The sequence below is a fragment of the Channa argus genome, chromosome 14, assembly GCF_033026475.1.
Source record: "Channa argus isolate prfri chromosome 14, Channa argus male v1.0, whole genome shotgun sequence".
In the NCBI taxonomy this organism is placed as follows: Eukaryota; Metazoa; Chordata; class Actinopteri; order Anabantiformes; family Channidae; genus Channa; species Channa argus.
In genome coordinates, this window is record NC_090210.1 from 7,221,459 (window position 1) to 7,365,637 (window position 144,179).

A 144,179-nucleotide genomic window follows, 5' to 3' on the forward strand; every position below is an offset into this window, starting at 1 on the left:
AAGAGGAAATTAATCATGATTATTATTTCTTTCTTCTCAGTCTGTTACATTTAAAATGGTTTCTGTGGTATTTTGTGTGCGTCACACTAAATGACAAGATTATCTGATATTCAGGTATCACATAATGACTCCTAATGTGAACTTTTGCCAAAAAAGAGGAATCACTGAGCCCAGTCATTATTCACAGTGTGACTCAAACCGGACACAAACGAAACAAGTTCCTGTGGACATTTGTCACTGGCCTGCAGTGTCAGGATTTCTGCATCTATGAAGTCAGTAAACAGACAAGGAAATACATTTCAAACCTCTTACAGCCAATTTATGTGAGCGTACAACTATCACACAATCCATGTTCAGACATAATATTATCTGCAATATGTCGGAACACGGACTCATTTATAGAGTTCACTATTACACCAGTGTGATCATATTTAACATCGCAAAGCCATACGAAATGAATCCAAATCCAGAGGGTTTTGGTACTTTACTCAACCTTGTGATAGCCCAGCACAGTTTGTATTACATGACCAAAGAATGATCAAAGAAACTGAAGATGGCGCTCACTACATACTACAGTATTGTACAGCTAAGTGTAAAGCACTGGGAGATATCATCATGGACAGTATACAAATACATAAACAAAGAAAAAATGTATGGAACGTTGCCATTGATGTCATTTTTTGTGTGTATGCCAACTCTTTATGAACGATAAGCTTTCACTATGTTAATCATTGTCTAGATTGTTATCTCTGCAGAGCTGTATGTGAGTGTGGGTTTTCTTCCTATTCTGTTGTCATGTGCACCATCTCTAAACACAGTCAGAGCTACAGAGAGCTTGTAGTGTGTTATGTGCTATTCATTCACAACCGGACACATCATTTGCTCGTAAATACTTTATTGTCCACTAATGTGGAAGGGGTTCATACATATATTTATACATACTTTGATGTACGCAAAGATAACATATGCTTAAATATATATATATATATATATATATATATATATGTATATATATATTTTTTTTTTTTTACATTTTTTTTTTTTTACCCTAATGTAATGTCATCCAATTTATAGTAAGATATGGTCCAAACATGAAGAGAAATGTGTGCAGACTGTGGTAACTTTAATTTGGATTGCAATTACAGTTCCTCCGTCCCTTGACATATCTCCTTAGCTGGCTCTTCGTATATCTCCTTTTTGATCGAACTTTTTTTGGTATGGTTGATGCCACTACCGGAGTAATGCCACTTGTTGATCTTTCTTCATTGTTTTCCTTGTTGACCAATGGCATAGATCTCTTGTCCACCGCGTGAATGGCTCTTATAGTCCAGTTGTCTGCAGGGTCAGCGCAAATTATCCTTCCAGCCTCTGTCTCAAACCTAGAATTGATCACAAGTTGTTATTAGCATGGCAATACAGTTTTTTAATATTCTCACTAGTAATTTTTTCAATTGCATTTTCAACAGCAGAATCTCTTTGCTCTTTTCAGTGGGACTACACTGAGATGGAAAGTAGCTGCATTTGACTTTTTAAACTATTTGTACATTTATGATCTAAAAGGCAAAAATATAATTTAATTCATCTCTATTATGTTTTCGTTGTGGCAGAAATCTCACAGACAGATACTGTAATTAAAAAGCTGGACACATATGACCAAGACTGGCTGCGTGGGTAAAGGAGTTACTGGACCACTTACACTATAGCTTTGATGGTGCAGATGTCGTCCAACTGTTTGGTGTAATTCACAATTTTTTCAACAGGGGCTCTGATCTTGGACCAGCCGGGACAACAGCCTGACACAGCCGGTCCATTGGCTAAACAAGACACACATCAAGAAAGAAAGATTAAATTCCCTTTACTTTTCATTGATAGTTATTTAGACATTACACCCAAGCAGACACTGTGCACAGTACTCACTTCCAAAGACTGAGCTCATCCATGTGATGAAGCAAAGACTGGCTAACACCAGTTGAAGTCTCATCCTAAAATCACACCGTAGCTTTGTCCTACGCGGTTGTCGAATGTAATATCCCTCAGCGCAAATGTTTACGATCCGAATCCGAATGTGTATTCTTGCTGCTTGGCTGAGAAGTTATCAAAACAAGCCTTGCTCATACAGCCACAATTGTGCATGAGATCACGGCTGTTCCAGGTAATAAGGTTGTGTCTGCGTTTGTGATCATTCAAGGTTTGATCATGCCTCTTTTAAAACCCAAGTCCTTCCGGTTCCTCTGGCACCTTACGTCTAACCAGTCAGCATGGAGGATATGTCAATGTGGCTGCATGGGGGAGAGGAAAGAATGAGTTCAACTTTCACAAGTCGAAAAGACCATTTGCCACAGACCTACCCACAAGTACATCTGTATCATCACTCAAAAGTACAAACCCCTGTACATAAATGTACACATACACACAGAAATACTCATCACTTTCCTTTATGCTCAGTCTGAAAGCCACAAATTGTCTCTTATCCTTTACCAATTTACAGCGTTAGGCAGCTGAAAGAGGCACAGAACTCATTAAATGTTAGGGAAAGTCTGGGGAAATTTGCTGTTTAATCAGATAAGGATAAGATATAAGATATAAGAATATATCTAATATATTCTTATCAGAACCTTTTGTACCAGTCCAGTTTTTATTCAAAATAACTTTCAATATCTTTCAGAAACACAACTCAGTGACTGTTATGTTCTCAATTAGTAAGGGTGTGAATACCCATGGTGTAAACTCACATCATGAGTGAAGGTATTTTTCCTCTTTCTCAAGACTGCATGCATACGTGTAGAGGCCTATACAGTGGGTATACGGAGGTTTTTTTTTTTTCCATTTTACTGTGTGAATGCAGCGTTATCAGATGTCTAATTATCCAGAATACCACAATGCACCTTTGATGTTATACTGTATCTTTGATGAAAGAGATGGAAGATTTTGGTAGCAGGAAGACAGTTTTATTTTTAGTTTGGTAATTGTTAATTCAGTTTTATAACTAGAATTACCAATAAAAACAAAAGGGTTAAAAAAGAATATATTTTTAAGAATTTATATTTTTTGATTATATATACTTATAGATAACTTATATTATCTATAAGTTGAAGGCCTCATATACTGTAGAAGTAGAAGGGGGTATGTATCAGTCCTGTAGTTTTAAGCATTTAACCAACCATAAAATAAGTCAAACTGACAATATAGTAGTGACATATAATAGTGATTTAAAGCTTAAAAATTTAAAAGACAGAACATGAATTAAGTGAAAACCAAAAAGGAAAGAGTAGGGTTTCCTGAGGATATGAGGACATACAAACAAAAACTAAGAGATAAACAGCAGAAGGATCCTTGCAAATCAAGTGAAGAAAGTGTTGCAGAAAAACTGACGCACAACACGTTTGATTTGAGGAAAAAGAAAACAGTGAAACTTTATATATACCTCTGTCCTTTGGTAAGCCTCAGCCACCACATCATTAGACCAGCGCTATTGACAGCAAAAATAAACACCCGATTGTCTGTCCACCTGCTGTCAGAATGGAAGGCAAATGGAAGCTTCATGCCCTTGACTCCCTCAGTCAACAACAGCTGATCCCAATCCTTTAACCCAAGTGTCCAGTCATTAAAATCAGTGAAAACTTGGCCGGTGCACATTCTTAGTGAGCTCAAAATGCATAAAAATACATACACTGGAGAACATAAAGAAGCCCACAGAGAAAAAGAAGAACATATGAAACCCAACACACACATAATGATGTGCTTTTACTTGGCACTCACAATTACTCAAATGCACACACACATGTGCATTTCTCCACACCGTATTCCAGGCTCATCATTATTATCCCTGTAGCAACCTGTTTGTCAGAGGAGAAATACCAGGCTGGACTATTCGCTCCACGCTCGTTCAGTAGTTGTTGTTCAGGGCAGCAGCCAGGGTTGTTGGTTGGATGACACTATGGCTGATAGGAATTAGTCTCCTGATCAATACCGGCTCTCATATCCTCACCCTATGTTGACTGCAAATAGGGAAGAATAAATGGGAATTGTTGAGCGCCCATACGTGGACACGAGGGCATCTTGGAGAACACATTTACATACAGATACTTACATATTTTCAGGTTGTATTAAATATGATTGGACAAGGACAGGACAAGCACCCAACTAGGACAGGAGATATATACTCAACAAGTAAGGGCTGTTTGAAATTTGTTTGTTGGTTTCAGAGGTAGCTGAGTCTTTTTCTTGCACTTGCATCTTGTGAAATGTAAACACTTTTCTGATATTACTTTGCTTTGATGTTTATCTCCTCGACTTAGATTTTTGCTTGTACTTCAAGTGTAAGTCGCTTTGGATAAAAGCGTCTGCTAAATGACTAAAGGTAAATGTAAAGGATTCCATTAAATCTGAGCCGTACCTCACCACCATCCACATAGGCATAAGTGAGAAAATGTATTAGGAAACCAAACTTCAAACTGTTTTTTTGATCACATGCACCCACTCACATGTCTTTCACATGCACTAAGTTTTAGCCTTGCACTCTGTGCACTCCTCCATGCCTGCCTATTACAACAGAAATGAGGGGCCTTTTGGGATCGGGCTGAGATAGAGAAGATCCTGATATGAAACACATCAGTGGCTGGTGCATGGCTCAAAGCAAACACACACACAAAGGCACATACACACACACACACACACACACACACATACACACACACCTACAGGCAAAGACACAATGTGAGTGGCATGTCGCAAATGAGACCAGTAATTAAAGAATGTTTCATCAGATGGATATATTTGGCTGTGTCTTCTGTCTCTGTTTAATAAAGAATCCGCTCCAGACAGATCAAGGTTTAATTTTATCCTTTATTCAACACTGAGGAATTGTATTGATTCATTTTGGAAGATAAGGATATGTGACTTTTCAGTAGCGTTATAATGATCAGACAGTCTGATTAACTCAATCCCTTTCCCTTCTGTCTGTGTACACACAGGCTACTGATAAGCTCATCTTGAGCAAGAAAAACAACCAGGAAACTTTTATAAAGGCCAGGTATGCTGTAACAAAGAGCTATGTGTCTGGCTCTGAGTCTGAAAGATGCTGGTGCCTCAGTGTGACAGGCCCAACAGCTGTCTGGGGATGGACTCTTGTAAAGAGCAATGCACTTCAGGTCATTTTTAGAGCTGCAGAAGTGTTGGGAAGAGCAGAGATGTTTTTGATATGTAACAGTGGAGCCATATACACCGATCAATACACCGACCTTTCTCAGACTGATTGCATGATGTTCTGCTTCGCACCTGCCCAGCCCAGCACCAGCACCCACCAGAGGTCCATCAACCATCATCCACTGTTATTCTCTGTTCCAGCAGTGGAGCCAGTTGTCTTCTTGTTCATTTTACTTTAACTCTTTTATTGTGCTATGCTCTTTACATTTTATTTCTGTCTCTGCTCTCTTCACAGAAACACACACACACACACACACACTGCTTTTCCATACTTATAAAAACAAGATATAAATGTGCAAATGAAGCCAGTGAGAGATTGATCCTCAACAAATGAGGGTCTCTGACCCATTCCCCTTTCTATAGATGAATCCAGTATATTTCTGTTTAACACCAGGGGGTGAACAGAAATCCCTTTTGGGGTTGAGAAATGTCATTTACTTTACAATTAATATTTCAATTAACTAAGTCATTCCCCATTCATTTCCTAAAACCAGTGGAGTTAAAATTAAACTGACCTCCTGCCCCGGTATCAATCTCATAGGTATTGACCCCTCAATACAAAGCTTCAATTGAGGATCAACCATCCATTTAGGCAAAGCGTCAATAATCGGCAATAATCCGGCTACATTACCATAGACATTAGCATAGACATTGCCCTCATGGCTTGGAGGTGATTTGAATGTCTGAGAGTGACTGACCTGCTCCCTGCCTCTGGTTCACGGTCCAGAGGACGCGCAAGTGCGTAAAGTCTAATCAATAAGCACTTTAATTATAGAGGCGCTCGGCCCACAGTTCTTCACGGTTGGAAGACGCGCAATGCCACAGCTGATCCAGCACGATCATTTTAGATGGAGTGTGTTTTCACCGCCTCAGTAACCTGTCTCCTTTGGCAAATGCTATTATAGACAGCAAATTGTCCACTCTTCTCCTTAGACTTGGTGAAATGGGCCCATTATTAGGCAGGCGGAGGCCATTTTTTTAATGCTTTGTGTTGTTTCACTTAAACTGACCTCATAGTTTCGCTTGTAAAAAGTCCTACAATACTCCTTTTAAAGTTTGTTGCGGTTCAATTAATTTACAGTGTAGCCTATTTTTAACTTATAAATGATATTAAGTGGTGCAAATTTGTTGCACCACTTGATATCAGCTAAGGCAGGTGCTATTAAAGCAACCAGGCTCTTGAAGAGTCTTAGAGCAAGAAAGTTGGTTTTGGTGGTTTAGGCCAGCTGCATGGCAGATCCCCCATCGCTGTGACTGTGTGCTGATTGTCAGTGGTAACAGTGTTAAGCACTTTGTTAGGTAAAAAAGAAAGAAAAAAGGTAGGAAAGCGCAGACCATTCAACATTTATTCAGCATTATGCTCACGCTGTGCATATTTCTAAATAATGTTTTTTGGAATTGCTCCAATTCTATTTCACACACAACACAGGGTGAGATACCTTTATTCCACTGTAGGAGCAGTGGGTGACTTCTTGCTTTTGCGTGTACAGATATTAACAGAAACTTATAGGTGATAGGACACAGCATAAGTAGGCCAAATTAATCTATCAGAACATACACTGCTAAAAGTGAGAAGAAGACTATATTAAAAAGTTATTAAGAGACTTTATAGAGCTGCATGTAATGAAACTGAATGGATCTTTAATGTGTGGCTTAATACAGGATTTTAACTTTAGTGAAGCATTACGCATTTTCACCAAATTTCTAAAGCACTCATTGAGATGATTTTCTGATATACTCCCTTGTATTTTCAGCCTCCTTTGTAAAGCCTCATAGGCTACTACCTACGCACTAGATGGCGTACTTCCCCTGCAGTGACTCTGACAGAATCATGGCAATTCAGCCCAGTAGTACAGAGTTTAAAATGCTACTGCACCCGCTGGGCTAAAGCTGACATTATCCTGCTTTTCATGGCAATACAGTAAATGATAAGGCTAAAGAGGTAAGGTGTCAGGTACCTTTGAAACTTCAAAATTGTAGGCGACTACATTGCTTAGAGTCTTAGTTTGATATACTTTAAAAAGTGTCCAGAATCCTGATGTGTGTCTAAGTGCAGGTGATGAATCCACTGATATTGGTGTCTGTATGTCAGTCATTTGCCTCCTCTGGTGGTGCTTGAGAAACATCATTAGAAGAGGATCAAAGAGCATGTGTCCCCTTTAGACCAAGATGCTCATTCATGACTCACTGCAGCAAGGTCCCCCCTCTCCCTTCATCTCTTTCCTCATTTGTCTGCTTTGATCATATAGTCCATATCTAAACCCTCTTGCTTCTTGTGTCTGTCTTTTAATGGATACGTGCTTCCTCTCTGTCAAACACCTGTCCCGTGTTTGGAGATTTCATCCCAACCAGAACAACTTTTTCTCTTTCTGCCCACATAGAGCCCCCCTCCCCCTACACACACACACACACACACACAATCCCTGCCCATCCCATAGACCCCTGCCATTCGTTCCTCTGTTGGGTTAAGTAGAGTCATATTAAAACTTTAATCCCTAAATGTGTGTGAGTGTGTGTGTGTGTGTTTGTCTGTGTGTGTAGATGTGTATGCATGGTCCGCTCCTGCTTTGGTGAGATTATTCTAAATTCCTGACCTCTGGGTTGTGAGAGGGGGCCCATGTTTGGAAACACAGGCACTTGTCTTTGTCTCCTGAGCCCAGCAGGGAAGCTCAATCAGGGGTCTCTCTTGTCAGGTGAGGCCACAGACATCTCAGCCTGCTCTGGGGCTGCGGGTCTGTCCTGTGATCCTGATCACCACCACCTTAACAATAATACGGTGTGAATAAGCAGACAGCTGGTTGGGCAGGCAAGCACTCCCTGAAAAGACACATGCAAACACAGAGACCACAGCAGGATGAGTTTAGCTTGCAAGCAAAAACATTGATCCTGCGTCCCCTCACTGTGAGTCAATCTGGCCCCAAAAGCCATTCAAGTGTATCTGCTTGATCTGATGTTTCCCGATAAGAGAGATTTCTCGCAGGGCGTGTGTGTGAGTGAAAAAGATATTGATTGCTGAGTGACGTGGCACTATAGATCCCAGCCAGCTGCTAAGAGTTTAAATGAGGCCTGCAGCATGTCATTAAATCTCCATGATGATGTGAAAGGAGACTGGTTTTCCTCTTTCTTTTAAATTGCTGGCTGCATTCTCCCCAGGCTGCTCGCTCTCTAACTGTAAATACACCCACCCAAATGCTACAGGAGGAGGCCCTGCTCTAAGGAGGGCCATCAGATCGTTGGCCTATTAGGGTACATTGACCCCATAGGTGCAATAGCTCGGCTCACTTTGAACTTTCACTTTAACATTTACCTTAAGAACAGCACATATAAACCAGAAAACCTCAAGTTCCAAAATCTTCTCTGTTTTTACAGGCTCTGTGTTGGTGATGAGAGGTTTTAATTTTCACAGCATCAGTGAAACTGGTTACCTGCTTGTTTCTGATGTATCCAATAGACTGTTTTCTTAAAGGAGTACTTAATCAATTTAGCAAATAAAGATCAGTGTAACTGAGGACTATTATTCAGCCTGTGAGAACAGTTAAAAATCATCTTCTGCAGCTCTGGAGATTTGTCAAGTGTGAGAAAATATCCCATGATGAAGATGTGAGCTAGGCATAGTGGGTTGAACTAAAATATGCCATTGGCTGTATTCTTGGAAATGTAGGAGCTAGAGTTTTTACAAATCGAACCAAGCATTCTAAAAGTCAGGACGTCTCTGCTTTAAATGTAAATATTCTTCATTAAATATTTAAATATTTTTTGGGGGGTTATTGGGTTATTGGAATATTTTTAGCCTTCATTTAAAGGTTACAGAACAGTAGCAACTTTACACAAATGAAAAGAGAGAGAAGATGAAATACAATGAATTCACTCATAGCTACCATCAGGTAAAGTTGATTATGTTAGCAAAATTTCAAATGAATAATTTTGTAATTAACTGCATCTTTCAACTTTGAAGAACAGCATTAATAATCTTGGCTGCATGCAGGTTAGGTACAAAGAGTAAGAATATTACATGTGAGCATACAGACCTTATGAACGTGTGCTTAAGATTTCCCTTTAATTGGGTGGTCTAGATAAAATTTCTCAATTGATGTCAGGTCTGAAAAGGAGACACTTCACATTACTCTAAGTAACTGTAGTATTTCTCGAGAAAGCACCCAAGGCCACTAGACTAGCATCACCGCTAAGGGATTTGTGCTTCTATTTCCATTCACCTTGACCATATGTGGCATGTTTTTATACATGTTTGTATTGAGAAGCTAGCACACACACAGAATGGCATACACAAACTTCCAGATGGCAGAGGTGCTGTGGTTATGAGCGGTGTTAGCACAGGTAATGAGATCACAGCATAGACAGGATGATGTGTTTATATCCTCAAGCATGAGACAGCATGGAGGGAGGATGGAGAGAAGTGAAGGGGAGGAGAGGACAAACACTGTGTTAAAAAGGGGTGGAGAAACTGAATGGAGGAGAGTTGAGACAGTATAAAAGGGAGGAATGTATCCAACAGGAGTGAGGGATAATGAGAGAGACAGAAAATGGATGAAAAACGATGACAACCAAAGGAGAAGACAGAGAAGAGGAGGGAGTCTGACTGTCAATCAGATTATGAACCAATCATTTGACGGAGAATTGCTTTGACCTGAAACCTGGCGGATCACGTTCGCCTCTACACACATACACACATTCGCAGATGCACTCAGAAGCGTTTCCACACAGTTACATTGAGATAAATGTGTCTCGCTCACATCCAGTCTGGTGTTAAGTGCACGTATTAGGCCGTATCAGCATTCATGTATGTGCTCCTTGTGTGAGTCTGAGTGTAAGTAAGTGAATGAGTAATGAGAGAGTGATGGATGGGCGATAATGCACATTTTCCCTCTCCCTCACGAGGGCTCAAAGCTTAGATGTCTAGTCTGGCTCACACATACACGCTCACACGTACGTAATTGTGTTTGATATGATGCCTTCTCTGTTATTCATTGTACACCAAACCTGAATCTCTTCCCTGCTCCTTTTCCTTTTTGTATTTACATTTACCCCTTTAATATTCCTCATCTTAAACCTCTGCTTCCCTCTCTCTTTCTCAGTTTCTCGGCCCTGCTGCCTACATCTCAGTAATGGGGCTAATTTGCTTTGTCCGTCCATCAGTGCAGGCCTTTCCATGCCAAGAAAGATGGTGACAAATCACGCTTACATCTGTATCAGCTTTGTGTGCACACTTTTGTCCGTGAGTGTGCAGGAAGGGTGAGAGAAGAACCACTTTCTAGGAAAGATTTCATTTACAGTTAAGCTTCTTTAAATTTTAACTTTGAATCAAATAATGCCGAATGTGACAGGGTTTCTGGTAGTGGATTTGGTTTGCCGGACTCAAGCTATTGTTTGCCAATGTACAGCATTTTTCCACACTTGCACTTTACTAATTTAAGTGGTTACAGCAGGAAATTCAGCTGCCTCTGTGCTACACGTAAATGCAACAATTTTGCACAGCCCACTAATGCTCGTACTACATGTCCTTAAGTGCTCAAACATGCACTTTGTGCAGCTTCACTACCTATAAGTCGCCATGATGCTGCTACTATTCTCATCTGGTCCATATTCATGCTTTTATTGTGGCACTCTTGAGTCTTCCTGCCATCACAGTATTGTCCCTTTGTTTTGTTCAGTTCCCTGACTACTCCCTTACAAACCTGAAATCTCAGTCATCTGCTGCCTCTTAGTATTTATACCTTACCTTCTCACCTTCACTCATTGCCACACTGTCCTCCCATGCTTTGTGCTTCATGCAGCACCGAGCCCACTGCCTTGACTTGACTTCAGGCTCTGTACGCTTTTATGTGATCCTCACCTGCCCCATAGGTAGGTGAGGTTTCTTGTCCATAGCACTGATCATTTTTGATGCTGCTGTACCTAGAGTACATAAACTCTGACCCTGTCCTTTGTATTGAAAACTTTATCCTGCTTCAGGAGTATATTTAATATAAAAATGATGCTTTTACTTACCAAGCAGTGTTGGCTCACTTCTTTCATCCTTGTCTAATGTTAGACAAGGATGAAGGATGATGATACAGATTATGATTTGCAAGGTTTCCCTTTATTTTAGCGTGCTGATCAATACATAACAGACCTTTTTATTTCAGTGACACTGCTCTGTGTAACATATGGAGTTAGGATTATTGATCAAACACTTAAATAAGACTATTGGCGTATCCAGAGAGCCTGTTAGGGCTTACTGCAAAACATAAGGATAGTACAAACATTTTAGTATAAACTGAAAACCCTGAAACTGATGCAGCTAACTGGAATTCACAATTCTTTTTATTATTATTTTTACCTGTGCTTTTAGTGCTTTTAGAGATTATCTCTCAGCAGCAGTTGACCCACGATATCCTGCATAGCTTTGAACACTTTAACAAAAGAACTACAGTAACTGTCAGTGAGGGATCTGAGACTACAAGTCAGAATAAGACTAGAAGCCTGACGACAGCAGTTCTGTGTGATCCATATGTATGACAGTCTAAATCCCTATTCATATTCTATTTGATCTCAGCCAGCCTATCGATACATGGCCACTGAGCCAGCAGGAAATGACTGAGCTCTGAGTTGGGCACCTCTCCCTCATCTCTCTGCCAACAGACTGTCACTGTCTGGGCAAACACCAGTTACTCATGATGACTCCATCTTTCCTTTTATCTTTCCATACGCCTCACTTTTTTACCCCTTTGGCATGATATGACCTCACCTGAAATAAATAACATGTATGCTTCATAGACATACAGGTGAAGATTTATGTAGAACAAAATATGTTGTGACCTGGTTGTGTCCCAAATTGTTTGGACTTACTTTCTTTTGGTGAACCTACATGTTTTCTCTTTGAACTGCTAATAGGTCGGCTCCAGCGGGAATGTGATACTGGAAGACAAGGTCAGTTTTTATTGATTGTTAAATCATTCATTTGTTTGAGAAGGACAGATTAAGACGGTAAGACACTGACTGCTCTTCCCCTGCAGACTTATCGTAAATACGCTTTCTCTGGGCTCAGCTATATACCAGACAACATTCATTTTGCCTACGAGTCAGCACTTTCTGTGTGTATGTCTGAGTGTGTGTGTGAGTGTGTTTGTGTATCCTGAGCATTTTGGTCTTTAGCAACCAAAGAAAATCAGGTCTCCAAACATGGCTTAGATGAGAAGATACTTGGAGCCGTGTGAATGTCCTCGTCTCGTAGCTCCTCTATCTGTCTGTTTATTTGTCTCTTTATGTACAAAGATGGCATCAGTCTCAAGGAGATCTTCCTTCTCTTTCCTGCTGTCTTTTTGTGAGTAGAGCTGGCAAAAACTGGCAGATTTCCCTCCCTGAATAGCTGTTTTTATCTCTTTTTCCCTCCCTCTGTCTCATCCTCCCTCTATTTCCCTGGCTGAATGGCTGTCTGGACTCGGCAAAGGGTTTTTTGGGGCTCCAGAGACCTGATGTGGAGACATTTTCTGTGAACATGAACATTTAAGGATTGGCAGTCAGACTAAAACCTCACTCATAACCTCACTCCTGGCATAGTGAGTTCTTCCAGATATATGGCATAGTGGAGGAAAAAAAATGGAAAAGGCTCATTGTTTCTACGCTTGCAGTTTTGTAGATGAGCAGCACTGAAGACTGTGCAGTGGGGGATGTTGAAGGGACTCCTGCCCTGCGTATGCATCTGAGACAGGGAGACAGACGGGGGCAGGGAGAGCTTTGTGCACCAGCCCTTTCCCACACTCCCTCACCTTTTGTTGTACGGCACCAGGGCTCTCTGACATGACGAATTGCTCTGCCTGCTTAACTGAGGTGGTGGCAGTCAGAAAGTAAAAGTGAAGTTAAATGATGTGTTTGCATGCGCGTGTGTGTGTGTATATACTGTAAAGGTATGTGTGTGTTTGTATGAGCAGTCTTGCCTTTAATCTTGCCTGAACTGCTCTGCTTCCCATTCCCTGTTCTGCAATTCTCTGCTCATCTGTCACCGGTCGGGAGCAGAGAAGTCGAGGTTTCACCGCGTAAAGCTCTAGATGGGCAGATTCCACAGAGGATGAGCCAGACACAGCCACACACACATACTAATATACACACTAATGCCTCCGCCTAAATGCCAGCACCAAGCTGTTGCCCATAAAGCGTTCAGGCTGTCACAATAGAGACATTACCACATGAGTGAGTGGCTTTGAATAGGGCTAAGGGTGTGTGTGTATATAGAGTGTGGTGGCTTCGGGGGGAGTTCCCGGCATGGCAGACGACCCTGTCATCACCTCTGCCCCTTGTCAAACAAGTGATTGCTGCCAATGGTGCATGCATGAAACACACACATTTACACACACTCCTGCTGCGTTGCCTGTTGGACTTATCCAAGTTTATAACAGTCCTTTGTTATCTTAGGGAGAAGCTCTGAGTTTTATATGCAATGTGTGTGAGAAACATGATGTGCGTGCTTGTTAGGGAATAAGAAAGAGAAGTAATGTGGATTTTTAGCTGAGTAAGACAAAAAAAAGTGAATGGCTGACCCGACTTGGACAAGCGGGGTGAAGGGTGAAAATCTGGAGGTCGGTTGAGGAGGGAAAAGGAATGAAAAATAAATTCTTTTGAAAATGAATAAAATCAAGAAATAGATGAGTACTTCCTTGGAAAAAAAATGTCTGTATGATTTAGTCAAGAGAATAGTACAAATGTGCACAGGCAGATAGAGTTATATGCACAAGGACATACGACAACACAGGACATATTTCAAATGCCCGTTGTATTTGTAGGCTACTGTCAATCAGCTCTCAGTTGAGTCTCACTGTATATGTTTGTGTATGTGTACAGCCTTGAAATGTCTTTATGTTATCATGGTGCTTTACACTGGTGTGATCAGTCTTCCACAAAACATGCTGGATATGTTTGTTTAAATCCCTGCATGTCTGTGTGTGGTAGAGAGAGGGTTTAGGGCCAGTGTCACGCTATCAACAGCAGGAATGCATGACAGCAGTGTTTTTGTTGCCGAACACATGAATACAGCATCATGGCAGGTGAAGAGGAAGGAAGAGAAGAAATGAAAAGACGCAAGGGGTGCGAAGAAGGAGCAGAAGGAAAAAAGCGCATGTATTTTTTTCTTCTCCTCACACTAGATAAGGAAATTAGGTCATTCAAGTAAAGCCATTGCAAGGAACAAATCATCATCATAATTGGACCCTTAACAAATCTATGGAGGGGGCTGCTTCACACACACACACACACACACACACACACACACACACACACACACACACACACACAGACACACACTTCTATAGCTACACACATGGCCAGGAGGGGTAAAACCGTATTTCAGCATAAATCAGGGTATGTTTGACAGGTTTATAGCTCTTTCAGGAGCCTCATTTGGGACAGAAGCGTGATAGAAGAACGTTACTTGTGGTAAATATAATTGTGGTCATGATCCTTACATAAATCACGCTGTGGTTACTTCACGTTTGCCTTGTGGGATAACGGTGACCTAAGGGATCTCTTTACCCTGTTCTTTCAGCTGTGCAGGGCATTCACAGCAAGAAAAAGGCCAATTTCGATATGAAAATAACCCTAATCTATTTCCAAAAGCACACAGGGAAATACTTAAATGTTAAAATTAATAACTGGAATAATTGGGCATTTAGGGCAATGTGGCTATTTGGAAGATTGATATCACTCTGGTGACTCTATGAAAGCAGCCAGTCAAAACCAACAATGAAATTTGATTTCAAATAACAATTGTATACATCATCCCCAGTTTCTGATCATTTGGACAAAAAAAGTACAAATTAATTTAACCGGCAAGTTGCCAACTTTTATTTTTTATTCTATATCACATAATATTTTGGGTTGACTCCAACCTGCAGGTGACAATACTGGTTAAAGAGATAGAGAAGCTGACACTGTGAGGATGTTAGGCATGACAAAGAACACGCTCCAGCAGTTAAACTAAAGCGGTAACATGTTGATCTTGAAGGCGTCCTCTGCCATCAGGGGCAGAGGTTTCCCCACATGAGCTCTGCCTGTGGATTGTGCTAAATAAGTGGAAGATTGAACGGTTGACCTTGCACCCTCTCCGCTCTTCCTCGCACATTTCGTATGACAGGCAGCACACATTATTTATTCATGTTTAAAGGCACTTCTTTCAAGACATACCAGCACAAACACTGCACACCCTCACATTCCTGACGCCCTGGCTGCAGTCAAATGCATGTAATGTAGGCTGAATAAATCTCCATAACACGTTTGATTGGAATCTGCTGTGTATGTCAGGATTGTCTACTTCTGGTTGCACCTGCAGAAACCCTATCAACTACTGGGCCAAGACAGAGAGAGATGAGCCAGAGCTCACACTAATCCAGTAATTGCCATGTGCCCATGTCACTTATCAAAATAATTGACAGTTTCTACAGTGAGATGGAAGTGTTTATCCCAGTGACTGTTTACTGTGGATCCCAACACTTTCCGATCAGCAACGAGGTGGATTCACTGTGCATGTTGTTCTGAGCAAACCCAACAGTTTATTAAACAGTTTACTAAATTTACTGCTGTAAAATGACTTAACAAGGATATTCAAATATCATTTTGTACAAAAGGTCATGGCTTCTGATGTTCAGTGGTTGTCGCCTCTGTAACCGTTTCACTGCTCCTTTGCTGTCAATACTATCCCATGTCATTTGGGTTTTTGTTGTATTAAGTATAAAATAACTCAGCTTGTCCTGACTGTGCTGCCATTTAAAAGAATGGGCTTTATATGGTAACAATAGAATTAAGAGGTTTATAGTATTATTAAATCTGAAGATCCACTGTGCACTTCTTTCAGTCCAGGATGGCCTTGGAGGAGATTACAACATTTTGATTATGCTTTCTAAGTACTGCCTGTTGAAAGCCCCTGTGTTAACATATTAACAAGAGGTATTGCGAGAGATGTTACAGGCTATCTGCCTCAAACTAAAACGATATAGAGGTCTAAACCAGGTTTATGTCTTTCTTTCTTTTATTGTTTTGCAGAGGAACTACGAGGAGTCTCCAAAGTCCGCTATAACACCCCAAAGTCAGGGGTCTGATTGACAGGGGTCGGCTGACTGTGGACCCTCCTTCCCCAGCGTCTCCTCCTCTCTCTCCTCTCCTCTCTTCTCCCGTGCTTTCTCTCTCCTCAATCGCGAGGCTGCGCTCAACGACTCCACACCGCTAACAGGGATGCAGCGAGGGCGCAGCGCAGCCTGAAAATGGCACCACCACGCGTCCTGTGGATCTGTCCATCCCTTTTCCTCCTGACCTTCTTGCTTCTTTTTCACACTTTGTCACCATGCCAAGCTTTACGGAATTACCCGGAGAACGAAGGTGGGTGTCCCGGTGCGTAGTGAGGACCTTGAAGTAAGGTAGTAAGGTAGATGACTTGGTTGCGCGCTGTGTTGGTGGACAGGGAGCCCCGGTCCCGCGGTTCCACTTGCGGGGATGGAGCGCAGCAAAGCGGCAGAGGCTCTTGTTAAGTGCTGGACTCGGTTATAAATCATGCAAGAAGAGAAGCGGAGAGGGGGAGAAGGGAAAACAGTTCGTCACGTTTCTCTTTTCCCGAGCATATTGACATTAAATTTGCATGATAGGCAGACAGAGAAGGATGACGTAGACTGTTCACTTTCTGAGATCGTAAAAAAGCTTTTTCACGTTTATTTATCTCTCTTACCATTTTTCTTTCACTAAAGTAGCTTAACTTATAATGATTATGCCAAACCAGCATTGACATCTCTGTCAAAATTCCTCTTAATTATAGATATCCGCATTATAAGGCGCTGATAAATGTTTTTTTCTGCTGAGGGCTGTAGCGCACTGCCCCAGTCTGCAAATAAGGAGCAGCAATTACATTAAATTTGTCACACGCTGCTGCTGAGCCTCTCTCAGTTATTGTATTAACATCGATGCTCGGCCTGAAATTAGGCAATGCATTTACTTCCTAACTACTCCTGAGTGCTTGGCATGCTAAAAGACGGGGCTTGGTTTGTTTAATGGCAAGTTCAACTTGCACCAAATATAGAAAAGAGCAAAACAGCGCGAACGAGTTCTGATCTAAATACTTGGCTAATGAAGGATGGTGTGCTGCAGGTGATTCTGTAATGATCTGTGGTGTTGTTTTGCTTGTCTGACAGTGAGACTAGAGATGATACAGCTGTGATTGTCATTCTGTGAATCATTTCATTCATTATTCCCCAAAGCTCCAGTAGCTCCTGCAGCTCAACAAAGCTCTCCATCTGTGTTATGAGCTGCATGATTTGTCTTTCATTGATGTTTTCTTTCTAACTCACTAACTCTCTATCTCATACACACACTCGAACTCCTTTAATATAATACTGTAGGTTAAAGCATTAAATGGTTCACATCAAACACGCATACACTATAACAGGCCCCACTAATGTTTGATGGGACCCCCTGTTTCTGGGTGACTTAACAATATATAAGCTGTGTGTATGTGCATGGTGCTGAATGTATGTCACAGCCCCGAGGAGTTCACTCAAAGCAACTCTATGGAGCTCTGGAGGATACGTTAGGCAGCAAGAGAGAGATGAGAGAGAGTGGAGGAGGAGGAGGAGTTTTGTAACAGAAGGAGACAACGCATGTGACAGAGACACTAAAACAATGCGGAAATATTTATATAAATGAGCATGAATGATGAAACCAACTGGAAGCTGAAGGAAACTCCTGATGGTTTAGATTAATACACATGAGCATCTGCATTTGAGCTGTGTGTGTGTTTGTGTGTGTGTGGATCATTTTAAACTTAATGGTATTTGATGTGACTGACAGGTCAAAGAGTGTTTCATTACTATTACACAGTTTTAAAAAAATCCGTATGGCAATGTGTGTGATCCCTGACTGTGTGTGACTCACTTGGTCTTTCATCCTCTGGTCAATTCACTTTCCTGCTGTTTCAGTCTATTGGCCTAATTGGCATCTTAAAGCGCAGAAGCCAACTGTGTCTGTGTATGTGTGTGTGTGTGTGTGTGTGTGGAGATTGTGTGCATGTGCCCCAATAGGACGGAAATTCAATGAAGCCATTTTTGTCTGTCGCTCTGTGCTTTGCTTTTACCTTTCGGCCTGCCAGTTTGCCTGCTGTGACTGCACGCTTAGCTGGGAGATTGCTCTTCTTTGTGCCAGTGTGTGTGCGCGCGCGCGTGTGTGTGTGTGTACCTTGCGTTTATCTGTGAGTGTGCATACCTCCCCCCCCCACGCATCTTGGTAGTCATGTTATTCCAGGAAATCCTCCCTCTGAGTCTGTCTAGTAGCAGAAGCAAGGCTGTCATAAAAAGAGACATACAGCTCTCAGTGCTCAATTAAGAACACAGTCCCTTTGATGGAGCTGATAGTGTTAGCAGCAAAGTAGTGTTAAGATGTCAACAAGCTTAGTTTACTAGCAGAGCTATTGATCTGCTCCAAAATTGTTGGCATTTACAAGAAACACAGTTGTGAGGGTGGACCGGAGGAACACACTGCTTCAGCAAAATTTATAGAATTGCTTGAAATTGCTGCTAACTGCAAATTGCCCGGGGAGCATGATCTAAAGCGGAAATGGGTTTATTCCTAAGTTGTTGTGATGAAGAGCACGCTCTGAAGATCTTCGTCATTAACAGTGAAGGGATGGAAAGCGGTGGAGTGTGTGTGCACCAGCAGATGGAGCCCAACACACCCTGAGTCTAAACCCAGAGGGCATACTGATGTAACAGCTGGGTGGATGCACACAGGTCTCCCCTTGGTTTCTTTTTCTCCTGCTGACCTCATCCCTTCTTTACTCTGTTTCCACTCCAAGGAGAACACTGGAAGAACACACACGTCTTTTCTTCTTTGTTGTGTCTTTGCACCCAGACTTTTTTAGTGCACATTTCTTGTACAGAATCATGCATGGAAAAGGAGCACTCCTTCTATTTTTGAGTCTTCCCTCTGACTCTAAATATACCTCCTTAATTCTAGAAAACACAGATGCATGATTGCAGCCTTAGGCATCCTTCGACTGCAACTGGATGTTGATTAGAGGACTGTATACTAAGGGGCAAATGAATGATTTAACTCTAAACTCTGCTTGAAATCAGAATGCAAATGGGAACACAATTGGATTAATAAGTAGGAACGAGGTGAAAGATTACAAAATATGATACAAGGCTTAACTCTATATTGTAAGTCTGGTGTTTTTATGATGAGGCTTTTAACTGGTCTGGCCTTTGGGTGCTGGGGGAAAATTGCTCTATTGCTTTGTAAGGTTAATATGAGGGTGAGCAGTTAGTGCAGAGGCAAGCATATGTAAAACATGCCCTCTACTTCTACACACCCATCAGATGATTCACACAAGATCCGGACTGTCGTATAATGTTGGGTCAAAGGTCTCCTCTGGTTTAATTGCTTTAATCTATAATGGTTTCTTGTAGTTATCGGCAGTGCCATAGCTTATAAAGTGTGTGTGTGTGTGTGTAAGAGAGAGAGGGAGTGTCTGAGAGATTGCTCTGCCCCCATGTAACAACCATGACCTTGGACAGAAGAGGATATAGATCTCCGCTCTCATCAGAGAGCAGCGAAGAGAGGCAGCAAGTGCCAGCACCCTCCTGTTTTTCTTTCCTACCTCCCTACTCGATCCATCTCTAATCCTCTTCTTTCATATCTGCACGGCCTCCCCCTGGCCTCCACCTCTAACTCCTCAGTTGTTTTCTCTCTTTCTGTCTCCCTTTGGCTCTTTCTCTGACTTGTAGTACCCAAGTAACAACTGGACTAGAGCAGTGCGGTATGTTTTTAGGAATAAGGTGGGGCTTCTAAATCTGCTTAACACGGGCCTATACCTAAGCACACAAAGATGTATGTGCACATGCACACACCCACACTCATCCCACCCTAATGTATGGCTAGGGGGCAGTTTGGTGGTCTTGGTCTAGTGAACAGTGTCACATATTCCTGAGGCTGGCTGATGGATGGGGTTATAAATTCGGCTCAGTGACAGGGAATGGTTCTGCTGCGAGGGCTTCACCTTACGGATTCATTGTGGGTGGGAGTGTGTATGTGGGAGAGAGAAGGACAGAGGGAGAGATTTTATATTAAAAACAAAAAGATAAATCCACAAGAGGGAATCTGTAAGACAGAAGTACAAAGACAAATAACATGTAGTAGCAATCACTTATGTATTTCTTTGCAAAGAGTTACATGGAAATATTGATACTAAACTGACTGTGAAGGTGTAGCCATCCACAGGTGAGCTTAGCTTAACACAAAGAGTGGAGATGAGGAAACAGCTTGCATAGCTCAGTCCATAGGTAACAAAATACACCTGTCAGCACTTTTAAAACTCTGTCTTGCTGGAGTCTTGTATTAATCAGGGAGGTTTCTATTAAACAATTTTATGCACATTTCTACATTGTGCATTAACTTGGCTGAGGGTCAAAAAGGTTCTGCATTGATAAAACATGTTACAAGATGCTTTTTAAATGGTTTAGAGAATTAATCGTGGTGAAAAACAGATCTCTGTACAAAGATTAGGAGGTTGTAATGTTTTTTTTTATCATAACATATTGTTTGTGGTATACAAATTTTCTCATTATTCAGTTCAATGAAACATGCTACACACAGACAGAAAATACATAAACTCTCAAAACAAGCCCAAAAGTTTTTAAAAGAAATAAACACATGAGCTATCAGGACGGTGATTGTGTTTGTGTCTTAACTAAAAAGGAACCTGAGCGGCACATGCAGTGTTTATTAATGGCCAAAGGAAGTCTTACCAGTGTGTGTGGCGTGTGGTGGCTGCTGTGAAATTTGGCTCCCCCCACTCCACCCCCTCATCTGTTGACCCTTTCTGATCGGAATAAGCCCTTAGACTCTGGTCACATCACATGCACACATTCCAGTTTTTCTTATTTTTCTCTCCCTGCCACTCTTTAATCATACACACCGCCCATGTATTCCCTGTTGTAACATTTGATTTGGCCAAAGTGAATTTGGTTGTTTCCTTAGCGCCACACATTTCATCTTTTCTCTTTGTGTAGACTCGTGCCACAGTTGTTAAAGGCTGCACTGTCGTCATATTCGCACACAAGCTGAGGATTTGTAGCAGCTGCAGTTACAGTATGTTTGCTGACCAGCTAAAGCTTTTTTCCCTGTGAATCAACAGCTACGAACCTCAAAGCTTCAATTTAACTGTCAGAACAAAATCATTTTAAATTGTTATCACCTTAGCTTATTAAATGAATTTCAGAAATCTGGTCTTTCGTTGACTCGGTCTGCTCAGAATTAGGTTATGGTGATTTGTAGACCTGTGTTTCTAGACATTTGTCAATGAGATGATATCGGTCGCTATCGATCGGTTCATATTGAACTATGAATTCTTTAGTTGTTTTCCAGACAAATAGAAGAGCAGCAAACAAGACTGAGCTTATACAGATTTCTCTGTTGTTCTGGGGTGTTTTGCTACCGCAGTTCCCTGAGGAATTTTCCTCCTGCTTGTGCTTTTTTAGCTTCAGTGTTTTCAGTGCTAGTTATGCTTGTTCCATCACCCAGTTTACTACTCGATGGTGCAAATTGGTTTTAAGGTTCATTTGAAAGAGGCAGCACGGTCGACAGGCAAGTTGCTACACAGGCAATGCAGGTGTGTGGTGCTGACATTCACTGTGTGTGTGTGTCTTTGTGTGTGTGTGTATGTGTGTGTGTAACAGTAGCAGCCTGTGTAAGCACACATTTATCTGACATGTGATTTCCTATCCATCTCCACTGCTGTGGCTCACTCCTGAGATTTCAGGCCAATTTACCCACATGTGACCAACCACTGTGTGACAGCCGTGTGTGTATAAGTCTTAAGAGGAATGTCTTAAGAACTAACTGAGCACAAAAAAGGTCAAGAAGAAGCCCTAAAAGACAAACACACATTAGTAGGGGAAAATTTATAGAACAACACTTTTGTGTCTCCTGTGTCTTGACAATAACAAGAAGCTTTATCTAACACCTCATTCCCTCTATTCACTCCGCACTAACTATTTTAATTCAGTTCCTTAAATGAATGATGGGATGCGTCACAGTTTGAGTGTGTGTGGAGGCGCATGGTTCTGTGGTTTGTACTGCAAGTCGTCTCTCAAGGTCTCTGGTTTATGTGTGCATACATGTGTGTGAGCATACGTCATTAGGGTTGTGTATGTGCCTTTCTTTGCTCTTTGCCCATGATGAGACGTTGGCATACTGAGGAAAGAAGCTTATTAAAAAAAAAAAACAAGTGTCAGGATCTGACTGGGTGTCACAATTCAACACTGCAAGCGTTCAACCAGCAAGCACAGACAAACCCATACACGCACACACAGACACACACGCACCCACCCACACCCACACCCACACCCACCCACACGCAAAGACACACACACATGCACACACTCTAGAGCCTTTTCAAGCGACAAACTAGGGCAGTGCTCTTGTCATAGTCTGTCAAAATGGCATCTTTTCTGTTCTGCTATTGCTGCCAGTGTGTATGAAATAGCTAATGTTGCTTCTTCCACCATAGGGGGGGGGAGGGGTTTGCACAGTTCATACATACATCTATATTTGTATAAACTTTTCTACTCCGTGTCTCACACCTTCTGTATTTTTGGTTTCCAGGGCTTTTTTCAATAAACCATGTGCTAAACTAAAGCAGCTGCATTAAAAAGAATCTTCTCAACAAGAATGACATTTTATTTCCGCAGTGTGAACATCTTATTGCTGTTATTTTGACTTATTGTTACCTAAAATTAAGCCTGATTTATTTGTGAAAATCCGAGCTTACAATGTAGAAATCCTCAGAGCTTGTGATAAGTGATGTGCTTTCTTGTTTGTCTCATTTAATTTTTCTGCAAAAGTTTTGCTCGAGAAGGCTCCCATGTGTATCTTATACAGAAACGAAATTGCACAAAAACGGTCAACAAACTAGCTAAGACAGATGTCTCTATTTATTGGAGACTCACTGTTTTACAGAATCCTGTGGAACATATGCACAGTTCATGTATGCTAGTATTTTATATCTCTGTATAAATAATTGATGAACATCATCCAGGTTTCTTATTCTGTGTCTTACTCCTCCTCCCACTCTTTGTTATTTTAGTCCCAAATGAGTCACTAGTTGAGGATTTACCCCACTTTAAGCAGCCTAAGTGCTTCTGCACTTATTTTCCTGTTGTATTGTGGCTTCTCCAATATTACTACATCAGACTTTAACGTGTCAGTGTGTAGATCACTTCCAGTGTTAACCACTATATTTATTATCTTCAGACTATGCAACTCCAGTTGATGACAATCCAGGCCACATAAACAGCGACAAAAAGCTCAATATCAGTGCACAAATGCATAAATGTTGTATTCTAAAAACCTGTCCCCAGTGTCCACACTACTTAAATAGAGTAATTATTAAAGCTTTTGAGTGATGAAGATGTTTATCAAACAGGCTGTTAATTATTAAACCAACAATGTCCAAACAATTTCATATTTCAGAATAATTACTTTTAACATTCAACTTTATCAACCTTGTTTTTTATTATATTTAAATATATAGACAAGTGATGTAATAATAATGTTATAATGTTTTTGAGGCTTAAAACACTCAACAAGCATTGGGTTTCATATAATCAGCTTGTACTTTTAGTCCTCCTGTCGCTCACTCATTTTTATTGTTTAGAGGCTACAATTTAATGTCCCACATAACTGATTTTAAAATGTATAAACTTGTCTAACCCGAAGTGGAATTTTATTTATGTTTGTTTAAGTCTGGAGACATCAACATTTCATAGTGGAACCTAATTTCATCCAAAAATAAAAAATCCAATTTAGAAATTAAATTAAAAATAATACAGGAAAAGCAATCCATGAACAAGTTGAAATGAAGTACTTAGTGGCTTGCAAACACTGATAATAACAATATTTTGTATTCCATCCAGCTAAGTGAAAAGGTGTCTTCATTTGTGCTCCTCTTCCTGTGGCATTTATGAAGGTGCTTAACCTAAGTAAAATGCCCAACTTTATGGATTAATAAACAAATGCATTCAATATTTCCTCCATCTATTTAATAGAAGCGGTCAAATAAAAAAAAAAAAAACCTTAGACGGAGAAGAAGTCTTTGTATAACAAAATGATCTCAAGTAAAAGCTGCTGAAGATAAGGACAGGGAAAATATACAGTAACACACAATTCCGTGGCAAAAGCAGGATGAGAGATAGAAGAGAAAATGAGAAGTCAAAGACGGACTGAAAGCCTCTGGTGGTTTGTGGATGAGTGGCAAGAGGACTGATAAAAAGACTGCGATAGAGAAAGTGTAGCAGCCTTGGTAGGATGCCAGTTTGTTCCTAAAGTTCAGAGCTCAACTCTTCCCACTCCTTCATCCTGCTCTCCATCTGCCCATTTGTTGCCCTGACAACCCTCTCGCTCGTTGAACTGCACTCTCAGTGGAGTGGAAGCTCTGTGTGTGTGTCTGCGTGTGGTACTAATACAGGGGTATTGGGTGTGTATCTGTGTATACTCAGAGAGGTATCTCAGTATGGAGCAAGCTCCACAGCTTCATCATGTTATTTAACTGTTGCATGGATGTTATTTCTCAAATTTCCTTTTGGCGCTGTTTTTTATGACCTTTTTAAGATATTTTATTATCCATTTACCTCTGCTTGCTTATTTATTAGTCCTGTTTGTTTATTGTTTAAAGCACATTGAATAAAGTGCTTTTCATTACTGAACTTTTTTTTGTCCTTGCGGTTTATCATGTGAGTTCAGGGTCAGATCATTGTCCACATGTTGATTTGGCACAGTTTTTATGCCGGATGCCCTTCCTGACAAAACCCGCCTTCTAATTCTACCGGGCTTGGACCGGCACTGCACAGCCTTTACCAACTGAGCTACAGCCGTTATTGAACTCATTACGGAACTGCTTTGTGTTTAAAATATACTAGTACTATATATACTACTATACTATACTATACTCTAAATGTAAAAGGTTTTTCATTTAGACTTAAGGCTGTGAAAGGAAAAGCTTGTCTAGTTTTATCCAAAAGCACAAATTCTAAAGCCAATCAGGAGGTTTTTATTCTGCAGCTGTGTTCCTCTGATTCCTGTCTTTGGGCTAAGATAAGCTAACTGACTGATGGAAGCAGCTACTTTACAGCCTGTGGTGTCAATTTGAAAATGTAACTTTTGGATAGAACACAAATAAATGTTCTTGTATGTCAGACATAGAGTGTAAAAACACATCATTGCTTTGTAGCAAGAAGCAAATCTTCTGGGTGTGTTGGGACATAAAAACCCAGCAAAAAGTCAATAAAACAATTAGCCGTATACATGCAGGGTCAGCATGCTGAGTGTAGTATCAGCAAAGCCCCTTCCTGATCTACTAAATCTAATTATGATCTAGTACTTTCTTTCCTGTGAAAAAAAAGGAACCTAACTCAATATGCAGTCACATATTTTACTCTATATTGAGCCTGAGTGGTGGTCCTTTTGTGCAGTCCTTTCTCTTTGTGGTTCTGGCAGCATCTGAAAGTGTGTGTCCATTTTAGTGTGTCAGTGTGTTTAAGAATCCTGGTGTCTTTGTTGGCCAGTCTGGCTGTTGGCAGCACTGTTTGATTCTTGGCAGGTGGATCACAGCTTCTTGCAGCCCAGCTGAAGCAGTGGACACCAACCAGAGAGAGAGAGTGGCAGAGAGACGTAAACAGACAGAAGAGAGAGGGAAGAAAAAGAAGGCAGAGAAAGACACAGACAGACAGACAGACACCCCAGAGGGAGGAAACAGGAATGGAAAGAAAAACACAGAAAACACAGAAGGAGATGGAGAGACAAAGAGACTGAAAATGTTTTGTATGCTCTGTACGTGGTTCAATAGCTACATAGTTGTGGTTTCACCATAGTACTTTTGTAGATGAATTTCTGATCTACAAATTCACACTCGCCGCCCCCTCCTCATGTTTCACTCTCAGAATGTAAACCCCGCAGATTGGTGGTGAAAATCGATACGACAGCATGTCTCTCTGTAACCAAACATCTCTCACAGTAATCAGGTCACATGTGAGTGTGTGTGGATCTGTGCATTTATGTCTGATGATGAACACACGAGAAACATTAAAAAAGAATTGTGTGCATCTAGAGTGAATGTTTTTGTGTGAAAGTTGTATTTTTAGATGGGGAAAGCCCCATGTGTGGGCTTCTTCTTTCCACTATGTACAGAGTTATCAAATTTGGAATGTGCTTCACTAATCAGCTTGAAGATTTTGTGTGTGTGTGTGTGTGAGAGAGAGAGATAGAGACTGGGCATTATATCGAACATGAGTCTGAGAGAGTGATGAGCTTGGTGTTTTTATTTAGGGCCACACACAAAATTTTGCCAGTTAGAGATGCGGCTTTGTGTTTTTTCTGCCTCTCTGTTACAACAGATGTACACGCTACACATGGACACGGAAACACACACCGAGAGCCTATATGCATACTGTCTGTGTCAGCAGACAGGAAGCTATGGCTAATACATAATTGATGAGTCTTAGTTATTGATTACAAGTGATAAGTGGTATTGACAGGAGGTGTGAGAAAACGAGAAAAAGTGTTGATGTAGAAATTTAAGTATATGTGTGTTTTCCCAGTGGGCTGCAGAAGGCCTTTTAAATATGTAAAGGTCTCAGTAACACTAGTGTAGGGCCTAATGAAGGACTCCAGGCACGAATAAGTGTTTAAAAGTTATGGTTGGCCCAAATTCTCATTTACTGTACTTCTAGAGGTGTCTAGTGTAGTTAATAGGTGAGAAATCCCATCGTTGCAAAGTCTGCCTCTAATAAATTTAAAGAGTAGTAGCTGAACTTAATTCTCCTTTTCTAGCCAGAGTTAGAAGAAGATCGATGCCATTCTCGTGTTGTGTGAGTGAAGTATGGAGCTACAGCCTGTTAGCTCACTGTAGTTACTAACCCTATACATATTTCTGCTATTTCTCACAGACCAAAGTAATTGGTGAGTTTTTAAAATCCTTATACCTAACTGTTGGGCTATTCCTTATCCTAATGCTTTACTGAATCCCACTGCTTAAACGTACAGAGTGATGAGGAAAAACTGAGGAGCTCAATGTAAGTTTAAAGAGCAGATACAAACATGGCCAGTGCAGATATTGCAAACATCTGAAGAGTCTAATAATAAAGTTTAGTTGTCAAATTTGAATGAATGATCTGCTTACCTACACCACAGAATCCTCTACAGAACACATCATCATTATCAATAGGTCAATTTCTTTGGGGGAATGAAATTCCAATGACCACAGTAATGCAGTGATGCCTGTGTAGCAGAGTGACCAGGGCATTATGTCTGCTAAAACACATATTTCACACGCTTAAGCAAACAATATAATACAATAAACAAAAAAAAAAAACACTTCTTAAAACCTGGATGAAAAATAATCAGATCAAAAAAGTCAGAAGATGTGTTTTTTTCATGTAAAACTATCGCGGCTGTAGTTTATTATGTGCTGAGTAAAACACGTGAACATGTTTTACAATAAGTGAGTCACACACAGTATCATTGGCATAATTGACTGTATGTGAAACAGACGACTTTACTAACTTCTGCAAACCCTGTTGATAGGTACAGCAGCTTTTATCTAGAAATGTTAGTGTCTGTGTGACTCTCTGTTGGGCTCTGAAATCACATATTATTATACTATTATGTCTTATTTCTGTATGCCACTCAAATGCTTGTGAACTGAGGAAAGTAGTCTAAATGGTCTTTAGTCTCTCTGAATACACACACAGGCTGGAGGCTTTCTCTGACCTTTTGCTGCTCAGCGCCTCCACTGTTTCTGTCTCATCCCTCTCATTTAATCTAGCTCTCATCGGGGCTCTGCTGTGCAGCCTCTTTCTCTGCTTCATTATACCATATGCACTATTTTCTCAGTAGCTGTTTTGTCACACACACTCCGCTGTGTGAGAGCGTGCGTGCCGATATGTGTGCCGGGTACACCCGCATACGCACACACTAATCCAGCATGGCATGTCTCCCTGCTGTCACGGTGTGCTAAACTGAGGAGAACGGCTGGGATTCAGTTAGGCCTGATGAACAGCATGAGTGCGAGAGGAAGAGAAAGGGACAGAAAGATAGAGACAACGGAGGATGGACCAATTTTACAGTCCCTTTGTTATACCTACAGGCAAAATGGATACACAGAGGGGCTTGTAAACACGCAGTTTCAATCTCTTTCAATTAGTGATTCATCTCATTTGCATTTAAGATGGCTGGACTCCATTTTCTTTTTACTTTGGAATATTTCTTTCAGGTCACTGCTGTCACCTTCTAAAAATCAGAGTGACAGTATCTTAGCATGCTGCTTTAAAGTGATGATAAACAGTTTACATTGTGTCAGTGCCTCAAATGTGATCTGGGAGGTTTAAAGATTTAAATATAGAGAGCATAACGCAAAGAGTGTGACAGAGAGAGAAGAAAGAGAAAAGCAGCAGTCCCTGCAGATGGATACTGATTAAATATTGATAGTCAGCAGTGTTGAAGGCTTGATCAGGACCTGAGTGAGCTGGGCCTCAACAAGAACACACCCTAACAAGTGAAACACACACACAAACAGGTGGAGAACCTTCCTTCAGAATCTGAGCAGGTTTTCATTATGCCTCACGCTGGTCAACTTGCCACCTTCCTTTCATCACTTTTCATTCGCACCCTCCTCCTCCCCCTCCCTCAACTTCCTTCTGTCACACAGAAATCACACACAGGAAACAACATGTGCAATTCCAGTCTTAGACATTCATCCTACTTTTGCACTGTGTCCTAGATAACCTTCTCCTCTTAAAGTAATTTTCAGACAAAAAAATTGTATTCAAGTTTTTTCCGCCCCTTTTTCAGGGTTGGAAGATGTTGATAAATTATTTTCAGTTTGGACCGAGCAGTTCGGATCATTATAGCAGCTGGACATTCCTCCTCTAATGTGCATATCAACTGCATGAATTGAATACTAAGTTTAGAGGTTTTCATAAACCTGAAGTATCATATTTTGATACTGTAGGTTTTACATGGCACAAAAACTTGTCAACATTGTAAATCCAAAGCAGCCACTAAATACAGATTGAAGCTAGTCTCTTTTTTCATAAACAACAAAATAACACAAATTTCAAATGTCATTTTTGAAGACGATAGGCTTTGAGAGGTTGACCCAAAAAAAGATGTTTTGGCTCTGGTATCACTTTAATGTCTAAAATATAAATGCATCTGTAAAATATCTGTTTGCTTTGGTACCTCAGCAGTGTTTGAATGATTGATTTAGTATTTCTTTGACTCTTAACAGCGGCGCCACGACTGCTGTAACTTAAAAGTTGAAATTATAGGTTTACCACTGCTCGTGATACTACTGCCGTTGTCCTCCAGCACAACAAAAACACCGTTGTGAAAACCACAAAAACATCTTGAAGTTTATATATGGAAGATTTACAATATCATGTTCTGTGCTGGATGCAAGTCGGGTCGTTTCTCCACATTGGGTATTGGACACATTATTGTGCCTTTAAAGAAATGTGCATAGAGAAATAAGATGCCATATACATTTTCTCTCATTATGAACTGTATTTTAACATATTTGCTATCTCTTTCTCTTTTTTGCAGTGACACTGCTGGATTCCATGTCAGCCTTAGCCGACCTGGGCTGGGAGGCCTACCCTAATGAGGGAGTGAGTATCTGCTGTCAAACACTCGCACAAAAAAGTCAGGTTGTTTTTATGGCAGAGCAGGCGCCAAAATTATAAATCGGATCATAACTAGAAGGCTGTGTGACATGTTTTATTTTCAGAGAACAGGCAGGAACTCAGAGTTAGCAGCAGCAATGGAGTGTGTGTTTTACAGAGCACTGGGTTCTTGAGTGTTCCTTGCTAAATCAGGAGTCTGCAGGGGGAATTTACAAATTATTTCCGCTGTGCTGAAAAGACTGTGGCACAGGACCTTTCAGTTATTATGGGTTGCGATTTTTGGAATGGAGTGAAGGGGTAAATATTCTTATATAAGAGGACATGGAATGTACATGTTAGAGTTGTCTGTGTGTGTGTGTGTGTGTGTGTGTGTGTGTGTGTGTGTGTGTGTGTGTGCATGAGTTGCATAACTAGCCCTTTGCAGGTTTAGGGATTTAGGGAGTCTGGAGTGCAGCCACCATGAATCAGAAAATGACAACAGAGGCGTGAGAGGAGAGGAAGACGGTGAGAGCGTAGAGAGGAAGAACGACGTAGTGAATTCAATAAAGAAATAAGAGTGGGTTCTGTATGTCAGTCTACCACAGGAGCTGTTGAATGGGTGAATTCTGTTCCCCCTTGAGTTACACTTCCTCTCCGCTATTCAGCATCAGTGTGGTAAATTGCAGGATGCCACACACGGTTTCATGGTTGTGCGCAGCAGAGAGGCAGCTGAAGTGAGCAGAGCTAAGCAAGGCTGTTTTCTCAAGCAATCAAGGATATCAAGTTCACTTCATTGAAATGCTCTGATTGTGTGCCCATACTGTGAATGTTTGTGTATGTTTGTTTTTTTCCCACTGACATCTTTATAGAAAAGCAGAATGTGTTCCATCTGTGCTTAATCCAAAAAAAAAAGTTCAATCTAATTTGGAAAACCAGATTACACAAGTTACTTGTATTTAAAATATGGTTCAGTTTGGAGTGATTTAATCATGGCCAGGAAAAGCACATGTGTTGTTCGTTTGCCCTCAAAGAAATGTTGTTGGCTGGGAAGTGAAATGGCTTTTTTGAACTGTCAACACAGTGGGGTTCTGGCACGTCTTCCCTGTGTGTGTACAGAAACCGAGGGGAAACTGGATCTGTGGGTCTCTACACAACTCTGAAATACTCCAAACAGATCATTGATAACAGTTTCAACTGTTACATTGTAAAAACAAATCAATATTTTGGAGTTTCTTCAGCTTGGGGTAAGGCATGCACTTATGAGCGGCTTTATCTGACCAAGGAAATTATGAAATTGGTTAAAGCTGGTCTCTGCTTTCATAGTTGTTCTAATTCTGTCTTGTGGTACATGAAGCCGATATTATTTGTATTGTTTTTTTACAATTAGCTACGAGTTTGTCATTAAAAATTATGTGTGTTTTAAAAAGCTAGAAGAGATACAGGAAAGGAGATTCTGCTTTTTGAGCCATTTTCAATCCTATCATAAAATATATTGTAACATAATTACTGCAGAACACAATACTGTTTAAAGCTTGTGTTTAAAACTCCAGTATTGTACTTTTTCATTTCAAACACAAGGGCTGGCAAAAACAGCAAGCAAGATGAAGCCGGAGGAAAATGTGGTACTGTAGCGTAAACTCTGTTCTAAAAGCTAACGTAAACGTAAATTGGCAGGTCTTTGGTTTCAGAGTTCTACCCGTTCTTTGTGAAACTCTTACACACTGAGCAAGTAACTTCATCCACTGAACATGGGCAGCTGTGGCTCAGAAGGTGGGGCAGTTGTCCACCAACTGTGGGGTTGGCGGTTTGATTCCCGCCTCCTCCAGCGTCCCTGGGCAAGAAACTAACTTCAAGTTGCTCCTGGTGTGTCAGTCAGCATCTTACATGGCAGCTGCTGTTATTATTGTGTGTGTGTGTGTGTGTGTGTGTGTGAAGAAACTGTAAAGTGCTTTGGGTACCAGTAGAGTAGAAAAGTGCTATATAAGAGCAGACCCTTTATTTAACACATTGCTGACTGATCGGAAACAAAGGGGTCCTCCTGGGCTAAACACATTGTTTACATGGGCGTGGTTTGGTCCACTTAAATCACATAGAGCTGCACCAAACCCAAATGTGCATTTTTTTCTCATGGAGAACATAGTCACAGGTTTATATTGTGAAGGACCTAATTAGAGTGTTCCTGTGTTAGGGAGGCTCTTGGCGGTTTTATTTTCATGGTGGTTGTTTTTTTCAACAAAAACAGGTCAACTCAGCAAGCACCCAAATACTCTATTTCTGGTGCTATTTCTTCAACTGATCAGTTTTAAATACTGCAGGTGAAAAACAGCAAGTACTCTATCTCTGTCCTTCTGTACTTAAAAACAGCACTGGTGGATTATTGTTAGACGATCATCTGTGGACTTGTGAAGCAAAACACTTCTACTTGTCATTCCTGCACTGACAGCACATCTAAGCACTTTGCTGTAGATGCATGGATCCAGAGTAAAAAATTAAAGGAACAGTGAGTGGCAATGGTGTGAGAAGGTCTTATGTTTCATATCAGGAGGATTATCTAGCTGACCTTTGACCTTTAAAAAGGGGGTTTGTTCTCAGCAAAAAGGAATTCCCACCATTTGGAGACCAATGTCTACCTGAATTAGTCCAAAGCCACACTTGACCCTCACAGGTCACGCTTAATTCGAGCCGGATGTGCCTGAGACTGAGCGGAGCGACCCACTTCTGTCAGAGGACAGGGGTGTTCGTGGTGAGGGACACAAAACAGATACGTCTTAATGATGTTTGAAAATAGGAGGCCCCCACAGCATTTCGACTCCACAAGGGGCTCCTCTGCCCTCTTTCCCAATCTTCCATCTCTATTTTCCCCTCTCCTCTCGTCCTTTACTCCCCCCCCAGACAAACCCAGCGTCTGTTCAGAGTTTGGAGGCCAATTATGTCCTCAAAGGTGTAGCCATCAGATGATTGCAGAAGGAGGGATATTATGTTAAGCTGGTGAATGGTTGAACTTAAATAGCAGTCCCACGTCTCTGCTTCACTTCAAAGCAATCAAGCAATTGTGTGCTGACTGGCCGAGGTGATTAAGGGTGCAGGGAGGAGGGTCATTCTCAATGTTAATTGGTGTTCAGACTGAACCAACACAGTTTTTGTGTGTGTGTGTTTAGACAAGAAAAGGAACTTAAACTCTTCGGCCTATCCAAACATTTTCCACCTTCTGTTTTTGGTAGATTCCCTCTGAAGCTTCTGGTGTAATGGCAAATATGTAGTTGAGCAGGTTGTTTTCATGCTCATAAACACACCTGCGCTTTGCACTAGGCAGAAGTAACAATGAACAGATTCACCAACTAGGGAAATAAGTCACTCACCAGGAAGTGGCGGTAATCCAGCCACTCTAAACTCAGCCTACAAAGAAATAAACAAAGACATCATAAAGCTCTCTTTATCCCTCAATGACTATTCTCATAAATGCTTTAATCACCGCTCCCCGGGGACTCAGATTTGTGTGTGTGTGCACGCTAAGTTTGTGTGTGTGTGTGTGTGTTTTTGTGTGTGTGTGTCTGTGTGTGAACGTCCTGTGATGTCCAACTGGTCTCAGCTCTGGACAGATGGGTCTATTTAGCTGCCAGACGCACCCATAATTTACGAACATTCATTCCTCTCGTTCCTATTTTCTCGCTCTGTCTCGTGTTTTGTTCTTTTAATTGAAACGAATGTGTTTGATCACAATGACTCATGGTTGTGCGCAAATACAGTAATGTCAAAACTTTGGTCATACAGCCTTTATATTATATGTAATCTTTAAAGTCTTGGCTCTCAGGGACATTTTGTGTCAGGGATGGCAGGAGTTTAAATAATGTTCTGCCTCCTCTCCGTCTTATTGTGTTTTCTCGGTTGAAGGAGAGTTGGGTCAGGATCAAGAGTGAGAGCTGGTTTTGTTCAAGCTCCAATCTATACACAGTAGATGTTTCAGCGGAGGCCGTCGAGATTAAAAGCATCTGAGCGTGCAAGAGAGCTGGAGAGCGTGTTTAAATCCATGTGCAATTGTGTGTTTTTATGTGGATCTGTTTTAATGCTCATGACTTGGAGGTGAAATGCGTCAAGCTTTTGCCGGGTTGTTGGGCCGTCACATCAGATTAACCTCAAGAATCCAACCTTAACTTGGACTTCTCCTTCTCTCTCTCTCTGTCTTCTCTCTTTTTGTTTTTTCTCTTGCCTCTCATTTCATTTTCAATTCTAGTTTCATTTGAATTTCAGGACACGTTAGGGATGACAGGTAGTTACTTCTGTGGGTTGTGGTCTACGTGTGTGTGTGTGCATGCTTCGGCGCGCACAGGTGTGTAAGTATGCACATGTATGTATGTTCTGACATGGTTGGACCACTGTAAAGTCGTAGGTGCTTGTCACTCTGCAGCTAAAGCGTCATTCTTAAGATGGTGACAGGAGCTCAGAACAAAGATGGTGGTCCTCTCATCCCTCACCACAAACCAAGACTCATCCAGTGTGTGAGTGTGTTTGCATGTGTGGGGGTTTTTGGTGTATGTGCATCCAGCCAAACAGAGTTTGCTTCCCCTTGAATGGATCAGATATCTTGAGATACCAAAGCCACATAGTTTATTTTCCTTTTCTTTAAGGAACAGAAATGAGTGTGCGTTTAATGGTATGTGTACATGGGCTCATCTATGTGTGTTTGTGTGTAGATAGAAACGTTTTCCTGCTCATGTGAGAAGTGTTCTCAATTACTGCCTTAGTCAGAAGTGGAAACAGATGGTAGCAGATGACGGGAGACAAAGTAGCTCTGTCCTACCTACTCCTTCTCACTCTCTCTCCCTCATACACACACTTCTACCTCTTAAGCGCTAAATCACGCGTTCACTTTAGAAAAACATGCTCACTCAACACACACGTGCAGCACAGACAAAGACAGTCCTTCAGTCATCTTGACACACATCATCGTTCACATTCAGCCAGACACAGAAACACAACATGCAGGCCTTGTGTTGGTTTGCACCAAACCACAGTTCACTGAACTTGGGCCCAGTTTCCCATAAGCAGTCTTTGGACTGAGATCCCCTTTGTCCATTGAATAGTGATGAAACAAGATGATCTTACAGCTGAGAGGTGCTGCTGGCAAGCTGGCCCTGTGCTGCTGAATGCCATTCTACCTTGGGTGCACATAGACTTGGACTTGGATTTAAAATTGAGGTTTTATTTGAAAGGATTCACTTTTCACCTGAAATGCTTTTCAGCATGTTTCTACCTTCTTCCCTCCCTTAATCCATTTTCTTCCTCTAGCACTTAGTTCCCAAAGCTTGTTGGGGTACAGTAAGGTTGGGTTAGGCATCATTAAACATGACTGGGTGGGATTAGGCTGATGTTAGCATCAGATCAAGGGAAAACATGTACACTGTAGAAAGAATCAAGTAAACTTCTTCTAACATGCCCACTTTGCTTTTCCCTTTCTCTCTCCACTTGTCATCCTCAGTGGGAGGAGATTAGTGTGATGGATGAGAGGAACACCCCGATGAGGACCTACCAGGTGTGCAACGTGATGGAGGCTAACCAAAACAACTGGCTGAGGACGCGCCACATCAGCCGAGAAGGAGCACAGCGTGTTTACATTGAGATCAAGTTCACGCTGAGAGACTGTAACAGCCTGCCTGGGGTCCCTGGTACCTGCAAAGAGGTCTGCATCACTTCATTAATACACACACACACATGCACACACACAGGATGATACACATGCAAGCATATGGGCAGGATGGCGGCAGATAACAAATGTTTTTGGAACTGGTGTGTGTTTAAGCCCTCCTGTTGCATTTGTGCTGCTTGTTTGTACACTCTTCACCAGAAAAGAATTGAATTTTGACTTTAGCTCTGCAGGAAGCTGTCTGCTCTCTGAATTCCCTATGAACTGAAGCAAGTATAAAGACACAACTTTTTTTTTGTTCTTTCTTTTTTTTTTTTGGAGATCAATTTCACAGGATTAATATCACACACGTTGGAGGCAGAAATTGTTTGCAGTCTGGGGTTTGTCTCAGATAAATCACTTCAAAGCAATACAAAATTCTAGCTGTGCTTTCAGCCTGGGATAAAACTAGAATTTATTCAGTATTTTATCTTACTTCTTAAATGTGTAATTTAGCAAAAATGTGTTGTTTTTGTCATGAAGATGGTAGATTTATTAAGAACAAATTAAGATGTTCACACATTTGAATACATTTGTAAGTTCAACTTTGTTGAGCATCCTTAGATAATCACTTAAACAAGCAAATTATCTTTAAAGGCACATCTCTGTGCTTTCAATTACAGCTGCCTGGCCTTGTTTTATTTGAAGATGTTATGTGGTATTTCCAGGTAAAAGTAAAGAATTAAAGATGGTGAGCTTAAAAGCGAATCGGGATCAATAGAAATGATATGGTTTGCTTTTAGATGAGGTAGAACAATAGTTCATTTATTATTTCTGAAGAGCATGCATCCAGTTTATATGAGGGCTTATCAAATAAACATTTATCAAAAAAACATAAACAGGAACAGGGATGGATTCTTGTACAGTATTCTGCTGTTTACATATTAACATTTATTTTAATGTAACGTCTGACAATTTGGTCGTTTTTGTTTGTACTATAATTATTTTGTATTTAATCAGTGTTTAATTTGAAATATTAAACTAAATGACCTTGCGGAGCAGCACATGGGTATTTTAAGTATTTTTTTATTGCTTTATTTTTCAGTCTTTTCCAGATACACACACGCACACATTTGATGGATGATGGATAAATAGAAAAAACATAAGAGAATAGCAGTTTGAAACAGAAAATGCTCTGGAGGGTTCTTTTGGGTTTGCTCGTATATTTTAACTTCTGATATATTTTTTTACTGTCCCCCATTCTCTCATATCAGCCATATCACCACTCCTCGGTATTCATTTCTCCTGCTTTGTGTGACCCTCGCACACTTCTTACTCTCATTACATCTCCAGAATGGGTAGTAGAGATAATATGAGACAGTATAGAGCTGCACTTCCATGAAACTGCAGTGTTGCTGACTAGCCATCGAGACAGATTGACTGAGATTTGAGGAGAAGTACAGAGAGTAGCAAAAGCACTATGGGAGTCTGGATAAAATTCTTATTTTTTTGTCTAGGTTTACTGTGTTTGTCCATTAGCTGAGATTTCACTTTGTGAGGTGACCAAGCTGTGCTTGTTTTGCAGACATTCAACATGTACTACTATGAGTCCAACAACGCCAACCTGTGGTTCATCAAAGAAAGTCAGTATGTGAAGATCGATACTATTGCTGCAGATGAGAGCTTCACTCAGGTATGGAAAACACATTTATACTCAAACACTCATATACCAGAGATCCACATACATGTGCTGTATATATAATATGTGAATACACAGAGGTAAACAACTGCATCTCTATGTTTTCTCTACTGATTTTATATTGATTTTGTATGTGCCCGTACAATCCTTTCAATAAAGAGTTTTATTCCAAAACTACAATCCCAATTCCAAAATGGTTGGGAATATGTGAAAAAATAAATAAATAAATAAATAAATAAATAATATATATATATATATATATATATATATATATATATATATATATATATATATATATATATATATATATATATATATATATATGAAATTCTTTTTGGAAACCATGGACGTCGTGTCCTATGGACTAAAGAGGAGAGAGACCATGCAGCTTGTTAAGTTCAAAAGCCTGCATCTCTGATGGTATGTGGGTGAATTTGTGCTTATGGCTTGAGCAGCTTACACATCTGGAAAGGCTCCATCAATGCAAAAAATTACATAGAGGTTATAGAGCAACAATCCAGACAACGTCTCTTTCAGGGAAGACCTTGCGTATTTCAGCAAGACAATGTTAAACCACATACTGCATCCATCACAACAGCATGGCTTCACAGGAGAAGAGTCCGGGTGCTGAACTGGCCCGTCTGCAGTCCAGACCTTTCATCAGTAGAAAACATTTGTGTCATCATAAAACCAAAAATCTGGCAACAAAGGCAAAGGACTGTTGAACAGCTAGATTCTGCAACAAACAAGAACATTCCTCTCCCAAAACTCCCGCTACTGGTCTCCTCACTTCCCAGATGTTTACAGACAAGGGGATGCTACACAATGGCTAACATTGCCGTTTTTTGAGATGTGTTGCTGCCGTCAAATTCAAACTGAGCTAATATTTTCCATGAAATGATAAAAAGTCTCAGTTTCAACATCTGATATGTTGTTAATGTTCTAAAGTGAATAAAATAGGGATTGATCATTTCATTCTGTTTTTAATTGTGTTTTAAACATCGTCCAAACTTTTGAGGTTATATATTTCCAATTGGTTCCTACCCTTAGAAAATAAAAAATGAGTTTGAAAGCAGGTTATATTTAAACTCACTTATCTTATTTCATTTGCTTGCAAAATTGTCAGCGTTTTGAGGACAATTATTTCTGTATTGAAAAGGGGGTTGCTGACTTTCAAGCAGCAGCCAAACTTCAAAATAGAATAATGACTTTCTGGATGGGTGGAAAAGCTTCTTAAAGATTCTCAAAGCTTCCATTCAAAAGAACTGACATGTGTAAAAATGTATTTTATCTGCAGGTGGATGTTGGTGACCGTGTCATGAAGCTGAACACAGAGGTGCGTGACATCAGCAATCTAAGTAAAAAGGGTTTCTACCTGGCCTTCCAGGATCTGGGTGCCTGCATTGCTCTGGTCTCAGTCAGGGTGTTTTACAAGAAGTGTCCGCTCACTGTGCTCAACCTAGCCCAGTTCCCCGACACAATAACAGGAGGAGACACGGCACTGGTGGAAGTCCATGGTGTATGTGTGAACGCCTCAGAGGAGTTTGAGCCTCCCAAAATGTACTGCAGTGCAGACGGAGGCTGGCTGGTTCCCATTGGGAGATGTGTGTGCAAACCAGGGTTCGAGGAAAATAAGGACGTCTGCCAACGTAAGTCTGGTGGGTTTCTGGGGAATGTGTGTGTATGTGAGAGAGCAAGAGTCAGACATAGAGAGACAAAGTACAAATTAAGGGAGGAATATGCTAATATGTATATTAGAGAGTGAGTAAACATTACACCTCAGTGTATGTTTTATAGTGTGTATCAGTGCATTCAAGGTCACAGATAAAAAAAACCAAAAGACAGTCATAACTATTCTGCTCTCTACAATGGAAATATGTGATATGTGATGCTGTGTTTATCAGTGCATGCCTGTGTGTCTTGCTGGAGTGTGTGTAAAGAGACACTTCAGCACTCTATGAATTTTGCTGTGAAACTGAGGATGGAATAACAATGACTCTGCGTATTTCAGTTACTGATGCACTTTCTGTGTGTGTGTGTGTGTGTGTGTGTGTGTGTGTGTGTTTGTCATCACTCCAAGTGACTTTTATATAGCTCCCAACACTGTGAGGACAGTTCTTGCAGAGGAAAGAGTAGGAGCTGCTTTGAGGCATCTACTCAATTTTTTGGAGTGTGTGTGTGTATGTCAGAGCTGAATATCTCATTTTCCCTGCTGAGTACAGGAGAGCTGTATGAGAAAGGGCCCATTGATGTGTGTTTGTGTTGTAGGAGAAGAGGAAAAGGTATGCCTTAGGAAGCAGATTATTGAGTCATAAAACTCCACAGATGGTGTGTGCAGCCTGCGTGTGTATACTGTGTGTGCATGCATTTGAGTGAGCAAGCTGTATTAGACTCACGCCGTCACCTGTCCCCACAGGCTCACTTCCTCCCCGAAAAGAAAATGGAACCATAGATATTCATCACTGCAAACTTGGAATCGTGCACATAATGCAATTTCAGTTGTTTTGGAGAAGCAGCAGCCACGGGGCGCAGCAAACTTGGCAGCTGGGCCTTAGAGACAAGTGAATAAGAACAAGCTGTACTCTGCAGTTTGTAGACTCATAATGTGCACAGATTGTGGCAGAAGTCTGGCTGCATCTCCATCATGAAACACTGACTGATGAGCTACATGGCTGTTTTGCAAAACAGCACATGGAATTATTTGACAGGTGACTTCATAAGTGTGTAGGTCTATGTTTAAACTTTAGTCAAAGTCAGTCTCTTGCAATAAAGCAGTTGACCTTAGTGATCTACACGACCTCATCAGCTTCTTCCCTGAGTCTTATCACTCCGGAGAGAATAAATAGAGCAACGTAAGCCGTTTAACAAGCTAACTTTAACTCAATAACAGCAGGCTTTTGTGTGTATGTGCAAGCGTACCACAGTCGCGCGTAGAAGTAATGATGTAGTCTTATTGACAGTCTGAGGTCAGAGGGCAGTAAATATATGTGTCCCCTGTCGGATACTGTAAGTTATGGTCACTAAAGATGTGGTGTGCAAGGAAATCAGGTGTCCGAGGTCTGTAACGCAGCAGGGAATGCCCTCTTTGTGTTTCTAGTGTTGCCATTATTCTGGAAACAATCGAAAAACATTTTCAATAGATTTTAATTCCTTAGTGATGAATGGAAGCGTCTCTGCTTCAGGGTTGTCTGCACCACCTACTCACTATTAGGAAAAACATTTTTTGTTGGGAAGGATTTGCATAGCAATGACATTTTCTCCTCATACAGTAGGGGAATGTGCTGTCCCACGTATGTCAGCCAAACATATCTCATTTTTTATGGTGCCTGTGAAATAATGCCAAATTCATACCCTAGAAACCAGTTTTCTTTGTTAGAATTACTTCTGGGCCTGTGCTTTTTCGCCTACGCATGCCTGTATGTTGATACTGTTCCCTTCCCTTGTCAAAATTTCACTTAGCCAACTAATATAACTGCATCTGTAATCTGCCTGCTTTTAACAAAGACATGAGAGGACACAGAGAAGTACAACAACAACCCAGCACGTTGTGCTTTAATGTGTCCCTGAGAGAACAAGAGCCAGGCTTTTAAAGAGCGCTCTCAGCGCTCGGCGTCAGCTCCAAACAAAAGGTTCCTGCCCTGACACAGTCTGAGGGTCTTCCATAGGGAAAACACACTCTGCTAATGCATTTAAATCACCCTCTCTCGTTTGCAGTCACACAGAGATGAAGGGGTGAGGTAAGCGAGAGAGCGAGGGAAGGGTCTGGAGAGCCTTTTTGTAATTATTAGCACAGTGCAGGTGAACAAGCCTTTTAGTGGACACCTTGAATTCTCTGTCTCTTGTTCTTTTTGTGTGTGCGTCATTCTTTTCAGCATTTAGCTGCTCTGGCACTCTGTGTTTTCTGAGGTCCTGTGTGAATCTCCTCACAGTGTTTTGGCCTCTCTTGCCTCCTCCTTTTGTCTCCATGTCACCCTTCTTTTGACTCTCCTATTCTCTCTCTCTGTCTGTCTCTCTCTGTCCCTGTCTCTCTCTCTCGGTGTGAGGCACTAATGGAATCATTACTAGCCTCTCTGCGTTAGACAAACACCAGACACCTCCAATTACAGCTTTTTTCCCTCAGTCTCTGGCTCTCTCCCCTCCTTTTTGCTATTTTCTAACCTTGCCGTGGTGTCTGCTTCTATAATGGGACTGTTCTCCACCTCTTTCCCTCTACAAGCCCCCCATTTTGCTCCTCACCCATCTCTTCTGATGTTGTCTTCGTTTTTCACCTCACAATTTTTCTTTCTGTCTCCCTCCTCCTCCTCGTAGCCTTCGCCTGCTCTGTCTGCTCTCGTTAAACATTTATAGATCACAAGTTCATCTTTCTCTCTTTCTATTTTCCCATCCCAAGTTTGCTTCTTTTTCCCTAAAGTGAGACACGAAGTATGTGTTTAGGTGTTGGACGTTGTCATTTTTATGAAAAAAGCCGTTGCTGCTTATACACACAGAAAGCCAATTTTTCTTCCAGTACTAATCAGAGAAAATAGCAATAGTCTGCGTGAAAGGATGAAGAAGGATTTGCGGGAAATGTGATTTAAATTTTGAGTGTACTGCTACAGTCTGTTGTTACAGAAGCTACCAGTCATCTTGACAATGTAGTAATATAGCAATTTTCCTGTTGTATGAAAAATTCAAAACTATTTCAATGTCTGAGTTTAACAGTATGAAATAATTTATGGGGGCTTTATTTAACTAATTCTGTAATTTCCAAAGACATTTCGGGAAAGAAACCATAATTTCCTACTAAGTAGCGATACTGTAGACAATGGTACATTCTCAGTTGATGCCTTTTCATTGAATATATTGACCATAAAAAAAATATAGCCAGCTTTTAACACAGTTGTTTTACTTCTTTTACTTGTGCTTTTGTGTTATTTTATGTAGCTTCAGGATTTTTGTTTACTGAGGCTTACGCTATTCGTGCTGCCTCCCTGTTGGCCCTGGCTCTGCCACTCAGTCACATAAAATCACACTCATCTGCCTTGTCACCACTGGAGTTGCATAATCTCTGTCTCTGTCTTTCTCTCATTCAAACACATACTCCCTCGCTGGCTCTTTCACATACATTTACACACTCTTGTCACTTCTCCTCCATCAAACTCTGCCCTATGCAGAGGCCAGTGTCTGTGCAGTCAAACCTCCCCTGCTTTGTTTGCTTTGCTTGCTTTCTTTTCTCTCTGTGCCTTTCTCTAATATGCATTCTGTTTCTGTTCTCCCGCACTGCCACTGTTTTCTCTACCGCTTCCATTCCCACCTCGTACTGCCTTGCCCTCTCCTGCTGTCTGCCTGTCTCACAGCTGGTAGAAAATGTAGTGAATTCTCCTCTCAAACCCTCCTGTTTTAAGCCCTAGGGGAAAATGCTGAAGGGCAGAAGTGTGTGTGTGTGTGTGTGTGTGTGTGTGTGTGTGTGTTCTGTCCTTTTTCTGTGTGCCTGACAGCACCAATTACTGCCTCAGATGGCAAAGAGATGGAGGAGACAGAGTGGAGAAGGACAGACACCTGTCACCTCAACACAAGTTCTCTTGCTCTTTTCACTTCTCTACCTTTCTCAGCAGGCAAAAGTAATCTAGGTTAGCTATGACACATCTGTCTGTCCATCAGAAATACCTGATGGTCTCCTTACTTGCTTCTCGTTTGTCCGTTTAAGTAAAAACTTAATTTAACAGAGGAACTTTTTTAGAGTTACACCACCATCCTCATGGTGATTCCACTTGGCTCGCCTGCTGTTCTTTTCACTTCTGAATTTGGGCTGAAACCAAAGTGTGAATCACTGAGGAACAAGTCCAATGTGGTGTGTTAGGTTGTGTAAATGTGTTAATTTGAAATGCTTTGGCTACAGACACAATGGGTGAAATAATAACAAAAAAATAATATTTGATTATTGGTCTGTTTATAGTTAAGAAAGCTATTTCTTGTCTAGGCAATGCACCTCTTCCGTTCATCCCAGTGAGGTTGCCAGGTTTAGTACGATTGGGCCTGTGCAGAGATTAAAGCTAACTGTATCTGGCAATTTCCAGCAAGGGACAGTGCACAGAAAACAGGGTGGGTGGATACACTGTTGTCTGCCATAAATACTTCCATTGTTGAACTGCTCCTTTAAGGCATGACCAGATTTCACAAAATTAATCATGACATAAATACTGAAAAAACAATAGTGGCAACAGTGAAACAGCGAAAACAGATATGTTTGGTTTGCTTTGATGGAACAATACATTGCCTTGAATACCAGTTGTTTATCTCAACAAACCAACTTCCAATATTTGCATAACCGTAGTGGATGGAAATGCACACTATTAAGGATTTCTTTGAAAAGTTAGCTTAAGTGGCATTTGAACGACGCCCACATTGTGGAATCAATAACTTTTGGAAGCCATAACAAAACCTCATTTTCAGGAGGGGAAAAACTGTAATTTCATCATTTTGGAAAATATTTCTCACACAAAGGGGAATTCAGCTTTCTGTCTGCCCAGTACAAGCAGCGATCAAAGGCCTCCTGCTCAGCCATTCAGTCAATCAGACCTGGCTCTGACCACAGCGCAGCAGGAAAGGATTTATAGTGAAAGCCTGTTTGTTCTCTGCGAGAAAAACTTACATTCTGTTCAGATAAGTGGAAGTTACTTGATACAAATGCTGTAAGAAATGCCCTCAAATACATATAATGACAGAAAGACAATGACCTTACATGTTGCAAAGTAAATAGAATACATGTACAAACACACACATATAGACAATACACTTTATAGCTCATAAGAGGATTCTAACCACTGTTCATAATGAAAGGTTTGAACATAGAACAGATGTAGGAGAAGGCTAATCTTTGCACCTGTGAAAGCAATTGAGCTAATTTACTGAGTCCTTTGTGTGTGTGTGTGTGTGTGTGTGTGTGTGCGTACTTCCCTCTGCAACACAGAGCTCTATCTCTGCCAGACGTTTCTGTGTGTGTGTGTGTGTGTGTGTGTGTGTGCAGGAACGTCTATTTGATGTGGACAGTGGAGTAAAATGAACATTTCTATGTTGATCACATACAAAAAGTGTGAAGGTCAAGTGTTCCCTCTTGCATGTAGTATGTTCACAAGTGCACACACAGAGACACACATTGTGCACACAGTTCTCTCATTGCTCTTCTGTTGGTGGCAGCTCAGGGAGCTCAAGAGCACGAAGGTGTGGGTGGGAAGGCAGTGGGCAGCTAACAGAAGGATTTAGACAGCAAGTCAAAAGATCTTTTGTGTGTATACATTCCACGCAGTGTGTGTGCTGCAGGCATTGAGGCATTAAGCTGTTGGAGTGTCAAGCACCTAGGTGATATTACTAGCCAGATGTTCGGAAAGCACAAATGGATATATGGGACAGTCATCTGTTCATCTGTCTGTGACTTCATATTTCATTTATTTTGATAATGACAGCCACCTTTGCCTTCATTTCTCCTTTATTTACTTTTATCAGCTTTCTCTCACATGTCCCTCTGAAACCCACATCCCTTTTCCCTCTCCCTCTTTCTCATCTTCTCTCTTTTGTGTTTGAATAAATGACACACAAAATCACAAAGGCCTAGGCGTTCTGGCTATATCCTCTGCACACTATAGTCCCCGTCCACATACCCACACAGCACTGACCCAGATAATGTGTATTCACACAGAGCCTCCCAGCACAGCTCCTTGCTCGTCACGGCAGATCACCTGTCAGACATAAGCTGAGTTGCCAAAAGACACCTCAGCACCAAGATAGTGTTTGCATCGCTAAAGTATTAGCTACAACAAAACTTGAAGACATCAATGTGGCTTGGGAGGACGGGACCTCGTATAACTCAACTGAGCCTGTTACAGTAGGTTGAGCTGTGTGAACATACCCTCAGAGAAAAAGAGGAAAAGCAGGTCAAGGACTCAGAAACTGTTAACGCATGTTTCAACTATTCACATCCATAAATAGCACAATTCCCATCAGAATGAGTCAGAGAGAGAGGAGAGAGGCATGGCGGGGAGAACCTCTCTCCTTTGGGTGAAGTTGCCATTAATTGGCAGTGATTCTTATGCTGCTGACTTCCAGTTAGGGATAAACATGAGTAAACGTATGGGAAGGTTCATCGTACATACATTTTAAAAGTGTTGAGCTAACTCCATTTAAGATCTGAGATTTAAAGAAAGGTGTGTGTGTGTGTGTGTGTGTGTATGTGTGTGTGTGTGTGTGGGTGTGCAGGAGAGGCGTGCAGGCAGTCAGCAGGTCTGCTGAGCAGGAAGCACAGAAACAGGAAGGCAGTCAATGACCCTTCTCCTTCTCCTCCTCCCTCTTTCTTTCTAGTTTATGGATGGCTTCCAGATGTACGATCAGCCTGTCAGGCTGATTGGGCTGCCGTTGCACAGGCGTTACTGCTCAGTTCCAAACATGACAAATAGATTTAGCAGCGGTTTAAAGTCTAATTTGTTGCTACTTTCATATACAGTACAGCTGCACTATTGTTTTACAGCCAATACACTTTTCAGCTCCAGTGGCAGCCAGAAGAATGAAGGCTAAACAGAACCTGATGAGAGAATTGACAAATCAGGTTTAATTTTAAATATGGCTGTTTACAGTATTAAAGTTAGTGGGTTAGTGGCAGGCTTAAACTGACCCATTGTAAAAGTTGCTAAATACACCTACAGGCTACACATGTTTACTTGTAATGATTTGTTTTTTTTTCTTTCTCAAAACATCTGACCTCAGATTTGATCATTTTAAATGAGGCTAGTGATAAATGATTCAAAAGAGCATAAATTATAAGGTTAGGCTTAGTTGCGGTTAGGTTCTCCTCTATTAATAGTTTCTTGCCACACAGCACTATGATTAAAGGCTATCATTGAGGTCTGTGAGTGTCATTACCTTTCAAGGCTGCTTCATGAGTGGATCTTCCTATAGATCTAATTGTCTTGTCGATATTTATTTGTCAGATGAAATGCTCCTGAGGCCCTGAACTGTGTTGATTTTATTATGAAGAGACACAAAAGGGACATGCAGTTGCAATTGTCCTAAGAGGGGAACTCTTTTGTATGTGACTTCAAGGGTGTCAATTACGTGTTTAAGGGGAATTGTTATGTATGGATTAGATCATTTATGCTTGTGTCAAATGGAAGATGCTATTGGCAACAAGCACACATTAATACTGCACATGTTTATTTGCAGAGATGTATACTTAGCCTGTGACCCTAAACAGGATAAGCGGTGTGGATAACAGACGGATGGATGGACGTATACTTAGCACTGTGAACACTCCCACAAGCCAACGCAACAGGACACTTTCTAATTTCCTATTTGACATGACTTTGAGCGATGCAGCAACTCCTGCTCTTTGCTTTTACATTCATTTGTTGACTGTCACATGATCTTCTCTCATGCTGCCCAACTTCATATTAAAGACACCTGCACAGATGTGCCTCCGTCATGACAAGCGCATCTGTGGAGTATATGAGAGTGTGTGTGACTGACACTGAGAAAAAGGCAGAGGGGCTCTCCTTTCCTCTTGTGCCTCAGAGAATGAATTATTGAGAGTGATGAACTGAAAATAACATGGGTGAGGAAAGGAGGAGCACAGTCTTCTACACACACTGTGCCAGTCACGGGGCTGGCTGATGCGGGCACATTTACTGACGCGTTGTGTGTTAGTGTTTGAGTGCATTTGGGGAGACAAGATGTGTGTGTTTTGTAGTGTGGTAAAACTCTGTAGGTTGGACTTAATGGAAAATGTTTAATCTAGATATCTGTCAAGGGAGAGAGAGTATGTGGTTAAAGTGAGAGTTGAAATCTTTGTATGTAGACTTGATCTTTATGTGCATATGAGGTGTGTATAAGTCTGTCTGGCTTTGTTTAAAAGAAAATTGTGATTCCTACTGTTTCTCTGGGCTTTTATTTTAATAACAAAACAGGCAGATCGAGGAATAACTTATTCAGACTGTGAAGTAAACTCCCAATAGACTCTTTCTACTGGTCTGACATGCTCTCTCTCTCTCTCTCTCTCTCTCTCTCTCTCTCTCTCTCTCTGTTTCTCTCTTACTTTCTGTCCCTAACCCACGACCCCTTTCACACAGAAACACACATGCAGCTGGTATCTATTTAATCTGTTTTTACACTGCAGGATAATCACCCAGCTCAAAATTAGTGAGCCAAAAACTTGGTTTACCGCTAGAAAAGTGTGTGTGTCGGTAGTGAATGTCTCTATGTGTGTTTGGCTTAATTGTACTGAAATTGAGCTCTCTGCCCTGTGAATTTTGAGGGGTTATCTATGTATGTCTGTGTGTGCGTGCGCGTGTGTGTGCTTGTTTGTGTGTATGTGTGTGTCTGTCAGCGAGAGAGAGTAAATATTTGTGCAGGAGCTCTAGAGAAGGTCAGGGTCAACGTATGACAGACAGCCCACTGGGAAATAAGACAGACATACAAAGGTAGACTTTTTCTCTCCATCTTTCTCTCTCTGTCTCTCTCTCTCTCTCTCTCCCTCTCTTTCTTACACACACACACGCACATACGCACATGCACACACAATCACACACACAAAGAAAAATTGAAATAAACAGGAGGGAACAAACAGAGATAGGAAGAGGGAGAGGAAAAACAAAAACAGAGCAAGACAGGGAAAAGACAGATATGGACAGAATGAAGAAGACAGAGAGAACCATCCCACAGTTCCCCTTGGCCGCTCTCAGTAATTGGCTGGTGTCCAGAAGACAGAGAGTAGATCAGAAAGCAGCCTGAATTTACTCATGTGTTTCATGTACTGGACATTACAAACCATTCATACGAAGTCTGACCATGTGTGGGTGGGTCACAGAAGTCATGGCTTAAACAGAGTCAGGGTCTGTGCTGAGTTGTCAGTCATGGAGGCCTATATCTTCCGTGTGGACACGGCTCATGTCTTACGTCCGCTCTACAACCTTGCCTTGTCTTTCTCTAACAAAAGTCTCCTGCAGGAGGTGATAGTAATTGTTACTATACAGCAGAGATTAAATTGGTATTAAAAAAGTGTCAGTACTGTAAACTAGTCCTACTTGTAATACTCCTTCTCAAGACTCCCCACACACTAACACAATGTATCAAATGGTATAACTGCTAAAGCCTTGCTATTAAAAATCATCTGATCATCTGATGCATCCAAAAAAAAAAAAAAAAAACAACCACCTTCTGATGTAAGTCTGCACAACATAAATGCATTCACTGATAATAAGTCTGGCAGGATATTGTAACACTTGTTATACAGTTGGAAGATATTTTCTCTATGACAGACATCAAAATACTGTCTGTACAAATTTAATAACATGTTTTTGGTAAGTGTGATTTGTTAATTTGCTTTAATTATGCATTTAGATGTAAATGTTTTATTTTTCTGGCACCATGTATCTTCCCATTTCTTACCAGATTAAATGCATTGCTGTGCCCTATACTGCCAAAACTGCAATTCTTTTGGGAAAATATTACATTGCTCAATTTAGCTGTATATTGCACTGAAACCCAATATGCTGGTAGGAAAACATCTAAAGTGCTTGTGCTCTCAACCAGTGAATACTAACTCATCTGAAGCACTGAGCTGCACACCCTGTCAATCCAAGCCATTTTGCATTGAAATTCTGTATATGCACACAACTATGGGGAGAACCTCTGCAATGTTTGCAGGCGATGGTTTGGGCAATAAAAACATGAACTGCTTTAATCTTTCGCACACTTGTTTTGTAACTTCTGAGATAATGATAAAACAATCCATGCTTGAAGCTCCAATATGCACCATTTTGGAATCAGACTACCTGTAGCATGGCAGTAAAATCAAAACTGATGCTGTCATCTCATAGACACACACAACATGTCCCTTCTTGTCAGCAAGCAACAAACAGAGTTTGTCCTTCTCTGATTAGAAGGGAATATCTCTGCTATGATGACAGTGCTGTACTGTAAGTCTGTGCAACATCAAGTCTTCTCAAAATGTGATATATTAAATAGAAAGATTAAAATGATCTTCTGGATTGCTGTCAGATGGTTAGTTCAATATCACTGGAATTTCTGTAGAAGGGATGTCACTTAGAGAAAACACTCCCACACAAAACCAAAAATCATTGGGGTTTTGTAATGCACAACAAATTTGCAATTTACAAGATGACATAATTAAAGTTACATTATGAGGAGAATGTATCATCAAACGAAAGAAAGCTTTTTCACTAATTGTCTGTGTGTGCGTGTGTGTGTTTCACAGGATTAAAAATGGTAAATATTATGACGTTAAAAGACCGGACTCTGATACTGACATCTCTATTTTACACAAAGCTCTTTGTTACCACACACACACTCTCATACAATAATGCACTTTGCTCTGTTCTGAACCTCAAACACTCAAAAACACACATACAAATATTACTTCCCCCAGTTAACAAGGGGAATCATTGACACAGTAACAAACTTAATTCTTCAGCTTTCACAAATATCCACTTAGCTAATACAGCAGTGTACAGTGAGTCCTTTACGTGTTTACGTACACCTATTGTACAGCACTACCACCTATTCATTTATGATAATCACATCTAAATGTGTATGTTTTTTCCCACATATAATAAACATTAGAATAACTTGTTCGCTAAGTTTGTTTAGCACAAAATGTGTCACTTCAACTGGAAACCTGTTACACAGGAATGTACACATGAGCACGAACACACACATACAGATGCGACCCTGGTGGCCGTAAAGGACGTCAGATTCAATCTCGTCAGATTTTTCCACTGACGCTTGATGTATCAATTTTTAAGTAGCTGGTCTCAACTAACGCCTGGATAGCCTAAACACACACACACACACACACACACACACACACACACACACACACACACACAGAAACACAGACACAGGCTGCTCTGTGCTCCAGGAGCTGTGGCACTCAAGGGGTACTAGATGGGTTCCATCTTGAAAGCCTGTTGCCATGGTGACCATTATAGAGCTCATCTCCCATGGGCCAGCAAGCTTTACACAACTTCTCCTGCCAAAGAACACACACATGCTTGCATACACTGGTAACTCCCCTCCACACACACACACACACACACACAAACATAGAGACAGACACAGCGTTTTCTCCTCTTTCTCCCCTTTATGGTAAAGCAGGAGCCAGGCCACTGTTTGACCTAAACCAAGTGCTGCAGAAAGTAAGAACACAGACCAATTAACAGCTAAAGTAGCATTAAAAGCTGAAAGAGAGGCAGAAGAGAAGGCCCACAGCCAGGGAGAGGAGATGTTTGTTTCAGAAAAGTGCAGCTGATGTGATTTTGAGTTGCTTGGTTGAATGTAATTAGAGTGTAATGACTTTGACGGTGAGATATGGGGTTTGTGTTTCTGTGTGTAAATCTTCACAGGCCTCTCAACTCATTTCCCGAACTCTTCCATCAGCAGCTGGTGCCATTTACACATGCATCTCCTAAATTTAGCCCTGTGTCAAAATTCATATGCACACTGAGCTCACATTCATGCAGCTCATGAGAGAATACGTCACAGAATTAATAGCACTGTACTTTGGTTCAATATGCTAATTTAGAACTTTATCAGAAGCGTCTTTATACTTATACATGACCCCTTAATGTATATTTTAATTACTGTGAAGGCTTGAAAGTACCTTGTGTATGTGTGTGTCTGTGGAAGGCTTTGTACTCCTCCTGGTGTAGTTGTTTAAGCTTTGTAGCGGCTTGTTCAAACAGATCACATTCATTTCATGCTATAGAGAAAATCCAGGCTGTTAGAAAGGTGGGGAAATGAGTGTGAAACAAAGTGCATAGCCTACAATTTGTTAGTCGACGGGAATTTTGATCACAATCCTTGTGAATCAAGTAAATTACCAAGAAAAAAAAAAGCCAAACACACTTTGTTTTATGTCTCTGTTTTATGCTGCAAAAAAAAAAACCCTGGGTTTTGAGTTGAACGAATGTAAATGTAAATCTTTTAACTTGTTAGATTAGAGTCTGAATTGATTTGAAGACTGATACAATTATCTAGCTGGGATCACGACTGGCTGAAGATCCCTTGCCTTTGTAATAATCAGCAATTGTTACCATATTTGGGGGTCATGTCTTTGAAATAGTATTTGTTACAGGATTCCCTGTAATTTAAATTTTAATGTTTCAATTTTTTAATTTGTACTGTGTAAAAAAATATTGCATCATATTTCAAGATTTAGTTTTTGTTCATTTTCTTCAACATCTCATGTTTCAATCTATTGAAATAATTTACTTTAGACATTTCATATTTCATTTAATAGACAATGTCTACTTCTTTTTGTAATCATGAGACCTAACACCTTCAATGCTGATTTCTCTCTAGAAATGTCAAATCTAAATTTGCTGTGGCAGAAAACCCCCCAAAAGTGACCTTATTGCAACAAATATATAGCTAATGGATTATCAATATTTACTTATTTACACATCCAGAGCACACACAGAGCAACAATAGAGTCATAATTCTGGTCATCTAAGAAATACATGTTAAATATGTACCTTTTTTGGTGACTCCTACAGCAAATATTTGGCTCTAACGCTAAATGCTCCTGCATTTTTACAATTAGTTTGTTGCCTGGCAGGTGTGGTCAACACTTTAGCTGAAAACAGGGGCCTCCTGTTGGAAATAAGGTTGATGTATTCTGAGAGAGATAAGCTGCAAATTGTAATGGAAAACAATTAGTTTAGACATCTTAATAAGCTTTGTACAACTAAAGGAGATTACGAAGTCAGGTGATTATCCGTCAGTACAGTTGATGCCGTATCTTACATGTAGTTGACCAATTGTTTACATGTTGATGAGCACCTTTATAAAACTATTTCTTTTATGTAATAAATCAGTAGTTGCAGTCCTAAAAAGAATAGAGTAGTATAGACTAGAAATAGAACGAAACAGAACAGATTCAGTGAACAGTGTTTTCCCAGAGGATACAGTTAGGCTGTTCCCTTCTCAGTTAGTGCATGGTGACTGAGGGTTTGTCTTGAGTAGCAGTACTATATCATATCTAAGAGCTATCGATTGGCATAAATACACTGAGTGTCTCTGGTGACTATATGAATATTTAATAAGACACAGGATCTGAGGCCACTTTTTCTCTTTTGAAAAAACACATACGCACATATTACACACACACACACATAAAGCATCGGTACTTTGAAGATTATGCAGATTGAGAGTTAGCTTGTAGCTCTACAACAACATACAGTAGTTCCTGGGACTAAACTTCTGCCGTCCTGTGTGTCTCTGTGTGTGAGTGCACAGTATGTTTACGTGAGCGCTGTCTCACAGCCTCAGCCTTCTTGTCCCTTTTTCATATCTATGGTAAAGCATTAATCATAAGGGATCCCAGTCAAGTAACACATTTCCCATGGGGCAGACTCTGGGAGCAGCTTCTTGAAAAATAAATTCGGCGAGTGAGGTGGGGGAAAAATGTGGGGAAATGGGAAGTTTGAGATAGTACGAAACACTGGAGGGAGAACAAGTTGGTAAAGCAGAGTAGAAAATGACAGATCAGAGAAAAAGGAAGCTCCACCAACTATTCGTGCACAAAGTTTTTGATCGCACAGCTGTTCAGGCGCCAGGCCTGGCATGGGGCACCCTGTCTGTCCTCCAGCACCACGGTTCTTTGTGCCTCTGTGGCTGGCCAGTGCCCGGAGCCAGGACTCTCCGGATGAAACGTCCTTGGAGACAAGCTGCTTTTCTACCCTGCTCCTACAACTCAGCCAACATGATCACACACACAAACACACACAGTCACTAGCACAGCACATAGGCACCCATTACCTTGGAACCTGACAGGAAGGAGGAACGAGAGCATAAACCCTTTGAGAATTATCACTTTCTTTCTTTCTTCTTTCCTTCCTTTACTTCTTTCTTTTTTCTCATTCACACCTACACACACACACACACACATATATATTCCTTTTCCAGAGTTCTTTCAGGTCTTTTGGGGATTGTGCTAGTGGACTTTGCTCCCCTATGATGAATGATTTGCCTAAAAATACTGTCTGGATGCGAGTGAGCACAGAGTCCAGGTGGAAGAACTTAACTCCACACTGAGAAATCACACTACTTTTAGGCCTCTTTTCCATTCCTCCATCCTCAGGTTAACCACTGCATTGGAAATACCTATGTGTCTTTGTGCTTGTGTGTGTGTGTGTGGGAGACTGTGTGCGTGTGTTAGTGCGATAATTTACAGCCTTTCTAGGACAAGTGACGTGTACCTTGATTAAATCCGTGACCTTCACTACCAGCACAAGCAATCACCAAGCAAACACACACGTTCACATACAAACACACATCGCATACTTAACACCTTCTCGTACATAAGCACTTGGCACACGAACATGTAATCAGTACCTGGCAGATTGTGTCGCATCATCGATCCAGCCCATTCACATGCACATGCCTACACACAGATACACACACAGGGCATCTTTCGACTTGCATTTCGATAGATTTGCCCTTATTTTTCTAACATGGGGTTTTGTACAGTGTAATACTATTTACCACTGTAGCAGAAAAGGCTTGCAAGGATGAGAATACCAGGCCTATGAATGTATAAATAAATACATGCCTAATCTATATTCAGATTACCAAAGGGAAAGTCAGGAATTCCATTTCACTGCCTAGGATGCAAAAGGGAAATCACTCAAGTCCCCAAACTATTTCAGCATGCCGCTGCCGTTGAGCGGTAGTACACTTTCCCCTCCCCGGTTTTATGACTCCCCATAATGACTAATATGCCAGCACTGTAACAAACATAGCAATAGTCACATTATGTTATTGGGACTATTGCTGTGACTGCAGCTGGGTTTTTTTGTTCCCCAGTTGCCTGAAGATCTAATGCTTATATAAGAGGAATGACAGTTGATCTGCTGTTGCACCGTGTTATTGTACTGTACAACCCCCAGCCTGATGTAAAACGATCACGTAGACCTAAAGTCACAATTTATTAAATCAAACTTTGTTTTCTTGTTCTTTGCCGTGGGTGTTGTACGGCACATCCTATGATAAGTCCTTTTCTGTTGTCATTTTGTGTTTTTTAATACATTTTCAACCAACCGAGAGTTTCTGTCTGACCCCATTTGGCAATGGTTAATAATCCCTCAGTGCACAGGAAGTAAGGGTTTGAATGATATTAGCTGATCATCTGACTGCATGTATTGTTGCCTTGTGAGTTCTGAGAGCTCAGCAATTAGTTTAAAGTCACATGCTGTACTTTACATTGCAACCAAAGGAAATGACTTGTAATAAACTGAAATGAACCTTTTGAGGCATTTCTGCAGACACTTGTCGCATAACGAAAACTCATTTATTACCTATAAGGATCATCATGCAAAATGTTGTGAGCCCAAAAGTGTCAGATTGTCCACTTCAGTAAGACGTTTTTCTGCCCATCTCTATGCTTGATGTGATGTCGTGATGATGTAATGCGTGGTTTTATCTATACACCAGTCCGTCTCTGTTTTCCAGCTTGCAGGCCTGGTACCTACAAAGCTTCAGCCACAGATGCCTACTGCACCAAATGTCCTCCTCACAGCTCGTCCCCACAGGAACAAGCCGTCGAGTGTATTTGCGAAAAGGGCTACTACCGAGCAGAGACCGACCCACGCTCAATGGCCTGCACGCGTGAGTGATATGAATGCATCTTATTAGCTAGAAATAAATTCATAAAGATGGAAGTAAATGTCATACAGTTCCCCGCTGCACACATAGTCAAATATTTGCGTGAGGATGTTGACATTATTATGTCATACGATGACTTTACATTAAACAAAGATTGGATTAGACCTAATTCTATTAGGTTGCAGTATATCCATGTGTGGTTGTTGGCTTCTGGTTTAATGGAAAGCTGGTGATGGTTCTTATTCTTCAACTGCCTCTTGCTCACGCAGACAGAGGAATAGGCCTCAGATTGAGGAGAAGTGAAAGAACAAGAAGGGAAAAAGAGACGTAAGGAGATGGACTGAGATAAATGGAGAAACTAGGGGGATGGAAAGGATGGTGACATGGCAGGAGAGAGACTAAACTGGAAAATAACCAAGCACACACATATCCTAACCCTTTTTTTAGATTATGGTAGATTACACTCATTATTTTTTCTAGCAGGTGAGATGTAACAGGTGTTATCAGCTGGAAATAAAAATATATATGACCACATGCACACACACATGCACACAGATGCTCTTTTGACTGGTGAAGAATGTGATAGAGGTTGTTAAGGGGGAAAAAATTGTCATAGAGAGAGATGGAAAATGACACATGACACAGGCAAAGAAAAGAACAGCAGGGTAAATAGTAGACTATCAGGACCATGTAATCTAACTATCTAAACGATGATGATGGGCATTTGAAGAAAGCGTAAAGAAGTGGGGGAGTAAGCAGAATCAGTCTGCCCAACCTTTCAGCAAATGTATAGCCAAAAGCCCCAATTATCCTCAGCATGGCCTCCAACCTCCACACCCAGCTTTCCCCCATCTCTCCTGCACTTCAGAGGGACTTGCTACGAGCACGGCTAATCAGGAAAGTCCCAGGTTGTGCTGGTGGCCCCCTGGGGCCCATTGCTCATGCAGGACCTGATGAGATGTCAGGCTGCATCTACTGCCAAACTTTATATGTCTGACATACCTGCACCAAGCTGTGCTGTGAGCAACTACCATCAGTTGTTTCCAGAAGAACCTTAGAAGTGTAGCCTAGTAACAGTTTACCTTGATGATGTATTGGAGGTCTGTCAATCACAAATTGTTGTGAAGTGATATTCTATTTGTAAAACGGATAAAAATGAGTACGATTAATTGGTACTTCATTATTATATGAGCAGTAGTTTAAAAGGACGACATGACTGAGTGAAGAACTGTAATTAACAACTTAATAAAGTCTAAAAACCTCCCTCTCAGCATTATAACATTTTTTTTTTTCACCGTGGGATGTCCAACAACAATTCATAACATAGTTATAAGTCCGATAAACAGCAGAGTGAATAAAAAACAGTGAGGTTTAAAGGATGCATAAGGGGCCTCCACGTGTCTTACAGAACATATGAGTTACTGTTCGTATCCACTGCCCAATTTTTGTGACCATAAACAGAAATAGAAATTTAAATGTATCTAATCTAATTTAAATTTAGTTATAAAGTTATAATCCCCATAGTTGCTACAGTGTAAAGCCCCTAAAATATGTATTTTTATGCTGCTAAACCATCTGTTAGTTCTTTTATTTGTTGGCATGTACCTGCTCGTTGACAAGTCTTTGATCCATAAACACTAATGCTAGTGAAAATGGAGTCATATTTAAATTGTGTCTGGCATCTTACATTGTGACAATGCACAATACAATTACACATAAATGCATTCACTTTCACAAGAGCGACACAGGATGAGCGGCAACAATTTGTATAAAAGAGACAAAGAAGATTCCTCCTCTCAGGTGTGTTTAGAGACACATTTACACTATTCAGTCCTATATTAAAAAGATGCTGCTTCAACTGCAATAAAAATATTTGAAATATCATTAAAATCTTATCTAACACTTCTTTAGAGGGAACAATAAAGCATTTGCGTGTCCCTGCTTCCTCGAGAATGATTACTGACACACTTTTTGGACTCTGACTCTGTGTTACACTAATCATTTCAGCTGAAGTTCAGAGTAGGATTAACTGCTCTAAATCATAAAATGTACCTGACTCAAGAGAAAATGACTCTGGGCACTTTCTATAGATCATTGTCCACTCACTATTTATTGTCTGCTGCGCAGCCCCAAAGAGAATCAGTTAACTTTACACAGTTAAAAACCTCCCTGCAGTTGAGCATCAACCATTTAACATCAAATAAATTCTCTTTAAAGATGTATTTAAATTTTAGATGTGTAATATATTTTAATGCTATCACATTTACAATCAGCCAGGCTCTTTTAAGCACTGTCCATTCCAAAGTTATTCATTAATCAAGCTCAAAGTGTCCACCCTCTGGCTGGAGTCACTTAATTCATTCTTAATTTAGTCAATGTGAATTCTGTTCTTATGGATAGAAGAGAAACTGATATTAATTTGTTAATGGACAAGAAGAATAAGGAGTTGTGCAGTAACACTGTAGCCTGTCCAGGGTATACTGTCCATCTCATGTGGTCCATGCTGGGATAGTCTGGTCGTACTGTAGTGTGTTTTTACTTACTAAGCGTTAAAGACAAATGTATGAGTCACATATTGTGAATGTACTTTTCAAATACATATCTGTTTTACTTTACAGCATTCAAAGTACAGTGTAGAATGTTGTCATTATGCCACTGAGCAACATACTGTATTTTGTTGATATCGTCTGCCTACACATGACAGGCGACATAGTCCAGTGGTTTCACACTACTCGATTGTTCAGTTGTTAGTGTGGGGAAACAGCAAAAGGAAATCACTCAGAAACAAGAAAACCACCAAGAAGTAAATATAAAAATATCTAGGTTAAATATGAATATGTGAAGGAAGAGAAATGCATTCAGCACATCCTACAAGCTCACATTAAACGCCTCACATTGACTCGCAGTAATTTCCCAGTAGGTTTGATAAAACTTAACTCACTCACAATTTTTTTTCAGTTTTAAATATAAAAAAGTACAAGTTGACAGAAACAAACCTGTGACTCTTTCTCCTCTCAGGTCCTCCCTCTGCTCCAGAGAACCCCATCACCACCGTGAATGAGACCTGTGTCACCTTGGAGTGGTCACTACCCAGAGACACAGGAGGTCGTGGAGACATCACCTACAGCATCCACTGCAGGAAGTGCTCTGGTGATGGCAGGAAGTGCACACCATGTGGTAGCAGCGTCCATTTTGTACCAAGGCAGTTTGGCCTCTCATCGGCCACCGTGTTGGTCAGCGACCTGCAGCCCGACTCCAACTATAGCTTTATCATCGAGAGCCAGAATGGAGTGTCAGATTTAAGTCCGACACTCAGAGGATCCGTAGTAATCAATGTCACCACTTCACAGACAGGTGAGAACATACATACTTCTAAGACATAACGTCAGATTAAAAAAAACAAAGACCTAAACTTAACCATGAATGTCAAATCAAAACAATGAGAAAGTATTGTGCTGGCTCACAGTGATACCTGGCTTTAATGGCCCATAGGAACATAAAATTACCAGGATTGGGAAGTGTGTTTTTTATTTTTTCACAATTGTCTTCTGATTACAGTGTACTCATAGATACTGTAGTACTAGGCTTTTCATGCTAAGTGTAGTCACTGCTGTGGTGCCACACTCTGATACATCATAATGACACCTCTGCACCTCTGCCTGCACATATATAATCATGTGGGACTGTGAAATTCGTGCAAGAGAGGAGAGTATGACAGGGTGGTGATGACTAATAGGCCTCGTACTACGCCTGTGTGTGTGAAAACAGCGGGCTGGAAAGTGAATGGGGTGTGGGAAGTTGTTAACCTCATTAAGAACCCCAAATGTCACGTGTGCTGCTGTCAATATGTCGACTGCGTTTATATGCACACAAGCACAAGCAAACACACACTTTGAACCCCCACAAGCTCGTCCCCCGATGTTAGGAGGGCGGGTAGGAAGTTGCAGGTTTCGGGTGTACACACCATACACATACGTGTCACACATGCACACATGGCTGAATGCTTTAATCACACATGTAGGAAACACCTTTCAGCCTCTCTCGTTAGTGAAATTACATGACGTGTCTTCTCGTTATGGCACAGTAGGTTTCCATCTGAAATCTCTCTCCTCTACCCCCACATTTCCTTCACATCTTCACATCTTGTTTCTACTCGCTCTTTGTTACTCATGCTTGCTGCTTTTTGTCTGTTTTTCCGCAGTGAGTGTGGTGTTGAAGGAGAGGCGGAGCAAGGACAGTGTGACTTTGGCCTGGCAGGGTCCAGAGAGGCCCAATGGAGTGATAGTAGAGTATGAGGTCATCTACTATGAGAAGGTGAGAAAGACACACACACTCATTAATTTATTCATTTAGGACAACCCACTAACCTTCCTAATAATTTCTTTATTTTTTTATCAAATTCAACTTGACTCTGTATAAAGGCTTTTATTTTTTAAAAGAAGTTGAATACAAATTCAAATATGAATTAATTATTATACTACAGCTAGCAGCCACTTAGCTAATAACATGAGTACAACAGGTACATAGCTGTCCTGGCTCAAATTCAACAAAATCTGCTAACATCTATAAAGCTCAGTAATCAAAATGCTGTGTTGTTTAAATCAAGCTTTGCAGGTGCAGGTTTGCTAAATTGGGCCAGTGCTCTACAATATACACACAGATACCTGCATATTTGCAGGGGGCCTGATGGCTCGGTGTTACAGTATTGGGTTGGGATACAGAAGGTCGCATTTTCAAATACCACCTTACCAGGTTTGGCCCCACCCAGCCACCAAGGTCATCCTGGGTGATGGTCCCAAGCCTGGAAAAATGGAAGAGTTCCGGTAGGAAGGGCATCCAGCGTAACTCATCCCAAATCAATGTGCGGAACAGGTTCCGCTGTGTCGGCCGCTGAAAGGACGAGCCGAAAGTCATTGATCATACCTGCATACACATATATATGATGTTTATTTACTTGTTTATTTTTTTACGTAATACAGTACATCGGGTGTTTGTGCAGGCCAGTGTTTAGCAGCAGAATTCCTGACAAATAAACACAATATAATATGATCTTTCCACTAAATTTATGCCAAGGCAGGGAATAAGCCATTTTCCAGAAAAGTGCTTAAAATACTGTTCATTTAAGGACATTAAATCAGTGCAGTAGTCCTTAAATGGTTTCCACTCAACGTGTTTTAAGTTCCTTTGTCTCTTCTTGTTCTCTTAATCTACATGTTGCCTGGGCTTGTAGGATATGGGTTTATAGCCCTAGGACATGTCTGTAATGACTTGATCACAAACATCTTTTTTTCTTTAATTCTCTCAATCTCTCAGTCTCTGTTGCCTTATCCCTCACATCTCCCCTACTGCTCACACACCAAACCAATTAACAACACATCTGTCGAACAAACCTCATAAAACACAGGCAAGGTGATGAAATTAAGCCTCTGTGCGTGTGTGTGCGTGCGTGTGTGTGTGTGTGAGTATGCACGATGGAAGGCATTAGCTGTAAAATAGTGTTAATCCGTGTTGTAGAGTGTCTTCCATTAGGTAGAGTATCAGCCTCTCAGCAGGGAATCAGCTTACTGACAGACACACTTATTCTTTATTCATCCTCCTACACACACATTTCCAAATGCACGCGCACACACACATAAGCACACACCAATTTACCGGGTAGTCAAGGAGCAAAGCGTAGCAGGACTTGAGTAACCACATATTGCCCCAAAGATTTGGGACTTGACAGGTGCTCGAGTACAAATGTGTGACCAAATGGTCCAGTGATCAACAAATGAAATCTTAGTGAGGTGTATTTGGCCTTTGGAGACATTTAAATTCAACAATTTAAGATTTCTATTATTTTCAGACCGTACTATTCTATTCTGTCTCTCTCGATACCACAGTCCTTTGCTCTTTGTATAAACCTTCAGAGAATATCTGTATTTTCAGACCTTTTTGTATCCAAAATAATTGTATCTTCCTACTGCAGTGCAGTGGTAGAGTACTTTACATTCCTGACTCACAGCTACATGGTCATGGAATCAAACATAACAGCCAGCTGAGGCATTTCTGTGTGGAGTTTGCATATTATCCCTTTACAGAATATCTCTGATTCCTCATGCGATTCAAACTCAAATTGACTCAAATTGCTGGTAGGTATCAAGGTGAGCATGAATGGATGTGTGTCCCTGTGTCACCCCAGTGATAGACTGCCAACATGTCCAGGCTGTACTTGTCCACTGACTTCAGCCCCCCCACAACCCTAGAAAGGATACACGATGTAGATAATGGAGCAATGGATTTTGACAGTTAATATGATCAGTGAGACTTTAGTATTTAACCTCTCCTTCTCTTCCTCTTTGTTCCACTGCAGAACCAGCGGGAGCAGAACTACACTGTTTTGAAGACTCGCTCCAACATGATGACAGTCGATGGGCTGAAGCCAGGTACCACCTATGTGTTCAGGGTCAGGGCCCGAACTGATGGGGGCTACGGGAGCTACGGTGGAGAGATTGAACTGGAAACGAGCCACGAAGGTAAAAGAATGAATAATGAATGTTTACTTGTCATGACCAATCTATTTCAGTTTTTCCTTGCGTTCCTTTTTATTCGGTACAATTGGATTGTTATTTCTTCACCTATTTTTCTCTTTTCAAAAATGTCCCTGTGGTTTTCCGCTGAAACCTGTGATTGCAGGCAGTGGCTGCATAGACAACAGCTACTTACAAGTCCACACTGGTAACACAACGCATTTAAATTAGTGATAACTGGTGCGGGTGAACAAAATGCACAAAGATTAACTGCAGAAAAAATATTTTATCAAGCCCAGTAAGAGCGTTATTCATCCCTACTGCAGTCTAAACCAATTCACTGAAAGGTTATAAAACAGCTTATTTTTATCAGAATGAGTTTTCCACTTCTGTTGTCATACGGCAAAACCTAAGCGACTTCACAGGTTGTCATCTTTGCCTGAACCAGTAAGTTGAAAGTATCCTAGAATACTTTAAAAAAGTAGCTAAAAAAAAAAAAAGAGACAACCCAATTTCTCAAAGATAAAAGCAAAAGAAAAGGTGAGGTCTTGATTCACTCTGAGCACTGTAGCAAAATCTAAAGGGTAAAAGAAGTTTACACCTGGCAGAAATCACGATGGCATCTATGAAGTCACAAGGCGGCATGAAAAGAGCTGGTACCCTCCGACGTTTAATAGCCACTGGGTGAATTAGTTAAACTTGACTGGACATCTTACTATGTGGATGACACAGACTCACATTCACACCGATTTTATCCCCCGTCCTGCTGTGGTAGTGTGTAAAGCAGGATTTATTTTCCTTTTCTTGCTTTAAAAGGAGAATGATCTCTCTGATTTAGAAACGTAATCCATACTTAGACTTTGGGAAAGAAGAAAAGGAGACACCAGAGAAAAATCAATGTCGGGTTCGATCCAGGTCTCACAAACAGCTCTGGGCATAGAACGCTGTATCTCTGTCATGATGTTTTTTAAAGCTCTCTATCGTTCATCCTTTTTACCTTTGTTTGCTTTTAGCTACAGTACTTTCATCATCACTTCATTACATACTGTAGGATTTTCTGGTTTACAGGCTCTTCAATGTGCCCATGAAAGAGAAGCAAACAAATGGGGCAACATTAGTTAACGTATACCACTAATCCACAGATTCTGTTGCTTAGAACAAGCACAGTTTAATAAACTAATCATTCAAGATTCAATTACATTCATTCAAAGTCACCGTTCTGTTCAATGTCAAGTTCAGTGACAGTGCAAGATTCAAGTGACCCCCCCTCCTGTGACCATATCAATGATCAAATCAGATCACTTGTATTGTTAAGTAGGGTGTCTAGGTGTTCGCCAGAAAATATAATAGGAGATCAATGCTTATCTGCGCCTGTCTTAGAGGCATCACTCTACCTCTTTAACACACACACTCATTTATAAAGTATGCATACACACACAGACACACGTCTGCTCATGCTTAGCTAAGCCAGATAAATGAGGTATTTGTTTTGAGTAATGGCTTGATTGGTGTGGCATAAAAATCGATGCATCTTTGCAGAAAGTTCTCGGCGGTAGTCTTGTTATGTGCAGTGTTAACATATCCATTTGGACAGCACGGCTGAGTGGGAATGGCTTTCACGGCCACTATCATAGCCTCATTGGCAAAGCAGAAAGAGAGAGCGCTTTTTATCAGGACCGTGCTTACTATTCCAGCCACCTCTCTTGTTCTCTTTTACCAGTTTGCTGCTCTCTTTTTTCCCTTCCCTTCAACCCCTTCTGCTTTTATCTCCTTTTCTTCTGCCATTGTATTTCACTTAGCCTCTTTCCCCTGCCACACTCACCATCTCTCTTGCTGTCTTTTTAACTCCCAGCCTCCCTTAGTCTATTCATTCCTCCCTTCCTTCTTGCAGAAAACAACCTCAGCTTCATTTATCCTCCTTTATTCTTGCTTTAATAATGTGCTTTATTCTTTCTGTCTCCTATATAGATGTTTTGGCTATTGGGGACCCTAACCAGTCCACTATCCTGGCTGTGTCCATTGCTGGGGGAATTGTTCTCCTCATCTTCCTGGTGACTTGCTTTGTTGTCAGTGGCCGGTAGGTTTAAAAATAAAGACTTATACAGTCCTCTATGTACTAATACTAGTGGGATGAGCTGCACTGCAATATCTGGTAGGGAACCCAGTGCAGAGGTATGCTGCACCAGGCAGCTGGATAGTACCAGGAACATAACCCCTAACCCTGCCAAGTTTGTGATAGGACTTTAATAAAGATTTGGTAACAGTCTATATTGTTCTTATTATCCTCAAATCACATAAAAGTCCCACCAAATGTCCAAAACAACAGTTGAGTGATCCTATTTCTTTTGTAGTCAAAGCCTGATCTATCTTATTCCTCTGTTCAATAGAACAGAGGAATTGTTTTTAGAAAAAAACCCCATTAAAAACAGACTAAAGAGCCACACAATTGTGCTGCACATCGTTACTGTAGTTTAATATGAGTCAGTCTCATATTTCAGTGTCATGTCCTACACCCGCACACTGCAGATTTAAACATTTCAGTGCCCACTCGCACACGTCTTAGGTAATAATTTAGCATTTTCCAAAGTGAAAGTACATATTGTGTAGATTTCTGTCTGCAAAAGCAACCACTGAACTTGGTCACTTCAGTGTTGCACTACTAAGATGAATGCCTTCGGCTTTTCCCTTCAGGGGTTGCCACAGCCGAATGCGTTCAGCACGTTGATTTGGCATGAGTTTTCACAGTGGCTGTCCTTAATGCTGCAACCCTCCCATTTTCATCTGGGTTAGGACCATCACTGGGGTGGGTTTTAGTGGCAGGTTCACACCTGGTGGCAGCATTCTGCATCCCAACCCAGTGCTCTACCACTGAGCCACCAGGCCCCCTACTTTGATGTTACACTACTGACAGCTGTAATTTCATTGGTTGCACTTATCAGCAGAAGACATGAATGTTAAAACTGAGCAAATCATAAGCTCACACAACTATTTCTAATACAGCACTGCCGAACACTGAACACCACTATACGTAGATGGCCTGATTGGGAATGTGCGTGTGAATACATGTACAGACAATTGTTAATGCACATGCATACAAATGCTGGATCTCCCACATGGTCTTCATATGTTTCTCTCTCTGTTTGAGGGATTACATGTGGGTGTGCCAAAGCAGGGTCTATGAATTTGACATTTATACTGCTGCCAAAGCCCCACTAAAGGCTGTGTTGTTCTGTATGTGAAGAGCATGGACTCCCTATGATCACTCTCTTTGAAGGTTAGGCTGCTGTTAATGCTTTCTCTCAAAGACGGCCGGAGAGGAGAAGCAGATGAGAGGGAGAAAGGAAAATAAAAGAATGCCGATTGGTAAGAGGCAAGAAGATGAAAGGATTGGAGTTAGGAGAGTGCTCTTTGGATGAAGAAGAAAGTGACGATGGCAAGAGAGGACAGGAAAGGAGCAGAGAGGAGAGGAGACGAGAGGAGAGGAGAGAAATGGGTGACAGGCCTCTGTGATTTACTGTGCCCGTAACTAAATGTTTATCCTCCATGAGCTCCGACTAGATTAGCCACATGTTAAGAACTACACACACATATCCCTATGCTCTCAAACATGCACACACTAATGTACACACTAAAAACATTAGTATTGATTCAGGTGATTGCTTATCAGGCTGAGTGCTCTATTCAGTATTGACTAGGAGGGATGTAATCAGTAGAGACACACACAGCAAATGAACAGGAACACATCAACATTTTTTTAATCAGAGGGGAATTGTGAGGTTGTGCTTGTAAGAAGCAAAACAACCTGTTAAACATAGTGCGCTATGAACACATGATGACACAAACACACACACAACTAATCAGGTTTCACAGGCTGGGGAGGCGTTAACTAGGTTTTACAGTGGGTCGATGCACTGCCATCAATTGCAGGTCTCTTTCTCTGTTTCTATCTATCTTTCTTCCATTTAGGAGGAGGGGACGCTTGGGAGGAAGTAGTGTTGATCACGGCTTTCTATTAAACAACATCTGTCAAACTTTGTGCGTGTGTGTGTGCATGCGCATGTGTGTGTGTGTGTGTGCGTGTGCGTGCATGCATGCATATAAATGTAGTGTGTGTTTGAGGAATGAGGCAAGGATCAAAGCGGCATCACTCGAGAGACAAGTGAAGCAAAGAGAGAGGTAGAGAGCTCAGGGTGGTGGGGGTGTTGGGGGGCAATGGACAGAAGCAAGGTAACAGGGAGACACAAGTGGAGGATGAAATGAGAACATGTTAAATAGGCAGTGGGAATGACAGACTGCAGTGGGGGGGGGGGGACATCTGAAGTATATTTGAGCCACTAGAGAGCTACATTTTGAGATAGTGTGAAAGACAGAGAGTGCAAAGAGGAGGCTTAAAAGAGAGGGAGAGAAAAATAGATTGATGAAGGGAGAAGGAGAGCCAGTGGGAAGAAGGGAGAGGTACCAGAAGCCAACGATGAAAAGGTAGGTTACAAGTGTTTTTGATTGAAGAGAAAGTGGATGAGTTGGAGAGATGATAGGTGGGCAATTGCACTGTTAGTTGCAATAGGATTGTCATCTTCAGATTTTGGGAGAACTGGGAGAAAATCTAAAAATAGGTATTGGTCGTTGTCTTCTTGTGTAATCCATACCTCCCTCTTTTCATCTACTACATTGTAACTGTTCACACGTCTTATCACTCTCTCTGCTTTTTCATTTCCTGTTCCATTTTAAAAAATTTACATTTGGATAATAATCACATTCCCCACACACTGACACACACACGAAGGCACACACCCCAATGTACAGTACCGAGAATCTGATGGGTTTGCTGAGATTCGTTCAATGTGGACAATGATTGAATTGGGATTCAAATTGACAGCGAGAGTCAGCGAGGGTGGAAATAATTTCCCACCAGCCATTTGTAAGACCCTTCTCTGCCTAAATGGCAGCTGTTTAAATCATTCCCCCAATAATCAAAGAGGTGCTGGGGAGCTTTTTGTTCTTGTTTTACACCTCTTTCACCCATTCAGCACACAATTCTGACCGCATTCTGAACGGCCTGATAGGAGGCTTTTATCACCGAACTATAAAATAACATTGTACAGTGTACATACCCAGACAGGCATAGACAATCCCCGCAGCCTTTGCTGGCAGGTTACTGAACAGCTATGCCTCATAAACGGGCTGATTTGCAGGCCATTCTGTTCTGTCCTGTTCTCGTTTAATAAAGTGCTGTTATGCTATTGTTACCGCAGGAGGGAAAACATGAAAAAACGTCCAAAGCTCCTCACACACAGCACGGCGCTGACAAATCACACCAGTTATTGCTGTGTGCGTGCCATTATTGCTCGGTGCGTACTGTACGTGCATGCGAGTGTGTGTTTGGTGTGTGTGTGTGAAGTTGGTGCTTTTGTCCTCCTGAGGGTGCTTTGGCAGGCTGGCAGGTGCGAGAGATGGGAAGCTAGGAATCGACTGGCATAGCCGTGGATTCAGCAGATGGCCTTTCACTCAAAATGCGCTCGCCCCTTTCCCTTCGCTTTCTCTCGCTCCTTGTTAAACATGTTACAGCTTCTGCCTCCCAGCATCTGTGTGTATGTTTGTGTTTCTGTGTGCCTCTCTTTGTCTGCAGTCTAATGATTCTCCAGTTTTATAACCATCTCCTTTTCTGAAGAGCTGCAGGCCTTGGTTTTATGCCAGATTTCTGGGTGTTTTTTCGGTGTTCAAGTTTTTAATGTGGGAGTTTTGGTGAAAAGTCAGTGTGAAGTTTTCATCTATGTGATGCTTGTGTGTGTGTTTTTTTTAAGCCATCTCGTCTGTTATGTGTCTCAAAGTTTGCCTTTAAGGAGTACATCTGTTGTTGGAACTGAAGATATTTATCAGGGAGTCAAGGATCACAATCTGTCAAAATAAATGTCTGAAAAGCTTAAAATAATAAGTGATGATCAATTGGATACTTGGTACAAAATAAGATGTACTGTTACTTTGTGAAGTCAGCTTTTGTCAGGTCAAACATAAATCTATTGATCACTGTCTTGCAGATTGGTTCAGGTGTTTTCCAAGACAAAAAGTAGAGAAAAGCATGTGGTGGGGTCACTTTCTAGAGACTGATCCTGCAGGCTTGTTTTCGTAGGTATAAAAAAAAACTTTTTTCTGAGCAGTTGTGAATAAGAGTGAAAGTTAAAAAGAGAAAGACACAAAGAAAGTGAGATGTCATTACTGTATAATATGGCCGATTGTAGCAAAATGACTTCTTGCTAATAGAGTGCCAGCAGCTTTACCTTCATACCTGTTCATGTGCATGTTTGCGCGTGTAAGTTCTCTTTTACCTCAGCAGCATCTGTTGTGCAGCCCAGGGTTATTCTTAAAAACTTAATGACATGAAAGTGTGCAGGAAGGAGGGGGAAAAAAGAAAGCATGCGCTAATGAAAATGTGCTGTTGAGAGCGCAGCGAGTGGTGTTAAGATGTAGCAAGAGAAAGACACTTGTTAGAAACTAAAGAATACTAATTCAGTGTAACAAAAAAAAAGAGTTGTGAATGTGCGTGTTTGTTTGAAATTCTAAGAAAATGCGAGAAGAGATGTGGGAAAGAATGTTTCAAAAGAATCACGTGTGTTGTTCTCAACAACTAAATACAGGAGATTAAAAAACGAGGCACAAAGGCAGAAATAACAGACCCATGCTTGCCAAATAGTGCTTATGGTAAATTTGGTGGATGCAGAAATCACCCAATACATTCTCTTTCTCGCGGGTGATATTGGCCTGTTTGCTTTATAATAGCACTAATAATAATTTGGCAGCCAAAGGATTTCTTGTATACCAATCTGGAACAAAACATGCTAGTGTGGAGAGCTGTTTGTGTGCCTATATGTGATGATGATGTGTGTAATGGTGTGTAATGTCATTAGACAGATTTTTATGTGTTGCTTGGATGCTGGTGTTTCAGTGAACACAGCTAAGCTCTAGGCTGTAGTCAAATACAGCTTTGTCTGCAGAACGCCTAGAAAGTAGCTTATAAGAAGAGCAATAAGAGAAGCTAGCTGCCGCAGGTGCAAAACTATTTCACACATGCTTTATGCAAATGAGCAGATGTTGGAGTGGGATTGATCAAATGTCCTATAAACATCATACGATTTCAAACTCTTTTGGGCCAGGCTTTATAGCACATTAAATATTTTATCAGATGATCATGACCTAATCAAGTTGTGTCGGCGTAGTAACATCATTAGAGGAATTAGTTTCACACTTATTCACACACTGATCTGTTAGCAAATATAAAGGTACACTTCACTTAATGATAAAGATGACGTGCGCTCTCTTTCCATCCTCTCTCATTTGACCTTTTCACCGGGTTGTTCAAAATTCTGCAACATTACACCAATTACGGTCAGGCCAGCTCCAGATCTCACGGCTTCTCCCGTACCTCTCTCCTTCCCTTTTCCTTCCCTTTCCTTCCATTACCACTTTCTTTAATAAGCGGCAGATAAATGAAATGTTTCTAAACAGGGTGTTAATTAAACATAGACAGATTTATTAGTCATAACTCTTCAGCTAATCATTTGCCCTTCCTAATAATTAGCCTGAGCTGAGTAAATGTTTTTACACTGCGGCCACAGAGTGCTGAGCTGGTGCCAGACATGGCCAAGATAGAGAAAGAGAGAGTGAGAGAAGGCCAGAAGAAGACATGCTCTAACTTTGTATTCCTGAATGCTCTGTTACATCACCCAGAGTTTGTTTTTTTTTTCTTTTTTTTTCATGCTGTTTTGACTCTTAATTAATTATCCACAATCAGTTTTTATAAAGCAGTTTACTAGCACCCAAGCAGTGAACGTGTTTTTGTTTTTCAGGTTGGTGGATGAGGCTTAATTTTGCTGTGAAATAATGAGAGTGAGTTTAATACATTGATTTGATTCACAGTAATTATTTTTTATTTAATAGCATGATATTAAATTGAATCACCATTATCATGAGTAATGATGAGCGCAGTTTCCCACAGCAGGGTTTGTGTGTGCGTGTGTGTGTGTGTGTGTGAGTGTGAGTGCAGTGGGGGAGGATGGGGTGATGGAGAAAGGAGGATAGATGTGTCATTTCATTGTGTCATGCCGCAGGGGTGACTAATGATTTACTGATTTCATTTTTCTAGTCGTTTTGATTAGCAGTGGGAAAATATTGTGGGGAGACAGGAAATGAAATGGGAGAGGAAAGGAGACGAGAGACAGAAAGAAGACAAGAGGAAAGGAAAGGAAGACAACATACTATGTTTCTGTATGACCCCCTCTGACTCTTCCTCGTCTCTGAGTGTATCAATTTCTATTCTCGTCTTCCAGCCAGCAGCCAGCTTCTAATCCTATAAAAGGTGTCCAGTCATATAAAACAAACGGGCCGATAGCACACAGCTCAGAACTACACACTTTATTAGCTCTCTTCACATCTCAGGTTAACATTAGTCCAAGGTTATTCACTTACATGAAGTCTCTATTTCGCTTTCTATTTTTTAACACATCACCGTCCACACAGCACTTTGTCTTTGGTCTGTCTCTTTATACTTTTTCAAAGTCTGGGTTCTGTCCCACTTTTTTCAAGGTTATACCACCATCTATATTTACCCCAATCTCTCCCCACTTTCTTCAACCTTTCTTTGCCTTTAGTGCATAAAAGCTTTTTCATTTTGTCTTGCCAAAAGTTCCTTTTGTTTGATCTCCCCTTTGCATCCTTTTCTGTCACTAGGTGGAGTTTTCTCTTTTCCTTCTTCTCCACTTTCCCTTGTCCCTATATTCACTGCCTCACACCCTTCCACCTTTCGTCCTTCTCTTGCCTCTTTGGCTCAGATAGATACTCTAGTGTCTCCCCAGACGTTGCTGATAAGATTGTTGTGGCTTTATAATTTACTGTTAGAGAAGCTAGTAGCATTTGTGTGATATGATGGTCCCTTCTACAGTATATCACGGGTTGTTTTCTAATTATGTGTTTCGCTGTTCATCTGTAGGGGCCCCAACAAACTGAAATAACAGCTCACTGGCTTTAATTATCCGAGGAGATCAGCTCGACCTGGTGCAGTAGATGTTGTTGTCTTTCTGTCTCTCTATAGCCTAGAGTCACACTGAGGGGAAATGGAAGCAGCACTCGAGCCTGAAGCTAATAGACCAATAAATGAAGATGTGGCATAATACTAACAATGTCAGGAAAAGGAGGGGGCCTGCTTTGTCATGCTTTTTTTATACCTCTAAGTTTAGTGTCCCTTTCTCACAGGACTCAGGCTACCAGATAACCGTATAGGCAACATGTCACATTCTATATCATGTGTGCATGTCACAGACCATATGTATTGAAATGTTAGTTTAAAGTGACTTCCTAAATTAAAGTGCTTGTTAAAGCATTTACAGTAAAGAGGCTGATTGAGTGATTCTACTCATTCTGAATTGACTATTTTAGCAGCTCTCGTTGTAACATTTGCATACGGTGAAAGCTGTCATCTGACAGAAAGATGGTCCATTTATCTCATGTTCATGTGAGTTAACCTCTGTGTGGCCTGGTTTCTTCCCAGCGAACTGAATACTCCAAATTGTCTGAAGTGGGGCATTTGAACGTGTTGATGTATCTTGTGTTAACCTTGTGATGGACTGCTGACTGGCCTGGGTTGTCTCCTTGGTTCTGGGCAATGCACATTGGAGTTCCTGTTATCGTGAGCAGGAATGAGTGGGTAAAACAATGAATAAATGTGGCATTAATATTTTAAGAGGTATCAATTTTACTGTTTCCTCACTGCCAGGTCTTATCCTCTGCAACTAGACCATTGTTTTTCTCATCCACTCCTTCTTAGGACACATTCTGCAGCCATACCGTTGACTTGACACTCTTTGTTAATCTGTCCATCAAGTCTCTTGTCCTTTCTCTTCACTCTGTGCTGATAGTGTTTGTTGTTGGTCTGTCCTTCTTGATCTTCCATCCATAGAGCCAGTATTCAACATCCCCATCCATCCTTGCTTCAGTTGTCACCGTTATAAGGATTTTATATCCCCCCTTGTTGCTTCTCTCTATTCCCATTTAGCACAATCTCCCTGTGCTTCTTTATCTTCGGCTCCTGTTGTTGCAGCTCATAGATGTCCTTTTTCTGTGCATATGCCCTATGTTCACCTTCAAGTTTCTGTTCTAATGGCTGCCATCCCTTCTTTCCTCACTCTTTCCCTCCATCTGATTGCTTGTTAGTTGGTATACAGACTTAACCCCCATTGTGTTCTTGCCTGTCAGCACTCTCTCGTTCCCTCTCTTTTTTTTTTACTTCTCTTTCCAGTTCCTTCTATCCACTCTTTCAATCCAAAAACAGCACCAAGACACAGAAAGCAGAGGACAAGGCATGTTGGGGGATGGATAAATAGAAAGAAACGGGAGAGAAAGGATATTTGGGTTTTTGGACGAGGTAATGTTTTGATTTAAAAGGACTAAGAAAGAAAATAATACCTAAAAGATAAAGGGCAGCAATGGAAAGAAAAAGAGAGAAAATGGGGGAGGGGCTATAGCTGCATTAATATATGGATGGAGTTCTATGAAGGCGGTGTTTGAAGGCTTGCTAGCAGAATGACAAATGGGTCTCGAGTGACAGAGTATTATATTAAAAAGTAAATTGATATGCAAATGTGGAGTGTGTGGCTTTGGAGGACAGGGATAGCGTGTTGCCCTCACTGAAGTGGAACAGAGAGAAGCAGAAAGAAAGGGGAGGGCCTGGGTGCGATAGTGGTAACACAGCCCCTAAGTGTGTGTATGATTGGTGCAGGTGTGTGTACCGTGTGTGTGTATATTAATGTGAAATCACATGGACACAACCTTTCAAAGTGCTAAATCTACTAAATACTGTTATACCGTTTACAGTATAAGCTACCAAAACGTGTTAGAGCATTTAGGTCGTGGTTTCGAAATAAGATTTGTTAAAAAATCCATCTGCTCTTCTTCTTAAAGACAGCTATGACTTTTTGAATAACCACCCTTAACAAAACAAACTCATCACAAGTCCAAAACTAACTGTGTTGGAACAGTAAAGATTTTTCATAGGTTTAGTGTAAATTTAGTCTTGATGATGAAGCATTGCATATATTTCAATACAGTATTTATATTTCCTCCTTACATTCACAAAAACACTCTGCTGTACAGACCGTGTTTTCTATAAAACATGTTAGCTGTTTACTTACTGAAAAAAATTTTCAAGGACTGAAGATTATCAAACTGTAAAGTTTACTGTGGGATGTGACACAGATGTGACTCAAATATTGTTTAAGCCAGTAAAAAACCAGACCAGTGCACAAGGTGTACAGCTGAACCTCTAAAGACAGAGCAATAGCTTGACACAAATCAGAAACTCTGCCTGCATTTGAGAGCCACAGACAATGTGTCTCTGACAGAAAATGGGGAAAATGGAACATTAAAATGAAAACATGCCGAACAAGCAGCCTAATTGTTCAATAACTGCAAATACGAATAGTGCATATAAATGTCTGATTACAATATAACAACGTGTTCGGCTGTGTTGTTTTTGTATTCCTGACACATGTTGCAGTTTCAAATGTGAAAACTAAACAGAAAATTGAATTAATAAAATAAGAATACCTGTGGCATCAGAAAATGGCCTCAATATTGTCCCCCAGAGCCTGTAATAAATGAATTACAGGTCAGTTGCATTTAATTAAGGCACTGAATAAAATATCCATTTTAAACACACACACACAAAGAGAGACTCAGCTGTCAGGGGAAAAACAAAAGCCACAGCCATGTCAGGTTTTGTACCATGTTTAAAACTGCACCGCTAATGATTCATGACATTTCTAACTGGAGAGGAGAAATGAGTCGCTGTGTAATTACTATGGAAATGTGTTCATTTCCCATCAGAGACACACACAGACCCCCACACACCCCCACACACACACACACCAACTCAGATCCACAACCAGCAGTGATGAAGTATTTTAAACATGAGGTTGGGTGTCTTTGCAGAATGTGCATGTGTGTGTGTGTGTGTGTGTGTGTGTGTGTGTGTGTGTGTGTGTGTGTAGGTGTGTGTGTGTGTGTGTGTGTGTGTGTGTGGGTGTGTGTTTATGGGTGCGTGTGTTTGGGCGTGTGCCCTCACGGGGATTATCACACTTGGAGCAGAGGTGTGACCCATGTCCCCATTCCCCATATGTTCTAAGCACATGCCCCAGAGCACTGTGTGTTTGTGAGTGTGTGTCAAGGGGGTAATGATAGTCCCTCGGTTTTCATTTGGTTGAGCCCAGCTGATAACCAGGTGGGTTTCAACTCTCCTTTCATAAAAACCATATGCCCCCAACCCCCACCCCCACATCTCCTTCCCCTCTTTATCCCTAAATACCAGCAACCCGTCTCTACCCCCATGTGTGTCTATAAGTGCGTATTTATTCCCCAGACAGCCTATTGATGTCGGGTTACACCATGCAGTCAACTATGTAAAATCAACAGAAGGATTAAACACCAAATGACTGAGATTTACTGAACCTAAGACCCCACCTTACTCCATTTCTGATGCTCTGTCTCTCTCTGTGTCCTCTCGTTTATTAATTTTCTCTTTATCTAATTTGTCCTATCAATTTGCTTTATTAAATATTTGTTTTCTATTTCTTTCTGTCTCTCATGTCCTCATCTCGACTGCTTCCTTAAATCACATAGTCCGTGCTGCAGGTTCCCAGTTACTCTTGGCTCTAAGCCCAAATCAATTTATCTTCATGATGGACAGACAGATTGACTGGTTGCAGCATTACCTGTGCAGCACTCAGGGAGGGTGGAATTGAAGGGGAAACAGGGAGGAGAGGAAGCCATATAGTATTTACTTTAGGTTTAACACATTATTATATGAATATGATGTAAAATGAAACTGCTTACACACTTTATGTCTTTTGGCCTGAAACGATAGCGCTCAATTTTAAGAGTTGTAAATGTCAACAACAGTTATGGGTGATTTGAGGTGGAAGCTAAACAAAGTAGAGAAAAAAATACACTCACACAAATATATGACCAACAAAGAAACACACACACACTAGCAGCATCCCCTGTGAGATCTGTGAAACAGAATAAGTTTAACACTTCCTCACAGCTGGACAACAGGATTGAGTTGATCAATTCATCAATATTTTCTCTTGATCGTTGGCCTGACCTGCGCTGCAGGGTATGTGCATGTCTGGATGGGGGGGTGGAAAAAGGGCATTGATGTGTTTGTTTGCAATCCATGATATTGCTGGAAGTATTGGTTAATGGCAACGAGGGTATAAAGGAGCATTATTATGCACAGCTCTGCCTTTATAGGCACATCTGAGGAACAATTTGTTTAAGTTTCCTCCAGGCTTGTCTTATTCAGAAAACTGGGTTTGTGGAGACAAAAGGAAACAACTAGTTTTTCATATACACAGCAATTGGCTGTGCACAGTGCAACATGGGGTTTTCCTGGAAAACCTATAGGTTTTATATATCGAAAACATGGGCAATTGCACATATGTGAGGGAATGTGATCTACTGTAATACTGGCATCTGTGGTGTGGAAAATAAGTGCAGATGGGTTTATACTATATACAGGACCTCAATACAGCTCTACATTTATTTTCAGGCACTGTGGATATATTAAAGCCAAACAGGACCCTGATGAAGAGAAGATGCATTTCCAGCACGGCCGAGGTAAACACACATACACATACAGCCATACAAATAATAAATACAGCCATACAAATAATAAATACAGCCATACAAATAATAAATGGCGGACACACCCACACACATAAAAAATGACATAAAAATGGTAAATTCTGCTTGTTTTCTGCAAAAACCCCAACTCATATCTTGTCTTTAAACTAAACTTCACACCCACCTGCAATGAATCGCATTACTGCTTGTATTCCTGGCTATACACAGAAAGAGAATTATTTTATAAAACTTCAAGAGCAAATGCACTGCAAAGTGACAGCTCCTTGAAAATTACTGTTTATTTATTCACATGCAACACTCATACTCATACATACTTTGTTTACGTCCCCATCAGATGTATCATCAGTACACAGTTCGGCCTTCAGAACAGCATACAGCTAAACAACGCCGTAGCATTCTCCGCTGAATAAACCAAACTGTTTCACACTTTCTTGAACAAATGCTTGCTGGCAGAATGAAGCACCTTATGGGTTCCTGTTGAAATTATGAGTCATTTTAACACCATCGCTAACCAAGTAGTTATGTGTTTCATTATGTAATAATTTGTAATGTCACTCAAACGGAGCACCCACACTCAAGCTTACATTTCAATGTGCTTTCACACTGAGTAAGAATTGATTTTAGCTCTGGGATCAATGCCCCACTGACTTTAAAAGTGAATGTATACGTTCATCTTTCTCTCCCCCGATTCCCTGCTTTTCCACTCTCAAAGTCAAGCTTCCAGGCAGCAGGACATACATTCATCCCCACACCTACGAAGACCCCAACCAGGCTGTCAGAGACTTTGCCAAAGAGATTGATGCTTCCAATATTCGCATAGAGAGAGTTATTGGAGCTGGTGAGTTGGCAGTAAAACAGAGACTATATTAATAACTCAAAAAAAGAGTTAACTGAAGTTAAGAATCCAAATGGCATAAACTGTGGTTAATGTTAGGGACTCGTCTGAGCCCTTTTTTACATCAGTGAACAATATCCCTTATTATTGCCAATGGGACTAAGCTTCTGGAAACATTTGTTAAAATTAATAATTTTGGTTATGTAAAACAAAATCTTGATTCCTATCAGACTCAATATTTGATATCATAAAATGTTCAACAATTCCGTTAAGAGAGAGCTTAGATATTCATCAGAACAAGCTGTTAAGCTCTTATCTCTTGCCAGAAAGCCTCATCTCATGGCTATGTCAAACCTTTGTGTGCGTGTGTGTGTGTGCGTGTGTGTGTGTCTGTAGGAGAGTTTGGGGAGGTGTGCAGTGGTCGGCTGCGTGTCCAGGGAAAGAGGGAGATCTATGTGGCCATTAAGAGTCTGAAAGCAGGATATTCTGACAAACAAAGAAGAGACTTCTTGTCTGAGGCCTCCATCATGGGACAGTTTGACCATCCGAACATCATCAGGCTGGAGGGTGTCGTCACAAAATGTAAGTTATGAGTTAATGTCATCCTGCATGTTGTGAAATCATTCTATTACCTTACTTCTGTCTGTGTGTGCAGTAGTAAGTGTGTGTCTGTCTGTCACATACCTGTGTGAAACACAACAGATCTGTTAGTTGTGGCTGGTCGTGGTCCTGGATCAGATAAAAAACCTCATAACCATGGCAACACACTTATGACGCAGGGCAGTGTGCATGAGAAACACAACTGTCTGCCTCTCGAATGGCCACTTGTTTACTTCACATGATTATGTTAGGCAATGAAAGCCAGAGAGAGAGAGAAAGGAAGTGTGTGTGTGTGTGTGTGTGTTTGTGTGCGTTTGTCTGTGTGTGCATGTGTGAGTGACTGAGAGGGTGAGTGATAACAAATCAGCTATCTTGTTGAACCAGGCCTGTGTCTGTCTCACCTTCATGAACACACACACACACACACACACACACACACACACACTCGCTCTCTCTCTTTATATCTACCTTGCTCTGGTCTCATATCCCTACCTCACTGTCCTGGTTTCTCTATCACTCAGTGTCCATCTAATCTTTCATTTCTGTCTCTTATTCTCTCACCCTCTGTCTTGCTCTCTCAGTCACAGGCTCCACTTCTCTTTCTCTAGTGCTCTCTTTTTTTTTGTCTCCCCCACTAAACCCTAAACACTGAGCCTTGTAGATTTGAAAGCTCATCTTGTTCTCCTCCAGTTTTTTCCTGTGACTGTGCTGTTCTGTTCATCCCCCACTTGAATAAATTGCTTCTAGTCTCTCTTAATCTGACAACACATACCATTGTGATAGCAGCTTTAGTCTGAACTTTTCACACACCCAAAATGGGCTTTTTGAAAACGATATAAAAGTGTTAAATATTTCTTTTGTGTGATGGATTATTTAAAAATGTAAAAATGTTATGATAAAAGAAAGCAAGAGAAGACAGAATTGAATCCTTTAGGGTAAAGGCCTTTGCCAAGCTAACTCAAAAATGCCGTTTTGGACAAATAACCTTCTCATGTGTAAACAAGTGTGACCAATTCTCAGTCTTCCTTCCTCTCCCTGCTCATCAGTGCTGCTGCTCTGTTCTTGCTTTGCTCACTTTGTGCAGATGGTTGTGAGAGCTCCACAGACAATGAAAGGGAAGCGCCAGACAGTCGCTACAAAGAAACTGGATTGTAAACATGCAGGCAGACAAATAAACCTTTGCGTAGCCCCCCGCTTCTTCTGTCAAACACAAAGATCTTCAGTCCATCACACACCGGTGCTCAGTGGCACTTAGGCCAACAACAAAAGACCAAATGCATATGCATAGGCTTTTATCATGAATATTAATAATTCCTAAAGTTAATTGGATGGGTTTTTTAGACCCATGAATATTCAGCAGCCTGCATATTAAGAATGAAACCCTGCAACATTTCTTGTTCTTTTTTTTAGTCTGTCATCTCTCGCTCTCTTTGTCTAAATAATACTTCATATGTAATAACTGTGACCTTTGGTTAGCAGGATTGAGGCAGTTTGCAGAAATACTAGAGCAACAAACTAAATCAAGTTTTATTCTGACAGGCAGACAGGTAATTATGGCACTTTCTTTCCAGTAACGTTCACCATTCGGATTTAAACTACCATAAATTCAATGAATCCAAGAATTACTGCCAAATTCTGGAAATTGTGACAGAAGACAATAGCACAGCTGGCAACGGAACCAGCTAAATCCAGGAACGGTGGCTTGTCAAGCAACTTACTTAACATAATGAGGCGCTTTTTACTTGTGTTGTGTGAATACAAAAACAAGTTTATGTGTGTGCTTTTCCTGTCTGCATGTAATGAGTGTTTATCTACTTTTACATGCATTTCATTCATTTCTTTGTGTGTCTCTCTTCTCACCTGTCTTCACGGCACATTGAGGAGCTGATAGAGCCCCTCAGAAACAAATCTCACTAGCGGAGCAGTAATTTCACAGGTCACAGCCCAGGGTGTGTGTGAGCTAGTGAGGGGGTGAGAGTTGATATGGGTCAATAATTCCTTCAGGCCTTTTTCTGCCGCACCAGCTGGTCTCTTCAAACTGCCCTCAGTGTAATCGGGCAGGCTGACCCTGACTGCTCTGGGCTCAGGTGTGTTGGATGGGTTTGCGTAGGTGTAAGTAGAATCAACAGTAGTAGCACTAATACTGGTTGGAGTATTTATAGGAGTAATTGTAAAGTCGTCAGATGGAGAATGAGGTAGTAGTTTCAATGAGATTAATTAAAGTGAGGACCAATCAAATGTCTGTGAAGCTGGAGAAAGGCATAGTTTAGCTCAGCTTTGTTGAAAGACTGGAAAATGAAAGTTACTGCTGGATGTAGTTAAATACAAATATACACCGTACAAATATAATAGTGGTATTTACCTTCTTACTACCATGCCTTCTCCAGACTGGATATTTATGGATCCAAGGGCATACGGGAGCCAAAATACATGCATTTATAATTATGCCAAAGCTTAAAACATAACTTGAGCATGAATTAATTTACTTTATAAGGACTATAGGACTCTACATCTCTTTAAATGAGAAAACTGACTATTAATATACCTACTACAAGTTCTCTCACAGTATCAATACTTCTTATACTATTACTTCCTCTCTGGTTTACATCCAGCGTTGTACTGTGCTGTCCATTGACTTTAGACTGTGTAATAGGGCTACAACTAAGTTATTTTCATTGATTAAGGTGCATATTAGTGTCTTAGTTACTTTTCCCAAATTCCTAAAGCTAATTCTTGGATGAACACTACAATGATATTCAATTTACTGTCACATGAGCCAGAGAGTAGTGGCAAATTCTCATATTTGAGAAGCTGGAAATACAGAACATGGGTCACAATCCCAGCCCTGGAGTTTAGTTTAGAGTGATTTCTACCAATTTATGCTTTTTTACTTGAAAAAACAGATCAAGGATTAAAAATTTCTGTTCTAAGAAAACACATTCAAACATTATGGCTTGTAGAAAGTACTAATTGGTACTAGTAAAATTTTGGTGGTGTTTTTTGCAGTTTTTTAATTGGCACTATATTTTCATCTAGTGCAATTATCAAAATAGTTAATGAGACTGTTGGCTTAAACTCTACAGCATAACAACACAGAAAGCAGTAATGCTAGTATAGGTACAAGGATTATAGGTGTTTGATTTTGCAGAAATATGCAATTACAGCAGCAGAGGTATTAGAATCTGTAAGGGTAAAGGGGTTGCGATGGGAGCAGCTGTGGCGGTAATTGACATTTTGTGGAGCACACTGTGTCTACCACATACAGTAACTGGAAAGCGCTTGGTTCGAGTCCAGTGGGCACCTTTGCTGCATGTCATGATCCCTCTCTTCTTATCTCTTCACTTAAAAGAACTGTCAAATAAACACAGACATCGCCATAATAAAGAACAGTGTTTAATTGGCACTTTCTGTAGATATATTTGATATTGGTTATGTTCATGAAGGCGTCTTGGCTAACAGCATATTCTCATCTCATTCATTTCTTTGTGTGTGTGTTCTCGCTTCTTAAAACCTCATAAGCCTTCAGCCAATGCCATGTGCCGCTCTAATAACGTGCTCTGCTGTCTGTCACCTGATTGTTACTATTGTCATGCTAATTAGAGCACCACATGCAGAAAAGGAGAAAAAATAGATTCTTTCTCTATGTGTCGCTCTACACATCAGAAAAGTGCAGCAATCTGCCCCTTCTTTCACCAGCACCTCCCCATCCCCAATCCATCTCCTTATCTTCCCTTCATCTCCCTCGTTTTACCAATTCGTCCTTTATGCGTTTTACAATCACTGCAACAATCTGTTCATTTGGAAAACCCTCAATTACCAAGTTCCATCTCATCTGCCCACATAGGCACACACACGTGCACACACACAAACACACACACATGCACAAACACACACACACACACATAAAGCTGCTATACAAAGGTGCTGTTAAAATTGCTAAAAGTGCACACAAGCTGTCTTTTCCACTCGTCTTCTGTTTGAAGAAACGAGTGATTGTATCTTTGTGCGCTGAACAATAAGTGTTTCAATGTTTCCTGTATGATTCTTTAAAATTCTTCACATTTTGAATACGTATGCAGATCTGGAGATCGGACCACAAAGACAAATGAAGAAGTAGATTGTAGGGAGGTGATGATGGGCATGGGATGCAGGAAAGAAGTGGGGAAGGGATGGATAAGATTGGATACAAGAGTGCGGAAATGATGGGGCTTAAGAACAAATGAGGGCAACAGGGAAGAGCGAGGGTTATGAGATTTGAGGAAAAGAGGGGCAGAAGAGAGATGGTGAGGAAACACGTGAGGAAATGAGGAGAGGAGAAAGCGAAGAGGGGAGGATGAGAGGTGAAGAGAGGAGAGGGGAAGATAAGGTTATTGAGTTTCTGCCTCTCTGTTTCTCCACACCCTCACATGGCGCTTCCCAGAACAGAGATCTGTCCCGTGTTAAAAGCATTGTATAATTTAGTTCAGACCCTTAACATTAATCAATACAGCAGTTATTTCATTTTCTCGTTTGTACCTTGGGCCGTCTCATTCAATAATGTGGTAATGCAGCCCACTGGTCCACACACAGATAGCCACTCACGCTGTAATTGTCCAGATGTATACAGAGTCTATCACTTTCATTTACACTCACACCAACACACACAGAAAAAACTCTCATAATGTAATTTACCAGATATTCTGTATATATGTACTCCCTGTTATGTTCACATGCACCCACTGCAGTCACACACACACACACACACGATAATGTACTAATGATCGTAGCTTGATCCTGGAGTAACACTTTCACTTAATGAAGAGCTATAAAAAGCATCAAACTCCTCTCTGATCCATTCCATAGCACGCCCCACCTGGCAGAACATCAATACATAATCTACATGCACACACACACACACACACAAATATATGCTAGGAGGTGTTTTTAGCTCTATTTCTGAAGGCAATACATTTTCATAAATATCAATGTGATTAGTTAAATATGTGCTTTCAGGAGGAAATTGAGGCATGCTCGGGAATGTTTATTAGAGAGGAGCTCAGCACAAAGCTGGAGAGACTGTCCTGTCAGTGTGTGTGTGCGTGGGTGTTTGAAGTGTACATTATCCATTATAGTTGCAATAAGAAGTGAAAGGGATTTGTTGTTCTGTTGAGTGTCTGTATATTTAAGGTGATGCCTGGCATATACAGCATATGACTGTGTACGGCTGTTTTCTTACAGAGTTGTAGCGATAATTGTCTATGTCAGGTGTACAGATTATTAGTGACTAGTGATAGTGTGTGTGTGTGTTTGTGTGTGTGTGAGTACGTCCCAGGCTCATGTGGACCTGAACCTAAGACAACAGGATGAAGTGGTTCATTGTGTTTTTCTCTTGACTGCATCCAACACTGTGGGCCTGTGTCACGGCTGTGATGCTGATCTGTGATGTCCTGATGATCCCCACTTTCTCCTCTCTCCGCTCTGATCTCTCTTTGTGCTGCCTAATTAGTCCAACTTACTTCAACTGCTGCCTCCTCTTTATATCCCCCGTTTACCTGCTCCGCTGTACCAGATTGTCTTCCTGCTTCCTGTGTATCAAGCTGCCTGTTTCTCATGTGAGTTCTGATTTATTTTCCCCTCTCCGAGTCATCTGTTTTTGTTTTCTCGTCTGGAGAACTTCTGCTCTGCCTCCCTGCAAGCTCTCATAGGAAGTGAGTTTAAGTTGAACATTGCTTCCTTAGATTTCATGATCATTGGACAATGAATTTGAAGAGGATTTTGCACAAGACCGAAGCCTGTTGTTTCATCAGTTTTTCTTCTGACACTTCTAGTTGTTACATTCTATTTTAGTTGTTTGTTTTTTGTCACCTTTTTCCCTGGTAGTTCCATCCGCCCTTAGTTCTTCTCTTCTCCCCTCACCTGTGCTGGCTCCCTCTCCTTCCGGTGGCCCGGCTCCGCTGCAGAGATTCTCCACTCGCCCATTTCCTCGTAGCAATTCTGTCACCACAGATAATCACCCTGTGTTCGAGCCGTTACTTACCTTCTCTTTCCCCCTAGATCTCCACGCCAATACCTGCTCCTCTGGCCAGCTCTGCAGCACACAACTCTCCATCCCGCCACTCTACCTTTCTCATCATCATTTTTTTTTTTTTTTATGCCTTCCAACTCCTTTGCTTGCTCTGCATTTGTTTTCTGGGTCTGATAAATCTGATAGTCTGAAGATAATCTTCAATGGTAACCTGCATAGGTTTACACACTGAAACACACTTATGGTAACAAACATATACACACACTCAACCACATAATTGGTTTCCAGAGGTACTTCTTTATAGACATTTTCCATTTCAGGGCTGTCTCGTTTGTAGAAAACATTTACATGTGTCTCTGCCAGTATTCTTCGTGGCTACAGACAATATAACATCTATTCACATTTGCTGCATCTACAATCCAAGACACAATTAAGGCTTACCCTAAGGCTGTGAAAAGTCAGTCCTCCCTCCAGTCAGAATCTGTCACATTTACTCTTGTAACTGCCTGACACGATACACGCACAAAAGCACACAGACTGCATGTTTACCTCTGCTCAGAGCTGAAATCAGGTGGCCATCATTTTACCGTCCATCCTCACTTGCTATGCCCTGAAACTGTCTCTCTCTATTTCTCACACACACACACAACTCAGACTCTGTGTGGAGATAAATGTTACCAGCAGCCCTCACCCCCAGCAGAAGAAAATCCAATTCTCTTTCACTTTTATCCCTTAGACTAATGTTGCTGTCAAAGACGACACCACCACAAGTGTGATGTGTGTGTGTGTTTTTCCTCTAGAGAGAGTGAATTCATTTAAGGTGATGTATTGCTGTCTTTACCTACAGTCTCACTGTAGGCCTCAGTGGTGTTGTTCCTGTTCTTTTGACAAGCTTTTGACCCCCCCTTCTCATCCCTCTTCGAAACCTTCTTTCTTTTGTCCTCATCTTTTCTGATCCACCTTTCTTTCATTCATATTTATCTTCCATTCCCATCTTATTAAGTCAATCTTTTTTTTTTTTTTTTTGGTTATATGTGTCTCCCCATTAGCCCCATTGCAGTTCGAAGGTTTGAAATATTTCGATGAAACAAAAATGCAAAGTCAGTTACATGAACAGAGTAAATATTACTAAGAGTAAACACATTAAAAACATAAAGAAAAAATAAAAGAGAAATAAAATCGGGAGGAAAAATCAGTTTTGCTTCAGTATTCACTCTGTAAGAAAGACGGCCCTTTAGCAAAGCTTGTCTTGCTTTAAGCAACATTATAGGGCAGGTTTGAGAGACCTCTTCTGTTGGGGGAAAAAGAAAGTTCTTCCCATAATCTCAGCTTTCTCTAAAAAACGTCCATAGGCACACCTCCAACTCAACGTCTTTCTTGGGCTGTCTTTATCTTTCCCTGTAGTTTTTTTCTCTGAAGTCTGATTGTTAAAATGTGACCTAATTATCACAACTGATGAATTCTGTGTTTACAAGCCACAAGCCACAAACACACACACACACACACACACACACACACACACAGTCATCTGTGAATGCACACTGTGTGTTTGTTTGTGATTGGCAAAGCTCGACTGTAGGGGGTGGTGCCATGGGAGAGCCCTATAAGACAAGGACAACTGCTGCTTTTTGATGTGAGAGTGTGTGTGTGTACATTTGATTGCTGGTACTTTGTTAATAATTTGTAAACCCCACCAGATGCCATGCAGGGGACCATCGAGCATGGGGCCCGTCAGTCAACCACATCTTTATCGCACACACATGCACACAGACACACTTTCATGCAGGTGCAGGTGCATAGCGCTCTGACCACAAATCCCTTCCCCTTGAGGCTGATTAGTATTCATGAGGTCTCAGGAGGCCTCTTTATACACACACATACACACACACGCGCACACACACAGATATTCTGGTGGATTGGTCCATTCTAATTATCTCCTGGCATTTATGGAGAGGGCTGATTAGAAGCTGTCAGTGTGACTGATGACGACATGCCATGTTATCCCCCAGAGAGGGGCAGAGAGACAGAGAGGAAGGCTGGTCACAGCTGTGGACTCACACTACTTCTTTGTCCCCATCTCTTTATAGTTTGTTTCTTTCCTGCTTGTAATCTTGCCTTTATAACAGCTGCCTTGTTATGTGTCTCTATAGGTAAGCCAGTGATGATCATAACGGAGTTCATGGAAAATGGATCTTTGGATACTTTCCTCAAGGTGAGTCACGAATATAATACGTAGTTCACATCCGCCCCAAAGTCAGGGCCAAAAGTCTTTACGAAGGCCATTTGAAAAATGAGGTCCCAGCTTCTAAGTGTTTGAAATGGTAAAATCCATTCCACCAAATTACTATACTTGATGGCACATTCTTTTAAAAATATAAAAAGGCACCTGACTGAAATTTTCTATCATGTCCCAAAGGTGGAGAATTCAACCTGGGAAAGTTCACCAAGGACTGTAGTTTAGCTACAGCATTTAATCTGATCAGTTTAAAAACTGGCTTTAAACCACATTCTGAGTATTTAATCACCACATAAGAATTGGAAAAGATTTACTTGAACCTCAAAAAGAACAACTGCTTAAGATCACTTTTGGGGTGGCTATAGCTCAGTTGGTAAGGCAGTTGTTCACGGACCACAGAGTCAGTGGTTCAGTCCCCGGTTCAATCCCTGTTCCTGGCTACATGGTAAAACACATTGCATGGCAGCCACCACCATCAGGTGTGTGTGAATGGGAATCAACATTGTAAAGCGATTTGGATAAAAGCGCTATATAAGTGGCCATTTACCAATGTGCAACTGAAATTACTGTGGTTTCCAATATGAAAAATGCAACAGTTCTTCAGTAAATGGCACAGTGAAAGTAGATGTCTATTGTTATCTGTAATTATTCACAGTGAGATACATGATGAAATTTTGGTGATTGAACAGTAAAAGAGTGAATTCATGGGCATATATCCTGCACAGATACTGGACTTTTTCTTTTGTCAGTATGAACAGAAAAGGTTGAGAACAAAAACATTTAGATAGATGTGTGGCCTCTCCACACTCACATCACACAATGTTACTTACTGGGTTTATAAAGTGCACTTAGTGTCCATATCCCAGAGCAGAAACAGTAGCAGACTGCTGACAAATAGGCAATAAAAAAAGAAAATGTATTGCTTTATGTGCAATATTTGCTCTGTCAGTGGATGAAAAAACAAACAGTTCATTTCCAAATTATAACAGAGATTTAAAGGAAAATCAATGCAAATGATTGAGTGAACAGAAATACATTGAAATACATTGAGCACAAACAAGTCTCTGAACATGATTTTAATAAACAGGCCAGTTTGAAAAAACTGCTTGTTTTTAGAACAAGTTTAAATTCATGCCAGAATATTACCAGAGTAAAACCTGAAAAGCAGATTTTACTCAAGGTTATAGCTGAGGCGCTTATCAGTGAACAAGTGACAAAAATCAAAGAAAGGCTGTGGGGGCATGACTTTGTTATTAAAATTGGCATTTATGATTAGATTAAAAGAGAATGTGGCTCAGTACATCATTACATGAATTGATGTTTTTAGGGAATGAGTCCTATGAAACATATCACAAACCTGCAGATGTATTTTGTCAGGAGTCTTGATGCACATACAAAAATACCATATGTGGCAAACAGTTATGATTTTCCAGCAGTCCTAAATGGAGATTTGCATTCACCTACAGTAGATGAATAGGTTGTTGCAGTCCTAGTGTGCCTCATGTTGAATGTCCCCTCCATTCATATTCAGAGTTGTTTGTCAGCCAGTAAAATCACTGCAGTGCCCCAAAGCTATTAATCCCGTGATGATAGGCCCATCGTTAAATAGACACCAATCACATCAGCGACACTGAAGCAAAATGAAATGAAATCTGATGGATTAAAAGAAAAAGATAGAAATAAAAGTCCAAGCATAATGTCCTAGAATGCCCACACACAAAATCTTACAATAACACACATTCACAGATACATGCATGTTGTGTGTTACAATATACAGTGTAATGAGGGTCATAAAGAGTGTCCACTGTGGCTCAATATAATTATGAATTCGCTTATGGGTTTTACAGCTCGTCCGTGCTTCTGGCATCCATATGTGTCTTTAATTATGCTGAGCATTTATTAAGCAGCACTCCCTCATAAATAACAAAACCATGGTTTTGTCAGGGAAGCTCTTCCTCTCTTAGCCTGCCAGTCACTCTCTGTTCTTTACTTTCTTTTTTCTTAAAGTTTCAGCATAAAAACGTAACTTATATGCCAAAATTTGCCAAAAGGTCTAAATTTCCACTTTTCACATCTGTCTCCATTTCATTGTCTAAACCCCCTGTCCTGCATTTGTCTCCTCTCTGTTTCCCTGCCCTGCCCACCCGTCCTCCTTCCTGGCAAGGCACTGTGGTGGGCAGATTGATAGAGGAAGTCTGTAGGTTTGTTAGACAGTCCAATCAATCAGCATCTCACAAAACCACCAGCTAATTAACTTACTCCACAGCTGCCGAGAGAGAGGGAGAGAGAATGATTGAAGAAAGGGAGTGTGTGGGGGGGGGGGGGGATTGAACAGATGCAGAAAGATGAAGGAAGATAGATAGATAGATAGATAGATAGATAGATAGATAGATAGATAGATAGATAGATAGATAGATAGATAGATAGATAGATAGATAGATGGAGAATGAATCTGGACGTAATACAGAGTTCCCTCTCTCTCTGAGACCTACAGTAAGGAGAGACAGAGATGGATGAAGAGAACAAAGAGACACAGGGAAAGGGAGATGATATAAGGACAGAGGATGACTGATAACACGGATGGCTTTTTAACAGCAACCGTTGGCCCAGGGCAGAAATAATTGGCAGAGGAAGGTGAGCTGGACCGCCATCGATCAACAGCCTCTGTTCTCTGCCAAAGAAAGCTCAAATCTGAAATCCAGTGAGCTCTGGTTTGACAAAGGATTGGTCTTTGAGAGGAAAGTTTTGTCTGCTCTGTCAGATCCAATCCTCCGCAAGTAGGATTTTAATGTGATCCTCCATTGATCCCTGGGAGCAGAAATTCATCTTGCGCTTGCCACCCTCCAGAGCGAGGTCAAAGCCCAGGGTTAGTGGGAGCTGGAAAAGATTCAGGGGCTCGCTCAGGGACACTTCAGAAGCATGGAACACCGTCAGTAAGGGTCACTTGAATTCTGGCTTGAACCTTCATTCCCAGCTGAGGTTGTTGAAGGACCAATCTAGCACTAATCACTATACCACCTCTTCTGCGGCTTGAGGTCAGCATTTACATTGTTCACTGTATATTCATTCATCATTCTTCCTGCGTCTCTCTTCAGAAACATGACGGCCAGTTCACAGTGATCCAGCTGGTCGGCATGTTGCGTGGCATCGCTTCAGGTATGAAGTACCTGTCAGACATGAGCTACGTTCACAGGGATCTGGCGGCTCGGAACATCCTGGTCAACAGCAACCTGGTGTGTAAGGTGTCTGACTTTGGCCTGAGTCGGGTTCTGGAGGACGACCCAGAGGCCGCCTACACTACAAGGGTAAGACAAAGTCCTACAGGCTGCATCTGTCATAAACATGTTTTTGGCAAATACTTTGCATTCACCCACTGACCTCTACATTGTTATTTCTGATCCAGAATAGACCAGTGGATCACCTTTTTAAAATATGTGCATTCATTAATTTTCAGATCAACAAAAAACAGAAAGAACCAGTTTGTGTAAATAAACCTCCACCTAATCCACAACCCTGTCACCATGAGCAGATCTACATAAGGAAAGAGAAAGAGAGAGAGAGAGACAGAGACAGAGACCACAGACCCTGGGAGCAGAATGATCCATGATCAATTCACAATTACCAGGAGTATAAAAAGTAGCAGTAGATAAGTTTTTTCTTACTGGTCACAGTTCACAGTCGTGCTTCCTCTTAAAAAATCTCCTGTGACCAAGAGACCACCCAATTTACTCTAAGTAAAGAAACTGAATTTGTGCTAGACCCACAGCTATAATCACTTTGCTCCTACAGTTGCTGAATTAAGGTTTTTATATTGTTTTGGTGAGACACTAACTATTAAGCCTTAAATATGTTGAATATGAAGCTACATTACAATAACATGTTTTGAAGATGTGTGAGAACCTGCTTGTTAGATAAAAGCTGGTATGTCAAGCACATCGCAGCCATAGTTATCTTCAGAGAAAAGAGTCGTTGCATGAGAAGCCCCAGTTTTAAAATAAGACATACACAGTTCTGTCTTTTTTCAGAACTTGGCACATTACTCTAATATATAGGACATGTTTGTGTACTGACTGGACAAAGGTTTAAGACTTTGTCCCTGTGTTACAGAGTGCAGTCGGTTATGCTGTACATTTTTGTGTAATGTCAGTACATATGATTGATGACATACACAGTTTGCAAAATAAAACGCATGCATAGTATGAATCCATGCACATATTCTTCCATCCCTCTCTGTGGTTTTGCTTATACAGTCAAATCAAAGAAGTCTTTGGTAACATTACCATCCTCTCAGAGAGAATGAAGAAATTTAAGCTTCAGTGAGTTGAACCACTGTGGAGTAACTCATCTAAAATGCCCACGAGGAGATGGTATTATTCATATTCATAGGAAGTGTTGGGGATGTTATTTTTAATATGGCATTAGCATTGCCCTGGGAGGAGTGTATCAGCCGTTGACTGCTCTATTGCAACCATATACACACTCCCACTGATGTCAGGAGACCTAGATGGAAAGCTTCAGGCATGGAGGGGGGAAGAGAAAGGGAGAGGCCAAGGCAGAGATGGGGAAGAGACAGAGGAAGAGGAGTGGATATCAAATAAGACTGAGATCTAGGGAGGCTGAGAGAAGGAAAGAGAAGAATGAGGGAAGAGGGGAAGGATCCTGTGAGAGCTGTTAAGAAAAGAAAAAAAATTAACATGGGGTAGGGGTGGACAGGGGGTGGTGGAAACAAAAGTACAGTGCCGACTGACTTTGCAGCTTTGTCTTTTATTTGACTTTGACCAAGCAGAGATGGCAAATTCTAGGTGGAGCGGAGGCAGCTGCAGCATGTTAAAAAGCTATAGAGGTCCTGTGTGTGTGCTTGCATGTATGTGTGTGTGTGTGTGTGTGAGTGTGTGTGCATGTGTGTGTGTGTGTGTGTGCGTGTGTGTGCCCGTGTGTGTGAAGTTTCACTGCCTGTTGTCTACATAGTATGGAATCCTTTTGATCCGTGCATCATCAACAACAAACGGTTGAGCAGCACGGAAGGAGAAAAGGATGTAGCAAATCAAAGTACAACAACAAACGCTAAAGTACAATTAAGGTTTTGTTGAGAGCTGATTAGAGAAGAGTGCTGTTTAATCACGTTAGTGTATTATCTCACTTGCAATGTCACTGGTCTTGACAGCAGTGCTGCACCAGTCTACTCTGCAGGTAGCATTTTGTAATTCATTTAATCAGCCCTACTGTAGATTTATTATAGTGCTTAGCCAGTGTGGCTAAGTGTACCACTAAAACAGACGGTATTTTCACTATTTGTGTAAACATCTAGTTCAGGGTGATATTCTGTGTGCCAAGAATGCGTTGCTGACTTTGTTGCAAACCATCTCCAGGGAGGGAAGATCCCAATCAGATGGACAGCTCCAGAGGCCATAGCCTACAGGAAGTTTACCTCAGCCAGCGATGTGTGGAGTTACGGTATCGTCATGTGGGAGGTGATTTCATATGGAGAGAGACCCTACTGGGAGATGTCAAATCAAGATGTGAGTCACAAACACAAAACCTCTCAGCTACTGCTTTACCCATCCTGGTGCCTGCAAGAATAAAGATGTATTATCTTCCTCAGTTGATAAATATGGAAATATATTTTTTTGTTTCCATTTCTTGAAATGATCACAGAACTCGATATGTTCCTCTGTCTCCCTGTAGGTGATTAAAGCAATAGATGAGGGCTACCGTCTTCCTGCACCGATGGACTGTCCTGTGGTGTTGCACCAACTCATGTTGGACTGCTGGGAGAAGGGACGCAGTGACAGACCAAAGTTTGGACAGATTGTCACAATCCTGGACAAGCTCATCAGAAACCCAGCCAGCCTCAGAGAGCTGGCCAACAGCTCAGTATGGTCAGTGGAATAAGGCTATAATGAATGAATGAATACTTTCACATGCAGTGCTCAGAAATTACACCAGCATTAGCAGGGGTTGTTTCAGTCATGTCTGAGTATATACCTACTGAAAAAACAACCCAAACCCAGCAACTCAAAAGACAACAGAACCTCAAAAGTAACACTAACAATTCCTTGTAGACAGAAAGTCTTATAGAAGGGTCATAAACAATATACGATGGCTTTAGGGCAAGTGCATACAGCACTGTACAGTATGTGAGTGCACATGCATACAGGCCTGTGTTCAAACATATAAACAGACACAGATCATTTACAAGAAAAGAAAGCAAGCAGAGGCAAAGGGTGTCAGCTTGTGTTGGGGGACAACAGGGAAATGAATCATTAATGACACTCAATCTCTAGTGCTAAAATTTAAAGTTTAAGGTTCAGGTTCTTTTTAATTTGGATTTCTGTTATGTTGCAGCTGTTGCAAAATGCAAACTTTTCTGTCAAAAGGAATATCCAGCACTATAAAAACAAACAAAAATCTAAATCAATGCCCTGTCAGGGGTCGCCACAGCGGAACATGCTCTGCACGTTGATTTGGCATGTGGTTTGTATGATGGATGCCCTTCCTGCCACGACCCTCCCATTTTTTCTGGGCTCTGGACCAGCACCAGGGTCACCCTTGGTGGCTGGGTGGAGCCATACCTGGTGGGGTGGAATTTGAACCCGCTGCCTTCTGTATGCCCACCAAATGCTCTACGACTGAGCCACTAGGCCCCCTTTTTAGTGGATTATAGCAGTTAATTATAGTTAGAGTTAATAACAAGGACAAGAACTAATGACCTCAGCACAAGGTAGATACTGAGTTTGCTTTGTATCCTAGCAGGGAGGACCCGTCCACCCCAGAGTTCAGTGTGAGCACAGTGGATGAGTGGTTGGAGGCCATTAAGATGGGCCAGTATAAGGAGAACTTTTCCAGTGCTGGATACATCAGTTTGGACTCAGTCCTCTACATCAGTGTCAGGTACAGACAGATTGTGTCTTAACTCTGTTAAACAAAACGATCAAAAGGTCAAGAATATAAGTAAGAGTCATTATAGTCCTTGATTGTCCATTGAAATTAAAGAAGAGGATTTACACAAGTACAGTATCTTGAACATAAAACCTCTCAACTGGCTTGACATTTGAAGCACAAAAAAAAACTTTTAATATGAAAAACATTTGCATTTTTTCTGTCTTTCTTGCAGTGAATTGGCTAAGATGGGTGTGAATCTGGCCGGCCACCAAAAGAAGATTTTGTCCAGTGTGCAAAACCTGCAAACCCAGGGGACGCATGTTCAAGTATAACAGTTTCTGCATAAACACACAGTGAGACAGAGCCTAACTGGATGCTCCTGTGATGAGTTTCCCCACTGAGATGGAGTTATATTGGACACTCTGTGCTCGGGCCTCCATTGATTTTGACACACTACGACGGAGACAACATAAACGCTTGACTCCTTCAGCTACTGTACTCGCAGTTTCACCATTCTTTCCACCTTCAATGGGCACTACCGGCTTTAGCACACAACCACCATTACGGAGCAACAGAGAGACAAATGTCCAACAACAAGGCCACACGTAGAGCATCCCAGATCCTTTCACATCATATCAGCTCAACAGAAGAAGAAAAAAAAAAACATTTTTAACAAATAAGATGACAAAAAAAACTAATTAGAAAAAAATTATCACTTTCTGTGAGGTGTACAGTTGGTTTTTACTGTCATTTTTTTGTTTTTAGTTTTCACCTTGAAGAGTTTAAAAAGGGTCAGATGAAATGTATATGTGTAGATATATGTTTATATGGACTGTGTGTCCCACAACGGTAGAGATGGACCTAACGTTTGTATTGGTGGTGAGGTTTATACAGTATTGTTCAACCTAATAGGAGTTATTACCTATTACATGTATGGCCCATTCCATTGCTCTCTGGATATAGTAAGCCACTGACTGACATGAATGTGCGGGGGTGAGAGGGACTGGTACTGTAAACTGGACCTTTAGAAATAGAGAGGGCTGTAGATTTTGCTAGTTCATGTAGTATGGAAAAATGATTCCTTTAAATGTGTATTTGACCAGGACAAGGGCTTCCCTAGTGACTGCTTTCAGACACACTTCCACAGCAACTAGACCCAGTGCACCTTGAATTGTGTGCTTGCACTTATGATGTAACTGAGTAGCAAGTAACAGCAGAATCTGCTTAAGGTGCAGTTGGCGCACAGAAATGTTTACTCTTCCATACCTGGCTGACTATTTCGAACAACATTGTCTATTCAGCTACAGTATTATTGTTATTATTAATATTATTATACAGGTAAAGTACAATGTTGTTGGAAAAAGTTCTGCCTAAGAGTTTGCCTTCCAATATTTTAGGTGTGTTATAGTTTTTGGTGTTGAGCAAAAGGTGGTTCAAAGGTCATGATAGAGTTAATATGGTTAAGAACATGTAACTTGTTATACAGTGGTGTGCCATGTACAGTAACCCCAAAATGTTCATCTGCGCAACACACCACCATTCCTACTACTTCACTTCATCGGTTCCTATGGCTGGATGGTTAAAAACAGCCAGCCACAACAACTACAGTGCAGTGTTTTGTCCATGTAGTCTAATAACAAGGAGCATTGAGAATAAACCTTTTTGTCAACAAGATTAAATATATGCAGTGTTAATTTTCAGCTATTCCACCAAGAAAGGCTAAATATTACTTAAAGGTTATTTGTGTGTCTTGTACTGTGTCACTTTCTTGTTATCAGTCTGGCCAACCTACTTCAAGCCCCCCTAGTTTTAAACCCACGTCCATAAGGTGAATTTATAGAACAATGTTCACTGCAAAACACAAATAAACAGGTTTCTTGGATTTACCTTGTCAGAAGGAAACTGCTGCTTATCACACTCATTATGAGGCTGAATGTGATGGGACCCTCTTTTATGTGCACTGCATTAATAGCACTAAACCTGCTTGTAGTGGATTCCCAAAGTCAATTTTAAAACATGTAGTACTCTATAGGATCAACAGTGGCATAAGGTACAGTATATATGATTGTATCATAGTGTAAAATATGTACAGTGTTGATTTCCAATGTTAGAATGTTTGTAATGATAACAATGATGATGACTATGATGTACTTTTATTGTGAAAAAGAGATTTCTGAAGTACTCGTTCAGGGGCGGGTCAAACGGGAGAAAAGTGAAGGGAGGGGATTCGTTGGTCTGAACAAAGGAATGTAGCATGGTGCAAAGCTTCAGCTTGGATTTACAGGTGACAGTGACTGCAGTTTCTACCATAGCATTAGAATGAGTAGAATGGATCTTCTTTATGGAAACACTAGCCTATTCAGCATATCTACCTTAAACATTGACTATATGCACTTTCAAAGCCTGTCTCCTTGTACAACACAACTTTCAATAGTGCTTGTCTGGATAAGAAACAGAGGGATGGGGAGAGGCTGAGGTAAGGGAAATCCTCAAATTAAATTTTGATCCACTCATTGAACATTTGTAAAACCCAACCCACAGTTGTCCAATCATAGCTTAGCAGTTGAAGGCACAGCTGACTTGTCTAGCTTTGCATTTCTTCACATGCTTATGTGCTGTGCATGGCGATGTAGTAAGAGCATCCCAAAAACCAAACACACAAAAGTAAAATTAAAAGGAGTCATTTAAACTGTGTGTTTATAAGTAATATTATAAGCTACATTATAAACTGCCAGCATGGCCACTTAAAGCTATAGTGTTTTTTCAAATATCGACCACTGGTAATTGGGTCGGCATCGTCTTAAGAATTTGTAAGAAATTAAATGGTAAATGCCACTGTTATCAATATAAGCTGCATATATGCTGTGCTAGAATGGAAAGTTGAACAGGCCTAACAACAGTAACCAAGGGGTGGGGCTTTCAGTCAGTTAGGGCGGAGCCAAAGAGAGTAGTACAGAGTCTGTTCATTCTACTCATACTAACCCTATGATTTCACTTTAGCGGATGACCTTTGACCGCTGGCCTTTTAGATGCCTTATTAACTGAGCTATTGTTCTTTTCTGTTGCCCTATACAGGAGGTAGGAGTAAAGTGTATGTACAGGTAGTATTTATCTGTGTTCTTAAGATGACCTCACATCAACACCATGGTTTTGTAACATCCTAGAGATCTCGTGCTGTAGCACTTTCACCATGATTCCTGTGAGCAGAAGAAAAGTAGTATTAAAATGTTTCCTCAAACCTGATGACCTGTTAAAGTGGACGGAGAAAACAACGTTACTGTGTTTATTTATTTTAATTACTGAACAAAACTAAGTGAAAATGATGGATATGATTGGCTTACAAGTACATTTGAATGCACAATTGTTTCATTTGCAAAACCAGTGCATTTTTAAGGTTTGAACCAATGGATAAATGGTGAAAATGTTCTCCCTTTTTACAAGCTCCACACTTCCTCTTTAGAATATTTAAGAAAACCTAAGCCAGACCCACACTTTAGTTTCACATTTCAATACCCGAGGTGTATGTCACTTTTCACAGGTTTGTGGGTTGGTTTGCTTGATCTCAAATGTGGTGTTTGTCCTCCATTCCCCTCCAGGTCTGTGTTGTTAATGTTCATGACTGATTCTCATCTGAGACTTTCTTTCTGTATCTTGCCCTCCTATTCTATCTCTCTCTCTCTCTGTTTTTTTATTTTAATTTTTTTGGCCACCATGCAATGCTTATTTGTTCCCATGCCAGTTTCCTCTGCATTGCTTGTTGTAAAGGGTGTAGGCATTCTAATGTCTCTCATGTTGCTGTAATAAATATGCTAATATTTCTAATTTCTCACCTGAAGACTGAAATGTATTTTTCTTTTCAAACATGTTTTGTGTTTCTGTTTCCCGCTCTCAGACAAACAAATATATATGCATAAAACAAACCAGAAATACACTTATGCATGCACAAAAAGGTACTATTACGCTGGGACTTACATGAATATGATGTTTAAAATTCAAAGTTCCTCCACATGAAACTATTATGGAGCCCTCACTTAATTATGTTTTGCTGTGCAACGAAGCCTAAAGGTATCAGATTTTGTTTTGCTGAGAGTCTGACCAGTTTTACAGAGCATGACTACATGACTAGAAAACTTGAGCACGGTCCCCAGCTCTGCTCTAATGGTGATATTGGTGTTGAAGTTCCCGTCAAAACATTCTTGAATGGAAAAATATGGCTTTCCTGAAACCACATCTTCATTATCAGTGTGTGGTGTGTGTGTCCCTTACTGAGAGATAATGCTGTCTCAGGGGAGGGAGGGAGGTCAGTGACTCCTGGCCTTGGTTAACCCCTTAATGCACTGGCCCAGTTGCTGTCGCTCTATGTTACTGCCATTACACCTCATTTAGCCCATCATATTGAGCTTCATATTCCCATATCGCTCGCTCCCTTGGTCTCCTTCACAGACACACCGAACCCACACAGTCAGGCAGACAAAAAAAAAAGAAAAATAGTGCAGTTTTCCATTTGCTCAGTGTCTATCTCCTCCCACTGCCCTCCTCTTAATCTTTCTACTGGCCTTGTGCTTCCACATTTTTCCTTCCCCTTGCTATCCATCCTGTGCAGGCCGACAGAAAGGTTGTGGCCAGTGCTCTGACCTTAAATTCTCCTATTACCTCCTTGTGCTCATACATTTCTAATTCCCCCACATCCATCCATCCATCCAAAAGTTTTCTACAAATGCTAATTCATAACTCTGGGCTCCATGGGTCTTAACGGGGAGAATGCTATCTCATGCACTTACTCTGGAGGCTACCAGGAGCCAAAGGCTAAGGCAATTGATTCATCATGCAGCTGCTATTGGCAACATGTGAAAAGGTCAGGTGTCCCCATGGAGAACAGTTAAAAAGGCCATTGGTGACTGATGAGCCTGTCATATCTGTATCACATACATGCACAAACAGTGAGGCTCTCACTCTGTCTGCATTTTAACTGGTTCCCCCAATCTGCACACTCTTACTGTGACACACACACTCCCATGGGAATGGGAATCGGGGCCCTCTGTCATGTTGTCAGGTGTGGCTGTGTGTGTGTCCCCTCATGTGAAACAGCGGACATTAAAATAACACAAGAGACCAAAGAGCCATCGAGCCACATGACCTCTATGAGATCAGCCAACCAGCATATGCATTTGTGTCTATGTGTGTGTGTATATATGTGTGGGTTTTACATCTGTGTGTTCATAATGCTTACGAGACCGAAAGTGATGCTTGTCTGTGAGTAAGTGACCAGTGTCAGCATCAAAAACGGAGACAAAAAGAGAGACAAAGATAATATCTGAACTAGAGGACAGATTTCATCAGTCATTGGTCAAATTTGCTGGAGTTCCTGCTTTGACGCTCTTCGTTGCATTGCGTGTATCCTGTCTAATCAAATATGTCTCAGATCAGACAGGCTCAGTGTTTCCCTGTCCACACACACATGCACACATCAGTCTTCTTCTGTCTCATGAGGTTTTAGTTTGCTATCAAAGCGATTTCCTGTCTCAAATTTTCATCAGTAATCAAAGTTCCTGATTGAATTTGAAAAGTGAGCCCAGCTCTATAAATCACATTACATGCCTCACTCCCATCATGCCTGCTCTCATCAGCCACAGGAATGAGACGCCACCCTGGGTGTATGTCTGCGTGTGCTTTATGTGTGTGCATTGGAACAGGAAAATGGATGTTGACAGAACTGAAAAATGTTTGATCCATATGATTTTTGTTGGGACAAATAATAGAGAAGAGGAAGAAGAACGGTAAAATGACAGTAAAGATAACACACCTGAGTGTGATTATAGTGAATTTTTGTGTGTGTCAAGTGAATACCAGATGTGAGGAGTTTATTGCACCAGTGCAATTCAAATCACTGATAAAGCTACACAAATTAAATTAGGTTGATAAGGACTCTCAGATTCTTTTGTTGTTGTGTGAATTGAATACTGAACATGTCTACTGGGCACAGGCCCAGGGATCCAGAAGAAAACAGAATGTCAGACTTTCTTTGATGGTATAATAATTGTTTAGAAGAAGGTCAGTGTGATTCTGCTTGGCGGAAACAAGTTCAAGAACTGTTTGTGAAGCAGCAGCACCAACTGAAAGTACTGTTTCACCTTTAAAATGTCAAATGCCTCCTAAAAGATAAAAATGACTACAAAGGGACACAAAAAATCAATAGGAAGATATAAAATGGCTAAAACAACAAAAAATACCTACAAATAGATCCAAAGTAATGTTGAATTCTGAAGGGAAACACATGTACAGAGACATAAAATGACAACAAATATGTGCAAAGGGATACAAATTGACAACACATGTAAAACTTTTTGAAAAAATAAAAAATGCAGACAGACCCAAAAGGATGGGAAGTGACAGGATGTGACTGAGAGGACGTTTATGGTCTCTTAATTCTTAGGACATTCTGTTTAACCACGTCAGAAATCAAAAGTGTTTTTGAACACCCACGCTGAAAGCCAGCCAAGATACATTTTGGCTCACACTGCAGACAGTTTCTATTGGAAAAGTTAAAATGTTGCACTTGGTTGCTCACATGAGAAGTGCTACAAATGGCATTAGAGCTGAAGAAAGAAAGCTTTTGCACAGGCGGCCAATCACAGCCTGCAGTGGTTGAGTATCAGATCTCTGCTTTAGGAAAGTTAAGGGTCAGACTCTTAACTAGTGCTTTTGATACTACCAGACCATCCAACGTGCACTTTGAAAGCGTGTAAACCCTGTTTAATGGCTGTAAAAGAGTCTTTTTTCATAATCTATTAAAGATTTTGGTCATGAAATAGCTAAATCTGTAGTATTTCCAAATGGAGTCTGATCCAAGTCAAATAGGTAAACAGAAAAACCGAATCAGCAGGAAAACTGTGTGTATTCAATAGCTGTCACCAACTTAAATTTGTAACAGATTCAGAAATGTAGCAGAAGCAGAGGAGAAACAGAATAAGAGCGGAGGAGAATAAATAATGTCTGAGTTTTAAAAAAAAAAGGTGAAGAAAACCTAGGAGGGGTTTGGAGAGACTGAGATAATATTGACCACATAATCCCTTACAGATGTGGAAATCACTGCTTAATGCCTAGCAAGCGTGACAGGCTGAACCACTATTGGATGACTCAAGACACACTGCGACCAAGCACAAACTTGATCTTACTCAAGTAGTGCTCCCTATTGACAGAAATAAAATGATGAAAATCTAAAATTAGAGCAAGACCACATCTGCTGGTCTATAAATTACAAAAACAGATACACAAAGGCTCTCAATTCTCCAGGGCACAGTGAGTCCCAAAGTCTAAAGTGTCAGTCTCTATGTTAGTGTCCTGGTTTAAGTGTAACCAACAGTTAATATCGTCCTACTCACAAATGTTCTTCTCCTCCGTGAAACCCTGTTATGAACAACCGGTTGCAGAGTGTTGCATGATTCCCTGTCCCTGTTGCCTATGTGTGTATGTGTGGAGACACATGAATGATCTTTTGTACACACCACGTGTTTATGTTGGTTTCTGTTCCTGTATAATCAAGCACAGCTCTTCGTGTGCCATCAGTCAAGCGTTGATGTTACGGGGAACAACTGACAAACCACAGCAACCGCTTCATGTACAGATACAGGAGAAGGTGAAGAAACTCATCAGAAATGTGGTAATCTGAGGATAATGTCATGTCTTGTGAAAATATATGTCTTTGTGGTTTACATATACACTGTTTTGTGTATCATCAAAGCATCAAAACAATATGGTTGTATTCTGCACATCACTGTGCACTATTTTGCTCCTTTCATCATCCTTTGCTTTCTCTTCATCCTCAGCTACAGTAGTTTTCTCCCAGTTTTACATCTACTGTATTGAGGATATGAAGCAATAAAGCTGCTCTTAAAGTCCTACAATTGCCACCAACTCTTTTGCTTAACAGATATTTGTGTGAATTTAAGGGATTGTCGATGTATAATGTGTCTAAACTGTAATTCTGAATAATTAAATTGTTAATTATTTCGAAATTACTTGAGAATTTTTTTAAAATATGCTAATTAGAAAATCACTGCAAGGAGCACGAACAACAATGGAAATGATGGAAAAGCCCCTGTCAGCAAAACACTAACACAAGTAGAATAGTAAAAAAAAAAAATCAGAAATCGCATGCATTACCTAGCTCATTTCCCAAACCACAAAGGAAGTGTCAGTAAATGTGTGTCCCACTTGTGTCTGTCACTTTTTAGTGTCCCCCGGAAGCATTGTAGACAACTGTCATGTAGATACTGTAGCAATGTCTCCAGGTGCCACTAGAAACTGACAAACATTTAAATTTGTAGATGTATTTTTACTCGCTCCGTAAAACATTTACATACTCCTTGCAGTGCTTTTCTTCATATGGTTATGTTGTAGCTTTTTACAGCAAATTGATGCAGTTTTTATTTTTTAGAAATTACTCCATATTGTGCTGAATTCTGGCTATAGACTATGGAATTCTACAAAAAGACACAAACTGGTTTTCTACTATTAAAAAACCACCTTCACTTTATTATGATGCCTCTCCTCCCCCAGATCAACGCCCCCACATTCCTCCAGCCTGTTTGTCATCTACATAATGGTTGCCATTGACAAGAGGGCATGTCTACTTGGCATTGATTGGTGGCGGCCTCTGTGGATACGTCTAGTGACATAAGAGAAACAGAACATGGGTAAGTGCTGCTGGTTGTGCATCTGTGCGTGGGTGTGCTTATAAAATTACAGGGTACGAGTAAGGAAAGTTCATGCTGTGCAGAGAAATGGCATAAGTTTAGAGTGCATCAAAATGATGAAATAGTAAAAAAATATATATAAATATATAATACATTTCGAACACTTTACTTTGAAAAGGTAAGAAACAAAAGAATTACAAAAAGAACTGGCCAGTTTGTGTGACAGGCTGGTCAATGAGTTGAAGTTGATAAGAAGGATTTTTTAGTTGTTTTGTAATCAAAACCAGCTGATCCAAAACCAGCTGATCCAAATGTCCGACACTAAAAAGTGGCGGAGATTTAGATTTGTAAATGTATATACAATTATTGTGTTGTGCCTTTTTGCAGCGTGATTCTTAATGCTGTGCTCTGAAATTGGTGACGTTGTTTTTATATATCTGGTTGTGTTTTCTCAGGTGCTTTGAGCTCACGGCCACTGTACAAAACCTTGGGAGAAAGAAAACACATATGAACACCTGCTAAATCTTTGCCAATGCAGCTTTCCAAGACGATGTAAAATCTTTCATTTTCATCTTTCAACATATCTGTTTAATGTACTGTTTTATTTTGTTTGTTGTTTTCAATATTTTACAAATTGATTGTATTGTTTTAAAGTACACATTTTTTCTCATTCATTTTTGTCTGTCACTATATATTTTATCTGTTCTTAAATTGTTTTTAACTTTTCACATTTATTCTGTTGCACCAAATAGTCATCAATTTCCAAAACACTTATAATTGCAGACATTTTTGCAAATAGTATGAATACAAATAAATAAATAATTTATAAACTACTGACTTAAATTCTCCTGATTTAAATTTATATATATATATACACATATACATATATTGTATATATAGTAAATATGTGTGTGTATATATATAAAGAGAGAGAGAGAGAGAGAGAGACAGAGAGAGAGTGACAGAGACAGAGAGATTGAGAGGGAAAAAAAGCTGGTGGGTTTTAGTGTAAAACCACAAACACATGGTTTGTAAAATGTCATGGAAAACCAACAGAATCTTTGAATGTATACCAACACACAGATACACTATCGATAACCGCGTGCACTTGGCACACACTGTAATAGCTGATGTTCGACCAAACAAGATGGGTTACTAAGAGACTTTGTGCAAGTGCTGACTCAAACACTACTTGTGGTTCAGAAAAAATGAAATCCAGTCTCTCATAATGTCCTACTCTGTCACCTCTGGATGTGATATAACTAAATGTTTGCATTTGTTTGTGCGTGTGTGGTTGTGTGCACACATACATTACAAAGCACCAATACAGAGCTAAGAGTAGGCAGCTGAGGCTCTAAATCAGTTATGTGCGTACTAACAGAGGTTTGACCCAAATAACGGTGTAATTTATGAAGGCTTTTAGGCTCCCAGGCAGCCATGGAAATAGAACAGAGAATAATGTGAGTCTGACCGTGGCTATATCACTTCAGTTTATGTCCTAGTCTTTTACTAGGACACACGTCCGTGGTTCTTAATGATACAGAGACTGTAAACACAAAGTTAATGGATACTGGGTGTGCAAAGATGTGCTCAGCTGCAAATGCACAATTATGGACGTGCTCACAAACGAGGGTATTAAACAGGTGCACTTACTGACAGGTACAATTATGAATTGAGATGCAATTGAAAAGAGAAGCAGTGGTACAAATGAGGGAGATATAGTGATAGAGGCTTCGAGGAACAGATGGATGGATGGACGAGGAGAGACAGACTGAAGCACAGAGATCATTAGTACTCCACTGTAAGGTGCTGGCCCCAGGCAGGGTTAGAAGCTGAAATGGACTGTTAGCAGCTGCTGGAGGAGATGACATCTCAGACGGACCCAAAGGATGAGTTAAGACATCCCAAGTGTGTGTGTGTGTGTGTGTGTGTGTGTGTGTGTGTGTGTGTATGTGTGTGTGTGTGTGTGTGTGTGTGTGTGTGTGTGTGTGTGTGTGTGTGTGTGGATGCATATAATCCTGTCTGCTGTACTGGGTCATTTGCCTTCATGTTTGAAGTAGAGCTGCAGCTCTAAGGATCAGGCTTTTGTCACATCGCCGCAGATCAGAACATGAAGAAAGAAGTTGCTGTAAGAAAAGAATGAACAAATGAGTAGACATGAGACCTTTTCTATTCTTTTTTTCTTTTGTTCTTTCTTTCTCGTGTTCATCTTAAAATTATGTTTTGAGGTTTTGGCTAATGATCTGCCATGAATGATTTAAGCGAGATCCCCATTAACACCTACACCTCTCTTTGTGTAGAAAGCTACAGTACAGCAAACATCTGGAAAGAAAGTTCATATACATCCATTCCAAGCCTTCCTGATATCTATAATTACCAAAAAAGTAACAGTGTAATGGATGGTGGTTGATCTGTGATCATTTTAGTATAATCCTCCTATAAAACATCTTACTACAGGCAACTCCATCAATCCATCCATTCTCTTTAACTGCTTATCCCGTTCAGGTTGGTGCCTATCCAAGCTTTTTCAATTTATTTATTTTTGTTTTATTTCTCTTGACATTATCATTTTCCCAAATTTCTATTTTCTTCACATACACTGAAATGCAAGCTGATGTTTTCAAATCTATCCAGTCTGAACTGGATGACAGAAAAAACTCGCATAGTATGCATGCAAACCAAAACAATCACACACTCAGAAAACTAACAGTCCATTGAAATAGAGCCATGGAAAATGGAGAAACGGCCAGTACGTCAGTAAAGACATTACACTATTCTTTTTGTCATCTGATACACAGTCAGATGATTTACTTAATGCTGTCTACAGACCCATAACAGGCAGACAGAGGGAACAGGAAGACAGGAGAGCAAAGGGGGAAAGAAGAGCACCTATTTGTGCATTTACATGTTTTTTTCTGACTTATCATCAAGCCAATTAGGTCCTGCTTTCTGCTGATAAGGTCAGCTGTCAGTCTAGTCTTATTTATAAGCGTGGACACACACACAGACACACACACACACATACACAAACACTGTTGTACACACACACTGATTCTTTAGCTGATTTTGCATCCAAGGACCAAGCACATATTAAAAAATAATAGGCTCCTGGGTGCAGACAGGAGCAGGGTCCCCCACCCTTTCTTATTTGTCATTTTGTGTTAATTTTATGTCTTTTTATGGAATTTTGGTCATTTTGTCTGTCAATTTTACGTCTTTTTGGAGTTTGGTGTCCATTTTTGGTCATTTTCTAACTCTTTTAGTTAATTTAGATAATGAAAATACCCACGGGCTCCTGACGTCTAGGGCTTCTAGGCCTGTGCCAGGTGGACCTGTTTAATAATCTCACCATGACTAGGACACTTACCATACATACACATGTACATAAATAAATTTCTGTGCATCACACATGGATACTATTTTATTTAATAGAAAGCATATTCCCACTCTCTGGCCATGACTTCACTTTTTTCTTTGAATTTATGTAATGTATTCTAAAAATCCCCTTCTTGTAGGATACATGAGGGGGAAGAAATCATAAACTCATGAGTCATAAACTGCAAATTTAATTATAAACTGCATCTACCCCTATGGAATCACCCGTCTGAACTCTGCTCTGTAACACTGACACTAATAGTCAAGTGTTTTCTACAGAGAAATGTTCCCACATGCAGGTGCCAGGCCTTGTCATTCTGACATATTCATTCTGATAGCAAAGAGGGTGCATAAAAGGTATTGCCAAAAGCTGAGTGTTTGTTAAATGAAGATGAATGCGATGGTTTGGATTGAAGGTGATATTTTATTTAGGATCAGATGCTCTCTGTTTGGTAATGCAACAGCCACTCTCACAACAACATGACAGCCCAGGGAAATGGATATTGATTAGAAAAGGTTGATGTTTTTTTTCCCCCTTACTCTCCATCCATATTCGCCCCCTCTCTCTCTTGCTGTTTTGTAATACTCTCTCCCCATGCTCAGCTGTCTCAGAATTTCCCTCCTTCTCTTCGTCTCTCTTCGTTTGTTGTCAGGCTGCACTGTGTTATGTGGTGTTACGTGCTATAAAGCATGATGGATGGTTATTGCTGATTTCACACTCCCAGAGCTGAAGCTTGGCTTTAAGGACACCTGATCAAATTTTAGTCATGTACATGTAATTTTGTGTATATGTATGCATGCATGTGTTTGGTGTGTGTGTTTGCTTCGGTGTGGGTATTTAACAAATTAATGGCAGTGTATATGAGAAAACACAGCCTTGTAACACTAAAGCCTAAAGAAGGTTCTCAAATAAGTTGATTGAATGAGGCTTCAGACATGTATGGATATGCTTAAAACTACAAGAACATCAACAGCAGTCTCCCTTCTAAAGTTAGAATTAACTTAATTTTTGAGGCTGCAGTATAAGAAACGTGGCCCCTAAAACCAATAAGAGACAGCTTAGTTTATTGTGCTGTACCAATCCATAACTCACAGCAATTAAACTAGAATAACACATTGTGATTGTAAGCCTCCCTGAACCAATTAAGTTTTAGTTTACATGCGTTTCTGTCCAGACTCATGTCACATCCCATTCATATATGTGTCCAAGTGAATGTTTGTCCCAGATATAATAAAATTCCCTCCAGAAATTTCTAAGATAGCATTGACAAGAAATGGGTGGACATGAATTTCTAGTGAGTTTGACCTTTGATGTCTGACCAACAGTTTATCCTGGTGTCTTGGTGAATGCTTGTACAAAAGTGGAAGAAGTTTCTTCAAACCATTCCTGAGATATCACATTCACAAGAATTAGAGGGACAAAAAAGACTGGCGTGACCTTGACCTTTGACTTAGGGCCATTTACAGTAGAGGGCTCATTCTTGGGTCTAAATGGATGCTTGTTCAAATTTAAAGACATTCCTTCAAAGCGTTCCTGTGATATTACATTCACAGGAATGAAACGGACATTGGGCTGCATCTTTAAATCCAATAGGATATTTGCGGCAAATTTGAACTAAATTCCTTAAACCACAGCACAACAGTGGATGGATGTGAGGGCACAGTATTCTTCACCTTTAACACTGAACCCCACAAACTGAGTCAGTTCATCTTTTAATTCAGTTGGATGTTTTATTGGATGTTAAATTTTAAGAACTATTTTCAAGGCATTTCTGTTTTATTGTTTTTATAAAAATCAGATGGATGAAAAGGACAAATGTGACTTAGGAATAGAAAGACTTAAGGTCACAGTTACATTGAACTTTGACCTCCAAAATCTAATCAATTCATTATTAAGCCCAGTACAAATATTTAATTAGAAATAGAAATATGTAATTGTTAATACAGGCTACTCTCTGCATGTACAGTTGCAAGATAAGTAATGGCAGTGTTTACAATTTCCTGATTTTATACATAAATTGGTCATGAAATGAGATCTGATCCTCACAAATACCTCACCTAACAATTCTTGAACTTATTAGCATTTACTGAGTGGGTTAGCTGTTGCATTCTATAAAAACAAGCCATTTGCTAACTTAGTTTCATTTGGTGCTAGAAAATTAGCCTATGATGGGTCCATTAGATATTTTCTGCTAAAAACAACTGCCTGCTGAGGGAAACAATGCTGATGCGAACGGTGAGAGTGAACCACGCCTCAAAGTTATGGGCCCGAAAACCAAACCGATGTGCTGAACACACAGTCTGTCTCTCTCTCTCTTGCTCTCTGTGTCTTTAAAATAAGAAAAACTAGAGAAACAAAAAAATGCAGAGGGTTATTGTGTTTTGAACAGTAGTCTGTAAAAAAGTTACACAGTAGACGGTAACATCATTACTACTAATAATGAAGAAATAATAATTACAAATAGTACTGAACTCTTCATCACAAATACACAAACACTACTGACTCTCTCGCCTAAATGCATTCGTATACACACATATTACTTTGGCATTATCTCTTGTTCCCATACATGCTCATTACTATTCAGCTCTGATGCGTGATGATAATCTCTCGTTGGTAGACACAGTCATGCAGTGACCTGGATTATGGGTTTTGACAAGTCAAATTAATAAAGACCTTAGAACAGTGATCAATAGCATTGATAAACATGGCATGGAAATTCCTATTTGCCTGGAGGTTAAAGGTTAAATGACTCATACAAAGTCTTAACAGATTATGACACACACATCTAAGACTTTCACTTTTGTTGTTGAAAGTACTGCATAAGTGACCAAGAATACACCTGCTGTAATTAGTGATTTAGTTTTATTCTATTTAACTGTAGGTGACGACGTGCAACTCTAGCATAGTCGTCTCTAGATAACATCATTCTTAGGTCACTGTGGTACTATAGATAATGCAGAATACTTACTACACGCTGACGCAACATGGCCATAAAAATTACCTATATCTTAATTTGTTCTTGTAAGAACATCACTGTATCTTTCCTGATGAATTCATAGTTCTTATGTTTGTGCCCATTTTATTTAAGCTGGTTTCCATAATTGGAACACAAATAACTGTTTTCTAATTTTACAAGTGCTTTTAAGGATACTTTTGCTCATTTTTTATATTAATTACATTTTCAACAATGCCCATACAGACTTAATGCCTGTCAGTCTGCAACCCGGATAAGCATGTTTATGGATTCATCTCGGGCAGAACATGATGGAATGGTTACCACTGCCGCCTCACAGCTAGATGGTCCCCAGTTTGAATCATAGCGAATTGTGGAGTTCTCACTATGTTCTCCCTGTGCTTGCATGGGTTTCTTCTAACATTGCAAAGACACGCATGTTAGGTTAAAAGGTGACTCTAAATTGCCCATAGGTGTAAATGTGAGTGTGAGTGGTTGTGTGGATAGGCCCCAGGCCCCTACGACTCTAAACAGGATAACAGTTACAGACAAAGGATGTACGATTATCTGAATTTGCCAATGAGACCTGAAAATGGTAAAGTTGTAGCAAAGGAAAAAAAGCTGAAAAATGCTAAAATACTAAATACTCTGTAAATGTTACTATATGCAGTCTTTTGATAAAATGTAATTAATTTGTAGACTATTGTCTAAGAAGTTTTACTTGAATAGAGAATATGAACCTTTCCTTCTGTTTTTAAGGCAGTACTTTTTTAAGACAAGTCCTTGCATGTTTACTTGATTATTAAGTTTGGGTTCTATCACCTTTGAGTTCAGAATCTGCACAAGGAAAGACATAACTGTGTGGTTGACAGACATTAGAGTTTCACCAACCCACATAATAAAACTCTCAAATTAATAAACTTTTTTCTGAGAATTTGATTATTCTATCTGTCAGTGCCGTCAGAAAGTTGATAACTAGATATTCACTCCAGGTACAGTAAATAAACTCTGCTGCAGCTCTGAACACCCTCGACAAAGTTTCCCCATAGCTCTATTGTCTTCAACACTCATCTACACTCTCTGAGCAGCTGCTAAAAATTCCTTCTTCCTTCTTCGAAAGGTATTCTAATTATTCGGGGAAGAAATATTCATGTAATTAGTTTATATAATGAAGCAACTTGTTGAGAGGATTTTATCTATAAGTACTTAAGGGGGGCGGCAGTGGCTTAGTTGGTAGAGTGGCCACCTACCGTCCATAGGGTCAGAAGTTCGCATTCCGCTCCTCCCAACCAGATCTCAAAGAGTCTCTAGGCAAGACACTGAACCCTCAATAGTCCATCCCCAGCTGCACGGTCCCAAGCCTGGTAGAAATTGGGGAGGGTTGCGTCAGGAAGGGCATTGTGTGTAAAAACTATGCCAAATTAACATGCAGGTAATCATCCGCTGTGGCGACCATGAACTCACACGATAAGCAGAAAAGGCAAAAAGAAATTTTTATAGGGTATTAATTACTTTCATGATGTATCAAAATACATCATCACACAAAAATTAAAAATAAGGTTGTTTTTTTTAAGGTTTTTCATTAGTGTTTTGTTTGTTTGTTTTGTTTTGCACCTTCAGAAAGAGTTTTCTGCTCGTTTTCCCCTGCCACTTGAAGATCAGACAACAAGATCTGTTATTTGCTACTGAGAGTGTGGTGGGAGTTTTCTCTGTGTTGTCATTGCTGATCTAACATCAGTAGTGTCATTTTCATTTACTGTTATCAGACTGTGGGCGTTGTTGTAAAGCTCTTGAAGCCTGTCAGTGAATTAAAGCGTTAGCAACTTTCTAAATAGGCAGAATGCAGTGAAGAAAGGTAACTCACCTCCTTCTGTAGAACTTTCCCAGTATAGTGGTCAAAAAGAAAGTAATCTATATCTGTCCAGAAGAACAAGATATATATTGTGGCAACTGCTACACCCACACTACAATGTGAGGTTGCTTTTAAATTTCAAGAGTATCTACCAATCAATCTACATACAGAACCTAACTGTTAAAATGCATCTAGAATAAGGGATTACCTCCTCCTCATGCTGAATGTAAATGCTATGCTTTACATTGTTCGAGAAAATGGCTTGGAGAGCATCTAAATCACATTGCATGTCTATACAATGTAAGTAAAGGAGCTAGTATAGCTGCGGAGCTAGCCTTAAATGCATCTGTCAAGCTAGGAAGCAACATTTGTGTGAATATCAGCAGTGTACCACACTGACTTATGTGATTGTCCAGGTCATAACACTGTTTGTTTAACTGTAATGCAGCATCAGAAGGAGCTCAGATAGAAAACACTGCATTGTCCATATACTGTTTTGGTGACTGAATGTATGGTGTGTTTGTACAGCATATAATCAGAAGCAGAATGTGTTACAACTTTTTGATAGGCGTCATCGGGTATGATAATGTCCTTCTTCTTTGTATGTTTGGGCCTGTGTAAAACCACTTATGCATGTGTGAGTGTAGGGCATGTGTGTAGTTTCTACGGACTAAAATCTCCCTATCACCTAAATCATAAATTTGTTTTAATAAAGACTTGTGTATCAAATCAATGTCATATGTCTCACATAGGTTCTACATAGCTGTGGACTCTATGCAGACCCCTACACTGTAGTCTGACCTGCACCTCCCCTGAAATGCCACTACACAGCGTAGCAACGCAGAACGTAAAAACTGTGATTGGTCAATTGACTCTTCTGCCTTATGTGGTTCAGTGATCATACAAACCAACTCTGACTTATTCTCTTTTCTGCCCTGATGTAATTTCAGTAGAAGTATCAGCTGTTCAACATCTGTCAAATGATCCGCTCAGTTTCCATTGTTAGTAGTACTGTATACCCCCCTCTCAAAAAATAAAAAAATTAAAAAAAACACAGTGGCACAGAAACCCCACTCCCAACAAGTACAAATGCTCACAACAGCATCGGCCACCTGCATAACCTCTGCATAGATTTGATGGAAAAGTATAAATCAAGGTTCATGGATGTTAATATAGAGCCAGACATATTGCGCCAGGGCACAGTGGCGTTATAAGTGACCACCGATGTGACCACTGACAGCCTCAACATTATAGTGGTCAGTATTCTCCCTGTTACAGAGGAGAAAGGATTAACATAATCACTGATCCAAGTTAATCTTGCCTGTTCTTTTTATTTTTCTTTGCTGTTAGTGTTGCAAGTTATGTAATATGATACAATGTAAACTATACTGCCAAAAGTGTTCGCTCACCCATCCAAATAAATGAATTCAGGTGCACAAAGCAAGGTCCATAAAGACATGGATGAGTGAGTCTGGTGTGGAAGAACTTGACTGGCCTGCACAGAGTCCTGACGTCAACCTCACCTTTGGGATGAATTAGAGCGAAGACTGCGAGCCAGAACGTCTCGTCAAACATCAGCGTCTGACCTTACAAATGCACTTCTGGAAGAATGGTCAAAAATTCCTATAAACACGCTCCTAAACCTCGTGGAAAGCCTTCCCAGGATGCAAAGGGTGGGCCAACGTCATATTAAACCATATGGATTAAGAATGGGATGTCACTAAAGTTCATATGGGTCTAAAGGCAGGTGAGCAAAAACTTTCAGCAATATAGTGTAAATATATAACTTGTTGTAACTTGAGAAATGGTGAAATTAGGCAACTGGCCTCCCCAACCCCCTCCTCAGTGCTAGAGTGCAGAATGCAACAAGCAGCTTTAAATAATTTGCTGGTTGGTGTAAAAAATAGCTTTACAAGTTCCCGTTGAGACCCAGGATCCCCAGTAAAGAAAAAAGAAACATCATTAAGTCTAATTAAAATCAAAAGATCCATAATTAGTTTAATTTGTGTGCACAACCCTACCTTGGTTGGGGCATCTAGATATCCTTTCAAATATTCTCTTATAATCCTAAAATATAATATTTTATAAAAAAAAACATAACAATCATAAAAGTTTATTCCAAATATTTCAACTTTAATGTCGACATCTTCTCCCTTTCAAAGCTGAATGTAAAAGTAATTAACATGTTGTAAGCAATGCATGACAATGCTGCTTGCATCTGAATATCGGTGAGTCTCCCAGGAAGAACAGCCCCAGTAGTGTGTTTGTAATAAATGTCATCTGAATGGAGCCCACCTTCTCCACAACACCTGCAGCAAGATACTTGTGAACTCCAACAAACATTCTCAACACATACTAAGTACATAAAATATATACTTCAGCCTTAGTAATAATGCATACTTTCTACTACATCAGTCAAAACATCTCTTGCATTTTTAACATAGATGGAGAATTTTTCATTTATGTATGACCTCCAGACTCTATTTTTGTAATGGTGCACAGCTCTTCGGACTTTTTCCTACTGGAGAGGGAAAACAAGCCAAAACACATGCTGCATAACACTGATTCTGTTCTTAACCTCACTTTCCTGGTTAGTCATTTCATTCATGGCCGACTACAAACCAAACCTTATGATCTACAAAGCACTTCAAGAAGTAGCACCATCCTACCTGGACTTCTCAGTCTCTATTTTCTCTGAGGTACACTCACAGGATGCATATATGTAGCCATCCTACTAAGAAAGATCTTTATGTGTTCATAGGTAGATTTTGTTCTGTATTTTGGATCACAACTATCCTGGGGTCTATTTGCATCAAGTCTCTCTTTTTCACTAAGTTTCTGATCGGTCGATTCAGACTGGATTTAAAATTCTCCTGACTGAAGGCACTCAAGTGTATAGGGGCAAATAGAAATTTGTTAAATTTAAACAACAAGCAAAAAAAATAATTAACTTGCTCAATGTGTTTACCAGAGACAGCAGCATTGCAGTTTACAAAGGTCCCCTCTCTGAGACCAGGCCAGTGCAGCAATTCCCTTCTTGGCAACTGTGTGTGTGTGTGTGTGTGGTGTGTGGTGTGTGTGCCAACATAATCATCAGGGTTCCTTGTCAGAGAAAGAGCAGAGAGGGTCCCCAAGGTGTCAGAAGGGGACAGCTGTGAGTAGACAGAGGTGACACAGGGAGAGTGCTCTGGTGACATTTGCACAGTAGGAACTGAGCATCATGACCTAATGATGACCAAAGTTCACTTTTACTAATGGGAATAACAAGGAAGATGTTGTGAGCAGAGAGATTAGCTGACATCCACATGTTTTCACTTGTTACATACATTAACTCCGGTATAAACCTTCTTTGGCCTATGACGTCGCCTTCTCTGCCTGATTCTGATTTGAAGAACAAAAAGAGAATCAATTCATTGTTTCTTGCATAAGTCATACAGACAGTATTTTATGCTAATACACATACACACATGCGCATGGGTACATTTAAAGGGCCACGAGTCAAACAAAGCTCTAATGTAGCTTTTTCAGTGCATCGACACAGACTCGACCAGAGGCTGCTGAGAAGCAGTGGAGCACACTGCATTGGCCGTCTCACTGCATCTTAATAACAGATGCCCCAGGGCGTCAATGACTCACAATAGCAGGTCAGGAGTTAATAAACGTGTGTGTCTACAGATAAATGCATTAGTATAAGTGTACATTAGTAACAAATATTTACTTGATTATATCTAGTCTTACAGTGATAACAGTGATGTCACCCCTGTGCCTATGTGTTGATAACGATGTCAATCTTGTGGTCTTTTGTGTTTTTTGTCAGTGTCGTGTGTTTCCTATAGGTAATTTAAAAATTAAGATAATTAATTAAAATGAATTCCAAACATTATAAAATGTCTTTCTATTTGAACTGTCTGCTGACAAGGTTAAACACATTGTCTCAATTATTTTGGAAATACACTTATTTACTTTTTATAAGGGTTAGATCAGAGTTATACTCTTATAGAGTTATATCAATTCCTGAGGGAAACATAAATGTTTGTACCAATGAAAATTAATGATATTTTATACAAAACTGTAAGCCAGAGAATCACCAAAGTCAGTAAGCCTTTGTGCAGAATTCAAAATTTTATTTATGTGATAGTTTTTAAGTTTTCAGTCCTACAGTTTTCTTCAAATATAAATGGTTCCTTCAAAAGGATCTTGGTTGAATCCCTGTGTGCATTGCATTGATTTAAATGAAAATAAAAACAAGCCAGATTGTTAGTTGGTGGTGATTTGGAAGATAGTTATTCCATTTGGAAAATGGATAAACAAGCAGTTATCGAGCAAAAGTGGCATAGATGTAGAGGGAGCCAGGGACTGCAGAGATAAATACACTGTTTGAAAAACCGTTTGAGTGAGTTTCAAGTGCTGTGAACAGAGACAAACAGACAGACCCTGGCACAAATGAGGAGCCACTTGCTACAGGCTGTACAGGACTCAGGCCAGAGAGACGAGCTGGGTATTGATCTGTAGAGTTTGAGTTTCTTTATGAAACAGGATCTGAGAACACAAGCGAGAGCCTTATTTAAAAGTCTCCCTATTCACATCCATATCTATTGATCCATGCACACTTTCATCCAGCTTTAAGTAACTCTCTCGTTTCCTTCTTTCTTTTTCTGCATCTACTTTTCAGAATATTTATTTCCTCATCATACTACTGTAGCTGACCAGCCTCAAAGGATCACTTCTTCTCTTTCTCTCACTCTCATATTTCTTTTTTTTTTTTCCAATCTCAGTAGGACCCTCTTTAGGACTCAGGTGAACTTTTAAGAACATACTATATTTCTTAATCATGTTTCCATGTAGTCTCTGAGCGATTCAAACCACTTCTTTTATGGTCGTTTATTTATCTAATATGCTTCCCATAAAAGTCTATCTCTTTATCCGCAGAATCCCTTATCTCTGACAGCAATAAATTGAGCGGATCATCTCAGTGTAGCACAATCACATTTCGCAATGACAAGCAGTATTCAACACCCAAACACACAGACACACACGCACACACACACTCACATTCACTGTGCAGATAAAAACTTTGTTCTGGGTTAGGTTTGATTGGCTGTGGATGCCGTTGTCATACTGCAGGAGTAAAATATGGCTGTCCTTATTGTGTGCTGTCATAACTTGGCCTGTAAATCTCTCCCCGAGTGGAAGAAGAGAGGAGGGAGGAGAGAATTGATTCTTTCTGTTGTACTTCATCTGTAGCCTCTCTGCTCTTGGTGCACAGCCAGAGGCCTTGAAAGCCATCTTCATTATGTGTCCATCTACAGGAGGACACAGTGTTAGTGGCCCCTCCATCTGATGTCATTTTAATTACTCTGCACTCATACATCATATGCAATAGCCCTACTTCCTTTGCTTATTCATTCTTCATTTTATTTTATTTTTTTACTTCCTTCCACCTTCTCCATTCCCTCCTTTCCTCAATCTCTTCTGTCATATAAACTCTTACCCAGCAGCATTTGTGAGCAGACCTCCGCCGTTAAGCGGGGTACAACTGATAACGTCAACCATGCTGTCTGTGACTGACAGCTGGGTAAAATGGCTGTGGCAGCACACAGAGGCATGGAGAATCCGTTTTCAGGCTGCACTAGAATCAGTCCATGCGCCCATCTGTCAGCCAAAAACAGGAGCACGGACTATCAGTCACAGCTGACCCTCAGTCTTCCACACGAGGGAGGGCACAGTCTCAAAGAAACACAAATAAGCATGAAGATCAACAGATGGCTCGCTGTCATTCATTTCTCTTCTTAATTTTTTCCTCTTCAATTTCACCACGTCTCCCTCTGTTCTCTACCTGCATTAACTCACCCTTAGCTTAACTCTGATAATCCAATATAATGTTATACCTCTGCAGTTTTTTTCTACATCTTATTTTTCCCTCTATCTCTGCATTTGTCCCTAGGTGGTGCAGCAGCCAATGTGACATGAACTCAATCAGTGTGTTCTCCTCCTCTCCCCCACATGGCTTAGATTGCTGTCATTAAGCTCAATACGTGCTATTTTGCTCCCACTATAATTGGAGGTGCTGTGAATGAAAGCAGAGTCCTTGATTTTATACTTTGAAGCTCCTGATAGCCAGTAGTGTGCTTTCCAAGAAAAAGGTATGTGCATGTAAGTGTGTGTGGTTAGGGGTGTGTGGTGTATAGTAAAACCCAGCATTAATGAAAAATAAAAAAAAGCCTGAAGAAAGAAGGACATTGAGATTTAAGTGTTGCAAATGTTTGGATAATTACACAAAGCAAATGTTTATTCCCACGGATACTCCCTGCCTTCCTCTTTTTCTCAGCCCCTTAATGTAGAGTGTAAAGTATAATGTCTAACACCTTGTTAATGATCTGTGAGCTGAACCACTGAGACATGAATGGATACAAGACCCACAGGGCACAGATAGATCTTTTGTTTTATGCTCACAGATAAATTCATATGCGTGTAAAACCATAATTCTACTAAAAAGGGATGAAAATGTACTTTTAACAGTAGGAAAAATCAATGTGGCAATTTAATTTAGTGGGGAGTGAACATATTACTGTACAAGATGCAAATGAGATTTCTCCCCTTGAATAATCATCTGTCTAAAAGTCTGAACCTCACTGGGAGGTAATTACTCTGCTCTGATCATTAAATAACCCCTGTTCTGCCTCTCAAATATCCACACACTTTTACTCTTAATCCTCCATCTCTCTTCACAAACCGCTCACAACATTTCTGTTATACACAATACACAAAAATATCAGTCTGTTTGCTCACACAAACTTTATCCTACAAAGGCACATACATTTGTATACATCTACAGATTCTAGTAAGGGTATCAGCCACACTTTTTACATAATGATATATTTTACAATCTATCTCTTGCTTGTTGTATGGGCCTTCGTGGACCTGCAAGGTTGTAGTTTAAGATGTTACATGTGAGTAGGATTAGGACAGGAGACTTAGCTGCAACTTGAACCCGTCTCGCAACTGTCAGGAAGGCCATGTATGCAGAATAAGCAATCCTGAATCCTGACCGGTTGACTGAATTTGATACATCAAAGCAGCATGTTGTATTGCAGTAACTATTTCTGTTAGGAATGTTAGCTAAGTTTTGAAAGAAATGAAGATTTATTGACTAAATTATCAACAATTCCTTTAAACAAAAGAAAGGAACAATGAGACGAAACCTTACAAAACATGTAAATCATCATTGAAGCATTTGCAGAATGATCAGCAAATATTCCACATTATTAACGAATGTAAATGTTGTGTCTCTGTACTAAAGCGACCGAGTTGTGGCAGTACACAGAATCCTCACAAAACATAAAAATAAAAGACTCATTAATTTTAGCAGTTACTATAATATTGAATTAACACCTTTCTGACAGTGTCAACAAAAATTTAAACAATATCTGATTAGTTCAAAATCTATGCATCTGTGCAACAGTGTATCTCCACAATTATAATATTATGAATAGGATCATATTTTTTGGGAAACTGATTTAAAAACTGAAACTCTTATATATTACACATATAGTGATAATCAAATATTTAAGTTCAAATTTAAGTACATTTCTATTTAGACAGAGAAATACACAGTGTAAATAATGTGTAATTTTCTTTCTAGTTCACACACAACCATAATAATGAGAAAGACTGCTGACTTGACAGTTGTCCAAGAGTTGTCATCAAGATCCTTTAGTAGGGTAAACTAAAAATGTCATCGCTGAAAGGCTAGCCATGTGCAGAGTGCTGTATCAAAGCATGTTCTTCGAAAGATGACTGGCGGGAAAAGGTGCTAAAGCAACATGCTGATTCTAGAACTGGAAACAGCTTAAGTAGAATTGGAGTGAGGCTGCAGTCAGTGCATCAACAGCCACTACACAGAGAAATGGGCTACAACTGTTACTTTCCTAGTTCGAAACAACTCCTGAACCAAAGTCAACGTCAGAGGCGTCTTTCTCACACTAAGGAAAATAAAGACCCACCCATTACTCGGGGTTCCCAAGTTCTGGTTTTAAAGATGAAAGTATATGTTTTTTTGGGAAACTATGTCCCAGATTCCGTGTGGAGAGGCACAGAATCTAAACTGTACTGAAAATAAAACTAAAATGTTTATTTTTCAGATAATGAATCAAGAGCATAAGTTTCACCTTTTTAATTAAATTATGCAAATAAATGTTTATGTTTTTTACAATTATCTAGTGTTTTGAATAGAGTGGGCTAAGGGGCTTCAAGTGGCTTCATTTACGGGGAGAAGACCTATCTTCTGGAGAGACAGTGGAAGCATCACTTTATTTGGCGAATTATTCCAACTGACTCAGACAGGCTTCACCTGTCTCACACTTGTAATGCTACCAAACACCTCATCTAGGCACAGCTGACAGTTTTTTCACTCAGATCAAAGAATCACCTAACCGCAGGCAGTTTTTCTCACTTAAAAAGTATTGTAATGTGTCAAAGCACAGCTGTTCAGTGGAAGGTAGATAGAAAATGAGTGGCAGGAAAACTTTATGTCTTGCTCCCTTTATAACTTGACAGGAGGATTGTTGCAGATTCTGACGCAATATTTAGATCAGAGCAAAGTGGGACGAGTGAGTTCAAATGGCACGTGCCGCCAAGTCATTGGCGATCATCTGTGAATGTGTGAACAAAAATGGCTTATTGTGAAACTCAGTGCTTGATAAGAGCATTATGATAAAGTTTTTAAATATACTACAGAGACATTTCTAACGTCAACATTAAGATGTGAGTTCTTGACGATGAATGTAGATATTTCCTGGAATGTTGCTGCTTGAACCCCCCCTACAGATCAAAATAAAATCTAAGCAGCACCTTGCTCATTTATGAAAGTTGTTACTTTCAAAACTCATTATGCCTGTTGTCAGGGGAAGGTCAGCTGTATGACACAGAGCTCCTAACTGCCTGGAGGAATTTAGTATGGATCACCTTCTGCAACACAGAGGGCTAAATTCCAGCTGTCATCAAGCTGGAGACGGCAGAAATGCATTACCAACCAGCATAATATGCTTTATTGTATAGCTTATATGCCAGCTCACGCTGCCTCAGGGCAATGAGTGGACCAATTACAAGGACAGGCATGTGTGTGTGTGTGTGTGTGTGTGTCTGCATGTGTGTGTACGTGCACGCACCCGCCAGCATTTACCTCTCAAAGCCAATAAACTCCTAATGTGTTATTTTCAAAGTCGCATCAATGTTTAAAACGTTATCAGCCCTCGGACATGCACCACTGCTTACTGATGATATGCTATACAAGGACAGAAGCCTTATCCACCTAGTGTAATCCAAACACTGCAACACACAGATACCGTGCTATGCGTTCCCCCTAAAACAGTATAGCAGTGGTCACTTGTTCATTTATTGTACGAATTTCTGAATATGTCTCACACTGACAAAAGTCATTTTCAGCGTGAAGCTCCGGCAACAATCTGGTAATTCAGAAGATTCAGCATTAAGTGACTCAAATGCCCAAAAGGGTTTCTTTCATTCAAAAGGGAACAAAAAGCACTAACCGGAGTCTCTGTTAGATGAAATACAATTTCACCATGATACCACCAATAGAGCTTTTCCCATAGAACGGTAACATTGAGAATTGCCTGCTTTTATGTTCTATCTAATAATAATCCTTTGCGGCTGCGCTGAACCACAGCCCTGCCTGTTCTTAACACACCAATATAACAGCATTATGTGATTTGAGATAAGAAAACATCACAAAAGGCCGAATCAAATATTCCTCCTGTGTTACCCATTGATCAGTAATCTCCTGTTTTCATTTTGGCGCAGTCTCTTCCTCTATGTCCCTGTCCCCTGCTCTCTTGCTCCCCAGTTTCATCCACACATTCTTTCCGATGTAATCTTTTTGTGGACATGGAATAAGAGAGAAAAGAAAAATGATAATAACTTAACAACAACACATGGCTATTTGCTATAGTGCTGGAGTTACAGACGATGTTCATCTCCCAGGGTTTGCAACTAAATATTTTTGTGTGTAAAAATACTTCGCTGTGTGAGACTGTATGCGACTATATTAATCAGTCCCTCTTAGATTTCACTGACCTAAAATGTCTGATTTTGAATACGGATATTAAAAGTAAATTGTGATGCATGTTGCAATGTGTGACGACGATGTTTTAAATTGCAAGGTCACACGGACTTCACTGGGATTGGTTGAATGAATTGTTGCAATCACAACATCGCAAATTCCTTGAACGGTTGATCAATGTGTATATGCAGAAACGAACATCATCCCTTTGCAAGAAACATTTAATCAATCTTCTGCTATTTCTGTTTTATTTGAATCTGCTCAGATTTGAAGGTCATGCTGCGGGATGAAAAGGACATGTTCAGGCAGACAAAGAAAAAAAGAGCATTAATGTTTTTACCAAAGGCTTCGGCTCAGCTGGGATCTCACTGCAGCCTTGTACTTGTTAGCACTGATAACTCTGAAGCATGTGTGTTTGTGCCTGGCCTCTGCACTCCACGAGCATGTCTCCTGTTGATTGGATAACCACACACACACACACACACACACACAAACACACGCTGGCTGGGCTGGGCTACTGCTAACAGCTTAACAACTTTAGAGGGGAGACTGCAGGGCTTTAAAGCGACTTATGCTGACTACACGTTCTATGGTACAAACAGAATGACAGAATGTCTGCTTTAACTCTAGGTGTCAGCCCTGTGATCGACTAGCAACTAAACCGAGGTGTACCCTACCTCTTTCACACTGTCACTTGGAGCAGGTGTAGCTGATGGATGGATGCCCTTTGCAGAGCAGCTACTCTGTAGTTTAAAAATCTTTAATATGTCAAATCCAAACAATGAGCCTTGCACTTGTGCACTTGGGGTTGATCACACTACTGCTATCCCACCATCAGTTCCTTCTTTTTCATCCTGTCCATCACTTTTTCCTCCCTCCTTTCATATTTGCCACTGGTCCCATAGGTAATTACTAGGAGTTTTAGACAGTGGTTCTGAAGACCTGGGACTCTCCACCAACCATTATTCGCTAGATCAATTGCTGTTGACCAAACTGAGCACACACTCTCAGAAGCACAGAACAATTAAAAGTTACCACAGGGGAAAATTCTATGCAAAATCACACACACACACACACACACACACACACACACTTACACACTGGAAATTAACCTAGAATGACACATAAAAGTGCATATGCTCTTAGACAGACGTTCACATGAATGCACAGTCATGGGACTTGTGCACAAATTCACACATACAAAGGGTCTTTCAAGGAGAAAGACTGAAACAACTGAACACATTCCCATATCTGACCACAAAATCCAAGTTTGTAATGAACATAATGAAGTGAAAGAGCACTCAGCAGAGCTTTAGGCCAATTTGGTGCTAAAAGAAAGTGGCAGATGAGAAATCTTATTTGATAATGGCTTCAAAACAGCCTACAACTGCAAGGACCCGATGGAGCATAGTCGAGCATCAACCAAACAAACCTTTGCTCCAAGCACAACAAATGTTTTAATATTTTCTCTTCAAAGGATCACACACTAATACACTCCACAGTATGCTTAATAAAGCTATCAAATTTTGCATGCGTGTGTGTGTGTGTGTATGCATGAGTCAGTTTACTGTATATGTAGTGAGTCTTAATACTGTATGTACTGTAATATACACACTACTCATATGTACACATGTTTGAATATGAGATACTTACCGGATTTAAGACAGTGAAGAAAAACAACTTTATTAAAAACTTTTAAGAGAAGCTGTTTTACCAACCTAGAAAGTCAAATGAGGGACATCTTTTCAGGCTCAATAGAAAAAAAAGAAGCCGAAGTGTCAGGATCGCTATCTTTACTTTCTCCACCCCTCCAAATGGTAAAGAAGTGTGGTCTAGGTGCAGTATCCACACAACTTTCTTCAATCCGCAGCCATAGGTCTCAGTCCCTTTCAAGTCGTGTATGGGTATCAACCACTATTCTCCACCCAGAATAGCGATGCCATAGTTCCATTGGCTGCCGCTGCGGTACACCACTGTCACCTCGCCTGGCGAAGAGCATGCCAATCTCTTCTACGATCAGTGTCAAGCCACGAGAAGTGGGCCAACAAGCAATGCTCTTGTGCCCCACAGTATGCTCCTGGTCAGAAGGTCTGGTTTTCCACCTCGGACCTCCCCCTTCAGGTGGTAAGCAGGAAGCTTGCCCCTCACTTTGCTGGTCCTTTCCCCATTTCCATTTTTCACCAACCCTGTGACTGTCATGAAACGTCTACCAGGACCACTCAAGATCAATCCCACATTCCGTGCGTCAAAGATCAAACCTGCACTCACGAGTCGACTCTACTCTACCAGCTCTACTACCAAGACCGTACTCCACTCTGGAGTACGGTCTAGCGAGTCGAAGGGCCTACTACCTCTCCATCCTGCCTTTGCCAACTAAACTTCTTAAACTGAGCACTAGTGTTTGGTCCGTTATGGGGTCCAACCTTAAAACCCAGCCGTTACATGAAGAGATCAATAGTATAAGGAAATAAAAGAATGCAAATGTTTGTTTATAAGTTGATGTACACAAACATTGCCACAAAGCAGTATAGTAGATTATTGAAAGCTTGGGATACTAATGCTTTGCTGAGCCCTGTGTACGCACAGTCAGATGCTGGGAACAGTCTCTTATATGGATCTAAATATAGTTACCCTCCTCTTGCTGTGTGTGGACTCTCACTTAGTCTCTCTTTCTGTCTCACTGAGTTGAATACACACTCACACTCACACTTAATAAACACTTGGGGTTATGGCAACTTTTGTCTCACATAAACTTGTGCATCTATGTATGTGTCTTGTGAGGACGCTGGTGAAGTAGGGCAGGCTGAATAAAAGTGGGGCGACAGTGGGCGGAAAGCAAGCCCAGTCAGAATATCAATAATGGATAAACATGTTGCCATCAGGAGGGACTGAAGGAGAAGGAGATGCGGACAGAGAGACATGGAAAAAAAACCTGGAAGAAAGGGTAAAGAGTGAGGACAAGAGGAGAGTGAGGAGCTTTTGAAAATGGGGGCAAGAGAAAGAAAGCAGCAGTCAGAAAGACAAAGGCGTGAGAGGAGACACATAATAAGTCTAGGACATTAGCTTTTAAAGGATCAGTTTACCCAAATTAGAAAAACATATTTTCTTACTTATCTCAACTGGTAAATAGCCAAGCAGAGTTTAATTTTATTTGCCCTGGAGATGGTATCTCTCTAAGATTTCTGCTGCCTCGCCTGGCTAAGATTCATTTGGGCATATCTGAACACAGCAGTGATACTTTATGAGTGATACAGCTAGAACCTTTAGAACAAGCACCAAAAGTGTAACCTTCTCAGCTTTAACCAGACGTCATGGAAGTAGGCAGCTGTGATGGGCACTAACAATAAATGGAAGTGCACATTTGCGGTACATTGGTGAACAGTTTTACGTGAGCAGTGTATTTCTTAAACTTACAGTTGTCACAATGAAAGACAAAATAAATGACAACCTGGTAACTTTCCAGAGCTGTAAAATCCTGTCTGGTAGTATTAGAAAGTGCCCAGTCCCTCACTCTGGACTTCCTGGACTTTTTACAAAGAGTCTCCAGGAGTTAGTACTGGAGCGGAGGTGAGTGTGGGAGAATGGAAAAAAATGAAAGTAAGCAAGGTCGAGTTTGGAACTGTACCATTTTTCACGTTTAAGTAGGCAAACCAATGTGAGAGGTGAGCTTTCCAACAGTGTTCCAAATCCATTTAGCCTAAGGTAAATGATGAAAATAGGATGCATAGGGCTCCACACTGCATGCCATTGTCACCCCTGATTCATATTTATGCAGCCTCTAGCATAAAATTAGGTGTGTGGAGGTGTGAGTGTGATGTTCTGTTTTCCTGTGCCTTGAGTATTTGAGAGGGAGTACAAGTGGAAAAGAAAAAGGAGGGTGTTCAAAGGTTTTCTGCCACAGGGTATCCCAGCACTGACTTCCTTAGACATTTCAGCTCTTGTAACCCCAGCCAGGTTACCGGTGTGCATTTTGTATTGATGTGTATTCTTTTGCAATTATGAATGTATTTTTGTGTCTGTGTGGGTTTGAAGCAGGTACTGATTGGCTCCTTGGCTCCCATCTTCAACAGTTCACCCTAGGCAGGTTTTGCAAATCAGTAACTCCGGGTTACCGAGACAGGCATGTTGCTCATGGCAACTCAGCTGTGTCCACTTTTGTCTGCTCCTTTATAATAGGAAAAAAAAGAGTAAAAAGGAGGCCTGCTGTGTTTCATGTAAAATGTGCAGTGAAATATTGATTCAACACCTTTTAAACCTCCCAAAAAATGTATACATTATGTTATTCTTTGCGACATCGATGACCAGTCAGTGATATGGTTTTCCAAAGTGGTGTGTGTAAGCAAGTGTGTATTTGTGTGTCTGTGAACACAATAACAGCTTGCCTCAGTTCTTGTCCTTCTATATTATTCCTTCCTTAATGACACTAATTAGACTGCTCCCTTTAATTAATTTGTCCTTGACGGAGTGTGTGTTTGTCTGTATGGGAATGCAGTGGTTTGTGTGTGATTGTGTGTGTGTAGGGGCATAGCTGGCAATGAGGCGTGATAATCAGACTTCTAATCCGACTGATCCTGACACTCTGTGAGTCAGAAAACAATATGGCAGGCTGCGTTTGACCTGAGCTGGAAGCGTGTAGAGCTCCTTGAACACCACCTCTTGTCATCCTTGACCTCCAAACACAAAACAGGACCCAACTGTATATCTACAAATATCAAGGTGAAGAGAGTACAAGTGGACTACATCACAGTTGCATAATAGCTTTCAAAGGTTGCAATTAATGAAATAGTACATTGAGCTTGCAGGACAGAATATAAGAAAGGAAAAATCATGGAAGAATTTTGAAATGCCCCAGCTCCCGTTTTTCTCTGTTAAATATGATCAGGCATATTCTCCCACTTTTCTTCGTTTCCTCTTCACGGTTTCTTGTTTTGATGTGCCACAGGCCCCTTGCAAACCCCCCCACACCTCAGCAGAGAAAATTAGACAATGTTTCTGCCTATTGACTTTCTGTTTTCATTCTATAATTGTTGCCATAAAGCATAATTAAACTTCATTGTTCATTCCTTTATCCTTTCTCTGTCTTTTTGCTGCTCTCTCTGCTCTTCATGTGTTGGAAAGTAATTATATCTCGGTGTGCCTGCGAGACGGCACACTCCTGATCCACTGATGAGAGCAGGCTGGGAGGTTAAATATAATGAAATGGAATACATTACAGGATGCCGACGCACTGTAGGCCTGGGTTTCCAGAGACCCGCTGCTGCAACATAACACACTGAGAACTTCACATGAGTTTTTTGATGCCATCACAGGAAAGAACTTGATTCTATATTCAATGCGTCTTTTAGGGCAGAGTTACCACCAAGTCAGTCCATGATGTCATGCTTGGAGAAAGGGTGCTCTGTTGTTGTGCTGTTGTGCTTCCAGAAAAACAGCTGGGGAGAAAGAAATTCTATTCTTTCATTTTTTGACAGCTTCACCATCTCATTCAGCTCCCATGATAATTAAAAGCAACATACCCTGTGATCAGAGTTGGAAATAAAGCGACATCCTTCACTAAATTTGCATTTTGCTCCTTGGAATTTCCTTTTATGTAAGCACAACAAGGTAAGCTGGGGGATCTTTCATATGAAAACACTGACACAATCTCACCCCACCCCTGTGTTTTTAACTGGAGAAATCTCCAGAGTGGGTGCACTGTGGGTTGTTTTCTTTGTTTGTCTGACAAACACACAGAAACCCCTGCTGATTTCTAGCAGTAACATTATTGAAAACAGAAATAGTGCACGTACCTCTGTGGTTACCTCTGTAATCTTAATAGTTCACATAAATCAAAGTGCATCTACACTATTAAGGCTAATACTATTTAAACAATGACCCATACAGTAAGATGAATAAACATGTGGAGTGTCTCTTTATGCCTGTATCAAGCTTCTTCAGTGATGCCACAGTGTCCTGACACTGGGGGGAGTGAAACACTTCCCCAAGGTGAGCAGATGACGAAGTTAGCAAAGTTACTTATGTGATGCAAAACCATCTCTTGTTTCTTTAAACATATCCTAGATTTTATAATAAAAAGGTTTGTTACTTACTAGTTAAAGATATACATTACAAAATACTGTATATTGGTACAACATTAATCCTAACAGCAGCCTCGCCTCTATAGAAGCTGGGTTCTACACTGAGAGTAGAAATACCAGGGGGAAAAAACGTCTTTTATGTGTTGTTCAAAAATGTTGAACATGATAAAGGTAATTGATATCACTTAGTCTCTTGTCCATATTTAACAGAATAGACACGTCTTTTGATGAAACATATTCTTAACAATACAACAAATGAAAATGGCATAGGCAAAAATATTGGCACCTAATATTCATAACCAAATATTTTTTATCACTTAACACTTAATGTTGGTCTTACTTCCACATTTCCAAACTTTCTATATATGTTCAATTAGATGAGGATCTTCTAAATGGTCCAAAGATTGATTTTATATGTAGGGTACAGTATGTTTTGGGTCGATATCCTCTTAGAGCAGCCATGACTTCTGACTATAGACTTAATATACTGAAGCAGAGCTCTGACACTGGACAGTACCCTTCGGATTTTATTGTGCCCTGCTCAGATTGAAGGTAAAGCAAAACTGTAAAGCAAAATTAATATGAGTCAGTCTTCACAGTGGTTTAAGGTTTAAGCTCAGAATAAACTATCATTAACTATTAGTTTTGGAACTTGAAAGGAATTATAATGGCCAAAGATCACTATTGTTGTGACACTTGTAGGACAGGCAGTACAGGTACATGAAAGGTCGAAGGTCAAGCACAGAAGCTGTGTCTCTTCTCAGAGGATGTCGGTCCTGTAAACTACTCCGTGAGAAGCTGGGTCTGAGTGTGAACGTGTTGCTTGTGAGAATAAGGACACCTAAATAACAACTGCTCTTGCACTGTGCCACCTTAACATACAAATCAGGGGACGAATAGAGATGGATGAGAAGAAAGGGTCTGTTGTGGGTTGAAGCATTAAAAATTTACAAAAGAAGAGAGTGAGAGAAAGAGCTTAAAAGAGAAAATGAAAGACAGAATATGAGATAGCTTAGGGAGGTGGTACCTCTGCAGCCACCTCTGTCACAGAGCAAAGGAGTGTGCATCACAGCATCAGCATACAAACGCCTCTGTAATGAAGCGCCAGCAGTCCTGGGCTCTAAGCACGCAGACCTATCCATCTCCCCCATGCATTATTCACCGCACACAGCCATTTTACCGCCCTGCGCACCCGGCAAAGATTGGTTCCACTTTTTATTTATCTGTTTTTCATCCCCTCCCTCCTTTCCCTCCTCCTTCCTTTCTGCAGCTTTTCAATTAAATTAAGGCAAGTGCGACACTAAATCCATGCAGCAGAGGCTGCCCACATGACAATTAGACTGTCAGCCGCACAGAGAAAGACGGAGAGAAGAGATAGTGAACATGGCCCAGGTAAGTTGGCGGCGCTGAAATGCTCATTTAGGGCACCGAACCAAAGCTCAGGCAGTAGTATGTCCAAGACCGTGTGCTGAAGTTCTCGATCATATTTTAGTCACATGACCAGTAAACTGTTACTTCAAGTCAAACTTTAATATTCAGATTTAAGTCAAGCAAATAAAATTGCTAACCACTTAATTCAAAATTACCTGAGTTTATTTCACTGAGGAGCTGATAATAAAACATTATTGATAAAACCTAAATTACATTTTTGGCAGAGGCTTCATCTGTGGCTAATCCAATGAACCTCATAATCAGTCAGCAATGTCACACCCCAGCTTGGTGGGGTGCTGCTGCTTCGATGCTGGCATCAGAGCCAAGAGATGAGGGTGGCACGCTACAGGTGCACGTAACAGAGTCAATAAAGAGCAAGTTGATTCGTGACTGGCTCCTGTGAGGGCTAAAAAACACCAATGGTAGTTTATGGCCTGGTGCAACACTGTATTTAAAATTTCAAACTATTTTAAGAATGTAAGGGAAACATATAAAGACAGATTATTCCTATGTTTAATATTTTAATCTTAAGAAGGAACACACTAGAAGACCGGCAATCTGGATCTCGTAGAAACACAAAAAACAATGTGATTTCAGAGTAAAACAAAGATGGAGGCAGGCTGTTGTGGTCATTTGTCTGTCCTGTTGTGTACTGAGAAAGAAAAGTGGAGAAAATACATCATGTCCAAGAAGACAGAATCAGCATGGCATTTACTGTATCCATGTTTTAAGTTGGAAATAAAGTTTTATTATCACTCTCAAACACTGCAGAATTCAAATTTTTAAAAATAAAACAAGTTTGGTATATATGATTCACGATCGGGGAGACTCTCGGGAACACTTAAGATCACATCTGCAAACCCTCACAATAAAGGATAATTTGGGCTGATAATCGGTTCTGACCAGCCTCAAGATGTAAACGCCCATCCAATTGTCGGAAGTCGCAAATTGGACCCCAGATCAGCCCAATTATCCTGTAGTGTGGGCCTAGCCTTAGGCTTCCTTTATTAGATGCTGGGAAGTAGGAAGCAGTTGCCCCTTGAAATTGAAACCAATAGGATAATAGAGGAAAAAAAGTAGAGATAGCAGCCAAAGGCATGGAATAATGAATGAAGGAGCACAGGAAAGGAAATTAAGAATGAAGTAACCTGAAATGGTGTCTTTTTATATCTGGTTGAAGTGACCATTTTCACTTGCTCCCGATCAGCTATGCGTCTCTCACCGTTCTTACCAAATTTGAATCATTCGTCTTGTGTTCTTCCACTAGTCTGTTAATTTGTTTTTAGTACACACATTCTTTCTAGCAGTATCAGAGTAGCTGACGAGGAGATTACTACTTGCTCCTCCGGGCAACATTTGGAAAATGTTTCCCCTAATTCTCTTCCACAGAAAGGCTAGAATCAGCAGAACGCCAACCCAAATATTTCAAGAAACTGAATAATGAAAAAACTGCATGCTGTAAATCACCTCCAGATAAACTCTCTGTCGGTTCAGAGGACACGACCCATTCTTTGCACCCTGTTTTGATGTTATTTGTTTTTGTTATATGGTTCATTTAAACATGTGTAAAGCTAAATTTAATTGTCAATAATCATGTCTGTGAAGTGTATGAGATTAAAATGACACAAACTGGTTATTTACTGAGCCCTGTCTTATTAACAGTTGTTTTGTCTGTGCGCTGCACCTATGCGACCTAAAATTCATAACAAATTCTAAAGGTTTTGTGTCAGATTTTGATTTCTGACAAGAGGAGAAATACATCCTCCTCCTTTTTATTCTGAAAGACTACCACTGATCAGATTTTCTGTGTGCAATCAATAAAATTGATCTTAGCTGTTTCCTGTAGTTGTCAAAGTAGATAAGTGTAGACGGGTAGATAATGGAGACAATGCGTGTATGAATGTTGAATGAAGGTTTAATAAACAGCACCTAAAATTATCTGTGACCAGAAGGATAGACAGCCAACATCACAGCAATGTGCTGTGCGTCCTTTCATATGACCTTGAGTGACACTGAAAAATAAATTGCCTTACGTTCTGGTTTCCCTGGCAACAGCTGATGCACATATAGTATGTGTCTTTGCACCTCTGGGTTTATTTTGTGCATTTTCCAAATGTGGGTCTGTAGGTTGTCTCCTGCTGCAGGTAAACTGAGGGTTTGCCGGAGACAACTGGGATTCAGCAGTCATTTCAGGGTGACCAGTGTTCCCTGAAATGAGCAGAGACAGAACCCAAACCCAGCAATTAAGGAAAAGGTCAGGCTGGATAGATAGTTTCTCATTTCACGAAGGAGGAAAAGCACATGCACCATCTTAGTCTTATGAGGACACTCAGTGAATGCATTAATTCCCTCACAACTAAAACTGACTTTAATGGCCTCCACTACAAGTTTAATCTTAACTGAAACCTCACCTCAAGCTAATTCTAACTTCATACCAAATCAAAACTGTTGAAGAATAGCTGTTGACCAGCAAATGTGGTCAGCTATACCTTATTTTTATAATGTTTTGAGCTTCTCCTCAATAAAAAAATGGGAACGGTAAGGTGCACATACATATTTCCATACAGGAACAGGGTAACAGACAATATGGTGGGACACACACAAGGGCACTAACTTATGTGTTTGAAACTTTCTATGTTTGAAACCCAGTGCCACACGTCAAAGTCTCGTTAGGATGGTGACATTTAACCAGAAGGCCTTTTAATGAAGCAGAGAGGAGATCCTGTTGGACTGTGTGGCATCAGTTAGAAACATAGAAAGAGACTGGAAGGACCTGGCAAACTGCACAACAAAAAGCATGCTGCCACAATTACAGTGCATACGTACAAATACACATACTGTCCACATACATAGGCAAATGCATGGATAGACAGCAGTAGGTTAGTTTAGGGTAACAGAATGAATGAGAATTTGGGAGTTCAAAGAAGAAAGGGTGGAAGAAAGACACCGACGGAAAGCAAGAGAGACACTCAGCTGAGGGAGAACACAGAAAAGTCATAACCCAGATTCAATTAATGTCTGATTGCTGTTCTATTGCTGTAATATTATACAGCTGAGAGCAGTTTCATATTTCAAACAAAGGCCAAGCGTCAGCCTCATTTATGATCTCCCTAACACACACACACACACACACACACACACACACACACACATATTTTAACACACACAGACACACACTCATAAAACTGTTTGTGAAAACTTCATTTGGAGGAAAAGGAGAATGACATCAGAACAGGAAACAGAAGTTATGACATCAACAAAAAGTATCTGCAAAAAAACAAAGCAAGAAAGAAAAGATGGCACTCAGTCAACGGGAGTTTTGGAGGGCTGAGTGACAGCCTATTTGTTTGAGATGATGAAGATATTTCCATCCAGGCAGCCATGTGTAGCGTTAGTGCCTGGGACAGGCTGTCAAATCTGCTTTAGCTCTCCATCCTGTCTGCACACTGCTGCCGTCACACACACCTCAACACACACTGTCTGTCTCCCCATAGACCACAACAGGTGTGCATCTGTGTGACTGTGGTTATATGTGCTTTTCTGAAGAAAGGCGAAAGGCGGCTAACGTTTGGGGCACCATTACCAGAACATCACCTCTGGGCTGAATTATTTAAGGCCAACACACACGTGTGCACACACAGTAAACGCATTATCCCCACCTTTTCTGTGTCGCTCTACCAGAAAGTGTTATCGAACCTCCTCTTTTCCAATGGCAAAATATTACATGAAGAAGGAGGAAAGGTGGGTGATTTCTGCGTAGTTAGCAGTTCCTATGCTGCTGTAGTAGAGCAGAGAAGGAGTTAATCTTTCGCTCATTTAATAGCAGGAAATAGAACTGAGGCTTTAATGCCACAGTGAGCTATGTAACAGACGCACAGGGGCCACAACATCACAGAACACCGAGTCATCAGAGACTGGACATCTGTCATGTAAAGGCATAAATACACATGTGAACACACATACACGCACTAATTGTCTCTCTCCACAGAATCATAACTTTGTGAGCACGAAAGTGGCTTTTGGGGAGACTCGAGGCAGAGAACTGAGGAGACACACTCAAAGCACACACACACTCTCTGTCTCTCTCTCTCTTTCTCTTTCTGTGTGTCTTACCCAACACACACATTAAGTAGTGTAGAGGAGACAGTGAACTCTGTTTGAACTCAGGGTGAAAGAGAGGTGAGAGACAGTGCTACTCACATGCACGTGGATACATGCATGCGCACTAACTGTAACGGCAACAAATACTGTGTAACCCACTACAAAGTTATGTAGTGTGCTTGGAAACAGCATGCAGATTGTGTTTGACAAACTTAATCACAATTGATGTGATTATAAATTAAACAAGATGTAAATCCAGTAAGTCCATTAAACACACAGTGTGACGTCAGTACTCACAGTCAGAATCTCATTAACCTTTTTCAGACCTCCCCTTAAATACAGTTTGACTGATGTGTGTTTCTGAAGTCCTCTATGAATTATACAAGAGAACAATGTTGCAATGCATTCACCTTATACTTCAGGGACATGAGCTGTGGTCATACCACACACTCAAATTTGCCAAAATAAAAAGTTTTTTTTTTTTAATGTAACTGTTTGAATATTTTGTATTCGTTTATGTATTTTGGGAGCTGGATAAACGACATGAGGAATTTTTGCAACGGTAAATTCTGGTTAGCGCGTGGTGATGGTTGTGGGGTTCCCTCTAAAAGATTTATGTGTAACTTTGTGTGACCCCAGCTCACTGCCTCAGTAAGTCTCTCTGGCAACCTTGGCCTGGAGTGTTCACCAACAGCTATTAGCCAAGGCTCATCACACACATGCACACGTACGCACAAACAAGCAGAAATAGATACACAAAGGTGCACATATAGTCAAAGCCATAAAGACAAGCATGCACACACACACACACAGCGCTATGTGCATTCACATGTGTACAGAGATACATCTGAGATACCTTTATATAGTACATGCACACACACACACACATACACACACAGGCTAACTGGTGGTTGATCAAGGCAATCTAAATGCTAAACAAGAATCAGTCTCAGTAGTAAACTGCTGGCTGGCTGCAGACTGTCTCTTCTGTAGTGCCACTCAGAAAGGGGACATAAAATTGTGTGTCTTTGTGTTTTGTGTATGTGTGTATGTGGAGCCATGTTGAGTTCTACTATCATTTTCAAGACCTCAGGCACTCGGTCACACTGAGAAGATTCAAAAGCAGCTGCAAAAAACGTTTTTTTTTTTTTACTCTCCATCAGTAATTGCTAGGTAGAAAAGAGAAAGATAATAACAGTATGAAATAAACACGTGTACAGCAGGGACTTGCTAAGGACGATAAACACCCCAGAAAACAAACATTTTCCCATAAAGACACTTTGATACAGGTACCTGAGCCAGAGAGTGATATATGTATGATCACAAGGTCTTTGAATTCAGCTCTCTGATTCAACAATACATCTATGTGATGTTGCTTCTGCAGAAGCAGAAGAAAAAGGATGAAGTATATTCATGTGTGTGATGTCACTTGATATTCTGTGCAGCAGATTTACTTTGTCACAGGCCTATGGCAAATAATTAAGCCTGCAACTACAACTTAATGTTGAATTTTAAGAAGAAAACAACAAGCTCAAGATATGTACATCTGAGTGATGGGCAATGCCTGTACAGATGACACTGTTGATGTCACTGTTGGAAATTGAGTTTTGTCATAAATCTGCCATTTCTGCCATTCTCTATGCACCTAAACAAAAGTTAAAATGTCGTTAAGAGACAGTTTGGACACATTTGTCATTAAGAAGAAATGCTGAAGTATAGGAGGATGCAGACAGCATACACCTGTATGTTTGGTAGTGAATGTGTGTTGGTGAGCCAACCAGAGCGCACAGAGGACGTTGTGATGAAGATTGACTTGTTGAATAATGAAAACCCACCACAGAGCTCCTTGGAGAGACAGAGCAAGAAGAGAGGAATGAGAGATTGAAGTAATGAAGTAATGAAGGCGCAAACGACTCAGAGGCTAACACGCTGGAGAAAGGGAAGTCTCCAGGGAGGACAGACTGAGACAGGGAGTGAAAGAAATAGGAGAAACTGGAGAAATGTGGGTAGACTGTGGATTAGAAAGCAATGGGAGGCAGGAAGAACACAGACAGGAGCCTTGATGGATGGAAAGACATTTGCATGCATTACACATTTAAGAAGAAGCAGGGTACCTGAGGAGTCACATTTGAGTAATATCTTATTTGGAAGCTAAGGCATGTGGTCATCTGAAGCATTTGTTGTGGAACAGGTTGTTTCAAAGTTGCTTCAAAATAGAGGAGAGGGCTCAGGTGTGTGACTGGAAGGCTCTTCGGCTTTATCATAAAACCTGTGGCAACCGTGATCTATAATTCATACCGACAAATCTAGGCGACACTAGAAGGAACACAAGATCTGATGCGCGCACACACACACACACACACACTTGCAAAGTCTCAACATCTGCTGCCACATGCACGCTATCTCATTCTTCCAGGCAATCTGTGGAATGACTATGTCTCTTGGGGTGTAGGCTAAACACCCATTGCTATGGTGATGGAGCTCAGGCTCTATCCAAAGAGACAGAGATGATATATAAAGAGGTTCATCCTTCATGGAAGGCCATGAGGGGAAACAAGCAGCCAAATAACAGCAGTTCCTAAAGGGCCTAGGGGCCTTTCAGTGTGGGGAAAACTGTTGCTCTTGGCGACCCACCATGATATTTGTCACATCACTGGATGATTCAGAGCAACGGATCACTATCGTTTTTCACTACTTCTGTGTGAATGTCAGCTCAAATGTGTGTGTGACAGGAACAACTGGAGTATATTAACCTACATGCTGATTATGCTTTTTCATTACTGTCAATATTGTCTCATCCCATTCACTGACACAGATACACAAGGCCATGTGTGTAGAGCATGCAGCACTGTATGTGCACGAGTGTTGATACATATCAGGTTCTCTGAAAGCTCAGGATTGCTATCCAGCATCTCCTATTCCTTTCCTCTCTCCAGGGTTAGAGAGAAGCCAGGGATGGATGAGAAGGGATAAAGGGGAGGGGTGGAAGATGATTTATCCCTCACGCTACTTGATGAATCTGCTCTGGGTGGCTAAACTATTTATGAGCCTCCAAGCTAAATTTCTCCATGCGTCTCTTCCCCTTCTCGCCTCGGAACCCAAATTTAATTCAGCCCTATGAAACACGCACAAACATGTGCATACACATACGCATACACACATTTAGCACAAACTCAGTCAAATTTACACACGTGCACGCACACACACAAAAACATGCAAACATACTTGCACGATGATTAGCATTTGTGTTCGCCTGTACACAAATTCATATTTCATGAAGGGAAAAGGCAGAAGTGTTTAGTGCGGCAGGTTTATTTCTTGTGAAGACCAGGGACCAGCACAGAGATGAGTGGAGATCCTATTATCTTAGCATGCCAGGGCCTCTCCTCTGGGTGATTTTCATCTCTCTTTAAGAGATAGCGAGTACTTGGAGCTGCTTTGTTTACTGAAGAAAGCAACTCTCGAAAACATTAGAAAGTGTGCTCTTTCATCTGTGTACAAAAACATTAGATGGCAATTCGCATTCTGTGAAATTAAAACCGATGAGGGTGGAATATTTATGAGCCTGCTGCTTCAAAATTTTACTATATTCACTGCAATAAAGTTTGCATATCAACTTTTATGTTCAGGAAAGGTAGCCAAACAAGAATCCTGGCACCTAGAAAATGGCAACAGAAAACAGGAATTTCACGTGTTTGTGTTTAAAAAGTTTAGAAACACCAACAATAGGTTTTTTTAGCAACGCTGGTATATAATCATGGCACATGACTCGAAGGATCAATGCCCACATGCAGCTACCCATTTAGTTCTTGAAGATATTTTGCCCTCATGAAGAAGGTTTCTTCAGTTCTTACAAAACTTTTAGTAAGCTCACTTAAGGTTAATGTGAACGTGTTTACTGAACATTACTGAACTGTATACAACCTCTAGGTAGCAATGGTTGTATGAGATCTCTCCAATCCAACTGTAAGTCTGCTAGAGGTTGAGCGAGGTGGAGATTTTCCCACGCCCTCGGCTTTGTAGATAAGCAACAGCTTTAATGCAGCATGCAACCAGCAATACAGATCAATTTGTAGCAATATAACATACCAAAGAGCTTCAATACGCATTTCATAATCTTTATAATCAGCTCAAAATCAAAAGCATGCTGTGAAATCTGGCTGGAGCACAGAAATACTTGTGATCAAGATTACTTTGCTTATCTTGTAGAAAATGAATACACAAAGCTGTTAAATTGACAAAGGAGATCTGAGAGCTGAAGTTGTGTGACCCATAATTGTAATCACTTACTCAATGAGGTCTGAGCAGCTGGTTCCTGGCTGAAAAGTCATTGAACAGTGTTGCTTTGTCCCGGATCATTATTAATGAGACTGAATAAACACAGTTTTTTTGTTCTGGATATTATGTCTTTGCATGGGTGTGCTGCGAGAAAAGAAAAAAAATCTTGAATATTATGAATAAATCCTAAAGGTAATGATGGTTGCTGTCGTTGTAAAGCAGTAAAGTATTTCTCATGAGGTCTACTATGTGCAGTATTATACCTTATCAGTGTCCAACCAATGTCATTATTACAGACATTATCACTTAGTCAGGCTTATAACTTATATAGAAGTGCACACGTGAAGAGATTTGACATATCAAGGGCTAATTTGACATTTTAGGACCATTTCGTGGCTGGTTGTGGTGACTTTTTGGCAAAGGACTTCACCCTTCGACCCAAAACAAACACATGGAAAACAGATGTGCATATTTAATGCGCCTAATTAATTTTCAAACAGAGAGATCCAATCTGAGAAGGACTTACAGTATATATAGCTAGACCATAACAGACCCGAGCATAATTACAGTTACATTCGATTCCAAAATGTGGCCGACCCATTTGTGCTCATTTGCAAGGGAACACAAATGCTGCAGGAAACATGATGCACTATCATTTAATTAGGCCAACTAACATGCAGGAACATGGTGGAAAAGACCAGTATTATCATAGTAATATCATTAAAACCAATGTAAAGTCAGATACTATGTTTGTATGGTTCAAAGACAAATGTAGTCTCTATAAATAATTCAAAGTTCAATTCCCACCTCTTGCACAATAAACATTTTGTTGACAGCTGAGCAAATTGAAAATAGACGTTTAATAGATAAATGCATTTTGAAGGTGACTTCTGGTCCCTCGATAGAATAAAACTGGTGAGTTGTGAAGTTCACAGTTCTCCTTTTCTCTCCCATCACAACACACTGATATACTCAAGTACACTCAGGTCCATATAGGTGTTGGACATTTTGGCACACAGACCCTACCAGTGGTCGTAGCCTGCAGGGAGTAGCTTCATCACTGATGAGGCATATAGGAATTGGTATTGATCTCCTCATCAAACTCTTGAAAAGAAAGTAAATAAGCACTCGAATGTCAAATAATCCCTAAAGGTTTAGAAAAAAGTTTCAGAGAAACATTTAAAATGTCATAAATTACATATTTTAGAAGATGGAAGAGGGTAGTTTGGCAGAGATTTGAGGCAGAGCGGCAATCAAAATTAAAGATGCAGGCAGAGATGGAGGAAAATTACAGAGATACTGAGATGTAAGGTGGCGAGTAATGGAGGGGCAGGGGACTTGTTCAAGGACAGGAAAGAAAAAAATGCACACAGAAAGGGAGAGACAGAGGTGGAATGGTTGCTGAGTGACAAGATACAGAATTTTAAAAAATGGAGAGACTTCGGAGTAGCTGACAGTGAGAAAATGACAGTGCTGTGAGAAGGTGAATGGCTATTCTCTGAGGTGCATTGATCATGTAAAGAGGTCAATATGGCCAAAAGAAAGCAGACAGACAGTCAGACAAATCAGAGGACAGGCAGGCAGTAAACAGGCTGGTCCCTCTTTTCACTGTTTCTCTTATCTATCCTTGTGACTTTACCTGAACTCCACTCTTTTTCAGGGACACTCGGCAGGTTGCGAATCATGAGAGCTGAATTTCAATTAGTCTTAGTTAATTCACAAGAACTGAGGGCAATGATGGAGTAAATCATTCAACCAGAATTCAATGTTTAACTGTGTGTTTCATGTTTTTAAATAATCACAGTACTATAGCTATAAAATAAGGCTGGAAAAAACAAAACCCAGTGAGTTGCAGAGGGTGAAGGCTGTCTCTGAAGAGACAGAATGAGTTGAATCAGGGAAAATGAGCTTGAAACATAAAATGATGGAAGAGGATAGAGTACTGATTTGACAAAGTAGTGCGTTTAAAAAGATGAAAGAGCAGAAAAGGGGGTGAGCTAAAGAAAATGGAGGCAGGTTCGAGACTGAGAAGTATAAACCGTCATGGCCTTTAAATCTGGTACCGTCAAACAATAATTCAATACTGATGTTTGCATTGTTCATTTCCCTGTCACCCTACCCTCGTCTTCATCACTATCCTACCTGCTTGATATCGGTTTGCTTCCTTCTCTCTGGCTGCATTTTTGTCTTGCTGTCTTTCTATCTCTCTCCCACCGGAGCATTTGTTTGTTTGCATCTCAAATATTCCAAACGAAAGGGTGTTGTTCTATCCGATCGGGTTGGGATTGCTTGCAGGCCTGCTGTGTGCATAAACTGTGCATGTGTTTGTGTGTGTGTTTGTTTGTGTTTGTGTGTGTGTGTGTGTGTGTGTGTGTGTGTGAGCGTGCATGTGATACACAGCGGTGCATGGCAAAGAGGTAATGAATTCCTGAGCGAAGCAGTGACACACAACAGCTTGCAGATCAATTTTTAATAAGAAGTCTGCAGTTCACAAGCCACGCAAAAAACTGTGTGTGCATGTTTGATAAGAGCTGTGCAGTTGGCTTGCAGAGTAATAAACATATTTTAATCAGTGGCTTCTGACCAAAAGACCTAATCCCTGTGTCTGAATGAGTGTGTGTGCATCGGTGTACATGGAATGTGCACACAGGAAAAGGAGGATCAGCAAGACACTTAATCTCTGGTTGTGACATTACGGCCATAGTTTTGCAAAACAATTTCATTAACAAAAAGCAAATACAGGTACGTGTATGATCATCAAATGGAGAGCCCAGAAAAAGTAGAAACTTTAGGTAGAAACTTTAGCATTTAGAGTTAAAAACAGCAAAATACAGAATAGTGGACAATCCAGAAGGAACCCAGAATTAACAAAAACATTTAAGATAAAATGAATATGAAAACTGTGCATTCAGCATGCTGATAGCAATACATCAGTTTAGTGTAATCCATTTTTTGATGTATAAAGAAAATCATCAGTAACCATTATAACAGTTTTTCTGTTTCAGTTATGTCTTGCTACCAGCTACCAGCTGCTTGCTAATGTTCTTTGCCAAACATGAAGCAGGATTAAACTAAACATATTGGCATCTGTTATCAAGGTAACTGTGTAGCCATGTCCTTTATATTGTTACTGTTTTCTTCCAGTAATTTAGAAGAAAAGTCCTGTCTTATAATATTCTTATTTCTTATTATTATTCTAGTTAAATTATTCTTGTATGTTTAATATTTATTGTCTGCTTCTTTTGTTCTGCTCTTTAAATTATTCTATTCTAATAAGGTTTTCTCTTTATAATACTTTTGTACACCTTTAGTTAATCAAGGCTTATTTTCATATTTCTGTCTCTACTCGCACACACAAATGGACAATTTTTTTAAAATGTAATTCCAGTAATATTTTTGGAATTAGTTATGTGCTTCATTCTCCTCCCAAAAATAAAATATGTTCCAGTTCCATAATTGACTTTACTGCATGAACATCCTGTCTCAGGCCCTTCCCAATATTTCTATGGTATTAAGGTCAGGATTTCAACTCAGTCATCTCTACGCCTAGAGCAAACTGGAGATGGAGAGCAGTGGATTCCTCTTTCCTACCCTGCCATGCAAGGAGGAATCCACTTCTGTTGTGGTTCTCCTGAACTTATAATCACAGAAATTAGTCAGTGAAAGAGAAGCCTTCAGTTTCCTAGATGCTGCCCCAAGGGTTCCTTGTGACCTCCCGGATTATTGCCCTCTTATCCATTTTGTTACTCTCTGAAAATGTCGTGGCCACTATGGACCAGACTACAACAGCACACAAGAAGGCTGCTGTGGAGTTACAAACATGGCAAAGCCGAACATGACAGCTAAATTCTAATGGTCAGAAAAGACTTGAGCTGCCTTCTCCTTGATTTTATGTTCTGTTGGTCTCCATTAATACAGTGGTGTCTCAATATATTCTCATCCATTTCTCATCAATTAACATTACAATTACCCTTACTATTGGACTATTGGACACTCCAGAAGCACCACCATTAGTCACCAGGAGGGTACATATAAATGTGCATTAGGTTTACGGAAAAATATTTCAGAGCAATGTTACACCTTCAGTGATTTTAAACTTGTGTGTTATGCTTCTAGTTTGGGTGGTACACATACACAAATGCCATTTAACTTCCTAATTACTTTTATCAAACTATCTCTCTATGTCTAGATGTAAAAGCCCTCCAGATGAGATCACTTGGATGAAGTTTGTGATGATGTTTTTCAACTGTAAAAAGAGATATATTTTAATACATGGCCAGTGGGAAGTTTAAAATCATTAATGTACATTTAAACCCTAAACTAAAGACAAAGAGAGCAAGTTGAAAATTGGTAAAGTCGCCCTTTGAGTGACAACGTGTGTAAGGCACAAAAACTTCAGGGTAAAGTTACAGATTACATTAAAACAAAAAGGTACATACAGTTATCACACATGCCTTGGAAATAACAACCGTGTGGATATCTTATTTTTGATGCAGTTGGGAAACAAGGCAGGAAAGGAAGCAGCTGAGTTTAGTCCCTCAGACCAGAGTTTTATATTTTGAGAGGCACCCAGCTGGTCCACAGGCTGGTTACAATTATTAGGAAGCTTATAGCCATGTGTAGGGTTTGTGCCACCTTTAGCAGCAGGCATACACAGGACCTTAGTATGTAGCCCAACCCACTGACTTAACCTAACTCTAAATGAATTAAAACTAAATTAAAGCTCCACCTTGATCGGGTACAACAGTAAAATTATCCTTATATATCAGTATCAACCATGTAATAATCATATAATGTATGATGATATTTCAGTTACAGGGGTCACTTTGTCTGCAGAACAACTAACAGTAACTAGCAGCAGTCTTCTTCACCAAGTAACCTTTAATAATCTATCCAAACCAGTGTAACGGCCTCCTGCTAGAAAACGGCAGTTAACATTCAGAGCACATCTCTAAAGTGTAAGTATGAGCCCTGATGAAGCCAGGTGACTGCAGGGGAGGTCATTCATATTCAAGCCTAACACAGCCATTCTGTTCTCATCCATTATTAATGAGAATCTTCGTCTTGTCTGCCTCATCACCAAGCCTCCTGGTCTAGCCTCCTCCTCCCCCTACACCATATCTCACCTGAACTAGCCATAAAAGCAGCTATTCATTGAAAATCGGAAGGATTGGATGCAGGCTAATATGGAAGGAGTAAAAGAAAGGTGTTCGAGGATATTGAATATGGAGCCCCAGTTTGAGGAGTTCAATCTATGATTCACCTCAAGCAAAGGGAGCAAAAAGGGATTCGACCCTGATTCACTTGTTTTCCTCCTGTTCTGTTTGTTGCCTCTGTCTCTCCAGAAACAATTCTTACAGCTTACACACACGTTCTTCCTGCATAAGTAAACTATGTTTTTATCCGTCAGCATAATAACTGCTTAGGATTTTCATCCATACAAATATTAGGCGCTGTCAGCCTACCAGTACAGTACTCTAATTAGCAGCCTCGTTTGGGTTCACACACAAACATGAGCAGTAAGTAATTTGTTCTGTTGGTTACTGTACTAAACTATCAAAGACTTTGCTGTGAGTTTTCTATTTATGAGAGCATAAGAGAAGTTCAGATGCAAAAGCATAAAAGCAGAAACACAAAGACAATTATTGTTGAGCACCTTGATGAAGCTCCTGCACAGCATGAGCAGTTGGCCCTGATGTGTCCACATCAGAACACTTATTGCTCTCATTGTTTTTCAGCATTAAGGTGTGAACATTATAATCGCAGACATTTCATCAAGCAGAAAAATTATTTTTAAAAAAAGAATTAAGCCTTATTCATTGACTCCCAGTGAAGCATGAGCAACACTGATGGTTGCTTTATGCAGACACAGTTCGACATAAAGCTATCAGAGAAGCACATCACATAAACAAACACAGAAAGGGTCACGCAGATGTGCTGCTAATCACTCAGAGCGGCAAGAATAATTGGCCTGACATTGATTGTAAATGGCCACTTATGGACACCTTCCCAACTGAGCTACAGCTGAACCCTATATCATAACTTGTTTGGCCAGAGGGAGGAGAGCAAACTATCTGCTGTCAAAGGCCAAAAGTCTAAATGAATTGTCCAAAGTCACTGATGTTTGAGTCCAAGTCGAATTGCAAGTCTAGATTTTATCAAGTCAAGTCTAAATTAAGAACAATTACTGACTGGAGTCTAACTTAAGTCTAAGTCATGTGACTGGGGTCCCCATCTAATTTTTACCTAAACTTTAAGAAATCAGTCTTTTCTTTCACATTCTACTACCTTTACTACTCTGACTGTAGTACACATTTTGGACAGAGAAGACAATTGGTATTTGAGGATTTGTGAAGCCGGTATGCTCACAGGGAGAATCCTTCTCTCAGAAGAGGAAGCCTCCGAAAAATCTCCTATTTTCCGAGCTGCCCTTTCATTCATCCCTAAAAAGATTAAGATCTTTTCACACATCTGCCAAAGGCCCACACCTAACGTGCTTAGAGTCCTAATCATTCCATCCCTATAACCCTGCCTATTCTCGCCTTCCCTATCAGACCAGTCGAGAAACAAAGGACCACCCTGGAGGACAGGCTCTCCTAGCCATTTTTCAATCAGACTGAAGAAGCCACTTGGATGATTAGCGAAACATGACTCAATCTTTAGATAACCGAACCTTGAAGACCCTTTACTGAGACTGTAGGGTCTAATTCTCAAATGATTATTTTTTTCAGCCTAAATGCTGATATATCATGGACAGTAAGGAAACTTTGAGTACAGTAATGCAAAATAGGGTACAGTGTTATTCGTCTTACTTTTAAATGCTCCTGTTTGCAGTAGCCTGCATACACTGAACCAAAGCCTCCAGTGCCAATATGAGCAAGCAAGACACACAGCTGAGCAACACACACAAACATTTGCTTAATTTAATTTAAACCACCTTTCTTTGTTAAATTGTAAAGTAAAATCCAACAGCCAAAGTATAAAGTAAAAAATGATTTTTAGAGGGAGCCTTCACCTATATTACACATCAACGTGGGCATCAACGCTGGCTTTTCTTTTGCCGCTCTGGATCTTGATTTTTCTCCAGTGACACCTATGTTCACCAGAGTTTGTAAGGCTACTGAGCTTCATCCTTTTTCAGGACATCTGTCCATCATCACTGACATCGTTCTGGATGTTGCAGGGGTCAGTGGAGTGGACAACATTGAAATCTCTTGTCTTTTCCCTGGATGTTTCTGACGCATGAGTGTCCCATTGATTTCCCTCTAATTCAAAACTTGTATCCATGTTGTTCTCTGCAAAGTCACACTGTTACCTGTTTTGGTAAAACTACATACAGTCACAACCCAGGACTTTTAACAGGTTCATTAAACCAGTGATGTTACAGATTAAATGTGAAAAACTACATCAAGTGTGTATTGGTTGTGTACAAACAGTAATTTTAAAAATACATTTAAACATTGTCGTTAAACCTAAACTGGCTGCACATCATCTTTAATTATCCATTACAAGTTTATGTTGCATGAAAATGTTGCAAGATGATACGTAGACAATTTTGTTCTGTTTTTGTTGTATCCTGACAGTATTGTGCATCTGTCTTTAAACTGTTGGTACACTTAATTATTTAAAACATTTGTATAATAATGTTTAAGTTAATAAATCAGGTGATTTCTATCAGCTCATAGTACAGGGTAACATTACAGATATGTTTTCAGGATTTCAAACAGACATGACTCTGAGTTGAGACAATCTTTCACTAACCTTGATCTTTTGCAGAGGACACAGTAATCAGCTGTCCTGACAACTTAGTGGACATGACAATGTTAAATTTTCCAACATAATATGTAAAGATGCAAATGCTTTACGATAGTGTGTGTCCTGAAACAAAATCTATGTTTTGAGGCTTTACAAACCAATGTTTCCAGAATATGATGATGATGACAATTCCATCCAAACTGAATGCATTGTATTGTCGTTGTAATCATTTTTATTCCATATGTATTTCAAATGGGATGTCTAGTGATTGAAGTCCAATAAAGATATGATTGGGTGTTAGTTAATTAATTGAGCAGCTTGACAAGGCCTTGTCACATCTCCACAACAAGCATAAACATTAATTGGCAAATCGTTCTGTCTATATGCAGTTCATAAATGTTGTACTTTATGGTATTTTAATGACCACTTCCTAACCAGTTTGTCTTCTTTGATCTGTCTGTTTTACACAAAGCAGGGTTATACGTAATTATAGCCCCATGTTTCAGTTATGTACTGTGTGTGTAGTACTGTACAAAAATGCTATAACTTGATGAGGTGCAGAATAATGAAGCGTTTGAATTTTTTGTTTAACAATTGTCCAAAAAAAAAAGATCAGCAAATTCAAAACAATCTTTGCTGTGATCACCCTTTGCCTCTTCAGAAGACTTGCGCAATATGCTGGTTTTATTGCTGCCATCATGCCACATATGTTCAGGGAAGCATCAAGTATCACAAGCACCTATGATATTCTCTATCTGCATAAGCTCAACAGCAACAATATACCACCTGTCTGAAGATGCTGAATCTAAAAGAAGAGTCGTGAGACAGCAGGTGAACAGCCCTCAGTGGGACCACTCGATGTAGATGTGGTTAGACGGGTTACTCACAGCCCAGAGTTAATGTACATGGTCTGTAAGTACATGCACACACACTTACTCTACCCATGGTCTACATGTGGCATAGATGTACACACAGCTAGTTTACCCATACACACACACACACAAACACATACAGCCAGAGGCAATCAGAGGTTAGATTGTTGAACTAGATGAAATCAACTTAGTATAAATAAATAATGTGGCCAAGTTCAGTAAAATAGAATTCTTGATTTGTACCTCTGATCTAAACTTTGTACATTTACAATATGTCGATTTATCATGTGTATTAATAGTAGGTAGCAGGTCCGGGAGCGAGGATATATGTTAACACGCACTCACTCTGACTCGAATACATAAGTATACAGATATTTTTCACTTTGCAATTTGTGTTGTGACAGCTCTTCTGTAGATGGTTTTGACCTGAAGAAAGACTCACAGCTACCTGCCCACATGTGCGCACACAAACACACACACACACATACACACTTGAGATTCTTCAGTCTCCAGAACTCGGTGACCGTGAGTTGACCCTGAGCACCATGAGAATCTATACTGAAATGGAAACACAGATCAATCTTTTAGAAACACACACACACAGACACACACACACACACACACACACACACTGCATTATACACATCACTATCATTATTTTCCTTCTCTTTCACAAAAAAACCAACATCATGCTAAACACCACCCAACCAAGAGCACACACAAAGTGATTATTTCATTTTGGTTGCAGGGAGCCAGTAGCAAAATCCTTCATCCTACATGTGCAATTCTAATTCAGCCACATTGCAGATAAGACCTGAAAAGCTTAGCAGTGCCTCAGTCTCTACTGTGTTCATCTTGGTACAATTATCATCTAATGTGACAGGTGACATTTTCTACCACGCTGGGCCGGCCCCTTGTTCAGAATCCAAATAGAGTGTAACTGAAAAAGTCTATTTACTTCTGTCTTCACTCAAAAACACATTACATGTGGACATCGGTCAGTGCTTAGGTTGAATACTGTGTGTATTTGTATGTTAAAATAAACAAGATGGTTATGATGCTAAATGGTTTTGCATTGGTTGAAATGAGGTATTGTCTGTAA

General features: G+C 40.4%; 1 protein-coding gene across 3 annotated transcripts; it reads left to right on the plus strand.

Moving 5' to 3' along the window:
* Positions 1-16,361: 16,361 nt before the first annotated feature.
* Positions 16,362-95,438, plus strand: epha4b (eph receptor A4b). Of its 3 annotated transcripts, none has more exons than XM_067474590.1 (19): positions 16,362-16,566; positions 29,827-29,891; positions 35,362-35,562; positions 37,091-37,198; positions 38,502-38,853; positions 54,701-54,856; positions 57,872-58,207; positions 59,055-59,167; positions 61,206-61,368; positions 63,331-63,439; positions 74,957-75,024; positions 75,764-75,889; positions 76,283-76,468; positions 84,641-84,702; positions 87,822-88,031; positions 90,096-90,245; positions 90,412-90,605; positions 91,480-91,617; positions 91,841-95,438. In XM_067474590.1, exons 1-19 carry the CDS (start codon positions 16,452-16,454, stop codon positions 91,938-91,940), a joined length of 2,952 nt encoding a protein of 983 aa, XP_067330691.1. In that variant the 5' UTR covers positions 16,362-16,451; the 3' UTR covers positions 91,941-95,438. The 3 variants fall into 3 exon arrangements, with proteins under 3 accessions (XP_067330691.1, XP_067330692.1, XP_067330693.1); XM_067474592.1 differs by having other exon boundaries at positions 16,363-16,566; positions 91,477-91,617; XM_067474591.1 differs by lacking the exon at positions 91,480-91,617.
* The last annotated feature ends 48,741 nt before the right edge of the window (positions 95,439-144,179 follow it).

Bases quoted from the DNA above. Each gene is read 5' to 3' on its own strand.
- epha4b (XM_067474592.1), top strand. From the start codon at position 16,452: ATGGCACCACCACGCGTCCTGTGGATCTGTCCATCCCTTTTCCTCCTG. The intron at 37,199-38,501 runs GTATGGAAAACA...TTTTATCTGCAG, and splicing joins CAGATGAGAGCTTCACTCAG to GTGGATGTTGGTGACCGTGT. The intron at 75,890-76,282 runs GTGAGTTGGCAG...GTGTGTCTGTAG, and splicing joins AGAGAGAGTTATTGGAGCTG to GAGAGTTTGGGGAGGTGTGC.